At 47.2% G+C, this 144,179-nt stretch overlaps 1 long non-coding RNA gene across 1 annotated transcript; it reads right to left on the minus strand.

Moving 5' to 3' along the window:
- Positions 1-1,836: 1,836 nt before the first annotated feature.
- Positions 1,837-121,215, minus strand: LOC149434757 (uncharacterized). The gene is made up of 2 exons (XR_016308627.1): positions 121,121-121,215; positions 1,837-2,038 (listed from the first exon to the last, which is right to left on the minus strand). It is a non-coding gene; the product is annotated as an uncharacterized LOC149434757 (long non-coding RNA).
- Positions 121,216-144,179: the final 22,964 nt, after the last annotated feature.

Consider the following 144,179-nt stretch of genomic DNA (forward strand, 5'->3'; position numbering starts at 1 on the left):
GAAGACAAGAATACGGCTCCCTGGCTGCAATTCAGACTTTTTCACATTGGGTAGAGGTACCCGTCAGGGCTGTCCCCTTTCACCCCTTTTATTTGCACTGGTGTTGGAACCCTTGGCAGTAGCGATCAGATCACACCCGGATATTTCAGGTTACCCGTTGTTAGTCTCACAATTTAAAATGAGCATGTATGCTGATGATGTTATGCTTTTTCTTACTAACCCGTTGACTTCATTGCCTAATTTATGTGTTATACTGAATGATTTTGCTATAACGTCAGGTCTTACTGTTAATTTTACCAAATCGGTAGTTATGCCGATTAATATTCCCGATTCCCTAAGTGCCTCTCTCCGCAGCTCCTTCCCATTCCGCTGGTCTACAGACCGGATATCCTATTTAGGTGTTAATCTCACTCCCAGTTATTCAGATATATTTGCTGCTAATTATCCACCGTGTATATCACGTCTATCTACTCTACTGAGGATTTGGCATGGTTACCCTATTTCCTTCTTGGGTAGAGTCACGGCTGTTAAAATGAATATTTTGCCTAAACTTCTTTATCTTTTTAGAGCTCTTCCAGTTCCAGTCTCAAAAACGTTTCTGAGCCAATTTCAGCGGACCATTAATAATTTTATCTGGGGTAATAAGCGTGCACGTTTTGCCTCAGCGATTTTATACCGCTCACAACGGACTGGAGGCCTCGGTCTTCCCAATTTTTGGATATATTATCTTTCGGCTCGTTTTGCGCAGCTATCACAGTGGGCAACTATTAACTCTCAGATCCCATGGGTCAAATTTGAATCTCAGTCCATACGCCCATTCTACTTACCGAGCATCTTGTGGTCCAGGGTCTCTCCACGTTCACTTACATTTTATAACTCCATAGTGACCCATTCAATGACACTTTGGTCCACATACAAATTTAAATTAAATTTGGTCTCTCCTACTCCCCCCGGTATTTCATTTTTTGGTGATCCAACTTTTACACCAGCTTTTTCTTCTCCTCAACTGTTTCGTTGGTGGTATGATCAATCTCTTATCAGATTATCTGATTTTCAAAGAGGAGGATCTTACATTACCTTTGATATGCTACGCGCGCTTTTTGATATTCCCCTTCGCGAGTACCATCGTTACCGACAGATTAGACACTTTTTTGAATCACATTCTGGCCTTACACCGTCTTCTCTGGTTTCCTTTTTTGAACGTACCAGCCGTGACTCTCCCAGGGGTAGGGGTCTTATTTCCAATTTTTATCACCAATCTTTACTTTGTCTTTTTCATACGCCTCCGTTGTACCGACAGAGGTGGGAGGAGGATAGTGGTACCACTTTTTCTGATGAGGATTGGGATTCCATGGTGGATAATATCTGTAAAAGCTCTCGATCTCTTTCGGTTCGTGAAACGGCCCTTAAGGTTTTAACTAGATGGTATTATACCCCATCAAGACTACATAGATTGTACCCACAAACGTCCCCTCTATGTTTTCGTGACTGTGGTTTTACAGGCACTTTGGTGCATATATTTTGGGATTGCCCGTCCATATCTCTGATTTGGCGCAGGATATCCGAGGTGGCCACCTCACTGGCGGGTACCCCAGTATGCTTATCTATTCAAACTTGCCTATTGGGGGCTCACATCCCAGGGGTCCCTGATGCCATTATGAGATTGATACATACTATTTGTATTGCCACTTTATGGTCTATTGCCTTACACTGGAGATCCAATGCTGTACCTTTGGCCTCCATCCTGCACAGAATTGATGCTGTAATGCTCATGGAACGCATTCATTATACTTTGCTGGATAAGATGCACTTATTTGATAAAAAATGGGAGTCATGGAGGGATTATAGACATTTATTGCATGATTGATAACGTTTTCAGTGAACAATGACTGACAGATGCTGTTGACAGACGTATTCTTCAATTCCTCTTATCATTAACGTATTTCATGTACTTGCAATCTGCTTTTCTTCTGTTTTTTCTCTTCATTATTATGATATCCTTTTCTGAATTGTACTTTTCCAAAGTGCCTTGTTTTTGCTGTTAATATTTGAAAATGTGCTGTTATTTTATTGTCTACTTATACTCAATAAAATCGTTTGTAAACAAAAAAATAAAGCTCGGCTCCCATTTCAGTAGTTGTTTCCCCCGTCAGGATGACCTTCCCCCCCCCCTGCTGCCTCTCGTCCTGCCGCGGCTCTTTGAAGCTAAGCCATGCAGGACAAGAGGTGTGGCTCCTCTCACCTTCGCCACTATCTTCTCCCCATTCTGCGAGGCCTTAGGGGAAAAGATAGCGAGGTTCACACCTCTCTGCGGAGAGGTTCTGGACCGCGATGTCAGAATGACGCCGCACGGTCCCGGCATCCGCACCGCATGCACGGGGAGTTCCTGTGCTTGCGGATGCCACCGGACAAAGGCCATGATCACGAGAGCACGACCCGTGTCCAGGGGGGCGTGCCTCATTGCCGAGCAACTGGCTCACCGCCCACCATTGCCAGGATGACCGGGAAGCGTCCTGCATTGGTTTAAGAGATTGATGCTGGGCTCTTCCTGGTCATCCATTTCGCTGCCAAGCCACCGAGGGATCCCAGATGAGGCGGGACCCTCGTGGCCACTCTGCATAGACCCCCAAAGGATAAGGGGAGCCTCCACAATCTGCCGCTCTGCACACCCCAAAGCTAAGGGGGAGAACCACTCCAGCTGCTCATCGCAAGCCCCAGAGAAAGGGGAAACCTCCACAAGCTGCCACTCTGCAAGCCCCAAGGATAAGAGGGAGAACCACACAAGTTGCCCACTGCAAGCCCCAAGCTAAGGGGGAGAACTACACCAGCTGCCCACCGCAAGCCACAGAGAAGGGGGGGACCTCCACAAGCTGCCACTCTGCAAGCCCCAAGGGTAAGCGGGAGCACCACACAAGCTGCCCACTGCAAGCCCCAAGGACAGGGGGAGAACTACACCAGCTGCCCTCTGCAGGCATCCAGGACTCGGGGGGATTATTATCACGGACTATGCCACGCATACTCCGGTTTCAGGGCAAGTACTTGATGTCATACTACCTTGCTCCCCTGTGGACCCGGGCACCCCTGTCGGATCTGTGAGTGCATGCTCCCCTGTTTTCCCTGAACTGTTCTTGTACTCCCTCTCCTCCTCCCTGTTTGGATTACAAACTGCTGTAGAGACTTTAACTTTGCCCCTGGGGCTGGACTACAATTATTTTGGGAACTCTCCTTGCTATTTCCCATAGTGGGCACTGCCACCCCCCTTGCAATCCCCCATTGAGTGCACATCTTGCTCAACTCCCTAAATGTCATGCAGTAAAAGTGACCCCCTCCTATGGGTCACTATAGAGTCAGTAGATTGTAACCCCTCATGAGTTGCCAATTTTCTATGGCTACACCCAAGAGACCATCGCTCACTCCAACACCCAATTACCCAACACTACCTATCTATCTGGAACAGTCTAAAGTTCTGATACACCTTACAGTCACCCCATAACCCACTCATGGCATACCTCCTCAATCCAGGCCTTTATCCAACATGGATGCCTCCATCTTCTTTTCATGCTTGTCCTAGAGCTAGTCTAGTTCAACACCAGACTCCTTTATACCCTTCCAAACCCTATGTGACTCCACAACAAAATCTCTACATCTGAAATGTTTAGATATCTTCAGATCAAACACTTGTATTGCTCCCACTTAAACATGAACACCTCTGTCCTAGACATGACTAGGTTTGGACACATATGTAAACGTGACCCCCCATGCCAGACTTTTGATTTCCACAGTTACCAGCTCCACCACTTTACACTTCCTTACCATATACATCCAAGTGGGAATGGGATTTAAATCTTCATTTGAAAGCGATTGGGCAGACATATGGTCTGCTGCAAAATCCTCCTCCCAAAATATAGTTGCTATGGTGACTAACCACAGCACTCTCATGCACTGGTACCTGGTCCCTGCCCGGATCGCTAAATCCGTCCCTAATCCCTGACCTGTTTATGTGACTGCTCTGAAGCAGGTATCCACATTTGGTGGACCTGCCCAGTTGTTCAAATGTATTGGTGCAAAATATTCCATATGCCTACAGTTCTTTATGAAGAAGTTACAGTATATATATCCATCCGGCCACTGCCTCATTTAATAACAAGCCCCAAGAAGTATACCTTATGGTGTGTCTCCAAGCTATGGATGGAAGGAAAGGGATCACCCCACCGGCAAGTGAGAAGAGGGGAGCATGAGTCAGAGTGATTCCAGTGTCGGCCAATACAAGTAAAGGGATGGATGCAGTGTGACCAAGCCCTAGTGGGTGTGGTGAAATGCATCAAAGGGTGTGGCAAGAATGGCAGCTGAGGCCATTCCTCAACACTGGACTGGGGTCAGTTGACCAGCGTCCATTCCTTTACTTGCATAAGGCCCAAGAAGTGACACACTGGCAATTCAAACTACTCCTGTAGGTCACCACCACGGCTTAGCAAACCATAGCGAAGGCCTGGAAATCCCCCCACCTCAATACCACTGAAACTAAGAATAGTGTCACTCGAGCCACGATACATGTCAAAGTAGAAGCCGTCCTATTAGACAGAGTGCATAAAAATGAACAACTATGGCAACCATGGGTTGACCATTTCCTACCCTCAAACTCTGATGAAACCTTACTCTCTTTGTAGTCCTGAGTCCATTAGGTAACCCACTACTCAGTTGCTGCTCTATACAGGCACACACCCTCCCCCCCTGGGGACCTCCTCTCCTCCCCCCTTATCTGTACCCCTTTCTTCACTACTCTTGCTCTTATCTCTCCATTGCTCTCTTCCTTTTCACCTTTCCTCTCATTAGCTCTTTATCCCCTATGGGGGTTTTCCCAATTGGGGGAACCTACACTATCAGTTTGAATTTTCAGTGAGGCGGACAGGTCACCCACTCGTCTGCCACTGATATCTGCATACAGGTTGAAGTACTAAATCTATACTCCCACTGTGAGAGTACCAGAAATGATACTATAGAGTATATAACATGTTTCTGTCCCTACATTCACTCCCCCCTTGATACTATAGCACTGTTATCTCTTGCTTAAGTTGAAGCAGAGCTCCACCCAAAAGGGGAAGTGTTGCTTTAACTAGTTGATGACCGCAGGTAGCCAAATGATGACTGCACTGCAGCCGGTCAGTTCTGGGAGGCCGTCATATGACGTCCTCCCAGAACACGCTCTCCTGCATGCCCCCGGCGATCTCTGTGATTGCTGTGTCCTATGACACTGGTCACTGCGAAATGCAATTGCCGGTTCTTGACTGCACTTTCCTCACGCTGTCAGAGCATGAGGAACGTACTGCCGGCAGTTGTCAGAGGAGGGATTGGCACCAATCATCAGGTGCCCAGCAGTGCCACCCACCAGTTCTGCCCACAAGTGCCCAGCAGTGCCACCTACCTTTGCCCAGCAGTGCTGCCAGTCAGAGCCCACCAGTGACACCCAGCAGTGCTTCCAGTCAGTGCCCAGCAGTGCCACCAGTCAGTGCCCAGCAGTGCTGCCTATCAGTGCCAGCTCATCAGTGTCACCTATCAGTGCCGTCTCATTAGTGCCACCCATCAGTGCCGCCTATCAGTGCAGCCTCATCAACATACATCAGTGAAGGAGAAAAATTACATGTTTGCAAAATTTTATAATAGAAACAAAGAAACTTTTTTTTTTCAAGTTTTTTTGATATTTTTTTGTTTATAGCGCAAAAAATAAAACACTCAGCGGGGAGTAAATACCACCAAAAGAAATCTCTATTTGTGTCAAAAAAATGATAAAAATTTCATATGAGTGCAATGTTGCATGACCGCGCAATTGCCATTTAAACTGCGACAATGCTGAAAGCTGAAAATTGGCCTGGTAAGGAAGGGGATATAAGTGCCTGGTAGGCAAGTGATTAAGGACCCCACTGGCACCTTTTGGGAGGATAACCGAAATTGACAGGTACCCGCTCCCACTTCTACTGCAATCACCTAGGTGATCAGAAGCTGAAGTTGTCCTCCCCCCTCCCACCCTGTAGTCTTCTGGGACACATGAATGGTCCTAGAAGAGTACAGGACCATTCACAAAGCACAGAGATACTCGCACATGCTCAGTGGGCACCCGGATGTGAAGCCGCAAGCTGTCACAGCTGGGTGCCCGCACTGAAAACACAGGACGGCCTGTGAAACGGGCTGTGGGGAGGACACCACGAGATCGAGGGACAGGTAAGTGCCCGTCTTTTAAAAGTCAGCAGCTATTGTTTTTGCAGCTGCTGACTTTTATTTTTTTTTTTTTATTTTCACTGGAACTCCACTTTAATGTATGAAGATATTATTTGTACTGTACAAATTACAACCTGTACGTTACCTCTAAGGGTTGTACCCCTTCTGACTTACTGTTGGTGAGTCCTGCAATCACATTGTTATGAGCTCCTTGTAAAACTATTATCTCTTTCCAATAAAATCTATGAACAAGAGAAGATATGGACCCCACAATTCCTCTATATACTCCACAATTCTCCCATGTGGACACCTCGTAAGTGGTTCTCCAGTATAGACTCCCAGTTTGGAGAACTCATTTAGAAGAAGCCGCCAGCTAGAATCAAACTCACTACTCTACAGTATGGTGAAGACCAAGGAGGCCTAGCAATACCAAATGTTAGACTTTATATTATAGCTGCCCAACTTCAACATCTTACCAGGTGGGACTTAGTAGACACATTAGATCCCATCCATCGGTTGCTACTTCCATCAGATACAGATTTCACATCACTCTCACACTTGTTAATGGGCTTCAGATGGCACCAGTGGGAAAGGCATGATCTCTCATATACAGTCATGGCCGAAATTGTTGGCACCCTTGATATTTTTCCTGAAAATCAAGTATTTCACACAAAAAAGGTATTGCATTAACACATGTTTTGCTATACACATGTTTATTCCCTTTGTATGTATTGGAACAAATATAAAACAGAGGCAGAAAAGCAAATATGACATAATGTCACACAAAACCCCAAAAATGGGCTGGACAAAAGTATTGGCACCCTTAACTTAATATTTGGTTGCACACCCTTTGGAAAACATAACTGAAATCAGTCGCTTCCTATAACCATCAATAAGCTTCTGACACCTCTCACCCGGAATTTTGGACCACTCTTCCTTTGCAAACAGCTCCAGGTCTCTCTTATTGGAAGGACACCTTTTCCCAACAGCAATTTTAAGATCTCTCCACAGGTGTTCAATGGGATTTAGATCTGGGCTCATTGCTGGCCACTTCAGAACTCTCCAGCGCTTCTTTGCCATCCATTTCTGAGTGCTTTTTGACGTATGTTTGGGGTCATTGTCCTGCTGGAAGACCCAGGATCTTGGACGCAAACCCAGCTTTCTGACACTGGGCCCTACAGTGCGACCCAAAATCCTTTGGTAATCCTCAGATTTCATGATGCCTTGCACACAGTCAAGGCACCCAGTGCCAGAGGCAGCAAAACAACCCCAAAACATCATTGAACCTCCACCATATTTTACCGTAGGTACTGTGTTTTGTTCTTTGTAGGCCTCATTCCGTTTTCGGTAAACAGTAGAATGATGTGCTTTACCGAAAAGCTCTATCTTGGTCTCATCTGTCCACAAGACGTTTTCCCAGAAGGCTTTTGGCTTACTCAAGTACATTTTGGCAAACTGTAGTCTTGCTTTTTTATGTCTCTGTGTCAGCAGTGGGGTCCTCCTGGGTCTCCTGCCATAGCGTTTCATTTCATTTAAATGTCGACGGATAGTTCGCGCTGACACTGATGCTCCCTGAGCCTGCAGGACAGCTTGAATGTCTTTGGAACATGTTTGGGGCTGCTTATCCACCATCCGGACTATTCTGCGTTGCAATCTTTCATCAATTTTCCTCATCCGTCCACGACCAGGGAGATTAGCTACAGTGCCATGGGTTGCAAACTTCTTGATAATGTTGCGCACTGTGGACAAAGGCAAATCTAGTTCTCTGGAGATGGACTTGTAACCTTGAGATTGTTGATATTTTGCCACAATTTTGGTTCTCAGGTCCTCAGACAGTTCTCGTCTCCTCTTTCTGTTGTCCATGCTTAGTGTGGCACAGACAGACACACAATGCAAAGGTTAAGTGAACGTCTCTCCTTTTTATCTGCTTTCAGGTGTGATTTCTATATTGCCCACACCTGTTACTTGCCCCAGGTGAGTTTACAGGAGCATCACATGCTTGTAACATTCTTATTTATCCGCAGTTGTGAAAGGGTGCCAATACTTTTGTCCAGCCCATTTTTGGAGGTTTGTGTGACATTATGTCGAATTTGCTTTCTTTCCTCCCTTTTTTTGTTTTGTCCCAATACACACAAAGGGAATAAACATGTGTATAGCAAAACATGTGTTAATGCAATACGTTTCGTGAGAAATACATGATTTCCTGGAGAAATATCAAGGATGCCAACAATTTCGGCCATGACTGTATTTATTCCAGTCTTTTGACTCTTACTCAACTTGTAGAAGGAAATGGGAGACAGAGAAAATAAGACAGAGTGGTGGGAGGTGATTGTGACCTCCATACCTCTCATCTCTCTGTCCTCTTCACAGAAACTCAGTCATTTCTTTTGCATAGATCTTTCAGGACTCCGGCACAATTGTTCAGCTAGGACAGGAGGGATTTCCCCTTATGACCCCAATTGTAGCGGTGTTGTCGGGGATTTGATACACATGTTTTGAAGATGTCCAAAATTATTCAAAAAGTGGAACGATATGACCAGTATTGTAATGTTGGTGTTCAATATTCCTCGGGTGTGCCTCTTGGTCTCAATAGAGGAGGAATTATTTACACCTCCTCCTATTACAAGTCATATAGCAATAGTGAGGCTGCTTGACCATAAAAATATTCTGTTCTTGGCTATCATCTCAAACTCCCAGCAGACAACAGTGAATTGAGCAGGTGAACTCCACATTAACATGTGAAAAACAAATTTACCAACATTGTAATTCCCCCAGGAGATGTATGTCTGGCAGAACTGGATGGATACTCCTTGCTCACTCCTAGTTAGTTCTTCATAGGCTTTTAAAATCTTATCTCTTTTAGCCCCATAGAAGGAGAACGGCCAGTTGTATCCTACTGAATGGTGACTACATTGGAGAACCATACTTGGGGTATGATCCTGGAGACACGGGCCTCATTGATCGGTGTCAGCTATCTATGTATGTACTGGGGGGAGTTACTTGCCGTGTACAGCTGAATTGTTCTAGGTTGTTCCTTCTTTTCTCTGTTCATTTGTTTATAAAAGGTAAAAGTGACACCATAGACAAAGCAAGTTATTGTTCTGTATGATCTGTAACAGTGCCACAACCGCCTATACGTGAGAATGTATGACTCCATTGTCTGGGCTGAATGTTGGGAATACTGTGCGCACTTATAAACTTTCTTAATAAAATATATTTGATGAAAAAAATACTGTAGATAATGCTGTACATATTCTTTCTATTCATAAGATATATTTAGTAATGAACATTAAAAATAGAAAGCAACTTTATGTAGCCCTTTATATAGAATTCTACCTTTTTTTTCTTTCTCTACAGGTAGATTGATGAACCAAGTTTTCGGTCATGTTGATCTTCATGAATACAGCTGAGTCACATGGAAAACAAGACATATGGATGTCTTAATTGACTGAAAGTCTTTACTGCAGTTCACTGGAGGATTCACACGGGATACAAGTCATATCTGTGTTCTAAAAGTCATGGTTTGGATCCTCTTCCACATTGATCCAGCAGGAGAAAAGTCCAACCCAAGTATACATAAGAGGAGTCATTTCAAACTACTTCTTGTTTGGAGATATTACAATGGAGAGAAAATATATCACACAACAGAAGGTTCACAATGGAGGGAAGTCATATCATTGTTCTGAATGTGACAAACCTTTTACACACAAGAGCGAGCTTACAGTACACCAAAGAGTTCACACTGGAGAGAAGCCATATCAGTGTTCTGAATGTGATAAAGCTTTTACACAGAAGTCACATCTTATCACACACCAGAGGATTCACACTGGAGAGAAGTCATATCAGTGTTCTGAATGTGATAAAGCTTTTACACGGAAGTCACATCTTATCACACACCAGAGGATTCACACTGGAGAGAAGTCATATCAGTGTTCTGAATGTGATAAAGCTTTTACATTGAAGTCAAGTCTTATCACACACCAGAGGATTCACACTGGAGAGAAGCCATATCAGTGTTCTGAATGTGATAAAGCTTTTACTCAGAAGTCAGATCTTCTCACACACCAGATTGTTCACACTGGAGAGAAGCCATATCAGTGTTCTGAATGTGATAAAGCTTTTACAGTGAAGTCAAATCTTATCAGACACCAGAGGATTCACACTGGAGAGACGCCATATCAGTGTTCTGAATGTGATAAAGCATTTACAGTGAAGTCAAGTCTTATCACACACCAGAGGGTTCACTCTGGAGAGAAGTCATATCAGTGTTCTGAATGTGATAAAGCTTTTACAGTGAAGTCAAGTCTTTTCAGACACCAGAGGATTCACACTGGAGAGATATATCAGTGTTCTGAATGTGATAAAGCTTTTACAGTGAAGTCAAGTCTTATCACACACCAGAGTGTTCACACTGGAGAGATATATCAGTGTTCTGAATGTGATAAAGCTTTTACACGGAAGTCAGATCTTATCACACACCAGAGGATTCACACTGGAGAGATATATCAGTGTTCTGAATGTGATAAAGCTTTTACAGTGAAGTCACATTTTATCAGACACCAGAGGATTCACACTGGAGAGAAGTCCTATCAGTGTTCTGAATGTGATAAAGCTTTTACAGAGAAGTCAGATCTTATCAGACACCAGAGGATTCACACTGGAGAGAAGTCCTATCAGTGTTCTGAATGTGATAAAGCTTTTACACAGAAGTCAAATCTTATTACACACCAGAGGATTCACACTGGAGAGAAGTCCTATCAGTGTTCTGAATGTGATAAAGCTTTTACAGTGAAGTCAAATCTTATCAGACACCAGAGGATTCACACTGGAGAGAAGTCATTTTAATGCTCTCCATGTGACAAAACTTTTACAGTTAATGCCGGTCTAATCTATCACCGGAGGATTCACAAATTTCAGCATAGATTATATTCTGGAAGAAAAGAGATATTAAAGAAGTTTCAGGTGTCACAAGTTAGTTTCACATCCCCAATGTCATCCCACAAGCTAGAGAAGAAGGGAGAAGATAAAATGTTACCTTAAAAGAAACAAACTAAAATCTGAGTAAACTGGAATGTAATGGTTGGATGAACTGAGTTTAGTGCTTATGTCCATCAATACACAACTAGAAGGGATTTGAATATTTTATCTTTTGACATTTTTTTTAAGATAAGCATCAATAACTGAACAGCTTCCCTCATGGTTCTCATCTTTATCTTTTTTATGGAGCTTTGAATGAACATGCAATGCATTTTCATGATACACCAACTGAGTTGTGTTTCTAAGCATTTTCCTCATTTCTGGATCCTGAGGTAATACATGACCAACACTGCCTCAGTACCAGAGACTAGGATGGGGTCTATTGTCATCTTACCAAGTCTCTGAAGTCTCAGTGGGAGAGTCCATTCCAGGTTCTTCTGACTATTGATACATGATCAGCCAGGCTTGAGGTCTCCAGCTAAGCCCACCTTGTCCACTCCTCCCAATACATGTTCATCTCCTCTCCCATTATCAATGCCTTCTTTCCATATTTCATCTCTCATTAATATTATTATTATTATACAGGATTCATATAGCGCCAATAGTTTGCTCAGCACTTTACAATATAACGGGAGACAATACAGCAACAATAAAGTTAAATACAAGAGGGATAGGAGGGCCCTGCTCCTTGGAGCTTACAATCTAGGAGGGAGGGGCTAGTGGTACAAAAGGTAGTAACTGTGGGGGATGGACTGGTTGGAAGAGTAGAAGATTCCATTATTAGCTGAGGGCAGGATAGGCTTCCCTGAAGAGATAGGTTTTCAGAGATCGCCTAAAAGTGAGCAGAGTAGGCGATAATCTGATAAATTGGGGTAGAGCGTTCCAGAGGATGGGGAAAGCTCTGGAGAAGTCCTGGAGATGAGCATGGGAGGAGGAGACAAGGGAGCTAGAGAGCAGGAGGTCGTGCGAGGAGCGGAGAGTATGGTTTGGGTGATATTTGGAGACAATATTGGTGATGTAATTTGGGGCGGAGTTATAAATGACTTTATATGTTATTGTTAATGTTTTGCATTTTATCCGTTGGGCAATGGGAAGCCAGTGGAGGGATTGGATGAGAGGGGTGGAGGACACTGAATGGAGGCCAGTGGAGGGATTGGCAGCGAGGGGTGGCTGATACAGAATGGTTAGTAAGGTGGATGAGTCTGGCAGCAGCATTCATGATAGACTGAAGAGGGGATAGCCTGCAATGTGGTCGGCCAATGAGGAGGGAGTTACAATAGTCAAGGCAAAATATAACAAGGGAGTGAATAAGTTGCTTAGTGGTTTCCGAGGTTAGGAACGGGCATATCTTGGAACTGTTGTGGAGGTGAAGTCTGCAAGATTTGGACAGTGATTGGATTTGGGACTGAAAAGACAGATGGGAGTCTAGGATTACACCTAGTACCCTGGCATTAGGGGAGGGACTGATGATTTTGTTATTGATCTTGATGGAGAAGTCGGGGGAGGGGGCACAGGCTGGATGGAATACTAAGAGCTCAGTTTTGGAAAGATTGAGTTTGAGGAAGTGGAGTGACATCCATACCGATATGTCACTTAGTAGGTTAGTAATGTGAGAGGAGACTGAAGAGATGAGGGGTAGAAAGATAGATTTGTGTGTCATAAGCATAGAGATGGTACTTAAAGCCATGGGAGTTTATCAAGTGACCAAGGGAGGAGGTGTAGATGGAGAAGAGTAGGGGTCCAAGGACAGAACCTTGAGGAACCCCTACAGAAATAGGGAGTGGAGAGGAGGAGGCAGAGTTATAGGTAACTCTGATGGAGCGCTGCGATAGGTAGGAGGAGAACCAGGAGAGAGCAGAGTCTTGGAGGCCAAAAGAGTTGAGTTTTTTGAGGAGGAGGGGATGGTCAACTGTATCAAAAGCTGCAGAGAGGTCAAGCAGTAAGAGTACTGAGTAGTGGCCATTGGTTGGGATGAGTACGGTGTAGTGGCCATTGGTTGGGATGAGTACTGAGTAGTGGCCATTGGTTGGGATGAGTATGGAGTAGTGGCCATTGGTTGGGATGAGTATGGAGCAGTGGCCATTGGTTGGGATGAGTACGGAGCAGTGGCCATTGGTTGGGATGAGTACGGAGCAGTGGCCATTGGTTGGGATGAGTACGGAGCAGTGGCCATTGGTTGGGATGAGTACGGAGCAGTGGCCATTGGTTGGGATGAGTACGGAGCAGTGACCATTGGTTGGGATGAGTACGGAGCAGTGGCCATTGGTTGGGATGAGTACGGAGCAGTGGCCATTGGTTGGGATGAGTACGGAGCAGTGGCCATTGGTTGGGATGAGTACGGAGCAGTGGCCATTGGTTGGGATGAGTACGGAGCAGTGGCCATTGGTTGGGATGAGTACGGAGCAGTGGCCATTGGTTGGGATGAGTACGGAGTAGTGGCCATTGGTTGGGGATTAGTACGGAGTCGTGGCCATTGGTTGGGATGAGTACGGAGCAGTGGCCATTGGTTGGGATGAGTATGGAGTAGTGGCCATTGGTTTTAGCAGTTACTAGATCATTAGTGAGTTTTAGTAGGGCAGTGTCAGTGGAGTGTAGTGAGCGAAAGCCAGACTGTAAAGGGTCAAGAAGGTTGTTGTCAGTGAGGTGGGAGGAGCTCAGGCGATTGTAGACTAAGCGTTCTAGGAGTTTAGAGGTAAATGGCAGTAGGGAGATGGGTCTTAAGTTGTTTAGGTTGGTGGTGTCCAGCGAGAGCTTTTTAAGTATGGGAGTGATGTGCGCATGCTTTAGAGGGGAGGGGAAGGCACCAGTAAAGAGGGAGAGATTGAAGATGTGAGTGAGGGAGCATAGGATGGAAGAAGAGGGTGACCGTAGTAGTTGTGAGGGGACAGGATCCAGGGGGCAGGTAGTGAGACGGGCTTCTGAGGAAACCTTAGTGACCTCTTTAGTAGTAACAAGGTCAAAAGAGGAAAGTGTTGAGGGAGGTTTAGTATAAGGTATGCTAAGTGGGATGGATGTCTGTGCAGTGGAGATGCCCCTATGAATTGCATCAGTCTTGTTTTTAAAATGATTTGCAATCTCGTGAGCAGTGAGTGAGGTACTGGGTGGAGGTGGAGAAAGTTGAGAGTTAGAAGTAGAGAAGAGACGACGAGGACTGGATGACAAGCTATTGATGAGAGTGACAAAGTAGGCTTGTTTGGCAGCATGGAGGGAGGAATTGTATGTGAAGAAAGCAGATTTATATCAGGTGAATGCTTGGTGAGATTTGGTTTTACGTCACATTCGCTCCAGCACACGACTATATCGTTTAAGATCTCTGGTGTTGTCAGTCTGCCAAGGTTGTAATGGTCGGGGCCTGATGCTTCATGTTAGAGGAGCAAGTGAGTCTAATGTGGATGAAAGTGAACTGTTGTAGACAGCAGTGGCCAGGTCAGGGCAGGACAGGGGAGAGATTCTGTCATAGAGTTGGTCAGTTGCAGAGTGGAAAGGAGAAGGGTTCAAGTTGTGAAGGTTTCTGCAGGTAATTGCTGCTTGGAGGGATAAGTGTTTTAAGATGAGAAGACTGTGAAGGTGATGAGATTGTGATCAGAGAGAGGAAAGGGGGTGTTTGTGAGGTTGTAGGATATCATCTCATGGGTGACAACCTTTCAGGCAGGTCTATGTCTGTGACACCAGCTAGAAAGAAGTCTCTGTTCAGTGAGAAAACAACATCCCAAGCTGATGCAGGCCTTCCAATACTGAGTTACTGCTGATTTAGAGGATGTATTCAGCAGTAAAACGTAAGCCCAGCTGGCCACTTGTGTTCCATGTGGTTCTGCCAAATGGGATTCCATCAGGTGAAGATCAGAAATCCTTGTTCCATGTTTTCTCTTTCCAGCTATTACTCCTCTCCATAGACTAATCACACAATACAACTGCCAGAGATCTGAACTTACAAAGTGCTGAGTGTGCGGTCATATTCCTACCACTTCTTCCGGGGGACTGACATTCCTCTGATTGGGGTTCACAATAATCACTCTGAGTGCACACATCTCTTTTTGGTGTAGAGTTTGTAAAGAAAACTTCTTCTCCCTGGAAATATTACAACGTTGGCACCAAAGTGTAACTATGGGCAAAATCACTAATGACATTAATAATGAAATCTGTCATTAGCAGAGAAGGTTTTGTTTTTCCGAGTCTCCTATTGTATTATTTTTTTGTTGTCCCTCCCAGTAGATATTTTTTGTCTAATTCCGGTAGAAGGCCAAGTCTTTTGGGGAAAATGGCAGTTGGAGGGGTTGGGGCAAATCCTATAACACTGCTGGTGGTGCTCACAACTGTCAGTTGTCACTCATATGGGGGGTTGGACCTTATAGAGAACCTGTTGCTGTAACTGCTGTAGAAGCGTTAGCTGAAGTTGGACTTTACTTGTTGTGTGTCTTACTTATAATCTATCTAAGACTTCCCTGTACAGGGTGACAACGCTGCTGTGTAATGTTCCTGCAGAATGATCAGGGTTGTCACCCTGTTACAGAAGGTGGGAAAATAACAGATCTACAGACAGGACCAACAGCTGATACAACTATGTTGCAGAGGGAACTCTGGGAATGCTAATGACAGATTACATTACACATTCAGTTAGCAGACTTCCTGCTGTTGGTCTGATGTTTGAATTGTGTTCTGATATTTACTGTCCTGCTGTAAAAGGTGTAAATGATCGCCCGCATGTTTCCTGTAGTAGCAGGGACTACAAACTCATATCAGGAATAGTAGGATGGGTACCTAACCAAGGGTGTCACCTTTTTGAATTTGGAAGAAACATTTCACATAGTTTCTTTCCATTAATGACACCGACAAGGGGAGTCTCACTTCACTAACAATAGGAGAGCCAATCACAGGCCAGTAACATTTCATGGTGTCTCAATGTATTGCAGAATGTTTAATTCCCATTGGTCCAATGGATTCCTAGTCCTTCCAGATGATATTGCTTCTTGTGTGGAAGGAGCGCCCTAAAATGGCTTCCCTTCAATTCCACCTATAACTGTACTTTAGGTAATGTTGCCCCTCCCCCATATCTGTAAGGGAAAGCCTCAATTTCTCCCAATACTCCCCTGGCCTTCCTGTGAGAGGAAACATTTTCTCTGGAGTGGAGATGTTTTATGCAGTGAGCCCTTCATAGATGGGATGGGGAATCTAAGTAATCTAAGATAAGTAAGATGAACCGGTGTACTGGAGTCATGGATCAGATAACCAATGACACCATTGATGGTATAGCAGACGTGGCTCCATCACCTAAGGTGGTGTCACAGAACTGCATGGCGGCTGACTATCTCTCGGAAGCTCAAGCAGAGTCTACAAACTGGTGTCAGAGAGTGTTGTACATTTATATTACATCATGAGGATCTCAGAAGGGGATATCTACACAAGGTAAAGGAGTTCCAACAGTCACCTGGGTGGGGGGAAGTGGGATCCATTTTCTTGGATGGGTTTAGTTGGAACTTGGTTGAGTAATATGGCGGCTTTGCTTCTTAGGCCATTAGTTGCTACTATAGATTTGATGATAATTGTATACATTGTTGCTGTTGTGTGTTTTGCTGAGTTGATTTTGCTTTTTTATGCAAATGATTACATTCACATTTTAGAACAGAAGATTACTTGAAACCCACAAACGTTTTGTTTTCTGAAGCAGAGACCCTGGAGAATATAATGGTGGTGGTTGCCATTTTCTATGTAACAGGATATTAGCTCAACTGTTTGTCAAATGCATATTTTCTGTAAAAAAACCCATTAAGATCATTTTAATACAAAATATATGACCCAATTTGTTTGGTAAAATATAAAATATTGGGTTGGCATCAAGTATATAGATACCAAACATGTAAAACTTAAAAAATTATGCATATTTGTGAAATGGTGACAAACTTCAGTACCAGAAATTGTCCATAGGTGACGCTTTAAAAGCCTTTACAGTCATCAGTTTATATAGTGAACCATGAATGATGGCCCTAGAGTTATTCCTCTCCCTCTGGTGTGTGCAGAGATATGTACAATGTGTAGTGTGATTGATGTTTTCCTACATAACCGCACCCAACCCTTGCAATTGCTCATGTATATGAGACCTGGGGGCTTTAAAATGTGTTTTGTGTGTTTTTTCATTTACAGTGTGTTACTTTACACTTTTCTTTCTCTGAACTTTATTATTGCCATATAGGGGGTTAATAGCCTCGCATGTGATAACATATTGCTGGTCACAGATCCTCTTTAAAGAAACACAAGAGGTCTATCAGACCCCTAATGTCACCTCTGGTCCCCAAAAAAGATGGTCAAGCACAGATCATGTTTGATCAGCTCCTTGAAGACACAAATGTACATCTGCCAAATCTGTATCTGAGTAGACCATAGAAGCAGCATTAGAAAGAAATGTGAGCATGGCTTCAGTCAGGCGATGGTCCTGGTGGTCATGGTCTTGTTCTCCTTCAGGTCCTCTCACCTTGTAGATGGTGACATGGACTTGTTGTGTGGGAATGAGCAGGAGGGGCTCGGGGTTCTCTTGTACTCAATCAGCTTGTTATGGATAAAAGATGAAAGTGTCTTCTAGGAAGTTACAGGGATTTGGATGTTTAGAGGGTTACATAAGTGGGTGGGGCTGGTATTAATGAGGGGGGTGTCACATGTTAATCAGTTTCTTAGCATAGATGATATAAATTGTATAACTAGATCCTTGAAATGTAAACAATCTATCTCTTTTCTTCCGTTGTTAAAGTGTCACATTTATATGATGAATAAAGTTGGATGATATTTTCACCGCACAATACCGTGGTCTGGGTTCTTCTACAACAGATCCCCCCAAAAATGTCCTCTTCCAGTTCTAGGAGTCTGGTGGTGTAACGGAACCGGAACCCAGACCGCACTGAGTTTTTCCGTTATAGCACAACTTCCCCTGTCCGAACACCATCCACGGACCACGCCCTTGAAATCCCTCAGGAAAAAGACAGCACCCAGCTCTTAAAACAGAAAGCCAACTCAACTTTATTTTACACAAATAACATGTTTTATACAGAAGGTGGGGAAAGACAACCAGGAACAGGAAATACATTATCAGCCTGCCCCATCCCACCAAGACACAGAACAATGGGATGAAACACATGGTAAAGGACATTGACCAACCCCCACACCAATACACAAACAGTACATCCCATAATAGTTGGCTGGACAGGAAGACACAGCACAATGGGGGGTAGCACATGTCAAACAGACAATGGACAGCCATGTGGCCTAGACAAAGGAACACACACTATACTGTCATGGAAATTTTGTATTGTTGGTCGAACTTTAAATGTGTCATGTATTCGTGTTATTCATATGTCTCTCGTGTGGCTTAATTAAAGCTCTGAAGGCTGCAATTGGGCCATGCGCATGTACAATGTATGTATTACAGTACTCAGCTTGGTAATGGATGAGATGGCAGATCTGCGCTTATAGACCGGCGTGTATACCACCACGGCATTCCATGCGAATGCTGCTGTCAGTAGACCGTGGGCCTGTATCCACATATCAGCAGCATGGTACCGCGTGGGCTTCATAACGCAAGGCGCAAGCGGTGTGAACTCCACGTGTAGGCTTATGCATATCTTACAACCCATTACCAACTTGAAACTGTATCTTGGATGGATGTGTTTTAATAAAGATCGTATCGGGCCCATCCAGGTACAGACTGATATTTTTAGGGAGTGCTTGTGCAGAGAATTTTACATACCAATAGAAGCTAGTAGGACAGGAAATATGACCTCAGATGGCTCATAGGGGGGAAGGGGAGGAAGTCTGCTGACCTCAGAAGACTCATGGGGGAGGACCAGTGATAGATAATAGCAAAGGCTATGCTCCAATTGGAATGTATATCCTCTGTATAGGCAATCCCCATTGTATTGTTCGGTGGGAGGGTTTGACTTTATTCATGTGGGGGGCATGTGTGTATTTTTAATAAAAACAGAGAGCTGAGCCTAAAGCCGGCCCTTATGTGAGTTGCAACCAGCCTTAGAGTGTCGTGTGATCATTCTAGGGTAACGGAGCTCCAATCACCCACAAATTCAACAGAACCAAAGTATTTGGATGGGCAGGAATCGTGTAGTTTGGCTGCAGTCGTGGTAAGCGAGATTCGCACAGCTTTATGGGGGATTTCTGCGCATCCAACTGCGAGTACTCACGGTAAGGAGAAATTCGTTAAAGCGAATTTCCAAGACAGTTTGGCGAGCCTGGTGGATACTAACGCGTATTCTTGCGTAGCTAACCTAGAACGAGGGGGGAATGGCCATCATGAACTAGCAAAAAGTATGCCGGCACATTTCAGGTCTCTCTGCCATTAAGAGGATCGCTTTTTGCGTGTTTGTGTGGCTGATTTCGCTCTCTGTTAGCTAACAAGAAATACCGCTTGGCAAGGACCTCATTTTTTGTCCTAAACTCTTGATTTGTGGGTGAAAAGACGAGGGTTTGTCTCTGCTGAGAGCAGCAGGGGGGGTGGGTTTGGTTGGCTGGATTTGGTCAAGTTTAAAAATCTTCCAACCAAAAATTAAACGGGTATATGTTTTAGTGGGTAAAAGTTGTTGCATAGTGTTAGGTAAGTATTTGTGGGCTGTAGGTACTGTGGTGATTGCTTTACCCCCTCCACGTGAGGTAATTATTACAGTGCTGAAAGGCTTAGGTTAATTGTTAACTGTTGTAAGATCTCTGTGTGTATGTAGTCTGTACAATGTTTTGTGGTACTACTGCTCCCAGCAAGCATGCAGCAGGGGGTCCTTTCTGTTACATGTGCATGTTAGTGTGATATGTTGGTGTTTTATGTCCGTTCTGTGATTGTGCCCAAATTGTGTTGTATGTGTACTTCATATTGTTGTGTAATTGTCCAGTGTATGTTCTGTCTAAAAGTCTGTTTTATGTAAGAGGCAATTTTGAGGCTAGAGTCTACCATGTGCTCCCCTGTGGGGGGTCATTTTCTTGACTAAACCACATGGACTCCTTTTGTTTGGTGGCCATTTTGTTGGCTACCAAATGTGCAGTAATCTCTATGCAATGTGCATGAAGTTTCCTATATGCATTTGACCCATATTGTGTTTTTAATCCAAATTTTTTACAGTTTCATTTGTTTGCTTTTAGCTTTAAATTTGCGTATTGCCAGCCAATTTAAAGTGTATTAAGCGAGTTTTCCCTTCACGTGTTCCACATTTAATGAGCGCGGTGAAGTCTGGGTTTTTGCACATAGATTTCTTGTATAGTGATTATGTTTTTCTTGTGTTTTTCCTGTTAAAAGTAGTTCCTTATTGTAAAGCGGGTTTGTTTTAAGCTGCTGTGTCGCGTGTTTCACGTCCAGCAGACTTTTTGTGTAAACGGTTCTAGGTGGTTGCAGTAAAGATTGCGTGTATAATGTGGATCGTTTAGCGGTGCTGATAGGAGTGATTTTTGCGTCAGCAACAAGGTTACTTTTGGCGCAGTTTTTCGGTTTACCTCTGTGTAATTGTTTTACTGTGAAACGTCCCGTGTTTTTCATAAGGATCCACTTTGTCCTTTTTAACAGTTTTTCAGGTTGAAAAAGGGTTTTTCTGTGTGTATTAGGAAAGTTTTTTTCTTTACACAAATTTCCTAAAGGTCAGTTAGCAGGTTTCTGCCCAACCAGTGACCCCTAAGTAACATCCAAGAACCCCTCTTTTTGTTTTGACTTGTGTTAGCTACTGTGTGCAGGGAGAGAAAAGCCACTTTCATCATTGTGCGGTGTGGCCTGCCAAACACAGTGGGTGATGAGAGCCACATAAATTACGCTGTGTGAGTGGGCGGTCCAGGGAAATCCTGGTTACCACAAACACTTCGGGTGGTCAGGATCACACAAATTGCGCTGTGGGAGTGGGAGGTGTGCTCTCAGTCTGACCGCCACTTGATGCGCTTCGGGTGATCGATAAGTATCACATAAATTACGCTGTGCTGGGAAAGTGGTGGAATCAGGCCTCTCGGTAGGATCCCACCGAGTGCTCCAGGGGGTAAACAGGTACCCGGACGCGGGATATATACCAGTGACTAGTCACGATGGGCAGTAGTCAGTCCATGAAGAGAGAGGGGGAACCAGCCCTCTTCAGGGTAAGGACAGCTGCACAACTGATGAAGGTGAGTTTGGGGGGGAAGTCTACAGAACCCCTCAAAAGGTGGAATAAATGGTCGAAGGGTACCAGATGGGAAATTCCCCGGGAAGGTACATTTGACGCATGGAGGTGGGAAAAATTCATCTCTGAATTTGGACCACGGATGCAGGCGTCAGAACTAGAGATCGCACAGCTATGGCTTCACAGGTCAATCCGATTAGGGAAGCAAGGCATACATAAACTGGTGTCTGTCCGGAAGAACCTGGTGATGTATACCTGGCCTCCAGAGGGAATAAAACAGGAGGATCCAGTGTCAGAGGTGGAAGAAGCTCTTTCAAGGCTGACTCTACTAAGGCAGGCAGGATCAGGGTCTGCTGGGGTCCCCCAACAACCAACAGTGGCTGAGATAAGTATAACTGCACCTGTCTCTTCTGTTAGTGACGTCACTCTTGACATACCTTCTGTGTCTTCTGTCTCTATGCCTCAGCCTCTGCCTCTACCTCTCCCTTCTCCCTGCTTCACCCCAGCTCCTTCTGTTTCCAACTATGAAGCCTACTCAACAACCGATTTGCAGACTATCTGTGAATCAAGGGGAATAGACACCCGGTTAAAAAACAGGGCGGATTGCATCAAAGCGCTACGAACCACTGATCAGACCCCTGCCCCCCCAGCTATACCCTGATCTGAGGGACCTCAAACCTGAAGGTGCAGTAAGCGAGGTGGTTAATCTAAGCCCACCGATGATGCTGGGTCAGCCCTTGCACTCTTCCCGGACCGAGGCCTATCCAGTCAGGGTGCAGCAATTTGAAGGTCCTCCCAATGCACAGGGGGAACGGACTTTAGGGGAACGGGTAGTTTGGCATGTCCCCTTCACCCCGGCAGAGATCCGCACTATTCTGGCTGAGCTCCCGGACTATCGAGTCAATCCGAGAGGATTTGCTCGAATGTTTGGACAAAACCAGTTCAGCTATGGTATGAGCGGGTCAGATTGTGCACAGATCCTACGGGCAAAGGTGGGCATGGAAGTGGCCAGTACAGTGATTGCAGGGTGCTCTATAACCACGCATGAGGAGATGACTTCAGGGGGCAAAGAGTTCTGTACACAGCTAAAGGCAAAGCTTCCAGAAATGTATGGTGCTACCTCTACTACGGACATGATGAAGCTCACCCAGGGTCCTAATGAGGAAAGCGCCTGCTTCTGGCGCCGTCTCAAGCAGACGGCACTGGATGCGGATCTGGAAGTTGGACCTGATGCTCCAACTGAAGGGGTAAAGGTGACCGCGACGCACATTCTGTTGCGGGCCAAATTTTTGGAAGGCATCGATACTAAAATTCGGGAAAGGCTGGTTCTGGCCCGACCCGAATATAATGAGATGTCTATCCCTGCTATCCTTTCCACTCTTGCGGCAATAGAGAGGGAAATGGATAGAAGAAAACAAGACAAGGCCAAAGTTCTTATGTCCCAGACCCCACACGAAAAACCAAGGGATCTGGGTCACAGGAAGGATAGGCCCCCACCCAGGTGCTTCCAGTGCCACCAAACGGGGCACATGAGGAGGAGCTGTCCCCAATTACCTAAAGGTCGGTGGCAGTTCATTCCTGATGAGTCCTCCGCCCCTATGACCACCATGGTAAGTAACTCCTATGAATTCTCATAGGAAGTTGACAAATCGGTGTCGGCCCAGATCCATCTTTTTCTAGAGGAATTAAAATATCCCCTCCCTTGCCTCACCGACACCAGTGCAGCAAGAACGGTCCTGCGAAAACAGGACATCCAAGGCAAGGTACCCCTCTCAGGGGAAAACCCTCCTAACCCCTACTAACCTCATTATCAAATGATGCACTATTCTTAACCCAGCTTCTCTTCTTCCTGTGTCGGAAGATGAGAAGGGGGGGGAGGACAGCAATGACAGTGCTGAATTTTGCAACACGACTAACAATACTAACACCTCTTCTGCTAACATGTCTTCTTTGTCCACTACTAATCTCTCTTCCAAAGGACACGACTGCATCTCTTTGGTGGAACTGGAGTCAGCGGCGACACACCCCATATCACCCCGAGAGTAGCGGTAAGGTTGAACGTCTTCCGATACCCAAAAACCTTGGCCTGAGTGTCTCCCCATTGCCCCCTATTCCATCCGGAATGCCCCTCGGCAACCACATGGGCTGTCACCCTACGAGGTGTTGTTTGGGGGACCTCCCAAAACAGGGTTGTACTTTCCTCAACAGTTGTCGTCTTTGCATTCACAGCTTACAGGTTATGTGCAATCTCTGCAACGGGAGCTGCAGAAGATACACCATCGGGTTCGCGAATCGCTCCCCGATCCAAATGCAATAACAGGTGTTCTTCCTATTGAGCCAGGTGATTGGGTCGTCCTAAAGAAACATCAAAGAACCGGACTCGAGCCACGGTTCACCGGACCATACCAAGTCCAGCTGACGACACCTACCTCACTCAAGCTCGAGGGACGAGACAACTGGGTGCACGCAAGCCACTGCAAGAAGCTTTTCAGCTACACCAGAGAATGAGGGGTGTCATTTTCCTTTTTCTTTTTGTTTGTATGTCATACATGTGTGTGAACGGAGGAAAAGATGGCAGATACCCCAACCTTTTATTTAAAATGCACCTACGTTTAGCCAGAACCGCCAACAAAACCAACTGTTGGGTATGCTCTAAGCCCCCACCCAGTCATCACATGTCCGCAATGGCCGCTGTTCATGCCCTATATGACATCCGCGTCGGCATGAAAAAGCAAGGGACCCCTGGTCAGCCCCCACGTAGACATTTGTCGGTAGAACTTAATGACACATTTTTAGCAGGTAACATCAGTTTCAGCACCAATATTAGCTCTAGCTCCTGTAGGGCCCTCACCAGTCCATTATGGGTAACTGGGCAGCTAGGCAGCCCTCAGGTGTGCTTTAACATCAGCTTTGGCACAGGTAACAAGTTTGTTGGGATTACCACCTGCGAGGGAGGTATAACTGTCAATCTGACTAACCAGACTTCCTTTCTGAGTAACCACACTGACCGACCAGACCACGTGTGTTGGAAGGACGGATGTGATGTGCAGACTGAGGGAGCAATCCCCCAGTCTGTGCAACTGTTGCTCAGTACCAGAGGCCGAACGAGGAACTCCTCCTGCTCTGCTCTGACAGGTCCATACTATTTTCTGTGTGGTTCGGCAGCCTATAGAACATTTCCCCAGAACGCAAAAGGTTCGTGTGCCCTCATAAAGCTAGTCCCCGCATCCTATGTAGTGATGGACCATGAAGAGTTGATGGTCCACAAGAAGGTAAGGATGGCAGGCAGAGTTCGCAGGGAACTGTTCTCTGAGGGCGACCAGGCATGGGCTTGGTTCCCCTCATGGACAGGATGGGGAATAGAACTTATGAAGCGCCTGAACAATTTTTCTGTCATCGTGGATAGTATGTTTAACGAGACCGTAGAGGCTGTCAGAGAAATTGCCCAAGAACAACGGCAGATGGGAATTTTAGTGCTTCAGGAGAAGATGGCCCTTGATTATCTTTTAGCCGCCAAAGGGGGGTTCTGTGAGTTCATCGGAGAGGATTGTTGTACTTGGATAGAAGACACCGATGACAAGGTCCAGGCCCATATGGACAAAGTTAGTGAACTACAGGGAAAAGCTAGAGCTATAGCTAGTGAGGGTTGGAATCCGTTCAAGGGTTTGGGAGGATTGGGAGATTTCCTGTTCTCCATCGGATCTTGGTTGAAGGAAGTGGGAGTGTATATCCTGATGCTTCTCTTTTTCATCTGCCTTTTATATGCCGCGGTGAGATGTTCCTGTTGCCTCATCGACCGTGTAAGCCAAGCTCGGGCAGACGACCACATCTCCATGCCCGCTCCGGGGATCCCACTCCAACCACTGATCGGGGGAAGACCTCACCAACCAACCACCTTCTCTACAGATTACGTCCTGGCTTCCCTCTAATTTATCTCTCTGAAGACCACATTCTCCAAGACCTTCAAGCAAGCTTCAAGCCTCATCATTGTTTGTGTCTGCGATTTGGAAAACTGTCTGGGTCGAGACCAGCCTTGTGTGGCCCCGTCTGCAGGGGCAATTTGAGAATCTATTGCTGGATCTCCCCAGACCACCGTGGGATCACAAGCTTTATTCATACCACAAGTCTGTTTGTGGTTTTTGCAAGAGCCTTCCTGTAGTGAAGGTTCCAACGCTCTTGAGGATCATCGCTTCAATCAAGCCTGTTTGCGTCGAGTCTGCGTCGGGTCTTGTTGTTTCAGGTACCCCGTGGAGCTTTATTCTCAGGGACAACTACAGGAACTCTTTGAAGTTTGAGACTACACCCATCAAGCTGAAGAAGATCAAGAAGGGACACGAGGAGAATATGATAAAACAGGAGGGAATGTCATGGAAATTTTGTATTGTTGGTCGAACTTTAAATGTGTCATATATTCGTGTTATTCATATGTCTCTCGTGTGGCTTAATTAAAGCTCTGAAGGCTGCAATTGGGCCATGCGCATGTACAATGTATGTATTACAGTACTCAGCTTGGTAGTGGATGAGATGGCAGATCTGCGCTTATAGACCGGCGTGTATACCACCACGGCATTCCATGCGAATGCTGCTGTCAGTAGACCGTGGGCCTGTATCCACATATCAGCAGCATGGTACCGCATGGGCTTCATAACGCAATGCGCAAGCGGTGTGAACTCCACGTGTAGGCTTATGCATATCTTACAACCCATTACCAACTTGAAACTGTATCTTGGATGGATGTGTTTTAATAAAGATCGTATCGGGCCCATCCAGGTACAGACTGATATTTTTAGGGAGTGCTTGTGCAGAGAATTTTACATACCAATAGAAGCTAGTAGGACAGGAAATATGACCTCAGATGGCTCATAGGGGGGAAGGGGAGGAAGTCTGCTGACCTCAGAAGACTCATGGGGGAGGACCAGTGATAGATAATAGCAAAGGCTATGCTCCAATTGGAATGTATATCCTCTGTATAGGCAATCCCCATTGTATTGTTCGGTGGGAGGGTTTGACTTTATTCATGTGGGGGGCATGTGTGTATTTTTAATAAAAACAGAGAGCTGAGCCTAAAGCCGGCCCTTATGTGAGTTGCAACCAGCCTTAGAGTGTCGTGTGATCATTCTAGGGTAACGGAGCTCCAATCACCCACAAATTCAACAGAACCAAAGTATTTGGATGGGCAGGAATCGTGTAGTTTGGCTGCAGTCGTGGTAAGCGAGATTCGCACAGCTTTATGGGGGATTTCTGCGCATCCAACTGCGAGTACTCACGGTAAGGAGAAATTCGTTAAAGCGAATTTCCAAGACATCCCCACCTTTCCGTGGGCCCCCCACCCAAAGTGACTCCCATCACAAATTGTTTTGTTTCTTTTAATTTCATAACTGTTTTTGTTTATAGCACCAAAAATAAGAAGCGCACAGGAGATCAAATACCAAAAAAAAGCTTTATTTGTGTGAAAAAAGTGCATAAATTTCATTTATGTATCGTATTGCACGACCGCGCAATTGTCAGTTAAACTAGTGCAGTGCTGTATAGCAAAAAAAAAGTCATAAATTCCATGATCTCCCCATAGTCTGCAGACGATATAACGGTCACACACAGCAATCAATATCCACTTATTGGGGTCCTTTTCCCATAAACATGGAGCGGGAGACATTTTGGTGAAATTTATAACTAACTTTGAGGTTACTTTATATATTTTATAGCTGAAAGTACAAAATATTGTTTTTCTTAAAAATTTTGGTCTTTTTTTGTTTATGGTGTGAAAAATAAAAAGCGTGCAGGTGATGACATCCCCCCGACAGAAAGCTCTATTTGTGTGAAGAAAGGACGGATATTTAGTTTGGGTGCAGCGTTGCACGACCGCACAATTGTCAGTTACATAAAGAGGCGTGGCCATGAAGGGGTGTACATCCTGCGTAGGGGGAGGGGATAAGGACACAAATTGGCGCTTTATTCTCATGGAGATCACATGGTTATTACTAGGAGGAGACGGAAACATTTGCTGGGTATTGGAGCTTTTGTGAGATGGATGGATTGGATGGCGACTGATTTGTATGGAGACATAATATAGAGCGGGAGGAATCCATGGTGTATTGTCACATGTATGAATGCAGGATTGGGGTACTGTCCGTGTATTAGGGGGACCAATGACACCTTGGCTAGTATTGTAGATGAATCTGGGGGCGTCGGGGGCAATCTTCTTATGTTTATGGCCCTTTAGGGCAGATGTGATTTCTATGTATTTTATGGGAGATTTTCTCTGTATATTGGGAGTTTCCATCTTGTTGTATCATGAATGTAGTATGGAAGATGAGTCCTATGTACTAGGAATGGTCATTGGAAGGACAGAATAGGAGCCACATGATTGGCTGGCCAACCCCGTGACAGTATAGACTAGTGGGTGACATTGATTGAGATCTGCCCGCTGTGTGTATACAATCACCCGGCTAATGTCTAATATCAGGGGACAAAATGTGCCAGCATTCATATCAGACTAAGGCAAAATGGCTGCCGGAGGAGGGACAGGCAGGCTACAACAAAATGGAGGAGGGAGATCTAATCCACTGTAATGTGATAACTGTGCGAACATTGATATCAGACTAAGGGAAAATGGCCACCGGAGGAGGGACAGGCGGGCTACAGCAAAATGAAGGATGATCTAATCCACTGTAATGTGATAACTGTGATAATAGAAGTTTACGAGCCGCCATCATCTTTTGTTTTTCAGTTTTTTTTCTCTGTTGTTTTATGCTATTCAGCTTTTTTTGGACCAGCACCATCTAGTGTCTGCTCTGCATACTGCAGCCTCTGTATAAATCTGTCTGGAGTCACTTCCTATTTGTGTCACTTCCTGTTTGTGTCACTTCCTGTCCCGGGAACACTTTCCTCCTTTCAGCCATTTTGGATCGGTTTCCAGAAGGTCCTGTGATTGTCGGTCTCCATCCTGAACACACGGCCACCATAGGGCCAGCATGGGATCTTCTCCATGTCAGAGCACACGGGTAAGTCAGGTGGATCTCCTATTCCTGGTCCCGGCTCCTGTCCCTGCTATAGACGGACCAATCATCTGTGACCGAACCTTCCTCCTCGTCATCGATGATCTGGGTGTATTATTATTATTTATTCCAGGTACTTATATCGCGCCGTAGTTTACATCTATATTGTACATTCCCATCAGTCCCCGCCCCCGAGGAGCGTACAATCTAAGGGCCCTAACTCACATTCATACATACACATACTAGGGACAACTTAGGAGACAATTCACCTCTCAGCATGTCTTTGTAGTGTGGGAGGAAACCAGAGTACCCGGAGGAAACCCACACAGGGAGAACATGCAAACTCCAGGCAGGTGGTGCCATGGTTGGGATTTGAACCAACAACCCGAGTACTGCCAGGTGGAAGTGCTAACCACTCAGCCACTGTGCTGCCCCGTGCTGTATATATCTCAGCATCTACTTCTCAGTGTTGGTTTCCTCCTCATTGCCGGCCATTAAATGGGCCTCAGAATGGCTCCGGTATTCCCTCCTAGGAAGGACATTCAGGCCGATCTCCCACCATGTTCCTCTGATGTGTCCGAGACAGAATAACAGGAGAGACACCAGGAGAACCCGCTGGGACCTGACACTCCGAGAACCAGAGTTATGGTGGAGTATAGACCCTTCCTGAGATACTCCTCCCTGGGAACGGTCATACCTCCGTACTCCTCTCCTGTACATACCCATCACTGTCATACCTCCGTACTCCTCTCCTGTACATACCCATCACTGTCATACCTCCGTACTCCTCTCCTGTACATACCTATCACTGTCATACCTCCGTACTCCTCTCCTGTACATACCCATCACTGTCATCCCTCCGTACTCCTCTCCTGTACATACCCATCACTGTCATACCTCCGTACTCCTCTCCTGTACATACCCATCACTGTCATACCTCCGTACTCCTCTCCTGTACATACCCATCACTGTCATACCTCCGTACTCCTCTCCTGTACATACCCATCACTGTCATACCTCCGTACTCCTCTCCTGTACATACCCATCACTGTCATACCTCCGTACTCCTCTCCTGTACATACCCATCACTGTCATACCTCCGTACTCCTCTCCTGTACATACCCATCACTGTCATACCTCCGTAGTCCTCTCCTGTACATACCGATTACTGTCATACCTCCGTACTCCTCTCCTGTACATACCCATCACTGTCATACCTCCCACACTCCTCTCCTGTACATACCCATCACTGTCATACCTCCGCACTCCTCTCCTGTACATACCCATCACTGTCATACCTCCCACACTCCTCTCCTGTACATACCCATCACTGTCATTCCTCCCACAAATCCTCTCCTGTACATACCGATCACTGTCATACCTCCCACACTCCTCTCCTGTACATACCCATCACTGTCATACCCCCCACACTCCTCTCCTGTACATACCCATCACTGTCATACCTCCGTACTCCTTTCCTGTACATACTGCCCACCATCGTATCATCTGCAACTCCTCTCTTACATTTACTACCTGCAGTTATGCTCTTCTTCTTAAATTGTGGAATAACTCGATGACTTACATACTTTTCAGACCTTGTGAAATATTCTTGGCTGTTTTGATAATAATACACTTTAATTTGTATTTCATGATAAATCCTGCCTCATCTCTGCCTCTCTACCTGCAGCCTAACAATGAGGCGTGCATGCAGCCACTGATCTATTTCTGGCTTTTGTCTCTCAGACACTCTAATGTTCATTTCTCCAAACGTCCTCCAGGACATCCTTCCTGAGACAGAGCTCCTCCCTCTGGGACAGGAAACACGTAAGCACAGTACTATAAATGGCGGACCACCAGGCCTCCCTCCTGTGTTTTTAGTGTTTCCTCTGCAAGGATGGGTGCAGTCATCAAGGAACTGATTGTCTGGAAGTCCTGGGCCCTAGAGGTTTCTGTTGGCTCCTGGTCTGGCTTACTTCCTCCTGCCCAACGCAATCCCTTCAGGAAAAGTGGGGCTGCGCTCCTGATGTCCTTCCATGCCTCAGTGGATGATGACCATCGGGGGTGTCCTGGGGGGTCCAGGACCTTTGATGCCTGTCGTTCTCCTTCCCGTGCGGGGGGGGGGGGGCTCCAGCATCCGATGCACAGTGAGGCCGTGACTGCCAAGCGGGCGTGCGCTTAGCCGCAACTTCTGGGTGCTGTCCAGGAACTGGAAGTTCTGGCTGCAGTGACATCATCGATGGGCGCCGAAGACTCGTGGTCCCAGTCTCCATAGCGACACTAGCATCTGGGTAGGCAGCCAGTCTGGTGTACAGATCCAGCAGAGCCTGTGGCTCTACACCAAGAGGGATGGATGGAAGGCGCTGGCACTTCTCAGGCAGACCCTGGTCCTTCAGGCACTGGCTCCTCTAAGGTAAGCTTGGGGACTCTGATCCCTCTTGCTGACCCTGGTGGGCACACTTCCTTTTCTTGCTCCCCCAGCATAGTGGTTTTGTATGAGGGGCCCTGGGCTGATTATTTTCTGTATTGTGTTTTTTCTTGCTTATTGTATGTTAAAGTCCAGGACAGGGTGCAGAGTCAGACACCCAAGAAGAAGTGTGCAGTTTGTGCAGATAAATTGGGTTCAGCTTGGGAAAAACCCTTATGCTGCAATTGTGTGGCTAGCCTAATTAAGGATAAGTCATTTACAGCCTGCCATAAAGTGCTCACCTCCATTAAGGATGACATGTTGTCTACATTTCACTCCTTTAGATCCCTGTTGAAAATTCAGTTGCCACTGGATCCTTGGACCCAATCGGCGGTTTTGGAGGTAGCAGATGCATTAAGAGGGAGGGAGGACCCGGAGGAGGATCCTAGGTCCCTTGCTTCCTCACGGGTAGATTCAGGCTCGTAAGAGGAGGATGGTGAAGTTTGCTCCTCCAGAGGTTCCAGGAACAAATTGCCCCTGGAAGATGTGGACGACCTCCTTAAAGCTATCTACGAAACCTTAGAGATCGAGGAGGAGGATGTTTGCCTATCTAAGCATGACCTCATGTATCAAGGTTTGTATGCTAGAAAGACTAGTGTCTTACCAGTCCATAGTTCCCTGGTTGATACCATTAGGCAGGAATGGGAAAGCCCTGAGAGGAAACCCTTTTTCTCAAGTAACCTTAAAAGGAGGTTTCCTTTTTAGGATAACAGGTCCCAGCAATGGAACAAGGTTCAGAAATTAGACACCCCCTTATCTAAAGTCTCTAAAAGGACAGACTTAGCATTTGAAGATATGGGGGCTCTGAAAGACCCTATGTATAAGAGGGATGAAGTCTTACTCCGCAGGGCCTGGGATTCCACTTCCATTAGCCTTAGGCCACCTTTATCGGCTACCTGTGTCACCAGAAATCTGGAATGCTGGCTTACCCAGTTAGTCACATCTCTCGGCAGAAACCTTCAGGCAGCAAATCCTGAAATAATTTCCTTTGCTGTTTAAAGCAGTTGGTTTCCTTGTGGATGCCTCGGCCAAATCAGTTAAGCTAGCGGCTTGAACCTCTGCCCTAGTGAATTCAGCTAAAAGGGCATTTTGGTTAAAAACCTGGACAGGGAACTCAGCATTCAAACTGCACCTTTGTGCCTTACCCTTTATTGGTGATAATCTTTTTGGTCCAGGTCTAGAGGAGGCTCTGGAATGTACTGCCCATAACAAGAGGACATTCCCAGAGAGTAAGAAAAGGTTTTACTCTAGTTGGGTTTTTTGTTGAAAAACACATGCCCAGCAGGCTAAGGAGGTTCAGCCTAAGAAACATTGGACAGGGCACAAGAATAGGGGAAGAGGAGGAATCTTATTCAATCCTCCTCAAGGCCCACCAAGTCTCATCTCAATGAATTGAACGTCCCAATGGAAAGAAGACTGGGGACCTTTCTCCCTCAGTAGGCTTCAATCTTCTCGAATCTGTACATCCTGGACTTGATCAAGAAGGGGTACAGGTTGGAGTTCAACTTCAGTACCCCCACCAGGTATCTGGTAACTCACCTTCCCAAGGATCGGGAAAGGGTGCAGGCCCTGCATGTCCTAATTGGGGACCTGGTAGATCAGCAGATACTTACCAGTGTTCCCCCGGGACGAGCAGGGCACGGGATGTTATTCCCATGTGTTTGTAGTAAAAAAACCCTCGGGCACGTGACCCTGAGGGCAGATTTGTCATTATTAAAGGCACCCTCTCGGGTCGTGAACTCACGATCGCTAATGTCTATGCACCAAATTCTGCACAAGCATCCTTCTTTTCCCGTTTATTTCAAAATTCTTGATAGGTTTCTATCCCCTCGTTTATTGGTGGGAGGTGATTTTATTTGGTAGTTAACCCCCTTTTAGACCAAAGCTCATCCTCACCATCCTCCCAAGCCTTCCCAAAATCCCTTACCAAAAAATTAGACACACTTCAACTGGTAGACTCCTGGAGGGCACATAATGTAGGAGCTAGAGATTATTCATTTTACTCCCACCCACATGAGTCTTATGCTAGACTAGATTATATCTATTGCTCCCCCATTCTGCTGGCTAACTCTAGGAAAGCTTGCATTCATTTAAGCCCCTGGTCAGATCATAATATTATCGCGCTGTCTATCACTTTTATAGGTCTAGCCCCTACTCCCTACTCCTGGAGACTTAACGACTCTATGCTTACGGATACTAACACCCGCCATGAAGTAGTTACTTCCATTCAAGAATACTTTCAGTCAAACACAACTCCCGATATCTCCCCGGCCATCTTGTGGGTAGCCCATAAGGCGGTCCTGCGAGGTCACCTTATTTCCATGGCTTCTTCTAGAAATAGAGAGCGGTGGAAACAAATTCAGAAACTAACCCGATAATTAGAATCACATTATAGGGCTCATGATGGCAATCCATCTCTCCTTAACAAAACCATGATATCGCAAAAGCGTCTAGAACTGAATACTTTACTTTCCCAAAAAACTGAAAAAGCTCTACGTTGGTCAAAGGCCTGATTTTTATTACATAGTAATTCAGGGTCTACTATGTTCGCACGGAAATTAAACCTCTCAATACGACCCCCACATATCTACACGTTACGTACTAAATCCAGCAGTATCTCCTCTCTTCCTCGTGAAGTCCTGGGTATTTTTGAACATTTTTATTCCACCCTGTTAGCTCCCCCGCGACCAACTTCCGCTTCCTCAAATGGCTCATGGCTTGATTCTATACCCCTCCCCACTCTCACACCCTCTCAGATATCCTCTCTCAATGCCCCATGCACTTTGAAGGAAATATCCTGTGTGATTAGCGCACTCAGAACTTCCACAGCACCGGCCCTGATGGGTTCACGGCCAGTAATTATAAACATTTTGCTCCTACATTGGCTCCCTCTTTGATGTCATTATTCAATGATGTTTTGCAGGGTGGTAGGTTTCCTGAGGAGATACTCTTGGCTAACCTGTCTCTATTACCTAAACCCCTGAAAGACCATCGTTTACCTCAAAACTATAGACCAATCTCAGTGATGAACAATGATCTGAAAATATTTAGCCGCATTCTGGCAGATAGGTTGGCCCCATTATCTCCTCTTTGGTCTCACTGGACCAATCCGGATTTATCCCAGGCAGACTTATCACGGACAATATTCCTCTCACATTAAATGTTATTCAGGACGCCAATTTGCATTCTAAAGAAGTTTTGTTGCTGAGCCGGGACATTAACAAGGCCTTTGATGGTGTCCTCTGGCCATACTTGTTTTCATTACTGTAGAAGATGGGCTTTAGTGATGAATTTCTGTCTGGTGTACATGCTTTGTATGACTCCCCCCAAAACAAGAATAAGACTTCCAGGCTGCAATTCTGTATTTTGTACACTAGGCGGAGGTACCCGTCAGGGTTGTCCTCTTTCACCCTTATTATTGGTGCTTGTTTTGGAACCCTTGGCAATTGCAATAATCACACTCAGACATTTCTGGTTCCCCATTATTGGTTCACATTTCACAATTTGTATGTATGCAGATGATGTTATGCTTTTCCTTACTAAACTGTTGGTGTCATTGCCTGACTTCTGCTCATTATTGAATGACTTTGTAACAGTATCAGGTCTTACTGTAAATTTTACTAAATCAGTAGTTCTGCCTATTAATGTTCCTGATTCCCTGGGTGCATCTCTCCGCAATTCTTTTCCATTTCGTTGGGCCACAGATCAGATTTCATACCTAGGTATAAACCTCACCCCCAGATACTCAAAATTATTTGCTGCTAATTGGCCACCATGTGTGTCACGCCTCTCACCTCTATTGAAGATCTGGCATGGATCCCCTATCTCATTCTTGGCAGAGTCACGGCAGTAACAATGAATGTCTTCCCTAAATTACTTTATTTAGATCACTCCCAATCCCTATCTCAAAAACGTTCTTAGATCTCTTTCACAGGATTATTAATCATTTTATTTGGCGTAACAAACGCCCTCGTTTTACTTCATCGGTCCTCTACCGGTCACAATGGGCGGGAGGCCTAGGTCTCCCCAATTTCTGGCTTTACTACCTGTCAGCCCGTTTCGCACAACTATCACAATGGGTGACTATTACTTCCCAGGTCCCATGGATCAGATTTGAATCTCAGTCTATACATCCATTCTATTTACCATGTGTATTATGGTCCAAAATTTCCCCCCACTCGTTATTGCTCTATAATTCCATTGTTGCCCAATCATTGATGTTTTGGTCCCGTTATAAACTTAAATTGAATCTTGTCTCCTCTGTCTCACCAGGTTCATCATTTTTTGGTGACCCAAATTTTATTACAGCATTCTCATCTTCACAGGTATTCCGTTGGTGGTATGATAGGTCCTTTATCAGGTCATCTGACTTTCAGAGAGGAGGATCTTGTATCACTTTTGAGATGCTACGCATACTTTTTGATATTCCGCTTCGTGAATATTATCATTATCGACAGATTAGACATTTTTTTAATTCACATTTTGGTCTTACACCTTCATCTCCGATTTCATTTTTTGAACGTATTAGCCGTGACTCTCCTAGGGGCAGGGGTCTTATTTCAGATTTGTATCGCCAATTTTTGGTTACTTTCTTTCCCCCACGCCCTCTTTATAGACAGAAATGGGAGGCTGATAGTGATGTCACTTTTTCTGATGAGGATTGGGATTCCATGGTGGATAATGTGTGTAAGAGCTCTAGATCTTTCTGTCCGTGAGACGGCCCTCAAAGTAATAACCAGATGGTATCATACCCCATCTAGACTACACGCCATGTATCCAGGGATGTCCCACCTTTGTTTCCGGGGCTGTGGCCTTGCTGGTACTCTAGTGCATATATTTTGGGCCTGCCCAAGCCTCTCATTGGTGTGGCACAAAATTTCTGAAGTTGCCTCTGTAGTGGCAGGTGCTCCGGTGCATCTGTCTATGCAGTCCTGCCTACTGGGAGCCCCTATCTCGGGAGTTCAGACTGAGGTTATGAGGCTAATCCATAGCATTTGTATATCCACCCTATGGGCTATTGCCCTACATTGGAAATCCCTCACAGTACCATTGACCACAGTTCTGCAGAGTTGATGCGGTGATGCTCATGGAGAGAATTCATTATACTCTATTGGATAAGATGCATTTATTTGACAGAAAATGGGAACTTTGGAGAACTCACAGGCATTTACTAGATCAATAAGGACCATTTATGCTTTGATTGAGTTACTTTGTTGGTCGTTTTATAAATCTGCCTACCTCTCTACCTATATTGCTCATTTACTAAATTTCTTTTCTCTTTTTCCTTTTATTCTACATAATTCCACCTTTGAAATGAATACTGCAGTTGTTCTTTGTTTCTCTTGTATATTCTATTTGAATCTGTAATACCATTTTGAAGTCTATTTCTTAAAAAACAAAAAATTAAAAAACAAAAGATTATATATTTAGTATAATTCTACACTTTTTTTGCAACTAACAGCTCAATGCTGATAGCTAAACCTTCTACCAATAGCTGGACAACAAAATAACAAACGCATCACCCTTTCATCCAGCTGTGGTCTAATGCTGTTTAATGCCCATGATACCCAGCCAAGCATAGCCTCTTTGAACAATGCATACACTTACCAACTGCTTATATCTGCAGGCTGACATCTTATTCCCAATAGTCTATCCTTGGCCTGACTCCTCTATACAACAGATATTTAATATCCTGTTTTTGGCCTCTGTGGCTTCTGAAGATGTTCACTGCTCCCCCACATTTTCCTTGGTAGCCCTGAGTTGGGCCTGCCCAGGACTGTTTTTTTCCCGTCCATTTATATCCCAGTGACACAGACAGATGGACAACCTACCTGTTTTCACATCATGGCCTTTTGGCCTCCTGACCTGTTTTGTCAGACATTTCTCTCTTTACTAACCTTGCTTCCCCCACTTTTCTCCTTTCTTTCTCTTATTCCTGTCCCAGGAGTGATGATGTCACCATGATGCAACACCTACAATCAGCTTTGTATCTGTCCTTTATCATGGCTCCAATAAATATACTTACCCTAAATGTTCGGGGAATAAAAAAATTAAGGCCTCCAAATCCTTTGCCCCTGCCAAAGCACATGTTGTGTGCCTGCAGGAGACTCATTTCACTGCCAGCCATATGCTGAAATATCTCAGCTCTTCCTACCCACAGGTTTATATGGCTTCTGCCGCAACTAAACACACAGGTGTACTCAAAGCTTTCCACTGCTCTACTCCCTTTACACCCAAGGCAGAGATCTGGGACCCAGAGAGCCGTTATATTTTCTAGTGGGTCACCTCCTTGACTCAGAGGTCACTATAGCTTCATACTATGCCCCAATTGCAGTCCTAACTCCCATTTGCTACAGGTAATAGATTCCCATAAATTACACTTTTACTATGTGGCAATTCCAATCAGCTAGTTTATCCCTTTCTAGACAAATCCCCCATAACCTCTTATCCATCCACATCCTCCTTCCAGCAACAACTCCAACAACGCTCTCTCATAGACACATGGCAAGAAGCTAACCCAGCTAGAAGACACTATACATACTACTCATATCCACATAAAACTTTATCCCACATTGACTTTATATTTCTGACTAGAGATATGTCCCCAGCCCTCCTATCCTGAATCATCATACCTCACCCCTGGACTGGTCACAAAGCTGTCCTCTTGACCCTCTCCTCCTTAGTACTCCAACAAACTAGCACTACATGGAGTCTAAATGGCCCACCCATCCCACAGACTGGACATTGAACTAGCCATGAAAGAATACCTGACACATAACACAACTGATGACATCTCTCTCCTGACCTTTTGGGAAGCCCATAAGTCTGTAATTAGAGGAGCCTGTATCAGCCAAGCCTCACATCTCAAGAAAGGACAGCGAGCAATCCATCACCACTTAGAAACCTCATTTCATCAGGCCAACAAAGCCTTCCAATCAGACCCCTCACCTTCTCATAGATTGTCCTGGACAAGACCAGGCTAGAAATAGATGTTTTCTTGACAGAATCAGATGAAAAAGTTCTACGCCAATCCAGGCATGAACATTATATGAACACAAACAAACCTGACACTTTTCTAGCCCTGGGACTGCGAACCTCAGACCACACACACAGACTTGTCCATTTAAAGATTACAAAAACTTCACACACCAGCCATCCTAATAAAATATTACAGGTCTTCCACAAACATCTAGCAGAATTATACTCTGAGACCGGCTCCTATGATGAATCGCAGGCCACTGAACTTTTCTCAAGCCTATCTCTACCAACACTCTCAGCTTCTCAATGTTCTTCCCTGGAAACACCTATTACAGAACTTGAGGTCCCGAACTCCATCAAGTCCCTAAAGTCTAACAAGCGGCATGGCCCAGACAGCTTACAGCCCTATATTCCAAATATTTACTAACCTCCTTCCACCTTTATTGGTTAATGCATTTAATGCCTTACTCAAAGGTTATTCTTTCTGCTCAGACTCCCTAACCGCAGTCATTTCTATGCTACCTGAACCCCAATCAGATCACACCACATGGCTTCATTACACACCAATCTCCCTTCTTAACTTGGATGTTAAAATCCTAGAAAAATCCTATCTGCATGGCTGAACTCCATCATAGGCACCTTGATACACAAGGATCAGATGGGTTTTAACCCCCCTCTGCCAAGCCGAGACCACAGAGTGATTTTGCTAGAACATGCAGCTTGCATACGCCGCATGTTTCCTTTCCTTAGACATAAAAAAAGCCTTTGACTCCAATGGATATCACCCCTTTACACCTCCCCAAGGGCTTACTTGAGGTACGTGGGTTACAAGTCAGACTTTTTTTCCATACAAAGGGGAATGAGGCAAGGCTGCCCCTTGCCCCCCCTTCCTTTTCTAGCGAATGAACCTTTAGCACAGCTGATAAGAACTAACACAAATATTAAAGGATTAGAACTTGGCGGTCATCATCATAAGTTATGCTTTTTCTCTGATGACAATCTCCTCTTCATGTCTTCTCCTTTGATCTCAGCACCCAACCTTCTCCAATGCCTGGACCAATTTGCATTGATTTCGGACCTGGTTGTGAATCCCAAAAAGTCTACAGCTCTTAATATCTCTCTACCCTCCTTAACTGTGTCACATCTACAACATCCTCCACCCTTCTCTTGGTCCAGTCAATATATTCCTGATTTAGGACCCAAGCTGATGGCAGACCTCAATATTCTATATTCTGCTAACTACCCTCCTATGTTAACACACCTTACTAATCTTATGACATCCTGGTCCAAACTACCCCTCTCATGGATGGGTTGTATCACAGTTGTAAAAAATGACATTTCTTTCAAAAATATTATATCTTTTTTGGGTCCTACCCATATATATACCTTCCTTTTCCTCTGCATATTTGTGTCGCGGCACCACTTATGTATGGGGCACTATTAAACTGCATCTGCCCAGGTCCATCCATACCTCACCGAAACTTAGAGTGGTCTGGGGCTTCCAAACTTTGAAAAATATTTCCAAGCTGCACATCTTGCTCAACTCCCTAAATATCACGCAGTAAATGTGACCCCTCCCCCCATGGGTCACTATAGAGTCAGTAGATTGTGACCCCTTATCAGTTGCCAATTTACTATGGCTACACTCCAGAGACCATCGCTCACTGCAAGACCTAATTACTCAACACTACCTGTCTATCTGGGACAGTCTAGAGTTCTGATACACCTTACAGTCACCCCATAACCCACTCATGGCATACCTCCTCAATCCAGGCTTTTATCCGGCATGGATGCCTCCATCTTCTTTTCATGCTTGTCCTAGAGCTAGTCTAGTTCAAACTTACAATTTCACAGCACCAGACTCCTTTATACCCTTCCAAACCCTATGTGACTCCCACAAAATATCTAGACCTGAAAGTTTTAGATATCTTCAGATCAATCACTTTTGTTCCTCCCACTTACACACCAACCCCCTCCCTCCCAGACATGACTAGGTTTGAACACATATGTAAATGTGACCCCCATGTCAGAGGTTTGATTTCCACCTTATATACACAGCTACCAGCTCCACCACCTTACACTTCATACCATATACATCCAAGTGGGAATGGGATTAAATCTACATTTGGAAATCCTCCCCCCAAAATATAGTAGCCATGGAGACTAACCACAAAACTCTCATGCTCTGGTAATAAAGAAAAAAGTCACACAGGCGGTGCAAACACCTAGCGTATTATCCAAGCTTTATTTAAAAAAATAAAAAATAAATAAAAAAGACAAAAAACCTACTCACAAAATATGTACATGAAAAAGCCTAAAAAGCCACAGTGATGGCCCAAACTGATGTCAGAGAGTCCGACTGGTGGTGCTGTCAGCCTGTTGATGCATTTCAGGGACGTGTCCCTTTCCTCAGAGCTGAAGCCGATAAGAGTTGATGCCCTAATATATATATGTGTGACCAGTGCTGCCTATAGCAAAGACCTCTCCCCTCAGGTACCTGGTCCCTGCCCGGATTACTGCATTCATTCCATCCTAATCCCTGACTTGTTTCCATGGCTGCTATGAAGCAGTTACCCACCTTCACATGTGGTACCCATCATCAGTACCGCCTAACAGTGCCAGCTCATCAGTGCCCATCATCAGTACCCATCATCAGTACCGCCTAACAGTGCCAGCTCATCAGTGCCCATCATCAGTACCCATCATCAGTACCCACTAACAGTGCCAGCTCATCAGTGCTGCCTCATTCAATAAGATAAAATGAGCGCTGGATAAACATAGAAATGGAGCAGCTGACATGAAAGGTAAGAACCTCAAAACCCTCTAATCAATAATAAATAAAACACACGCAGCGCTAAAGGTATGAAAAAATGTAAAATCATAAATATCATGAATGAAATGTATGTAGATACAATGGAGAATATAAAAGTGACCAACTATGATCTCCATATCAATTATAGTGACATAAATAAATACACGCACTGAGGCGTATGGTGGAGTATAGATGTGATAAATGTCCCAAGTTGGCGTTTCAAAGTGCATACGTGAAATATAAAAACGGTTAGTCTCTAATCCGTGTAATCAGTGCCGCCTATCAGTGCCCATCAGTGCAGCCTCATCAACGCACATCAGTGAAGGAGAAAAATTACCTGTTTGCAAAATTTTATAATAGAAACAAAGAACTTTTTTTTCAAATGTTTTGCTCTTTTTTTGTTTATAGCACTAAAAATAAAACAGCCAACGGGGAGTAAATACCACCAAAAGAAAGCTCTATTTGTGTGAAAAAAATTATAAAAATTTCATATGAGTACAATGTTGCATGACCGCGCAATTGTCATTTAAAGTGCGACAACGCTGAAAGCTGAAAATTGGCCTGGTAAGGAAGGGGATATAAGTGCCTGGTAGGCAAGTGGTTAAGGACCCCACTGGCACCTTTTGGGGGGATAACCGATATTGACAGGTACCCGCTCCCACCTCTGCTGCAATCACCTAGGTGATCAGAAGTAGATGTTGTCCTCCCCCCTCCCTCCCTGTAGTCTTCTGGGACACATGAAAGGTCCTAGAAGACTACAGGACCATTCACAAAGCACAGAGATACTCGCACATGCTCAGTGGGCACCCGGATGTAAAGCCGCAAGCTGTCACAGCTGGGTGCCCACACTGAAGATGCTGGCACTGGAAACACAGGGCGGCCGGTGAAACGGGCTGTGGGGAGGACACCACGAGATCGAGGGACAGGCAAGATCTGTCTTTTAAAAGTCAGCAGCTACTGTTTTTGCAGCTGATGACTTTTATTTTTTTTTATTTTTCACTGGAACTCCACTTTAATGTATGAAGATATTATTTGTACTGTACAAATTACAACCTGTACGTTACCTCTAAGGGTTGTACCCCTTCTGACTTACTGTTGGTGAGTCCTGCAATCACATTGTTATCAGCTCCTTGTAAAACTATTGTCTCTTTCCAATAAAATCTATGAACAAGAGAAGATATGGACCCCACAATTCCTCTATATACTCCACAATTCTCCCATGTGGACACCTCGTAAGTGGTTCTCCAGTATAGACTCCCAGTTTGGGGAACTCATTTAGAAGAAGCTGTCAGCTAGAATCACACTCACTACTCTACAGTATGGTGAAGACCAAGGAGGCCTAGCAATACCAAATGTTAGACTTTATATTATAGCGGCCCAACTTCAACATCTTACCAGGTGGGACTTAGTAGACACATTAGATCCCATCCATCGGTTGCTACTTCCATCAGATACAGATTTCACATCACTCTCACACTTGTTAATGGGCTTCAGATGACACCAGTGGGAAAGGCATGATCTCTCATATATTTATTCCAGTCTTTTGACTCTTACTGAAGACTTATAGAAAGAAATGGGAAACAGAGAAAATAATAGAGAGTGGTGGGAGGTGATTGTGACCTCCATACCTCTCATCTCTCTGTCCTCTTCACAGAAACTCAGCCATTTCTTTTGCATAGATCTTTCAGGACTCCAGCTCAATTGTTCAGCTAGGACAGGAGGGATTTCCCCTTATGACCCCAATTGTAGCGGTGATGTCGGGGATTTGATACACGTTTTGGAGATGTCCAAAATTATTCAAAAAGTGGAACGATATGACCAGTATTGTAATGTTGGTATTCAATATTCCTCGGGTGTGCCTCTTGGTCTCAATAGAGGAGGAATTATTTACACCTCCTCCTATTACAAGTCATATAGCAATAGTGAGGCTTATGCTGTTACACAGTTAATATTCAGGTTAATGTACATGAGAGTTCATATAGTTTATTCTTTGTACCATTTTCTATGGACATTTCTATAATTAGTAATGCTGCCATCCAGTGGTCTTATTTGGTAATGCATTTGTTTTTTATATTGCCTCCCTGAGATCTATGACACAGTTCCTTTGTATATGAAGCTCCTCCCTTCTTCTTGAGTTCAGCACTTCCTGTGTCATGGATGCAGCTAACAGACCACATGTAACAGGGACACATGTATTCTGCATAGTACGCTACAGAAAGTATCATCTTTTGACCGCATAATACTGGAAACCATTCATTCTGCTGTATCCTGTTGTCACATGTACAGAATAAAGCAACTTCTGGATGAACACAGTATTGGTGAGTTCAGCTATCTGACAAGGATTGCCCACAGTGATTATATCTGCTTATACAGGCTAGGCAGAGAGGTCTCACAAGGGATAAATCGCTATCACAACAATCTGAGTCAGAATAAGGCTGCTTGACCATAAAAAATATCCCGATCTTGGCTATCATCTCAAACTCCCAGCAGACACCAGTGGATTGAGCCGGTGAACTCCACAATAACATGTGAAAACTAACTTACCAACATTGTAATTCCCCCAGGAGATGTATGTCTGGCAGAACTGGCTGGATACTCCTTGCTCACTCCTAGTTAGTTCTTCATAGGCTTTTAAAATCTTAGCTCTTTTAGCCCCATAGAAGGAGAACGGCCAGTTGTATCCTACTGAATGGTGACTACACTGGAGACCCATACTTGGGGTATGATCCTGTAGACACAGGCCTCATTGAACGGTGTCAGCTTTCTATGTACAGTTGTGTTCAAAATAATAGCAGTCAGACATCACTAACCGGATCAATCACAGTTTTTGGTAGAAATTATATTTCTACATGGCAAATAATTTCCTAGCAGGTGTAGTAGAGTAATAGAAATCCAACAGACCCAAAAATCATGACATGCATGCTGCTGATTCTGTGTCATTGAATCACTCATTGAAAGGGGCGTGTTCAAAATAATAGCAGTGTGGAGTTCTATTTGTGAGGTCATTCATTCTTTGATAAACAGGTGGCAATTATTGCCCTTATTTAAGGAAGGAAGGCAGCAAATGTTGTACATGCTGGTTACAGTGCATTTCTCTCTGAAATTCTGAGGAAAATGGGTCGTTCCAGACATTGTTCAGAAGAACGGCGTACCTTGATTAAAAAGTTGATTGGAGAGGGGAAAACATATAAAGAAGTGCAGAAAATGATCGGCTGCTCAGCTAAAATGATCACAAATGCTTTAAAATGGCAACCAAAACCTGAAAGACGTAGAAGAAAGCGAAAAACTACCATTGGAATGGATAGAAGAATAGCCAAAATGGGGTGGACTCAGCCAACAATCAGCTCCAGGAAGATGAAAGAAGGTGTGACGTTCCCTGTGAGGACTGTTACAATTAGAAGATGCCGATGTGAAGCCAAGCTATCTGCAAGAAGTCCCCGCAAAGTCCCACTGTTGGAAAAAAGACGTGCTGAAGAGGTTACAATCTGCCAAAGAGCACATTGACCGGCCTAAAGAGAAATGGCGCAACATTTTGTGGACTGATGAAAGTAAGATTGTTCTTTTTGGGTCTAGTGGGCGGAGACAGTTTGTCAGACGACCCCCAAACACTGAATTCAAGCCACAGTACACTGTGAAGACAGTGAAGCATGGTGGTGCAAGCATCATGATATGGGGATGTTTCTCATACTACGGTGTTGGGCCTATTTATCGCATACCAGGGATCATGGATCAGTTTGAATCCATCAGAATACTTGAAGAGGTCATGCTGCCTTATGCTGAAGAGGAAATGCCTTTAAAATGGGTGTTCCAACAAGACAACGACCCCAAACACACCTGTAAACGTGCAACATCTTGGATCCAGACCAACAAGATGGACGTTATGGAGTGGCCAGCCCAATCCCCGAATCTTAATCCAATAGAAAACTTGTGGGGTGACATCAAAAATGCAGTTTCTGAGGCAAAACCAAGAAATAGAGAAGAACTGTGGAATGTGGTCCAATCATCCTGGGCTGGAATACCTGATCACAGGGGCCAGAAGTTGGGTGATTCCATGCAACACACATGTACAGCAGTTCTCAGAAACAGTGCGACTACAACCAAATATTCATGAAGTCATTCAAAGGAAAGCAAAATCTTCAAACATTTCTCAGTTTATATAGTGAATGTTTGAGTTTGTAAAGAAGAATACAAACACTGCGATTTTTTTGAACCGTCTAATATTCACTTTTCTTCCATTTTTTTAGAGGAACAACACAAATTTGATGTATTTTCTTCATGTTGTGATTTGGAATAGAATGTGTCGTGTTCCCAATGCATTTGTGTGGATGGAAATAAAAGCTATTAGAAGGATTTTCAGCTTTAGTCACTTTTATCATCACACTGCTATTATTTTGAACACAACTGTATGTACTGGGGGGAGTTACTTGCCGTGTACAGCTGAATTGTTCTAGGTTGTTTCTTCTTTTCTCTGTTCATTTGTTTATAAAAGGTAAAAGTGACACCATAGACAAAGCAAGTTATTGTTCTGTATGATCTGTAACAGTGCCACAACTGCCTATACGTGAGAATGTATGACTCCATTGTCTGGGCTGAATGTTGGGAATACTGTGCGCACTTAGAAACTTTCTTAATAAAAGCATTTGATTAAAAAATACTGTAGATAATGCTGTACATATTCTTTCTATTCATAAGATATATTTAGTAATGAACATTAAAAATAGAAAGCAACTTTATGTAGCCCTTTTTTATTATTATTATTATTATTATTATTATTTTTATTATACAGTATTTATAAAGCGCCGATAGTTCACTCAGCGCTGTACATTACAAAGGGGGACAGAACATGTGACAGAACAATACCAATACAATGCAAAACATGAGGGGATCGAGGGCCCTGCTCTTTCGAGCTTACAATTTAGAAGGGACGGGATAGTGGTACAGGAGGAGATAGCTGTGGAGGATGGAGTGGTAGGAAGAGTGGAGGAGGTCGGTCAAGATAGCAGGGGGTAGGCTTCCATGAAGAGATGGGTTTTCAGGGTGCGCCTAAAGGAGAGGAGAGTGATAATCTGATGGGTTGGGGAAGTGAGTTCCAGAGGATGGGTGACACCCTGGAGAAGTCCTGGAGGCGGGCATGGGAGAAGGAGACCAGGGAACTAGAGAGAAGAAGGTCTTGTGAGGAGCGGAGTGTGCGTGTTGGGCGGTACTTGGATATTAGGTCAGTGATGTAGTTCGGGGCAGTATGGTGGACAGCTTTGTACGTTAGTGTTAGGATTTTAAATTTGATCCGTTGCGCAATCGGAAGCCAGTGGAGGGATTGGCAGGGGGGGGTGGAGGTCAGTGGAGGGATTGGCAGAGGGGGGTGGCGGAAACGGAGCGGTTGGAAAGGTGAATGAGTCTGGCAGCCGTATTCAGGATCGACTGAAGCGGGGATAGCCAGCGGCGAGGCAGGCCAGTGAGGAGGGAGTTGCAGTAGTCAAGTCGTGATATGATGAGGGAGTGGATGAGCTGTTTAGTGGTTTCTGGGGTTAGGAACGTGTGGATTTTGGCAATGTTGTGGAGGTGGAGTCTGCATGTTGCGGAGGTGGAGTCTGCATGTTGCGGAGGTGGAGTCTGCACGAGTTTGTTAAAGATTGGACTTGGGGCTGGAAGGATAGGTTGGAGTCCAGAATGACACCAAGTACTCTGGCCTGCAGGGCGGGTTTGATATTGGCGTTGTTGGATGTGATGGAGAAGTCAATGGGGGGTGAGGTTCGGGCTGGGGGAAAGACAAGAAACTCGGTTTTGGAGAGATTCAGTTTAAGGAAGTGGAGCGACATCCAATCTGATATGTCGCTCAGTAGGTGTGTGATTCGGACAGAGACCGAGGGGGTGAGGTGGGGGGTTGAGAGATAGATTTGTGTGTCGTCGGCATAGAGGTGGTAGTTGAAGCCGTGAGAGTGTATGAGTTGGCCAAGGGAGGAGGTGTAGATGGAGAAGAGAAGGGGCCCAAGGACAGAGCCTTGAGGGACCCCAACAGAGAGGGGGAGTGAGGGGGAGGTGGTAGCATTATAGGTAACGCTGAAAGAGCGTTGTGACAGGTAGGATAAGAGCCAGGAGAGAGCAGAATCTCTGAGGTCGAGGGAGTGTAGTATTTTGAGGAGGAGGGGGTGGTCAACTGTGTCGAAGGCCGCAGAGAGGTCAAGGAGTAGGAGCACTGAATAGTGGCCATTAGCTTTATATAAAATTCTTTTTTTTTTTTGTACAGGTGGATTGATGAACCAAGTTTTCGGTCATGTTGATCTTCATAAATACAGCTGAGTCACATGGAAAACAAGACATATGGATGTCTTAATTGACTGAAAGTCTTTATTGCAGCTCACTGGAGGATTCACACAGGATACAAGTCATATCTGTGTTCTAAAAGTCATGCTTTGGATCCTCTTCCACATTGATCCAGCAGGAGAAAAGTAATTTCAGTGTTCTGGAAGTGACAATGGCTTTACAATAAAGTCCAACTAAGTATAAATAAGAGTAGTCATTTCAAACTACTTCTTATTTGGAGATTTTACAATGGAGAGAAAATATATTACACACCAGAAGGTTCACAAGGGAGAGAAGTCATATCGGTGTTCTGAATGTGATAAAGCTTTTACACGGAAGTCAGATCTTATCAGACACCAGAGGATTCATACTGGAGAGAAGCCATATCAGTGTTCTGATTGTGATAAAGCTTTTACACAGAAGTCACAACTTACCAGACACCAGAAGATTCACACTGGAGAGAAGCCATATCAGTGTCCTGAATGTGATAAAGCTTTTATAAAGAAGTCAAATTTTTTCAGACATAAGAGGATTCACACTGGAGAGAAGTCATATCAGTGTTCTGAATGTGATAAAGCTTTTACATTGAAGTCACATCTTATCCCACACCAGAGGATTCACACTGGAGAGAAGTCATATCAGTGTTCTGAATGTGATAAAGCTTTTACATTGAAGTCAAATCTTATCAGACACCAGAGGATTCACACTGGAGAGAAGCTATATCAGTGTTCTGAATGTGATAAAGCTTTTACAGATAAATCACATATTATCCCACACCAGAGGATTCACACTGGAGAGAAGCCATATCAGTGTTCTGAATGTGATAAAGCTTTTACATTGAAGTCACATCTTATCAAACACCAGAGGATTCACACTGGAGAGAAGCCATATCAGTGTTCTGAATGTGATAAAGCTTTTACTGTGAAGTCAAATCTTATCAGACACCAGAAGATACACACTGGAGAGAATCCATATCAGTGTTCTGAATGTGATAAAGCTTTTACTCAGAAGTCAAATCTTATCAGACACCAGAGGGTTCACACTGGAGAGAAGCTATATCAGTGTTCTGAATGTGATAAAGCTTTTACATATAAGTCAGATCTTATGAAACACCAGAGGAGGCACACTGGAGAGAAGCCATATCAGTGTTCTGAATGTGGCAAAGCTTTTACATATAAGTCAGATCTTATGAAACACCAGAGGAGGCACACTGGAGAGAAGCCATTTTAATGCTCTCAATGTGACAAAGTTTTATAGTTAATGCTGGTCTAATCTATCACCGGAGGTTTCATAAATTTCTGCATTGATTAAATTCTGGAAGAAAAGGAATATTAAAGAAGTTTCAGGTGTCACAGGTTTGTTTCACATCCCCAATGTCATCCCACAAGCTAGAGAAGAAGGGAAAAGTTAAAATGTTACTTTAAAAGAAACAAACTAAAATCTGAGCAAACTGGAATGTAATGATCGGATGAACTGAGTTTAGTGCTTATGTCCATCAAGCACACAACTAGAAGAGATTTGAATATTTTATCTTTTGACATTTTTTGATGGGGGGAGGGACTGATGGTTGTGTTATTGGTCTTGATGGAGAAGTCAGGGAGGGGGCACAGGCTGGGGGGAATACTAAGAGCTCAGATTTGTTAAGATTGAGTTGGAGGAAGTGGAGTGACATCCATTCCGATATGTCGCTTAGTAGGTTAGTAATGAGAGAGGAGACTGAAGGGGCGAGGTGAGTAGTAGAAATATAGATTTGTGTGTCATCAGCATAGAGATGGTACTTAAAACCATGGCAGTAGGGGAAGGAGGTGTAGATGTAGAAGAGTAGGGGTCCAAGAACGGAACCTTGAGGTACCCCTATGGAAAGAGGGAGTGAAGAGGAGGAGGCAGAGTTATAGTTAACTCTGCTCTCTCCTGGTTCTCCTACCTATTGCAGAGCTTGTTCAGAGTCTTGGAGGCCAACTGAGTGGAGTTTTTTGAGGAGAAGGGGTTGGTCAACCATATCAAAAGCTGCAGAGAGGTCAAGTAGTAAGAGTATGGAGTAGTGGCCATTGGTTGGGATGAGTACGGAGTAGTGGCCATTGGTTGGAATGAGTACGGAGTAGTGGCCATTGGCTGGGATGAGTACAGAGTAGTGGCTATTGGTTGGGATGAGTATGGAGTAGTGACCATAGGTTGGAATGAGTACAGTGTAGTGATCATTGGCTGGGATGAGTACGGAGTAGTGATCATTGGCTGGGATGAGTACGGAGTAGTGATCATTGGCTGGGATGAGTACGGAGTAGTGATCATTGGCTGGGATGAGTACGGAGTAGTGGCCATTGGTTGGGATGAGTACGGAGTAGTGATCATTGGTTGGGATGAGTACGGAGTAGTGGCCATGGGTTGGAATGAGTACGGAGTAGTGGCCATTGGTTGGGATGAGTACAGAGTAGTGGCCATTGGTTGGGATGAGTACAGAGTAGTGGCCATTGGTTGGGATGAGTACAGAGTAGTGGCCATTGGTTGGGATGAGTACAGAGTAGTGGCCATTGGTTGGGATGAGTACAGAGTAGTGGCCATTGGTTGGGATGAGTACGGAGTAGTGGCCATTGGTTGGGATGACTACGGAGTAGTGGCCATTGGTTGGGATGAGTACGGAGCAGTGGCCATTGGTTGGGATGAGTACGGAGCAGTGGCCATTGGTTGGGATGAGTACGGAGTAGTGGCCATTGGTTTTAACAGTTAGTAGATCATTAGTGAGGTTTAGTAGGGCAGTTTCAGTGGAGTGTAGTGAGCGAAAGGCAGACTGTAAAGGGTCAAGAAGGTTGTTGTCGGTGAGGTGGGAGGAGCTCAGGCAATTGTAGACTAAGCGTTCTAAGAGTTTAAAAGTAAACAAGAGCAGGGAGATGGGTCTTAAGTTGTTCAGGTTGGTGGGGTCCAGGGAGGATTTTTTAAGTATGGGAGTGATGTGCGCATGCTTTAGAGGGGAGGGGAATACGCCGGTAGAGAGGGAGAGATTGAAGATGTGGGTGAGGGAGCAGATGAGGGAAGAGGGGGGTGACCGGAGGAGACGAGAGGGGATAGGGTCCAGGGGGCAGGTAGTGAGGCGGGCTTCTGAGAGAACCTTAGTGACCTCTTCGGTAGTAGCAAGGTCAAAAGAGGAAAGTGTTGAGGGAGGTTTAGTATAAGGTATGCTAAGTGGGATGGATGTTTGTGCAGTGGAGATGCCCCTATGAATTGCATCAATCTTCTTTTTGAAGTGATTTGCAATCTCGTGAGCAGTGAGTGAGGTACTGCGTGGAGGTGGAGAAAGTAGAGAGTTAAAAGTAGAGAAGAGACGACGAGGACTGGATGACAAGCTATTGATGAGAGTGACAAAGTAGGCTTGTCTGGCAGCATGGAGGGAGGAATTGTATGTGAAGAAAGCAGATTTATATTGGGTGAATGCTTGGTGAGATTTGGTTTTATGCCACATTCGCTCCAGCACATGACTATGTCGTTTAAGATCTCTGGTGTTGTCAGTCTGCCAAGGTTGTAATGGGCGGGGCCTGATGCTTCATGTTAGAGGAGCAAGTGAGTCTAATGTGGATGAAAGTGAACTGTTGTAGACAGCAGTGGCCAGGTCAGGGCAGGACAGGGGAGAGATTCTGTCATAGAGTTGGTCAGTTGCAGAGTGGAAAGGAGAAGGGTTCAAGTTGTGATGGTTTCTGCAGGTGATTGCTGCTTGGAGGGATAAGTGTTTGATGATGAGGAGACTGTGAAGGTGATGAGATTGTGATCAGAGAGAGGAAAGGGGGTGTTTGTGAGGTTGTAGGATATCATCTCATGGGTGACAACCTTTCAGGCAGGTCTGCGACTGTGACACCAGCTAGAAAGAAGTCTCTGTTCAGTGAGAAAACAACATCCCAAGCTGATGCAGGCCTTCCAATACTGAGTTACTGCTGATTTAGGGGATGTATTCAGCAGTAAAACGTAAGCCCAGCTGGCCACTTGTGTTCCATGTGGTTCTGCCAAATGGGATTCCATCAGGTGAAGATCAGAAATCCTTGTTACATGTTTTCTCTTTCCAGCTATTACTCCTCTCCTACTCCACTTCTTCCGGGGGACTGACATTCCTCTGATTGGGGTTCACAATAATCACTCTGAGTGCACACATCTCTTTTTGGTGTGAAGTTTGTAAAGAAAACTTCTTCTCCCTGGAAATATTACAACGTTGGCACCAAAGTGTAACTATGGGCAAAATCAATAATGACATTAATAATGAAATCTGTCATTAGCAGAGAAGGTTTTGTTTTTCTGAGTCTCCCATTGTTTTAATTTTTTGTTGTCCCTCCCAGTAGATTGGTTTTTTTTTTGTACTTCCTGTAGAAGACTAAGTGTTTAGGGAAAAATGGCAGTTGGAGGGGTTGGGGCAAATCCTATAACACTGCTGGGGGTGCTCACAACTGTCAGTTGTCATTCATATGGGGGGTTGGACCTTATAGAGAACCTGTTGCTGTAACTGCTGTAGAAGCGTTAGCTGAAGTTGGGCTTTACTTGTTGTGTGTCTTACTTATAACACAGGTCTGCGACTAAAAAGCTGTTTGATTATTTTCATCTAATTTCCATGTATTTTGGTGTGCTGAAAACAAATAAAAAAATATTGAAAACAAATAAAATATTGAAAAAACTCTTAGACGTCATGATTTGCTTTCCTCTGGGTAAATGCATCTATCTCCTATCTCCGCTCTTAACTAGGAAAACGCATTGACTCCTGCTGCTTTCCTCTGGGTAAATGCATCTATCTCCTATCTCCGTTCTTAACTAGGAAAACGCATTGACTCCTGTTAAATTCAGAACAAATGGTGTATTTATATTTGTGTATGTTGACCATTCCTCACCTCCAGCTGCACTCAGGTTTATGACTGTAGCCTGTTCCCAATGAAACATCCCCCACTATTCATGTGATCCTTATCAGCTTCTAATTGGGGTGGAGTTGAATGCTCATTTGAGCATCTCCCTATAAATTTAGATCAGCTCATGGGGGGAGATCTCTGATGGGGGGCACAGTCTCTGATGGGGGTTCTGCATTGAGCGAGTGCTGCGTTGAAGGAGTGCGATGCAGTTAAACACAGCAGTTGAACTAAAGCAGGAGAACTTCAGCAGCAGGAAGACACAACAACAGCAAGAAACTCTACTGCACGCTGGACAGACTGCAAGCAATCACCCCGGGAAACATCTCTTACATGCCTGAGTCCCACTCCGTGTACCTTTATATAATACGCCCCTCTTCTCCTTATCATATTACTATCCTCTGTTCCCAAATCTCATTTCTTTACCCCTCTGCTCCACCCCAAAACTTGTACATCTCCCCCTCATTGCTATCATCTCCCTACTATTGCTCTCATCACCTCCCCACAATGCCTCTTCCACTCCTCCTCATTTTCCTCTCCTCCATTCCCAAAATCCATTCACTATATCCCTCTGCCCCTCCCAAACAATTGTATATTGTGTCCTCACTGCTTCCTTCACTCCTCTACGGCACCCACCACCTCCTCCTATTACTCCACTCTCCCACTGACCCGAACACCTCCACTAGTAGTTTCTCACGCTCCTGCACATCCCGCTCCCATGCCACCTTTCTCACCCTTCTCCTCCTCTTAACCGCGGGAGACATCTCCCCCAATCCTGGCCCTCCACCACCTCCCTCACCTGCGCAACACCCTCCCGCCTCCACGTTCCGCCGCAACCCCCGCAACTTAGTATCTGTCCCCCTGCTCCCTAAAATCTCCCCCTTGTTTTCATGTGCACTCCTGAACGCCCGATCAGTGTGCAACAAGCTTACCGCCATCCACAACCTCTTTGTTTCCTGCTCCCTCAACCTCCTAGCAATTACAGAAACCTGGATCCAGCCCACTGACTCTACCTCCCCTGCTGCACTCTCCTACGGAGGTCTCACCTGGACCCACTCACCCAGGCCTAACGGTCGTGAAGGTGGTGGGGTTGGTCTGCTCCTGTCACCACCGAGCACCTTCCAAGTCCTCCCAAACCCCCCCTCCCTATCCTTCTCCTCCTTCGAGGCCCACTGCGTCCGACTATTCTCCCCAACCCCCCTGAAGATTGCTGTGATATACCGGCCTCCTGGATCCATATCCTGCTTCCTGGATGACTTTTCCTCCTGGCTACCCTTATTCCTCTCCTCTGAGCTACCCACCATCATCCTTGGGGATTTCAACATTCTTGTCAACCTCGACAACCCAGACACAGCCCGTCTCCTCCACTTAACCTCCTCCTTTGCACTTGGACAGTGCATACAATCCACCACCCACTCCGACGGTAATATCCTTGATCTTGTCGTCTCCAACCGCTGCGCTCCCCACAACCTCACTAACACCCCCTTTTCTATCACCTCGTCCTCCAACGCCTACCCCTCCAAATGTCACACTACTACCAGCCGTAACCTCCGCAACCTTAACCCTGCCCCCTCCACTCTGCAGCTGATCAACTCCACGACAGCATCCTCCCCCTGTCCTGCCCTGACTTGGCTATGACTGCCTACAACAACGCGCTGTCAACAGCCCTTGACTCACTAGCGCCTCTAACCACACGCAACATCAGAACCCGACCGCTCCAGCCCTGGCAGACTGATCACACCAAAACCCTCAAACGACACAGTCGTGCCCTGGAGCGACTATGGCGCAAATCCAAATCCTAACAAGCCTTAACCCGCTACAAATCTGCCTTCCACACCTACACCTCCTCCTTCCACGCAGCCAAACAAGCCTACTTCCTGACCCTCATCAAGCCCTTCTCCTCCAATCCTTGCCGACTCTTCTCCACCTTCAACTCTCTACTCTCGCCACCCCCACCTCCACCCAGCACCTCACTCACTGCCCTTGAGATTGCCAATCACTTCAAAAACAAGATTGACACAATTTGCAAGGACATCGCCGCAACTCACACGCCCTCTCAACCTGTCCCCTCTCACACAGCTACCCCATCATCCTCCTTCCCCCTCGACATAACCAGCAGGGACTTCGTCGCTGCTCAAACTCCCTCCAACCCCGTTCCCCTTCACTCAGCTACCCCCTCATCACCCCTCTCCCACGGCCTCACCACTGCTCTGACCTCCACTTCCACCCCACCCTACATTCCTCATACTGAAGCTCCCCCAACACTCCGCACCTTTGACCTTACTACCATCGAGAAAGCCTCCAAGATCCTCTCTGAAGCCCGCCTCACCACCTGCCCCCTCGACCCTATCCCCTCACAACTCCTACAACCTCCTTCCCCCTCCATCCTACGCTCCCTCACCCACATCTTCAATCTCTCCCTCTCCTCCGGCACTTTCCCCTCCCCTCTGAAACATGCACACATCACCCCCATACTTATAAAGCCCTCCCTGGGCCCCAATGACCCGAACAACCTCAGAACCATCTCCCTGCTCCCATTTACATCTAAACTCCTCGAGCGCCTAGTCTACACCCGCCTATGCTCTCACCTCAACGACAACAACCTCCTCGATCCCCTACAGTCCGGCTTTCGTCCCCTGCACTCCACCGAAACTGCCTTACTCAAACTCTCCAACGACCTGCTAACCGCCAAAGCTAATGGCCACTATTCAGTGCTCCTACTCCTTGACCTCTCTGCGGCCTTCGACACAGTTGACCACCCCCTCCTCCTCAAAAAACTACACTCCCTCGGCCTCAAAGATTCTGCTCTCTCCTGGCTCTCATCCTACCTGTCACAACGCTCTTTCAGCGTTACCTATAATGCTACCACCTCCCCCTCACTACCCCTCTCTGTTGGGGTCCCTCAAGGCTCTGTCCTCAGGCCCCTTCTCTTCTCCATCTACACCTCCTCCCTTGGCCAACTCATACACTCTCACGGCTACAACTACCACCTCTATGCCGACGACACACAAATCTATCTCTCAACCCCCCACCTCACCCCCTCAGTCTCCGCCCGAATCACACACCTACTGAGCGACATATCAGACTGGATGTCGCTCCACTTCCTTAAACTGAACCTCTCCAAAACTGAGTTTCTTGTCTTCCCCCCAGCCCGGACACCACCCCCCATTGACTTCTCCGTCACATCCAACAATGCCACCATCAAACCCGCCCCGCAGGCCAGAGTACTTGGTGTCATTCTGAACTCCAACCTCTCCTTCCAGCCCCAAGTCCAATATTTAACAAACTCGTGGAGACTCCACCTCCGCAACATCGCCAAAATCCGCACGTTCCTAACCCCAGATACCACTAAACAGCTCTTCCACTCCCTCATCATATCACGACTCGACTACTGCAACTCCCTGCTCACTGGCCTGCCTCGTCACAGGCTATCCCCACTTCAGTCAATCCTGAATACGGCTGCCAGACTCATTCACCTTTCCAATCGCTCCGTTTCCGCCACCCCTCTCTGCCAATCCCTCCACTGGCTTCCAATTGCTTAATGGATCAATTTCAAAATCCTAACACTGACGTACAAAGCTGTCCACCATACTGCCCCGAACTACATCACTGACCTAATATCCAAGTACCGCCCAGCACGCACACTCCGCTCCTCACAAGACCTCCTTCTCTCTAGTTCCCTGGTCTCCTCCTCCCACGCCCGCCTCCAGGACTTCTCCAGGGTGTCACCCATCCTCTGGAACTCCCTGCCCCAACCCATCAGATTATCACCTACTCTCCTCTCCTTTAGGCGCACCCTGAAAACCCATCTCTTCAGGGAAGCCTACCCCACCCCCTGCTAACTTGCCGACCTCCTCCACTCTTCCTACCACTCCATCCCCCACAGCTATGTCCTCCTATGCGACCATCCCCTCCCTCCTAGATTGTAAGCTCAAAAGAGCAGGGCCCTCGATCCCCTCATGTTTTGTATTGTATTGGTATTGTTCTGTCACATGTTCTGTCCTCCTTTGTAATGTACAGCGCTGAGCAAACTATCGGCGCTTTAGAAATACTGTATAATAATAATAATAATTTGCAGGTAAACAATCTCTGCCCCTCCCTCCCTGCAAAGGGGGTGAATACATATGCTGCTCTGAGTGACATGTCTGACTACTGAGGGTAAGCCTCAGCCCTGAGTCTGTGCTTCTAATGGTAGAAAGGGTCAATCTTTTGTGAACAATCCAGTGGGTGGGATACCAAATACCCTTGTTTTCTGTGTCTATGGTACAGCCGAGACCGACAAAATCACTGGACCAAGAAGAGGTGACAGCCGAGGGTAACTTTGGTACCTTCCCATAAAGTTCTTCTACCACCTCTCCACATAAAATTGGGATTGATGAAGCAATTCATAAAATCACTTCCAAGAGATGCAGAATGCTTCAAATTCAAATGGTCACCAAGTTTCCAGGCCTGTCAGGGGCAAAATTGAAGGAAGGTGAGTTCGTCGGACCAGACATTAGAAGGCTTAGAGTTGATCAAGAGTTTGTCAATACCATGACGGATCCTCACAAAGAAGGGTGGATTGCATTTAAAGAAGTCGTACAGAAATTTTTAGGCAATACCAAAGATCCTCACTAGAGATGAGCGAATCAAACAAGGCCAACCGGAATTCGATACGAATTTCAGGAAAAATTCGATTCGCGGCGAATCCGAATATTTGCCTACTTCGGGTGCGCGAATCGGATTTTTCCCGATCAGCCGGCAAAAGTGTCCCTGCAGAGAGCTCCGCTATTTCTGACATTTCTCTGACAGTTCCTTCACATGTACAGCGGTTGAAACATTGTATCTATTAGTTTCCATTTAGGATACAGATGTTTTTATTCGGAAACAGATGTTTCAACCGCTGTACATGTGAAGGAGCTGTCAGAGAACTGTCAGAAATAGAGGAACTCTGCAGATACACTTTTTGCCGGTTTGGAATTCTTATTTTCATCCTACTTCTTCTTCTTCTTCTTCATCCTCATCCTCAGAAGAAGAAGAAGAGGATGAGGATGAGGATGAAGAAGAAGAAGAAGTAGGATGAAAATAAGAATAATTCCAAGCCGGCAAAAAATGTATCTGCAGAGCTCCTCTATTCTGCAGATACACTTAGAGGAGCTCTGCAGATACACTTTTTGCCGGCTTGGAATTAATCTTATTTTCATCCTACTTCTTCTTCTTCTTCTTCTTCATCCTCATCCTCAGAAGAAGAAGATGAGGATGAAGAAGAAGAAGTAGGATGAAAATAAGAATAATTCCAAGCCGGCAAAAAGTGTATCTGCAGAGCTCCTCTAAGTGTATCTGCAGAATGTCATTTATGGAAACGAATAGATACAATGTTTCAACCGCTGTATGGAGTGAATGTCACAGAACTGTCAGAAATAGACAGAAACTGTCACAGAGCTGTCCTTCTTCTCATCCTTCTCCTTCTTCTCATCCTTCTTCTCATCCTTCTTCTCATCCTTCTCCTTCTTCTCATCCTTCTCCTTCTTCTCATCCTTCTTCTCATCCTTCTCCTTCTTCTCATCCTTCTTCTCATCCTTCTCCTTCTTCTCATCCTTCTTCTCATCCTTCTTCTCATCCTTCTCCTTCTTCTCATCCTTCTCCTTCTCCTTCTTCTCATCCTTCTCCTTCTTCTCATCCTTCTCCTTCTTCTCATCCTTCTCCTTCTCCTTCTTCTCATCCTTCTCCTTCTTCTCATCCTTCTCCTTCTTCTCATCCTTCTCCTTCTTCTCATCCTTCTCCTTCTTCTCATCCTTCTTCTCATCCTTCTCCTTCTTCTCATCCTTCTCCTTCTTCTCATCCTTCTTCTCATCCTTTCATCCTTCTCCTTCTTCTCATCCTTCTTCTCATCCTTCTCCTTCTTCTCATCCTTCTCCTTCTTCTCATCCTTCTCCTTCTTCTCATCCTTCTCCTTCTTCTCATCCTTCTTCTCATCCTTCTCCTTCTTCTCATCCTTCTTCTCATCCTTCTCCTTCTTCTCATCCTCCTTCTCATCCTTCTCCTTCTTCTCATCCTTCTCCTTCTTCTCATCCTTCTCCTTCTCCTTCTTCTCATCCTTCTCCTTCTTCTCATCCTTCTTCTCATCCTTCTCCTTCTTCTCGTCCTTCTTCTCATCCTTCTCCTTCTTCTCATCCTTCTTCTCATCCTTTTTCTCATCCTTCTCCTTCTTCTCATCCTTCTCCTTCTTCTCATCCTTCTCCTTCTTCTCATCCTTCTTCTCATCCTTCTCCTTCTTCTCATCCTTCTTCTCATCCTTCTCCTTCTTCTCATCCTTCTTCTCATCCTTCTTCTCATCCTTCTCCTTCTTCTCATCCTTCTCCTTCTCCTTCTTCTCATCCTTCTCCTTCTTCTCATCCTTCTCCTTCTTCTCATCCTTCTCCTTCTCCTTCTTCTCATCCTTCTCCTTCTTCTCATCCTTCTTCTCATCCTTCTCCTTCTTCTCATCCTTCTTCTCATCCTTCTCCTTCTTCTCATCCTTCTTCTCATCCTTCTCCTTCTTCTCATCCTTCTCCTTCTTCTCATCCTTCTTCTCATCCTTCTCCTTCTTCTCATCCTTCTTCTCATCCTTCTCCTTCTTCTCATCCTTCTTCTCATCCTTCTTCTCATCCTTCTCCTTCTTCTCATCCTTCTCCTTCTTCTCATCCTTCTCCTTCTCCTTCTTCTCATCCTTCTCCTTCTTCTCATCCTTCTCCTTCTTCTCATCCTTCTCCTTCTTCTCATCCTTCTTCTCATCCTTCTCCTTCTTCTCATCCTTCTTCTCATCCTTCTCCTTCTTCTCATCCTCCTTCTCATCCTTCTCCTTCTTCTCATCCTTCTCCTTCTTCTCATCCTTCTCCTTCTCCTTCTTCTCATCCTTCTCCTTCTTCTCATCCTTCTCCTTCTCCTTCTTCTCATCCTTCTCCTTCTCCTTCTTCTCATCCTTCTCCTTCTTCTCATCCTTCTTCTCATCCTTCTCCTTCTTCTCATCCTTCTCCTTCTCCTTCTTCTCATCCTTCTCCTTCTTCTCATCCTTCTTCTCATCCTTCTCCTTCTTCTCATCCTTCTTCTCATCCTTCTCCTTCTTCTCATCCTTCTTCTCATCCTTTTTCTCATCCTTCTCCTTCTTCTCATCCTTCTCCTTCTTCTCATCCTTCTCCTTCTTCTCATCCTTCTTCTCATCCTTCTCCTTCTTCTCATCCTTCTTCTCATCCTTCTCCTTCTTCTCATCCTTCTTCTCATCCTTCTTCTCATCCTTCTCCTTCTTCTCATCCTTCTCCTTCTCCTTCTTCTCATCCTTCTCCTTCTTCTCATCCTTCTCCTTCTCCTTCTTCTCATCCTTCTCCTTCTCCTTCTTCTCATCCTTCTCCTTCTTCTCATCCTTCTCCATCTTCTCATCCTTCTCCTTCTCCATCTTCTCATCCTTCTCCTTCTCCATCTTCTCATCCTACTCCTTCTCCTTCTTCCCATCCTTCTCCTTCTCCTTCTCCTTCTTCTCATCCTTCTCCTTCTTCTCATCCTTCTCCTTCTCCTTCTTCTCATCCTTCTCCTTCTTCTCATCCTTCTCCTTCTCCTTCTTCTCATCCTTCTCCTTCTCCTTCTCCTTCCTCATCTCCAAGGGCATTTAAATTAAAGGTACAGTGTTCTGCACTAATTTAAAGGCTCTCTGAAGCCTAGAAACCCTTTTTATAAGTTAACTTCGTAGCGAATAAATTCGCATCGAATCAAATTTCTTCCTGAAATTCGTCGAATCAGCCGAATCGAATTTTTGAATAATTCGCTCATCTCTAATCCTCACTACAAAAAGATTGTCAGACAAATGCTGAAAGCATTTCAAGCTTTAGGTTGCCTGATGAGTTTGAAAGTGCATTTCCTCCAGTCCCACCTTGACTACTTTCCTGAAAATGTGGGAGCTGTGAGTTAGGAACAAGGTGAACGGTTCCACCAAGACATTAAAGAGATGGAAGGGAGATACCAGGGAAAATGGAGCATTACAATTAGAGATGAGCGAAGAATTCAAAAATTCGATTCGACTGATTCGGCGAATTCGTGGACAATATTCGATTCGAGTCGAATATATTCGCTGTGAATTTAACTTAAAAAAGGGTGTTTCTAGGCTTCAGAGAGACTTAATATTAGTGCAGAACACTGTACCTTTAATTTAAATGCCCTTGGAGTCTGCTGGGGAAGAGAAATAATACTGTCAGTCAGTATGACATGCAGATGAGTGCCGTCGATCTTAGAATCACCGCACATTTCACTCATTTGGCCAGTCACGGGGCCAAAACCAGTGTTTGGAGCCACAGTGTGGCGGTGGAGGCATCAGCAATGGGAGGCCATACAGCAACCTATGACAAAATGGAAACCAGCAGGAGTGTGAGGAGACCTGAAAGTGGCACATGGCAGAGTGGGAGCAATGGGAGGCGGTACAGGGACCCAGGTCACACTGTGGGCTCAGCAGCAGCGTGACCAGGCGGTACGGGGGCCCATGGCCGATTTGGGGCCTGGCAGCACCTATGGGAGGCCTGTAATCTGCCAGCAACCTATGTCAAAATGGAAAACCGCAGGAGTGTGAGGAGACCTCAAAGTGGCACATGGCAGAGTGGAAGCAATGGGAGGCCGTACAGGGACCCAGGTCACACTGTGGGCTCAGCAGCAGCGTGACCAGGCGGTACGGGGGCCCATGGCCGATTTGGGGCCTGGCGGCACCTATGGAAGGCCTGTAATCTGCCAGCAACCTATGACAAAATGGAAAACCACAGGAGTGTGAGGAGACCTCAAAGTGGCACATGGCAGAGTGGAAGCAATGGGAGGCCGCACAGGGACCCAGGTCACACTGTGGGCTCAGCAGCAGCGTGACCAGGCGGTACGGGGGCCCATGGCCGATTTGGGGCCTGGCGGCACCTATGGGAGGCCCGTAATCTGCCAGCACCCTATGACAAAATGGAACCCTGGGCTGGGGCAGGCAGAACCGCCGTATCTTTATCACGGTTCTCCCAGGCCACCGAATGGCGACGCTGCATATGCTGACGCAACGCTGTAGTCCCTACATGGGCCCCCTGGCCACGCTTGACTTTTTGGCCACATAGTCGACATACGGCTATGTTTACTTCCTCGGGCGGCTTGACGAAAAATTGCCACACCGCCTAGTAGGAAACTTTGCCCCCGCTACTCCTCACTGGCTGACTGCTACTTCCTCCGTGCACACCGGCACCACTACTGGCCGTGGTGGTAGGCTGCAGTGGAGCTGGTGCTCTACTCCGTGGCCGTTTGCCTCCACTGACACTGCTGCGACCCTGCTGCCTCCTGGCAGCAGCAATGGGAGGCCGTACAGGGACCCATGAGAGACTCTGGACTTGGCAGCAGCATGAGAAGGCGGTATATAGGGGCCCATGGCAGATTAGGGGCCTGGCAGCAGCTTTGGGAGGCCCGTAATCTGCCAGCACCCTATGTCAAAAAATTCAACACAACAGCAGTGTGTGAGGAGACCTGAAAGTGGCACATGGCAGAGTGGAAGCAATGGGAGGCCGTACAGGGACCTAGGTCACACTGTGGGACCAGCAGCAGCGTGACCAGGCGGTACGGGGGCCCATGGCCGATTTGGGGCCTGGCGGCACCTATGGGAGGCCTGTAATCTGCCAGCAACCTATGTCAAAATGGAAAAGCACAGGAGTGTGAGGAGACCTCAAAGTGGCACATGGCAGAGTGGAAGCAATGGGAGGCGGTACAGGGACCCAGGTCACACTGTGGGCTCAGCAGCAGCGTGACCAGGCGGTACGGGGGCCCATGGCCGATTTGGGGCCTGGCGGCACCTATGGAAGGCCTGTAATCTGCCAGCAACCTATGTCAAAATGGAAAACCAAAGGAGTGTGAGGAGACCTCAAAGTGGCACATGGCAGAGTGGAAGCAATGGGAGGCCGTACAGGGACCTAGGTCACACTGTGGGACCAGCAGCAGTGTGACCAGGCGGTACGGGGGCCCATGGCCGATTTGGGGCCTGGCGGCACCTATGGGAGGCCTGTAATCTGCCAGCAACCTATGTCAAAATGGAAAACCACAGGAGTGTGAGGAGACCTCAAAGTGGCACATGGCAGAGTGGAAGCAATGGGAGGCCGTACAGGGACCTAGGTCACACTGTGGGACCAGCAGCAGCGTGACCAGGCGGTACGGGGGCCCATGGCCGATTTGGGGCCTGGCGGCACCTATGGGAGGCCTGTAATCTGCCAGCAACCTATGTCAAAATGTAAAACCGCAGGAGTGTGAGGAGACCTCAAAGTGGCACATGGCAGAGTGGAAGCAATGGGAGGCAGTACAGGGACCCAGGTCACACTGTGGGCTCAGCAGCAGCGTGACCAGGCGGTACGGGGGCCCATGGCCGATTTGGGGCCTGGCGGCACCTATGGGAGGCCTGTAATCTGCCAGCAACCTATGTCAAAATGGAAAAGCACAGGAGTGTGAGGAGACCTCAAAGTGGCACATGGCAGAGTGGAAGCAATGGGAGGCCGTACAGGGACCCAGGTCACACTGTGGGCCCAGCAGCAGCGTGACCAGGCGGTACGGGGGCCCATGGCCGATTTGGGGCCTGGCGGCACCTATGGGAAGCCCGTAATCTGCCAGCACCCTATGACAAAATGGAACCCTGGGCTGGGGCAGGCAGAACCGCCGTATCTTTATCACGGTTTTCCCAGGCCACCGAATGGCGACGCTGAATATGCTGACGCAACGCTGTAGTCCCAACATGGGCCCCCTGGCCACGCTTGACTTTCTGGCCACATAGTCGACATACGGCTATGTTTACTTCCTCGGGCGGCTTGACGAAAAATTGCCACACCGCCGAGTAGGAAACTTTGCCCCCGCTACTCCTCACTGGCTGACTGCTACTTCCTCTGTGCACACCGGCACCACTACTGGCCGTGGTGGTAGGCTGCAGTGGAGCTGGTGCTCTACTCCGTGGCCGTTTGCCTCCACTGACACTGCTGCGACCCTGCTGCCTCCTGGCAGCAGCAATGGGAGGCCGTACAGGGACCCATGAGAGACTCTGGACTTGGCAGCAGCATGAGGAGGCGGTATATAGGGGCCCATGGCAGATTAGGGGCCTGGCAGCAGCTATGGGAGGCCCGTAATCTGCCAGCACCCTAAGTCAAAAAATTCAACACAACAGCAGTGTGTGAGGAGACCTGAAAGTGGCACATGGCAGAGTGAGGCGATGGGAGACAGCAGCAATGGGAGGCCGTACAGGGACCCATGAGAGACTCTGGACTTGGCAGCAGCATGAGGAGGCGGTATATAGGGGCCCATGGCAGATTAGGGGCCTGGCAGCAGCTATGGGAGGCCCGTAATCTGCCAGCACCCTATGTCAAAAAATTCAACACACCAGCAGTGTGAGGAGACCGGAAAGTGGCACATGGCATGAGAGACTGTGGACCTGGCAGCAGCATGAGGAGGCGGTACAGGGGCCCATGGCAGATTAGGGGCCTGGCAGCAGCTATGGGAGGCCCGTAATCTGCCAGCACCCTATGTCAAAAAATTGAAAACACAAGCAGTGTGAAGAGACCTGAATGTGGCACATGGCAGAGTGTGGCGATGGAGACAGCAGCAATGGGAGGCCGTACAGGGACCCATCACAGACTCTGGACTTGGCAGCAGCATGAGGAGGCGGTATAGGGGCCCATGGCAGATTAGGGGCCTGGCAGCAGCTATGGGAGGCCCGTAATCTGCCAGCACCCTATGTCAAAAAATTCAACACAACAGCAGTGTGTGAGGAGACCTGAAAGTGGCACATGGCAGAGTGTGGCGATGGAGACAGCAGCAATGGGAGGCCGTACAGGGTCCCATGAGAGACTCTGGACTTGGCAGCAGCATGAGGAGGCGGTATATAGGGGCCCATGGCAGATTAGGGGCCTGGCAGCAGCTATGGGAGGCCCGTAATCTGCCAGCACCCTATGTCAAAAAATTCAACACAACAGCAGTGTGAAGAGACCTGAATGTGGCACATGGCAGAGTGTGGTGATGGAGACAGCAGCAATGGGAGGCCCGTAATCTGCCAGCACCCTATGACAAAAAATGGAACACACCAGCAGTGTGTGAGGAGACCTGAAAGTGGCACATGGCAGGGGCATGATTCATGGCGGATTTAGTCAGTTGTGTCAGGAACTGGTGGTTTGAAATCAAGACTAATCCACGCCTGATTCATTTTCACAAACGTGAGTCTCTCCACACTTTGGGTGGACAGTCGTGTCCTCCGCGGAGTTACAATACCTCCTGCCGCACTAAACACGCGCTCCGATGCCACGCTACTGGCCGGGAATGACAGCATTTCAAGGGCAAATTCAGCTAGTTGGGGCCAAAGGTCAAGTTTTGTTGCCCAGTAGTCAAGGGGATTGTCTACCTCGGTTGGCAGGGTGCTGTCCAAGTAGGCCCAAGCCTGTTGTTTGAGCTCCTGCTCCAGGTCCACCTGATGCTGCTGCTGCGGCTGGTTAGTAGTTTCCTCACTGCGCTGGTGAAGAAAGCTACTCATCATCGACTGCAGACTGAGGCAGCTGCTGCTGGTGGAGCTGCCACTGCTCCTACCACCCCACCCCTCCCCTGCTGCCATGGCAGCGGAACGCGAGCGCACAGGGCCCACAGTGTCTGAGGATGGACGCTGGCGCACAAAGGCAGAGACCAACTGACTACATAGGTGGTTTTTATAGTACGTAATTTTGGCCTCCCTCTCAGCAGGTGTGAAAAAGGCCACCATTTTGGAACGATAGCGAGGGTCCAACAAGGTGGACAGCCAAAAGTCATCCCTCTGTCTGATGGTTATTATTCGGCTGTCGCTACGCAAGCAACCGAGCATGCTATGGGCCATTTGTGCCAAGGAATGCGAGGGACTCCCTGCCTCCATCTCCACAGCATACTGCCACGGTGCGTCTGGGTCCTCTGTCTCCTCCTCCTCCTCCTCTACCAGATGCTCCTGCTCCTCCACTCCTGTCCGCTGAGTGGAAAAACCACCCATTTCACTCAATAATTCCTGAGCACAAATGTCCTCCTCTACCTCCTCCTCTTCTTCCTGTCCTGGTCCCACAGGGGTCATGTGGCGTTGAGATCTGTGCGCCACGTCTACGGCACCCTGACCAGCCCTTGTTAACAGCATTTGTTCAAGGACGTGCAACAGAGGAATGACGTCGTTCATCCCATAGTCCTGCCGACTCACGAATAGCGTGGCCTCCTCAAAGGGCCTGAGCAAGCGGCAGGTGTCATGCATGAGCTGCCAATGGCTGACATCGAAGTTACACAGGGGAGTACCTTTATCCACTTGTAACATCAGGAAATCGGTGATGGCCTTTCGCTGCTCGTAAAGGCGGTCTAACATGTGTAGGGTTGAATTCCACCTTGTTGCAACATCGCAGATCAGGCGATGCTGTGGAATTCCTTTCTGCCGCTGCAGCTCAATGAGGGTGTTCTTTGCGGTGTAGGAATGGCTGAAATGCATGCAAAGATTACGTGACATTTTAAGGATGTCTTGCAGTGGGATGGTGGATTTTAGGAACCGCTTGACAACCAGATTGAACACGTGAGCCATGCATGACGCATGGCACAACCTTCCTTGACGCAGAGCAGACACCATGTTCTTTCCGTTGTCGGTCAACATGGTTCCGATTTTCAGTTTGCGTGGAGACAGCCATCTGTCGATTTCTCTGTTCATTACACTCAGAAGTTCCTCCCCTGTGTGACTACGTTCGCCAAGGCATACCAGGTGCAGCACAGCGTGACACCGTTGCGCCCTGCACATGTGATATGCCGGTCGGGTAATGGGACTTGGCACGGGGGTGGCGGCTGAGGACACGGCGGAAGAAGAGGTGGTAGAGGCGGACATGTTTGCTGGACCAAGGACGTGCAAACGTGGAGGCAAAAGCGTCGTGACCTGTCCAAGTTGCTGGTGCGGCTGTGCCGGCACCACGTTCACCCAGTGGGCCGTAAATGACATGTACTGTCCCTGACCGTAGTTACAGCTCCACACGTCGGCGCTGCCGTGCACTTTGGCAGAGACCGACATGCTCAAAGACTGGCCCACCATCTCTTCTACATGTGAATGCAGGGGTGGCACTGCCTTTATGGCGAAGAAATGACGGCTTGGCACTCTCCACCGCGGCGCGGCACAAGCCATCATTTCTCGGAAAGGTGCTGAGTCCACCAGTTGGAAAGGGAGGGACTGCAGCACCAGCAACTTGGACAGGAGGACGTTCAGCTTTTGCACCGTCGGGTGCGTGCTCGCAAACTGTTGTCTCTTGGAAACGGATTCCAAGAAAGACTGTTGACGGAATCCGAGAAGAGGAGTAGCAGGAGAAGGAGCATCTGAACGAGCGGAAGATGCCAACGAGCGACAACTCCCCTCAGCAGAGGTGTTGGAGCCTTGACTGGCTGATAGAGGGCGATTGACGACGTCGGGTGACGGAGCAAGTAACGGAGCGGGTGATGGAGCGGGGGCTGGGGCAGGCAGAACCGCCGTATCTTTATCACGGTTTTCCCAGGCCACCGAATGGTGACGCTGCATATGCTGACGCAACGCTGTAGTCCCAACATGGGCCCCCTGGCCACGCTTGCATTTCTGGCCACATAGTCGACATACGGCTACGTTTACTTCCTCGGGCGGCTTGACGAAAAATTGCCACACCACCGAGTAGGAAACTTTGCCCCCGCTACTCCTCACTGGCTGACTGCTACTTCCTCCGTGCGCACCGGCACCACTACTGGCCGTGGTGGTAGGCTGCAGTGGAGCTGGTGCTCTACTATGTGGCCGTTTGGCTCCACTGACACTGATGCGACCCTGCTGCCTCCTGGGCAACCCACCGACTGTTTCGCTCGCTGCCAAGCTGGCACCCTCTTCTCCTGATGATGCAGAAGAAATTGCCTGATGACGACGAGGCAGCCAAGTGCGATCAACCTCCTCATCATCAAGTAGGGTCTCCGCCTCACTACTAGCCCCCTCGGCTGCGTCTGGGTCAGGAGACAGACCTGTCTCTAGACCGGCTACCGAGCCACTCTCCTCGCCAGTACTTGTTCGCCTGGCTGCTGAAAAGGCGGATGTCTCCCCCCGTTCCTGACCGCCCTCTGTTAGCTCTTCCTCACTGTACAGTGGGGCTGAGCCCACAGCATGCGATACTTCGCTTGGTGAGGGAACAGCAAAGGACAGGGGCAGGTAGAGGACACGTGATTTCAGTGGGCTTGCTCCCGGGCCATGCCAACTAACGGTTGTGTCTGACGTACCCACCGACCGTTGGCTGTAGGTGTCAGAGGTGACCTGGGAAGAGGAAGACAACCGAGCCAACCAATCGATGACGGCAGGGTTGTCGGTGGAGGCACGACCGCTGGATGACACCGGGAGCACTGGCCTCTGGCTGCGAATAGTGCTGCCTCAACCCCTTCCTCTGCTGCCACGTCTGCTCGCTCCTAAAACATTGCCTCCTCTGCCACTCCTCTGCATGTTGTCTGACATACTCTTTAATTCAACGATTATGTGTCCCTGAGTAACAATTCTGTGTCTGTCCGAGTAACAATTCTGTGGCCCTAAGTAACAGTTCTGTGGCCCTCAGTAACAATTCTGTGTCCCTGAGTAACAATTCTGTGGCCCTAAGTAACGGTTCTGTGGCCCTCAGTAACAATTCTGTGTCCCTGATTAACGTTTATGTGGCCCTAAGTAACGGTTCTGTGGCCCTCAGTAACAATTCTGTGTCCCTGATTAACGTTTATGTGGCCCTAAGTAACGGTTCTGTGGCCCTCAGTAACAATTCTGTGTCCCTGAGTAACAATTCTGTGTCTGTCCGAGTAACAATTCTGTGGCCCTAAGTAACAGTTCTGTGGCCCTCAGTAACAATTCTGTGTCTGTCCCTGAGTAACAATTCTGTGGCCCTAACTAAAGTTTCTGTGGCCCTAAGTAACAATTCTCTGGCGCTCAGTAACAATTCTGTCTGTCCCTGAGTAACAATTCTGTGGCCCTAATAACGTTTCTGTGGCCCTAAGTAACAGTTCTGTGGCCCTCAGTAACAATTATGTGTCTGTCCCTGAGTAAAAATTCTGTGGCCCTAACTAAAGTTTCTGTGGCCCTAAGTAACAATTCTCTGGCACTCAGTAACAATTCTGTCTGTCCCTGAGTAACAATTCTGTGGCCCTAATAACGTTTCTGTGGCCCTAAGTAACAGTTCTGTGGCCCTCAGTAACAATTCTGTGTCTGTCCCTGAGTAACAATTCTGTGGCCCTAACTAAAGTTTCTGTGGCCCTAACTAACAATTCTCTGGCACTCAGTAACAATTCTGTCTGTCCCTGAGTAACAATTCTGTGGCCCTAATAACGTTTCTGTGGCCCTAAGTAACAGTTCTGTGGCCCTCAGTAACTATTCTGTCTGTCCCTGAGTAACAATTCTGTGGCCCTAACTAAAGTTTCTGTGGCCCTAAGTAACGATTCTGTGGCCCTCACTAACAATTCTGTGTCCCTGAGTAATGCTTCTCTGTCCCCAAGTAACGTTTCTGTGGCCCTAACTCTGTCCCTAATACAGAGCGGTCTGCCTCTGTTCAATGACTGGAGGCAAATGAAGAATTCTAAAATGGCCGCTATTTATAGCTCGACCATTACACAGTGCTGGCTGGCTGGCTGCTGATTGGCTAATGCGATCACATGTCATTAAGGAATGCATTATGGGTCAGCGCGCCTTGTCTGCGCGCCTTCCCAGACATCCCCGCTCCGTCGCCGCACATGTCCGCCGCCATTTTAGGAAAAATTTCGATTCGCGCGTCAATTTTCCGATATTCGACTCGAATTCCACTTCGCCTACTTTAATTCGCTCATCTCTAATTACAATGATGGCAGACTACTGTTGGATGCTTCAGAGAGACATTCCAGATGCTACTCACAAGCGTAAATGCACCAAGAGGAGCCTCACAGGGAAGAAGAATCGAGTTTAGTGTGTGTAGGTGAGCTCATTTCAGTTCAAAAAAGGATTTTCATGAAAAAATAGTAATAAAAATTTAATTTTATAAGTCTATTTCCATTTATTTTGAGGTATTGCCTTTTTTAACATATTTACCTAAATTGTCAGGAAACGTGATGTCCTATGACAAAATGGAGGTTATTTTTGGATTCAGCGCACCAAAAAACATAAAGATTACGTGGAATAACCAAAACAACTCTTGAAAAAAATGTTTTTGCAGACCTGTGTAATCTATCTAAGACTACCCTGTACAGGGTGACAACACTGCTGTGTAATGTTCCTGCAGAATGATCAGGGTTGTCACCCTGTTACAGAAGGTGGGAAAATAACAGATCTACAGACAGGACCAACAGCTGATACAACTATGTTGCAGAGGGAACTCTGGGAATGCTAATGACAGATTGCATTACACATTCAGTTAGCAGACTTCCTGCTGTTGGTCTGATGTTTGAATTGTGTTCTGATATTATTTTTATTATTATACAGGATTTATATGGCGCCAACGGTTTGCTTAACGCTTTACATTATAGTGGGAGACAATACAGTAACAATACAGTTCAATACAAGAGGGATTTAAGGGCCCTGCTCCTTGGAGCTTACAATCTAGGAGGGAGGAGTGAATGGTACAGTAGGTAGTAACTGTGGGGGATGGACTGGTTGGAAGAGTAGAGGATTCCAGAAATATCAGAGGGCGGGATAGGCATCCCTGAAGAGATAGGTTTTCAATGATCGCCTAAAGGTAAGTAGAGTAGGTGATAGTCTGATAGATTGGGGTAGGGAGTTACAGAGGATGGGTGACGCCCTGGAGAAGTCTTGGAGATGAGCATGGGAGGAGGAGATAAGGGAGCTAGAGAGTAGGAGGTCTTGCGAGGAGTGGAGTGTGCAGTTTGGGTGATATTTAGAGATAAGATCGGATATGTAAATTGGGGCAGTGTTGTGGATGGCTTTATATGTCAGTGTAAGTGTTTTGAATTTTATCTGTTGGGCAATTGGGAGCCAGTGGAGGGATTGGCAGAGAGGGGTGGCAGATACAGAATGGTTAGTAAGGTGGATGAGTCTGGCAGCAACGTTCATGATAGACTGGAGTGGGGATAGCCTGCAATGAGGTCGGCCAATGAGAAGGGAGTTACAATAGTTGAGGCGTGATAGAACAAAGGAGTGAATAAGTTGCTTAGTGGTTTCCGGGGTTAGGAACGGTCGTATCTTGGAGATGTTGCAGACGTGTAGTCTACATGATTTTGTCAGCGATTGGATCTGGGGCATGAGGGGATGGACTGATGATTGTGTTACCGATATTTATGGTGAAGCTGTGGGAGTTTATCAAGTGACCATGGGAGAAGATGTAGATGGAGAAGAGAAGGGGTCCAAGGACAGAACCTTGAAGGACCCCTACAGAGAGAGGGAGTGAAGAAAAGGAGGCAGCATTATAGGTAACACTGAAGGAGCTCTGCAATAAATTGGAGGAGAACTAGGAGAGAGCGGAGTCTCTGAGGCCAAGAGAGTGGAGTTTTTTGAGGAGGAGGGGATGGTCAACCGTGTCAAAAGCCGCGGAGAGGTCGAGTAGTAGGACTATTGAATAGTGGCCATTGGTTTTTGCAGTTAGTAGGTCATTAGAGAGTTTTAGTAGGGCAGTTTCGGTGGAGTGTAGGGGCGAAAGCAAGACTGTAAAGGGTCGAGAAGGTTGCTGTCAGTGAGGGAGGAGCTCAGGCGATTGTAGACTAAGCGTTCTAGGAGTTTAGAGGTAAATGGCAGTAGGGAGATGGGTCTTAGATTGTTTAGGTTGGTTGGGGTCTAGGGAGGGTTTTTTAAGTGATGTGCGCGTGCTTTAGAGGGGAGGGGAAGGCACCTGTAGAGAGGAAAAGATTGAAGATGTGAGTGAGGGAGCATAGGATGGAGGAGGAGGGTGACCGTAGTAGTTGTGAGGGGACAGGATCCAGGGGGCAGGTAGTGAGACGGGCTTCTGAGAAGACCTTGAAGACCTCTTCAGTGGTAGCGAGGTCAAAGGAGAAGAGTGTTGAGGGAGGTATGATATGAGGAATGCTAAGTGGGGTGGGTGTCTGTGTGGTGGCGATGTCCCTACGAATTGCGTCAATCTTGTTTTGGAAGTGGTTTGCAATCTCGTGGGCAATGAGTGAGGCGCTAGCTGGCGGTGGGGGTGGAGAAAGTAGAGAGTTAAAGGTAGAGAAGAGCCGGCGAGGACTCGAAGAGAAGGTATTGATAAGAGTGACAAAGTAGGCTTGTTTGGCAGCATAAAAGGAGGAAGTGTATGTTAGGAAGGCAGATTTATAACTTGTGAACGCTCGGTGGGATTTGGTGAAAGAAAGACTGTTTGAAAAAGGTGCACAACGGCCCATCATACAAGACAATAAGAAATCTCTTAATCTCTGGGTTGACAGCATCGGCAACACAGTGTCTGAGGTAACCACTAAAAACAATGAGTTGGCAGCTACCATAGAAGACAAAGAATTCTTGAAAACCATGAGTCAAGAGCTCTACCAAGATGATTCCAACAGTTGGGTAACACCTCTACCATTTCGGACCCAAAGAGACTACCAAACAACAGCTACATGCAAAATCACGGTTTGTTTCTTTAAAACACAGTTTGAACCAGAAGCCTGAGATGAAAAAGCACTTTGTGGACTTTATACAGAAGTTGTTTGAGAGAGATCATGCTGAGCCTGCACCTCCTCTTACGGAAGGAGAAGAATGTTGGTACCTACCATGCTTTGGGGTCTACCATCCTCACAAGCCTGATCAGATTAGGGTGGTCTTTGACTCAAGTGCTCGTCATGAAGGTGTCTTCCTCATTGACAATCTTCTCACTGGGCCTAATCTGAACAACAATCTCATAGGAGTTTTACTTTGCTTCAGACAAGAGCCAATTGCAGTTATGGCTGACATTCAGCAGATGTTCCACTGTTTCATCGTCTGCGAAGACTACAGAAACTTCCTCAGGTTCCGCAATAATGATGCCAACGATGTAGTCATAGACTACCGAATGAAGGTACATGTTTTCAGTAACAGTCCTTCTCCTGCAGTAGCAATTTATGGACTGAGAAAAACAGCTCAAGAGGGTGAAAAAGAATTTGGATCTGATGCAAGACAGTTCATCGAAAGGAATTTCTATGTAGACGAAGGACACAAATCTCTGCCCATTGAAAAAGCTATTGACCTTCTTATTAGAACCCAGAACATGCTTGCCACTGCGAACCTCAGACTTCACAAAATCATCTTGTCATGGAAATTTTGTATTACAGGTTGAACTTTAAATGTGTCAGATGTGAGTGTTATTCATATGTCTCTCGTGTGGCTTCATTAAAGCTCTGAAGGCTGCAATTGGGCCATGCGCATGTACAATGTATGTATTACAGTACTCAGCTTGGTAATGGATGAGATGGCAGATCTGCGCTTATAGACCGGCGTGTATACCACCACGGCATTCGATGCGAATGCCGCCGGCGGTAGGCCGCGGGCCTGTATCCACATATCAGCAGCATAGTACCACATGGACTTTGTATAGCCAGGCGCTGGGCAGTGCGAACTCCGCGTGTAGGCTCATGGATATCTCTGCAAGCCACTACCGACCTGAACTGTATCTGGATGGATGTGTTTTAATAAAGATCGTATCGGGCCCATCCAGATACAGACTGACACTGTTTAATCTAAGGGATGCTTGTGCAGACAATGTACATACTACTAGGAGATGATAGCATGTAAAGGATGGGAAGTTCGCTCTCTACAGAGAGCTTATGGGGGAGGGGAGGACTGGTGTAACTGGTTTCCAGTGTAGATAAGAGGAAAGGCTACACTCCAATCAGGATGTATATTCTGTGTATGGACACTCCCTATACATTGTTCTGTGGGAGGGGATTGACCTGACCCTCATGTGGGGGAGCGTGTGTGTGCTTTTAATAAAACAGGAGTCTGGGGTTAGAGCCAGTCTCAGAGTGAATTAAAACTGCAACCTGAGAGTGTCGTGTGATCATTCCTGGGTAACGGGAGCTCCATTATCTCCACATATCAACAGAGCTAAACCAGTTGGAGGCGCAGGAATTGTGGAGTTAAGCTGCAGTCGCGGTAAGCAAAATTCACATAGCTTTATGGGGGATTGCTGCGCATCCAACTGCGGGTACTCACGGTAAGGAAACATTTGTTAAAAGCAAATTTCCAAGACACTTGCTACCACTGAGGAGGTCACTAAGGTCTTCTCAGAAGCACGCCTCACCACTTGCCCCTTTGACCCTGTCCCCACACAACTCCTCTGGTCACCCTCCTCCTCCATCCTACGCTCCCTCACCCACATCTTCAATCTCTCCCTCTCTACTGGTGCATTCCTCTCCCCCTAAAGCACACGCATATCACTCCCATACTCAAAAAACCCTCCCTGGACCCCACTGACCTGAACAACCTTAGACCCATCTCCCTGCTGCCATTTACTTCCAAACTCCTTGAGCACTTAGCCTACAATCGCCTAAGCGCCCACCTCACTGACAACAATCTCCTCGATCCACTACAGTCTGGCTTCTGTCCCCTACACTCCACCGAAACCGCCCTACTCAAAATCACTAACGACCTGCTAACCGCCAAAACTAATGTCCATTACTCAGTCCTCTTACTCCTTGACCTTTCTGCGGCCTTCGACACAGTTGACCACCCCCTCCTCCTTAATAAACTACACTCCCTCGGCATCAGAGACTCCGCTCTCTCCTGGCTCTCATCCTATCTATCCCAACGTTCCTTCAGCGTTTCCTATAACGCAACCACCTCCCCCTCTTTCCCCCTCTCTGTTGGGGTCCCCCCAGGCTCTGTCCTCGGGCCCCTTCTCTTCTCCATCTACACCTCCTCCTTCGGCAAACTGATACACTCCCACGGCTTCAACTATCACCTCTATGCCAATGACACGCAAATTTACCTCTCCACCCCTCGCCTCACCCCTTCAGTCTCTGCCCGTATCACCCACCTACTGAACGACATATCAGACTGGATGTCGCTCCATTTCCTCAAATTGAACCTTTCCAAAACCGAGCTCCTGATTTTCTCCCCAGCCCGCGCCCCCCCACCCTCTCCTTCACGACCAACAATGCCACCATCAGTCCCACCCCGCAAGCCAAAGTCCTAGGTGTCACTCTAGACTCAAACCTGTCCTTCAAACCCCATGTCCAATCGTTGGCAAACTCATGCAGGATCCACCTCCGCAACATCTCCAAAATACGTACTTTCCTAACCCCAGACACTACTAAACAACTCGTTCACTCCCTCATTATCTCACATCTGGACTACTGCAACTCCCTCCTCACCGGCCCACCTCACCGCAGGCTATCCCCGCTTCAGTCTATCCTGAACTCAGCGGCCAGACTCATCCACCTTACCAACCACTCCGCCTCTGCCACCCCCCCCCCCCCCCCCCTCTGTCATTCCCTCTACTGGCTCCTGATTGCCCAACGCATTAAATTCAAACTACTAACACAGACATACAAAGCCATTCATAACGCTGCCCCAAACTAACTCACCGACCTGATACCTAAATACCACCCAACCCGTAATCTTCACTCCTCACAAGACCTCCTACTTTCTAGCTCCCTGCTCTCAACCTCAGACGCATGACTTCAGGACTTTTCCAGGACTTCCACCATCCTCTGGAACTCACTACCCCAATCCATCAGACTGTCACCTACCCTCCTCACCTTAAGGCACACCCTGAAATCCCATCTCTTCAGGGAAGCCTACCCCACCCTCACCTAACAGCCAATCCCCTCCACTCCTCCTACCACTGCATCACCCATAGCCACTTCCTCCTGTACCACTATCCCCTCCCTCCTATTATTATATTATACAGTATTTATAAAGCGCCAATAGTTGGCTCAGCGCTGTACATTACAAAGAGGGACAGAACATGTGACAGAACAGTAACAATACAATGCAAAACATGAGGGGATCGAGGGCCCTGCTCTTTCGAGCTTACAATCTAGGAGGGAGGGGATGGTCGCACAGGAGGAGATAGCTGTGGGGGATGGAGTGGTAGGAAGAGTGGAGGAGGTCAGCAAGTTAGCAGGGGGTGGGGTAGGCTTCCCTGAAGAGATGGGTTTTCAGGGTGCGCCTAAAGGAGAGGAGAGTAGGTGATAATCTGATGGGTTGGGGCAGGGAGTTCCAGAGGATGGGTGACACCCTGGAGAAGTCCGGGAAGTGGGTGTGGGAGGAGGAGACCAGGGAACAAGAGAGAAGGAGGTCTTGTGAGGAGCGGAGTGTGCGTGCTGGGCGGTACTTGGATATTAGGTCAGTGATGTAGTTCGGGGCAGTATGGTGGACGGCTTTGTACGTTAGTGTTAGGATTTTTAATTTGATCCGTTGCGCAATCGGAAGCCAGTGGAGGGATTGGCAGATGGGGGTGGCGGAGATGGAGCGGTTGGAAAGGTGAATGAGTCTGGCAGCCGTATTCAGGATCGACTGAAACGGGGATAACCAGCGGCGAGGCAGGCCAGTGAGGAGGGAGTTGCAGTAGTCGAGTCGTGATATGATGAGGGAGTGGATGAGCTGTTTAGTGGTTTCTGGAGTTAGGAACGTGCGTATTTTGGCGATGTTGCGGAGGTGGAGTCTGCACGAGTTTGCTAAAGATTGGACTTGGAGCTGGAAGGATAGGTTGGAGTCCAGAATGACACCAAGTACTCTGGCCTGTGGGGCGGGTTTGATGGTGGCGTTGTTGGATGTGATGGAGAAGTCAATGGGGGGTGGTGTCCGGGCTGGGGGGAAGACAAGAAACTTGCTTTTGGAGAGGTTCAGTTTAAGGAAGTGGAGCGACATCCAGTCTGATATGTCGCTCAGTAGGTGTGTGATTCGGGCGGAGACCGAGGAGGTGAGGTGGGGGGTTAAGAGATAGATTTGTGTGTCGCCGGCATAGAGGTGGTAGTTGAAGCCGTGAGAGTGTATGAGTTGGCCAAGGGAGGAGGTGTAGATGGAGAAGAGAAGGGGCCCAAGGACGGAACCTTGAGGGACCCCAAAGGAAAGGGGGAGTAAGGGGGAGGTGGTAGCATTATAGGTAATGCTGAAAGAGCGTTGTGACAGGTAGGATGAGAGCCAGGAGAGAGCAGAATCTCTGAGGCCAAGGGAGTGTAGTTTTTTGAGGAGGAGGGGTTGGTCGACTGTGTCGAAGGCTGCAGAGAGGTCAAGGAGTAGGAGCACTGAATAGTGGCCATTAGCTTTGGCGGTTAGCAGGTCGTTGGAGAGTTTGAGTAAGGCAGTTTTGGTGGAGTGTAGATGACGGAAGCCAGACTGTAGGGGATCGAGGAGGTTGTTGTCGTTGAGGTGAGAGCATAGGCGGGTGTAGACTAGGCGCTCAAGGAGTTTAGATGTAAATGGGAGATGGGTCTGAGGTTGTTCGGGTCATTGGGGTCCAGAAAGGGCTTTTTAAGTATGGGGGTGATGTGTGCATGTTTCAGAGGAGAGGGGAAAGTGCCGGAGGAGAGGGGGAGATTGAAGATGTTGGTGAGGGAGCATAGGATGGAGGGGGAGGGAGGTTGAGCAGCGACGAAGTCCCTGCTGGTTATGTCGAGGGGGAGGGAGGATGAGGGGGTAGCTGTGTGAGAGGGGAAAGGTTGAAAGGGCATGTGAGTTGCGGCAATGTCCTTGCGGATTGTGTCAGTCTTGTTTTTGAAGTGATTGGCAATCTCAAGGGCAGTGAGTGAGGTGCTGGGTGGAGGTGGGGGTGGCGAGAGTAGAGAGTTGAAGGTGGAGAAGAGTCGGCAAGGATTTGAGGAGAAGGCCTTGATGAGGGTCAGGAAGTAGGCTTGTTTGGCTGCGTGGAAGGAGGAGGTGTAGGTGTGGAAGGCAGATGTGTATCGGGCGAAGGCTTGTTGGGATTTGGTTTTGCGCCATAGTCGCTCCAGGGCACGACTGTGTCGTTTGAGGGTTTAGGTGTGATCAGTCTTCCAGGGCTGGAGCAGTCGGGGTTTGATGTTGCGTGTGGTTAGAGGCGCTAGTGAGTCAAGGGCTGTTGACAGCGTGTTGTTGTAGGCAGTCATAGCCAAGTCGGGGCAGGACAGGGGGAGGATGCTGTCATGGAGTTGATCAGTTGCAGAGTGGAGGGGGCAGGGTTAAGGTTGCGGCGGTTATGGCTGGTAGTAGTGTGACATTTGGAGGGGTAGGCATTGGAGGACGAGGAGATAGAGAAGGTAATAAGGCTGTGGTCAGAGAGAGGGAAGGGGGTGTTAGTGAGGTTGTGGGGAGCGCAGCGGTTGGAGAAGACAAGATCAAGGATATTACCGTTGGAGTGGGTGGTGGATTGTATGCACTGTGCAAGTGCAAAGGAGGAGGTTAAGTGGAGGAGATGGGATGTGGCCGGGTTGTTGAGGTTGACAGGGATGTTGAAATCCCCAAGGATGATGGTGGGTAGCTCAGAGGAGAGGAAGAAGGGTAGCCAGGAGGAAAAGTCATCCAGGAAGCAGGATATGGATCCAGGAGGCCGGTATATCACAGCAATCTTTAGGGGGGTTGGGGAGAATAGTCGGACGCAGTGGGCCTCGAAGGAGGAGAAGGATAGGGAGGGGAGGTTTGGGAGGACTTGGAAGGTGCTCTGTGGTGACAGGAGCAGACCAACCCCACCACCTTTACGACCGTTAGGCCTGGGTGAGTGGGTCCAGGTGAGACCTCCGTAGGAGAGTGCAGCAGGGGAGGTAGAGTCAGTGGGCTGGATCCAGGTTTCTGTAATTGCTAGGAGGTTGAGGGAGCGGGAAACAAAGAGGTTGTGGATGGCGGTAAGCTTGTTGCACACTGATCGGGCGTTCAGGAGTGCACATGAAAACGGGGGAGATTTAGGGAGCAGGGGGACAGATACTAAGTTGCGGGGGTTGCGGCGGAACGTGGAGGCGGGAGAGTGTTGCGCGGGTGAGGGAGGTGGTGGAGGGCTAGGATTCGGGGAGATGTCTCCCGCGGTTAGGAGGAAGAGAAGGGTGAGAAAGGTGGCATGGGAGCGGGATGTGCAGGAGCGTGAGAAACTACTAGTGGAGGTGTTCGGGTCAGTGGGAGAGTGGAGTAATAGGAGGAGGTGGTAGGTGCCGTAGAGGAGCGAAGGAAGCAGTGAGGACACAATATACAATTGTTTGGGAGGGGCAGAGGAATATAGTGAATGGATTTTGGGAATGGAGGAGAGGAAAATGAGAAGGAGGAGTGGAAGAGGCATTTTGGGGAGGTGATGAGAGCAATAGTAGGGAGATGATAGCAATGAGGGGGAGATGTACAAGTTTTGGGGTGGAGCAGAGGGGTAAAGAAATGAGATTTGGGAACAGAGGATAGTAATATGATAAGGAGAAGAGGGGCGTATTATATAAAGGTACACGGAGTGGGACTCAGGCATGTAAGAGATGTTTCCCAGGGTGTTTGCTTGCAGTCTGTCCAGCGTGCAGTAGAGTTTCTTGCTGTTGTTGTGTCTTCCTGCTGCTGAAGTTCTCCTGCTTTAGTTCAACTGCTGTGTTTAACTGCTTTGCACTCCTTCAACGCAGCACTCGCTCAATGCAGCACCCCCATCAGAGACTGTGCCCCCCCATCAGTGACCTCCCGCCATGAGCTGATCTAAATTTATAGGGAGATGCTCAAATGAGCATTCAACTCCACCCCAATTAGAAGCTGATAAGGATCACATGAATAGTGGGGGATGTTTCATTGGGAACAGGCTACAGTCATAAATCTGAGTGCAGCTGGAGGTGAGGACTGGTCAACATACACAAATATAAATACACCATTTGTTCTGAATTTAACAGGAGTCAATGCGTTTTCCTAGTTAAGAGCGGAGATAGGAGATAGATGCATTTACCCAGAGGAAAGCAGCAGGAGTCAATGCGTTTTCCTAGTTAAGAGCAAATAACAACAAAGGGCCAGAAGAGAACTAGGGAAATGAGGAAATAGAATTTGTTTCCCTAAAACTTGCTTAGCTTATGTATATATTGCTGACCATCAGATTTACAGTGCTATATTTTTTTTTACATAATTCGGACAACCCCTTTAAGGTTTTTTTGGCATTTTATATCTTAAATGCACTTATGTGAATTAATTAATAGTAATTTGGACTTTAAATTTGGTTAAAAACCCATAATATAAAAAAACCCCCAAAAAATTAATTTTTTTTTTATAAATTTGAAGACAATTTTGCAGTTTGTGGCAAATCATGACGTCTAAGAGTTTTTTCAAAATTTTATTTGTTTTCAATATTTTTTTATTTGTTTTCAGCACACCAAAATACATGGAAAATAATCAAACAGCTTTTTAGTCGCAGACCTGTGTTATAAGTAAGACACACAACAAGTAAAGCCCAACTTCAGCTAACGCTTCTACAGCAGTTACAGCAACAGGTTCTCTATAAGGTCCAACCCCCCATATGAATGACAACTGACAGTTGTGAGCACCCCCAGCAGTGTTATAGGATTTGCCCCAACCCCTCCAACTGCCATTTTTCCCAAAAGACTTGGCCTTCTACAGGAAGTAGACAAAAAACAATCTACTGGGAAGGACAACAAAAAATAAAACAAAAGGAGACTCAGAAAACAAAACCTGCTCTGCTAATGACAGATTTCATTATTAATGTCATTAGTGATTTTGCCCATAGTTACACTTTGGTGCCAACGTTGTAATATTTCCAGGGAGAAGAAGTTTTCTTTACAAACTTTCCACCAAAAAGAGATGTGTGCACTCAGAGTGATTATTGTGAACCCCAATCAGAGGAATGTCAGTCCCCCGGAAGAAGTGGTAGGAATATGACCGCACACTCAGCACTTTGTAAGTTCAGATCTCTGGCAGTTGTATTGTGTGATTAGTCTATGGAGAGGAGTAATAGCTGGAAAGAGAAAACATGGAACAAGGATTTCTGATCTTCACCTGATGGAATCCCATTTGGCAGAACCACATGGAACACAAGTGGCCAGCTGGGCTTACGTTTTACTGCTGAATACATCCCCTAAATCAGCAGTAACTCAGTATTGGAAGGCCTGCATGAGCTTGGGATGTTGTTTTCTCACTGAACAGAGACTTCTTTCTAGCTGGTGTCACAGACACAGACCTGCCTGAAAGGTTGTCACCTATGAGATGATATCCTACAACCTCACAAACACCCCCTTTCCTCTCTATGATCACAATCTCATCACCTTCACAGTCTCCTCATCTTCAAACACCTATCCCTCCAATCAGCAATTACCCGTAGAAACCTTCACAACTTGAACCCTTCTCCTTTCCACTCTGCAACTGACCGCCTCTATGACAGAATCTCTCCCCTGCCCTGACCTGGCCACTGCTGTCTACAACAGTTCACTTTCATCCGCATTAGACTCACTTGCTCCTCTAACATGAAGCATCAGGCCCCGACCATTACAACCTTGGCAGACTGACCACACCGGACATCTTAAATGACATAGTCGTGTGCTGGAGCGAATGTGGCATAAACCAAATCTCACCAAGCATTCACCCGATATAAATATGCTTTCTTAACATACAATTCCTCCCTCCATGCTGCCAGACAAGCCTACTTTGTCACTCTCATCAATAGCTTGTCATCCAGTCCTCGTTGTCTCTTCTCTACTTCTAACTCTCAGCTTTCTCCACCTCCACCCAGTACCTCACTCACTGCACATGAGATTGCAAATCATTTCAAAAACAAGATTGATGCAATTCATAGGAGAATCTCCACTGCACAGACATCCATCCCACTTAGCATACCTCATACTAAACCTCCCTCAACACTTTCCTCTTTTGACCTTGCTACTACTGAAGAGCTCATTAAGGTTCTCTCAGAAGCCCGTCTCACTACCTGCCCCCTATCCCCTCTCGACTCCTCTGGTCACCCCCCTCTTCCCTCATCTGCTCCCTCACCCACATCTCCAATCTCTCCCTCTCTACCGGCGTATTCCCCTCCCCTCTAAAGCATGCGCACATCACTCCCATACTTAAAAAATCCTCCCTGGACCCCACCAACCTGAACAACTTAAGAACCACCTCCCTGCTCTCGTTTACTTTTAAACTCTTAGAACGCTTAGTCTACAATTGCCTGAGCTCCTCCCACCTCACCGACAACAACCTTCTTGACCCTTTACAGTCTGCCTTTCGCTCACTACTCTCCACTGAAACTGCCCTACTAAAACTCACTAATGATCTACTAACTGCTAAAACCAATGGCCACTACTCCGTACTCATCCCAACCAATGGCCACTACTCCGTACTCATCCCAACCAATGGCCACTACTCCGTACTCATCCCAGCCAATGATCACTACTCCGTACTCATCCCAGCCAATGATCACTACTCCGTACTCATCCCAGCCAATGATCACTACTCCGTACTCATCCCAGCATATGATCACTACTCTGTACTCATCCCAGCCAATGATCACTACACTGTACTCATCCCAATCTATGGCCACTACTCCATACTCATCCCAACCAATGGCCACTACTCTGTACTCATCCCAACCAATGGCCACTACTCCATACTCATCCTAACCAATGGCCACTACTCCATACTCTTACTATTTGACCTCTCTGCAGCTTTTGATATGGTTGACCAACCCCTTCTCCTCAAAAAACTCCACTCAGTTGGCCTCCAAGACTCTGAACAAGCACTGCAATAGGTAGGAGAACCAGGAGATAGCAGAGTTAACTATAACTCTGCATCTCCTCTTCACTCCCTCTTTCCATAGGGGTTCCTAAAGGTTCCGATCTTGGACCCCTACTCTTCTACATCTACACCTCCTTCCCCTACTGCCATGGTTTTAAGTACCATCTCTATGCTGATGACACACAAATCTATCTTTCTACTCCTCACCTCGCCCCTTCAGTCTCCTCTCTCATTACTAACCTACTAAGCGACATATCGGAATGGATGTCACTCCACTTCCTCCAACTCAATCTTAACAAATCTGAGCTCTTAGTATTCCCCCCAGCCTGTGCCCCCTCCCTGACTTCTCCATCAAGACCAATAACACAACCATCAGTCCTTCCCCCCATCAAAAAATGTCAAAAGATAAAATATTCAAATCCCTTCTAGTTGTGTGCTTGATGGACATAAGCACTAAACTCAGTTCATCCAATCATTACATTCCAGTTTGCTCAGATTTTAGTTTGTTTCTTTTAAAGTAACATTTTAACTTGTCCCTTCTTCTTTAGCTTGTGGGATGACATTGGGGATGTGAAACAAACCTGTGACACCTGAAACTTCTTTAATATTCCTTTTCTTCCAGAATTTAATCAATGCAGAAATTTATGAAACCTCCGATGATAGATTAGACCGACATTAACTGTAAAACTTGGTCACATTGAGAGCATTAAAATGGCTTCTCTCCAGTGTGCCTCCTCTGGTGTTTCATAAGATCTGACTTATATGTAAAAGCTTTGCCACATTCAGAACACTGATATGGCTTCTCTCCAGTGTGAATCCTCTGGTGTGGGATAATATGTGATTTATCTGTAAAAGCTTTATCACATTCAGAACACTGATATAGCTTCTCTCCAGTGTGAACCCTCTGGTGTCTGATAAGATTTGACTTCTGAGTAAAAGCTTTATCACATTCAGAACACTGATATGGCTTCTCTCCAGTGTGTATCTTCTGGTGTGTGATAAGATTTGACTTCACAGTAAAAGCTTTATCACATTCAGAACACTGATATGGCTTCTCTCCAGTGTGAATCCTCTGGTGTTTGATAAGATGTGACTTCAATGTAAAAGCTTTATCACATTCAGAACACTGATATGACTTCTCTCCAGTGTGAATCCTCTGATGTCTGAAAAAATTTGATTTCTTTATAAAAGCTTTATCACATTCAGGACACTGATATGGCTTCTCTCCAGTGTGAATCTTCTGTTGTCTGATAAGATGTGACTTCTGTGTAAAAGCTTTATCACAATCAGAACACTGATATGACCTCTCTCCAGTGTGAATCCTCTGATGTCTGATAAGATCTGACTTCCGTGTAAAAGCTTTATCACATTCAGAACACCGATATGACTTCTCTCCCTTGTGAACCTTCTGGTGTGTGATATATTTTCTCTCCATTGTAAAATCTCCAAATAAGTAGTTTGAAATGACTCCTCTTATTTATACTTAGTTGGACTTTATTGTAAAGCCATTGTCACTTCCAGAACACTGAAATTACTTTTCTCCTGCTGAATCAATGTGGAAGAGGATCCAAACCATGACTTTTACAACACAGATATGACTTGTGTCCCGTGTGAATCCTCCAGTGAACTGCAATAAAGACTTTCAGTCAATTAAGACAACCATATGTCTTGTTTTCCATGTGACTCAGCCGTATTTATGAAGATCAACATGACCGAAAACTTGGTTCATCAATCCACCTGTACAAAAAAAAAAAAAAGAATTTTATATAAAGCTAATGGCCACTATTCAGTGCTCCTATTCCTTGACCTCTCTGTGGCCTTCGACACAGTTGACCACCCCCTCCTCCTCAAAATACTACACTCCCTCGGCCTCAGAGATTCTGCTCTCTCCTGGCTCTTATCCTACCTGTCACAACGCTCTTTCAGTGTTACCTATAATGCTACCACCTCCCCCTCACTCCCCCTCTCTGTTGGGGTCCCTCAAGGCTCTGTCCTCGAGCCCCTTCTCTTCTCCATCTACACCTCCTCCCTTGGCCAACTCATACACTCTCACGGCTTCAACTACCACATCTATGCCGACGACACACAAATCTATCTCTCAACCCCTCACCTCACCCCCTCGGTCTCTGCCCGAATCACACACCTACTGAGCGACATATCAGACTGGATGTCACTCCACTTCCTTAAACTGAATCTCTCCAAAACCGAGTTTCTTGTCTTCCCCCCAGCCTGAACCCCACCCCCCATTGACTTCTCCATCACATCCAACAACGCCAATATCAAACCCTCCCTGCAGGCCAGAGTACTTGGTGTCATTCTGGACTCCAACCTATCCTTCCAGCCCCAAGTCCAATCTTTAACAAACTCGTGCGGACTCCACCTCCGCAACATCGCCAAAATCCGCCCATTCCTAACCCCAGAAACCACTAAACAGCTCATCCACTCCCTCATCATATCACGACTTGACTACTGCAACTCCCTCCTCACTGGCCTGCCTCGCCGCTGGCTATCCCCGCTTCAGTCGATCCTGAATACGGCTGCCAGGCTCATTCACCTTTCCAACCGCTCCATCTCCGCCACCCCCCTCTGCCAATCCCTCCACTGGCTTCCGATTGCGCAACGGATCAAATTTAAAATCCTAACACTGACGTACAAAGCTGTCCACCATACTGCCCCGAACTACATCACTGACCTAATATCCAAGTACCGCCCAGCACGCACACTCCGCTCCTCACAAGACCTCCTTCTCTCTAGTTCCCTGGTCTCCTCCTCCCATGCCCGCCTCCAGGACTTCTCCAGGGTGCCACCCATCCTCTGGAACTCCCTTCCCCAACCCATCAGATTATCACCTACTCTCCTCTCCTTTAGGCACACCCTGAAAACCCATCTCTTCAGGGAAGCCTACCCCCTGCTAACTTGACCGACCTCCTCCACTCTTCTTACCACTCCATCCCCCACAGCTATCTCCTCCTGTACCACCATCCCGTCCCTTCTAGATTGTAAGCTCAAAAGAGCAGGGCCCTCAAACCCCTTGTGTTTTGCATTGTATTGGTATTGTTCTGTCACATGTTCTGTCCCCCTTTGTAATGTACAGCACTGAGTGAACTATCGGCGCTTTATAAATACTGTATAATAAAAATAATAATAAAGGGCTACATAAAGTTGCTTTCTATTTTTAATGTTCATTACGAAATACATCTTATGAATAGAAAGAATATGTACAGCATTATCTACAGTATTTTTTAATCAAATACTTTTATTAAGAAAGTTTATAAGTGCGCACAGTATTCCCAACATTCAGCCCAGACAATGGAGTCATACATTCTCATGTATAGGCAGTTGTGGCACTGTTACAGATCATACAGAACAATAACTTGCTTTGTCTATGGTGTCACTTTTACCTTTTATAAACAAATGAACAGAGAAAAGAAGAAACAGCCTAGAACAATTCAGCTGTACACGGCAAGTAACTCCCCCCAGTACATACAGTTGTGTTCAAAATAATAGCAGTGTGTTGGAAAAAGTGACTAAAGCTGAAAATCCTTCTAATAGCTTTTATTTCCATCCACACAAATGCATTGGAAACACGACACATTCTATTCCATATCCAAACATGAAGAAAATACATCAAATTTGTGTTGTTCCTCTAAAAAAAATTGAAGAAAAGTGAATATTAGACGGTTCAAAAAAATCGCAGTGTTTGTATTCTTCTTTACAAACTCAAAACATTCACTATATAAACTGAGAAATGTTTGAAGATTTTGCTTTCCTTTGAATGACTTCATGAATATTTGGTTGTAGTCGCACTGTTTCTGAGAACTGCTGTACATCTGTGTTGCATGGAGTCCCCCAACTTCTGGCCCCTGTGATCAGGTATTCCAGCCCAGGATGATTGGACCACATTCCACAGTTCTTCTCTATTTCTCGGTTTTGCCTCAGAAACGGCATTTTTGATGTCACCCCACAAGTTTTCTATTGGATTAAGATCCGGGGATTGGGCTGGCCACTCCATAACGTCCATCTTGTTGGTCTGGAACCAAGATGTTTCATGTTTACTGGTGTGTTTGGGGTCGTTGTCTTGTTGGAACACCCATTTCAAGGGCATTTCCTCTTCAGCATAAGGCAACATGACCTCTTCAAGTATTCTGATGGATTCAAACTGATCCATGATCCCTGGTATGCGATAAATAGGCCCAACACCGTAGTATGAGAAACATCCCCATATCATGATGCTTGCACCACCATGCTTCATGGTCTTCACAGTGTGCTGTGGCTTGAATTCAGTGTTTGGGGGTCGTCTGACAAACTGTCTCCGCCCACAAGACCCAAAAAGAACTATCTTACTTTCATCAGTCCACAAAATGTTGCGCCATTTCTCTTTAGGCCAGTCAATGTGCTCTTTGGCAGATTGTAACCTCTTCAGCACGTCTTTTTTCCAACAGTGGGACTTTGTGGGGACTTCTTGCAGATAGCTTGGCTTCACATCGGCGTCTTCTAATTGTAACAGTCCTCACAGGGAACGTCACACCTTCTTTCATCTTCCTGGAGCTGATTGTTGGCTGAGTCCGCCCCATTTTGGCTATTCTTCTATCCATTCCAATGGTAGTTTTTCGCTTTCTTCCACGTCTTTCAGGTTTTGGTTGCCATTTTAAAGCATTTGTGATCATTTTAGCTGAGCAGCCGATCATTTTCTGCACTTCTTTATATGTTTTCCCCTCTCCAATCAACTTTTTAATCAAGGTACGCTGTTCTTCTGAACAATGTCTGGAACCACCCATTTTCCTCAGAATTTCAGAGAGAAATGCACTGTAACCAGCATGTCCAACATTTGCTGCCTTCCTTCCTTAAATAAGGGCAATAATTGCCACCTGTTTATCAAAGAATGACTGACCTCACTAATAGAACTCCATACTGCTATTATTTTGAACACGCCCCTCAATGAGTGATTCAATGACACAGAATCAGCAGCATGCCATGATTGTTGGGTCTGTTGGATTTCTATTACTCTACTACACCTGCTAGGAAATTATTTGCCATGTAGAAATATAATTTCTACCAAAAACTGTGATTGATCCGGTTAGTGATGTCTGACTGCTATTATTTTGAACACAACTGTACATAGAAAGCTGACACCGTTCAATGAGGCCCGTGTCTACAGGATCATACCCCAAGTATGGGTCCCCCATGTAGTCACCATTCAGTAGGATACAACTGGCCGTTCTCCTTCTATGGGGCTAAAAGAGCTAAGATTTTAAAAGCCTATGAAGAACTAACTAGGAGTGAGCAAGGAGTATCCAGCCAGTTCTGCCAGACATACATCTCCTGGGGGAATTACAATGTTGGTAAGTTAGTTTTTCACATGTTAATGTGGAGTTCACCTGCTCAATTCACTGTTGTCTGCTGGGAGTTTGAGATGATAGCCAAGATCGGGATATTTTTTGTGGTCAAGCAGCCTCACTATTGCTATATGACTTGTAATAGGAGGAGGTGTAAATAATTCCTCCTCTATTGAGACCAAGAGGCACACCCGAGGAATATTGAACACCAACATTACAATACTGGTCATATCGTTCCACTTTTTGAATAATTTTGGACATCTCCAAAACGTGTATCAAATCCCTGACATCACCACTACAATTGGGGTCATGAGGGGAAATCCCTCCTGTCCTAGCTGAACAATTGAGCTGGAGTCCTGAAAGCTCCATACAAAAGAAATGACTGAGTTTCTGTGAAGAGGACAGAGAGATGAGAGGTATGGAGGTCACAATCACCTCCCACCACTTTCTCTTATTTCCTCTGACTGTTTCCCATTTCTTTCTAAGTCTTCGGTAAGAGTCAAAAGACTGGAATAAATAGATGAGAGATCATGCCTTTCCCACTGGTGTCATCTGAAGCCCATTAACAAGTGTGAGAGTGATGTGAAATCTGTATCTGATGGAAGTAGAAACCGATGGATGGGATCTAATGTGTCTACTAAGTCCCACCTGGTAAGATGTTGAAGTTGGGCAGCTATAATATAAAGTCTAACATTTGGTATTGCTAGGCCTCCTTGGTCTTCACCATACTGTAGAGTAGTGAGTGTGATTCTAGCTGACGGCTTCTTCTAAATGAGTTCCCCAAACTGGGAGTCTATACTGGAGAACCACTTACGAGGTGTCCACATGGGAGAATTGTGGAGTATATAGAGGAATTGTGGGGTCCATATCTTTCTTGTTCATAGATTTTATTGGAAAGAGATAATAGTTTTACAAGGAGCTCATAACAATGTGATTGCAGGACTCACCAACAGTAAGTCAGAAGGGGTACAACCCTTAGAGGTAACGTACAGGTTGTAATTTGTACAGTACAAATAATATCTTCATACATTAAAGTGGAGTTCCAGTGAAAATAAAAAAAAAATAAAAGTCAGCAGCTACAAAAACTGTAGCTGCTGACTTTTAAAAGACGGGCACTTTCCTGTCCCTCGATCTCGTGGTGTCCTCCCCACAGCCCGTTTCACCGGCCGCCCTGTGTTTCCAGTGCCGGCATCTTCACTGTGGGCACCCAGCTGTGACAGTTTGTGGCTTCACATCCGGGTGCCCACTGAGCATGTGCGAGTATCTCTGTGCTTTGTGAATGGTCCTGTAATCTTCTAGGACCTTTCATGTGTCCCAGAAGACTACAGGGAGGGAGGGGGGAGGACAACTTCCGCTTCTGATCACCTAGGTGATTGCAGCAGAAGTGGGAGCGGGTACCTGTCAATTTCGGTAATCCCCCCAAAAGGTGCCAGTGGGGTCCTTAACCACTTGCCTACCAGGCCCTTATACCCCCTCCTTACCAGGCCAATTTTCAGCTTTCAGCGTTGTCGCAGTTTAAATGACAATTGAGTGGTCATGCAACATTGTACTCATATGAAATTTTTATCATTTTTTTTACACAAATAGAGTTTTCTTTTAGTGGTATTTACTCCCTGATGGCTGTTTTATTTTTAGTGCTATAAACAAAAAAAGAGCAAAACATTTGAAAAAAAAGTTCTTTGTTTCTATTATAAAATTTTGCAAACAGGTCATTTTTCTCCTTCACTGATGTGCGTTGATGAGGCTGCACTGATGGGCACTGATAGGCAGCACTGATTACACGGATTAGAGACTAACCGGTTTTATATTTCACGTATGCACTTTGAAACGCCAACTTGGGACATTTATCACATCTATACTCCACCATACGCCTCAGTGCGTGTATTTATTTATGTCACTATAATTGATATGGAGATCATAGTTGGTCACTTTTATATTATCCATTGTATCTACATACATTTCATTCATGATATTTATGATTTTACATTTTTTTCATACCTTTAGCGCTGCGTGTGTTTTATTTATTATTGATTAGAGGGTTTTGAGGTTCTTACCTTTCATGCCAGCTGCTCCATTTCTATGTTTATCCAGCGCTCATTTTATCTTATTGAATGAGGCAGCACTGATGAGCTGGCACTGTTAGGCAGCACTGATGATGGGTACTGATGATGGGTACTGATGATGGGTACTGATGATGGGCACTGATGATGGGTACTGATGATGGGTACTGATGATGGGCACTGATGATGGGCACTGATGATGGGTACCACATGTGAAGGTGGGTAACTGCTTCAGAGCAGCCATGGAAACAAGTCAGGGATTAGTATGGAATGAATGCAGTAATCCGGGCAGGGACCAGGTACCTGAGGGGAGAGGTCTTTGCTATAGGCAGCACTGGTCACACATATATATATTATGGTATCAACTCTTATCGGCTTCAGCTCTGAGGAAAGGGACACGTCCCTGAAATGCATCAGCAGGCTGACAGCACCACCAGTCGGACACTCTGCCATCAGTTTGGGCCATCACTGTGGCTTTTTAGGATTTTTCATGTACATATTTTGTGAGTATGTTTTTTGTCTTATTTATTTATTTTTTTTAAAATAAAGCTTGGATAATGCGCTAGGTGTTTGCACCGCCTGTGTGATTTTTTTCTTTTTTACCAGGACATGAGAGTTTTGTGGTTAGTCTCCATGGCTACTATATTTTGGGGGGAGGATTTCCAAATGTAGATTTAAATCCCATTCCCACTTGGATGTATATGGTATGAAGTGTAAGGTGGTGGAGCTGGTAGCTGTGTATATAAGGTGGAAATCAAACCTCTGACATGGGGGTCACATTTACATATGTGTTCAAACCTTGTCATGTCTGGGAGGGAGGGGGTTGCTGTGTAAGTGGGAGGAACAAAAATGATTGATCTGAAGATATCTAAAACTTTCAGGTCTAGATATTGTGTGGGAGTCACATAGGGTTTGGAAGGGTATAAAGGAGTCTGGTGCTGTGAAATTGTAAGTTTGAACTAGACTAGCTCTAGGACAAGCATGAAAAGAAGATGGAGGCATCCATGCCGGATAAAAGCCTGGAATGAGGAGGTATGCCATGAGTGGGTTATGGGGTGACTGTAAGGTGTATCAGAACTTAGACTGTCCCAGATAGACAGGTAGTGTTGAGTAATTGGGTTTTGCAGTGAGCGATGGTCTCTGGAGTGTAGCCATAGTAAATTGGCAACTGATAAGCGGACACAATCTACTGACTCTATAGTGACCCATGGGGGGGGGTCACTTTTACTGCGTGATATTTAGGGAGTTGAGCAAGATGTGCAGCTTGGAAATATCTTGCAAAGTTCGGAAGCCCCAGACCACTCTAAGTTTCGGTGAGGTACGGATGGACTGGGGTAGATGCAGTTTAATAGTGCCCCATACATAAGTGGTGGCATGACACTGTAATATGCAGAGGAAACAGGAAGGTATATATATGGGTAGGACCCAAAAAAGATATAATAATTTGGAAAGAATTGTCATTTTTTACAATCGTTATACAACCCATCCATGAGAGGGGTAGTTTGGACCAGGATGTCATAAGATTAGTAAGGTGTGTTAACATAGGAGGGTAGTTAGCAGAATATAGAATATTGAGGTCTGCCATCAGCTTGGGTCCTAAATCAGGAATATATTGACTGGACCAAGAGAAGGGTGGAGGACGTTGTAGTTGTGACACAGTTAAGGAGGGTAGAGAGATATTAAGAGCTGTAGACTTTTTTGGATTCACAACCAGGTCCAAAATCACTGCAAATTGGTCCAGGCATTGGAGAAGGTTGGGTGCTGAGATCAAAGGAGAAGATATGAAGAGGAGATTGTCATCAGAGAAAAAGCATAACTTATGATGATGACCGCCAAGTTCTAATCCTTTAATATTTGTGTTAGTTCTTATCAGCTGTGCTAAAGGTTCATTCGCTAGAAAAGGAGGGGGAGGGGGGCAAGGGGCAGCTTTGCCTCATTCCCCTTTGTATGAAAAAAAAAAGTCTGACTTGTAACCACGTACCTCAAGTACGTCCTTGGGGAGGTGTAAAGGGGTGATATCCATTGGAGTCAAAGGCTTTTTTATGTCTAAGGAAAGGAAACAGCCTGGTATGCGGCGTATGCAAGCTGCATGTTCTAGCAAAATCACTCTGTGGTCTCGGCTTGGCAGAGGGGGGTTAAAACCCATCTGATCCTTGTGTATCAAGGTGCCTATGATGGAGTTCAGCCATGCAGATAGGATTTTTCTAGGATTTTAACATCCAAGTTAAGAAGGGAGATTGGTGTGTAATGAAGCCATGTGGTGTGATCTGATTGGGGTTCAGGTAGCATAGAAATGACTGCTGTTAGGGAGTCTGAGCAGAAAGAATAACCTTTGAGTAAGGCATTAAATGCATTAACCAATAAAGGTGGAAGGAGGTTAGTAAATATTTGGAATATAGGGCTGTAAGCTGTCTGGGCCAGGCCGCTTATTAGACTTTAGGGACTTGATGGAGTTCGGGACCTCAAGTTCTGTAATAGGTGTTTCCAGGGAAGAACATTGAGAAGCTGAGAGTGTTGGTAGAGATAGGCTTGAGAAAAGTTCAGTGGCCTGCGATTCATCATAGGAGCCGGTCTCAGAGTATAATTCTGCTAGATGTTTGTGGAAGACCTGTAATATTTTATTAGGATGGCTGGTGTGTGAAGTTTTTGTAATCTTTAAATGGACAAGTCTGTGTGTGTGGTCTGAGGTTCGCAGTCCCAGGGCTAGAAAAGTGTCAGGTTTGTTTGCGTTCATATAATGTTCATGCCTGGATTAGCGTAGAACTTTTTCATCTGATTCTGTCAAGAAAACATCTATTTCTAGCCTGGTCTTGTCCAGGACAATCTATGAGAAGGTGAGGGCTCTGATTGGAAGGCTTTGTTGGCCTGATGAAATGAGGTTTCTAAGCGGTGATGGATTGTTCGCTGTCCTTTCTTGAGATGTGAGGCTTGGCTGATACAGGCTCCTCTAATTACAGACTTATGGGCTTCCCAAAAGGTCAGGAGAGAGATGTCATCAGTTGTGTTATGTGTCAGGTATTCTTTGATGGCTAGTTCAATGTCCAGTCTGTGGGATGGGTGGGCCATTTAGACTCCATGTAGTGCTAGTTTGTTGGGGTACCAAGGAGGAGAGGGTCAAGAGGACAGCTTTGTGACCAGTCCAGGGGTAAGGTATGATGGTTCAGGATAGGAGGGCTGGGGACATACCTCTAGTCAGAAATATATGGTCAATGTGGGAGAAAGTTTTATGTGGATATGAGTAGTATGTATAGTGTCTTCTAGCTGGGTTAGCTTCTTGCCATGCGTCTATGAGAGAGCGTTGTTGGAGTTGTTGCTGGAAGGAGGATGTGGATGGATAAGAGGTTATGGGGGATTTGTCTAGCAAGGGATAAACTATCTGACTGGAATTGCCACATAGTAAAAGTGTACCTAATTTAGGGGAATCTATTACCTGTAGCAAATGGAAATTATAATTACAATTGCTGCATAGTATGAAGCTACAGTGACCTCTGAGTCAAGGAGGTGACCCACTAGAAAATATAACGGCCCTCTGGGTCCCAGATCCCTTCCTTGGGTGTAAAGGGAGTAGAGCAGTGGAAAGCTTTGAGTACATCTGTGTGTTTAGTTGCGGCAGAAGCCATATAAACCTGTGGGTAGGAAGAGCTGAGATATTTCGGCATATGGCTGGCAGTGAAATGAGTCTCCTGCAGGCACACCACATGTGCTTTGGCATGGGCAAAGCATTTGAAGGCCTTAATTTTTTTATTCCCCGAACATTCAGGGTAAGTATATTTATTGGAGCCATGATAAAGGACAGATGCAAAGCCGATTGTAGGTGTTGCATCATGGTGACATCATCACCCCTGGGACAGGAATAAGAGAAAGAAAGGAAAAAAGTGGGGGAAGCAAGGTTAGTAAAGAGAGAAATATCTGACAAAACAGGTCAGGAGGCCAAAAGGCCATGATGTGAAAACAGGTATGTTGTCCATCTGTCTATGTCACTGGGATATAAATGGACGGGAAAAAAACAGTCCTGGGCAGGCCCAACTCGGGCTACCAAGGAAAATGTGGGGGAGCAGTGAACATCTTCAGAAGCCACAGAGGCCAAAAAACAGGATATTAAACATCTGTTGTATAGAGGAGTCAGGCCAAGGATAGACTATTGGGATGAAGATGTCAGCCTGCAGATATAAGCAGTTGGTAAGTGTATGCATTGTTCAAAGAGGCTATGCTTGGCTGGGTATCATGGGCATTAAACAGCATTAGACCACAGCTGGATGAAAGGGTGATCCGTTTGTTATTTTGTTGTCCAGCTATAAGTAGAAGGTTTAGCTAACAGCATTGAGCTGTTAGTTGCAAAAATTGTTGAATTATACTAAATATATAATTTGTTTACAAACGTTTTTATTTTCTAAGAAATAGACTTCAAATGGCATTACAGCTTCAAATAGAACATACAACAGAAACAAGGAACAACTGCAGTATTCATTTCAAAGGTGAAATTATGTAGAATAAAGGGGAAAAGAGAAAAGAAATTAAGTACATGAGCAATATAGGTAGAGAGGGAGGCAGAGTTATAAACGACCAAAAAAGTAACTCAATCAATCAAAGCATAAATGGTCCTTATTGATCTAGTAAATGCCTGTGAGTTCTCCAAAGTTCCCGTTTTCTGTCAAATAAATGCATCTTATCCAATAGAGTATAATGAATTCTCTCCATGAGCATCACCGCATCAACTCTGCAGAACTGTGGTCAATGGTACTGTGAGGGATTTCCAATGTAGGGCAATAGCCCATAGGGTGGATATACAAATGCTATGGATTAGCCTCATAACCTCAGTCTGAACTCCCGAGATAGGGGCTCCCAGTAGGCAGGACTGCATAGACAGATGCACCGGAGCACCTGCCACTGCAGAGGAAACTTCAGAAATTTTGTGCCACAGCAATGAGAGGCTTGGGCAGGCCCAAAATATATGCACTAGAGTACCAGCAAGGCCACAGCCCCGGAAACAAAGGTGGGACGTCCCTGGATACATGGCGTGTAGTCTAGATGGGGTATGATACCATCTGGTTATTACTTGGAGGGCCGTCTCACGGACAGAAAGATCTAGAGCGCTTACACACATTATCCACCATGGAATCCCAATCCTCATCAGAAAAAGTGACATCACTATCAGCCTCCCATTTCTGTCTATAAAGAGGGGGTGAGGGAAAGAAAGTAACCAAAAATTGGTGATACAAATCTGAAATAAGACCCCTGCCCCTAGGAGAGTCACGGCTAATACATTCAAAAAATGAAATCGGAGATGAAGGCGTAAGACCAAAATGTGAATTAAAAAAATGTCTAATCTGTCGATAATGATAATATTCACGAAGCGGAATATCAAAAAGTATGCGTAGCATCTCAAAAGTGATACAAGATCCTCCTCTCTGAAAGTCAGATAACCTAATAAAGGACCTATGTCAAGGATTTGTCAACGATCACCCTGTCACGTGTCCCTCACACGCCGCACCCACAGCAACTAGCTAACCGAGACGCGTGCGTGCGGCCGCGACAGGGTGGTAAAGAGGGGATAATAAAGGGATTTACACTTAAATATCTAAAACCGTATATAAGATCAGCCGTGATACCTTTTCACAGCCCGCACTACCTCTGGCCACCACCAGATGGAGACTCCACTCCAATCCAGCTGGTCGACCACACACTGGCCGATACGATCTTACATACAACCTGGTGCCCTGATTAGAGTTGAGGACCAGCTTAGTAATCACACACCCTTCTAAGGTCCCTTCAGCTATCCTAGCTTGAACCCCGGTGTTGATAACCCTTCCACTGTCCACACACCCCCACACCAGACGCACCACGAAGGTAGCCTGCCACCACCCAACAGTTTATCCGCAGAACGGTCTGTTGAGACACCACACACACACAGATCTCCGTCTGGCCGATCTGTTACCTTTGCAATCTGCGTGCAATCTGCCCACTCACACTGAAGTTGCATACAGATTGGCAATGAGCTTAACCGAGCGTTTTAAAGGCACTAAAATACAATACAATCTAGTCTCTCCGATCTAGTCTCTCCGGAGATATGAGCCCGAGCTTAAATACACAGAAGTTCACTAATTAATTTTAAGATTTAATTTCCCAAAAGTGGACGGGGCATAAAATATGTACAAAATATAACAAGTTACAGAAAATACAAAAGATATAAGAAGACACACAAATGACTAATTACTATAAAATAAAAAGGGAATAAAAAGACAAAATAACACTTTACCCTGCGGCTGGAGCAAGCCAGAAACTTAGCAATCCATTGGTCGATCGAACCAGCTCCGTACGGATCACAAATGTCCAAATGTCCGTGTACCCAATTAATTGGGATTAGGACATGGGCGGGACATTAGTCTTCGGCCAATTGACCCTGGGGGAGGTGGTCCTGACCTGCCCACAAGAGGTACTGTGTAAGGACCTGCCCAAGTTCAATTGGGCCAAGACTGGCATGAACACCAAGTCGGGGATTGGATTTCTGACACCAGCACGTCAGCCCGATCGCAACAGTACCAAACACCATCCGACTGTCGCACCCCCGCGTCATCTAATCATTCCATGCATTTTCCTGGCTTTCTCCCCAAGCCACAAATATGATTTTCATATGCAAATGCAGCGTACAGAATGGCCTACAAGAAGGGAGTATGTTCACCTCTCTGCAACTAATATTTTAGCTTTTATGAGAGATGAAACATCCTTCTCTGATGTATGATGTACTTAAAGAGCTTTCCACATAAGGCAGACAGTCTGTCTGCTGTCCTTCATCCAAACCTGTTTTCCCAGAAAGTGATAACCTGATTGACACACAAAAGGTGTCACCTCCAGGAACCTGGCTTTAGACTAATTTATGCTAATTGATGCTAAATGATGATTGAGTCTGTAAGGCCTATTAAGTAATTGTGTATACATACACATCTGTATCCCAGATCAATTGATGACCCCTTGTTTGTACCATCTATTCATTTCCCTACTGCCCAGGGTCTCAATACACATCCTTAATTTCCAGACTGTTCCTGCACACACCTTTACAATGAAAGGGCATCACATAATCTAATCTACTCAACCTGTCATGGCTATGATTCCATATTTCCACTCAAATCTTGCATGTCCGTTACAATAAATTTTACATGTCTGTTACATCCTATCATACCACCAACGGAATACCTGTGAAGATGAGAATGCTGTAATAAAATTTGGGTCACCAAAAAATGATGAACCTGGTGAGACAGAGGAGACAAGATTCAATTTAAGTTTATAACGGGACCAAAACATCAATGATTGGGCAACAATGGAGTTATAGAGCAATAACGAGCGGGGGGGGGAATGGAAATTTTGGACCATGATACACCTGGTAAATAGAACGGATGTGTAGACTGAGATTCAAATCTGATCCATGGGACCTGGGAAGTAATAGTCACCCATTGTGATAGCTGTGCGAAATGGGCTGACAAGTAGTAAAGCCAGAAATTGGGGAGACCTAGGCCTCCCACCCATTGTGACCGGTAGAGGACCGATGAAGTAAAATGAGGACGTTTGTAACGCCAAATAAAATTATTAATAATCCTGTGAAAGTGATCTAAGAACGTTTTTGAGACAGGGATTGGGAGTGATCTACATAAAGTAATTTAGGGAAGACATTCATTGTTACTGCCGTGACTCTGCCCAAGAATGAGATAGGGGATCCATGCCAGATCTTCAATAGAGGTGAGAGGCGTGACACACATGGTGGCCAATTAGCAGCAAATAATTTTGAGTATCTGGGGGTGAGGTTTATACCTAGGTATGAAATCTGATCTGTGGCCCAACGAAATGGAAAAGAATTGCGGAGAGATGCACCCAGGGAATCAGGAACATTAATAGGCAGAACTACTGATTTAGTAACATTTACAGTAAGACCTGATACTGTTACAAAGTCATTCAATAATGAGCAGAAGTCAGGCAACGACACCAACAGTTTAGTAAGGAAAAGCATAACATCATCTGCATACATACAAATTGTGAAATGTGAACCAATAATGGGGAACCAGAAATGTCTGAGTGTGATTATTGCAATTGCCAAGGGTTCCAAAACAAGCGCCAATAATAAGGGTGAAAGAGGACAACCCTGACGGGTACCTCCGCCTAGTGTACAAAATACAGAATTGCAGCCTGGAAGTCTTATTCTTGTTTTGGGGGGAGTCATACAAAGCATGTACACCAGACAGAAATTCATCACTAAAGCCCATCTTCTGCAGTAATGAAAACAAGTATGGCCAGAGCAGGAGCGGACTGACAACTCATGGGGCCCCCGGGCAATATAGGATCATGGGGCCCGTGTCCTTGCCCACACTCAAAGCACACCCAAAAAAGCCTATAAAAAAGGTACTAGGGGCATTTCATGGGGCCCCCTACTGACCCTGGGCCGTTGGGCAATGCCCGAGTGCTCGAATGGTCAGTCCGCCCCTGGGCCAGAGGACACTATCAATAACAAAACTTCTTTAGAATGCAAATTGGCGTCCTAAATAACATTTAATATGAGAAGAATATTGTCCGTGATAAGTCTGCCTGGGATAAATCCCGATTCCTCCAGTGAGACCAAAGAGGAGATAATAGAGGCCAACCTATCGCCAGAATGCAGCTAAATATTTTCAGATCATTGATCATCACTGAGATTGGTCTATAGTTTTGAGGTAAATGATGGTCTTTCAGGGGTTTAGGTAATAGAGACAGGTTAGCCAAGAGTATCTCCTCAGGAAACCTACCGCCCTGCAAAACATCATTGAATAATGACATCAAAGAGGGAGCCAATGTAGGAGCAAAATGTTTATAATAACTGGCCGTGAACCCATCAGGGCCGGTGCTGTGGAAGTTCTGAGTGCGCTAATCACACAGGATATTTCCTTCAAAGTGCATGGGGCATTGAGAGAGGATATCTGAGAGGGTGAGAGAACAGGGAGGGGTATAGAATCAAGCCATGAGCCATTTGAGGAAGCAGAAGTTGGTTGCAGAGGAGCTAATAGGGTGGAATAAAAATTTTCAAAAATACCCAGGACTTCACGAGGAAGAGAGGAGATACTGCCGGATTTAGTACGTAACTTGTAGATATGTGGGGGTCGTATTGAATGGTTTAATTTCTGTGCCAACATAGTAGACCCTGAATTACTATGTAATAAAAAGGAGGCCTTCGTCCAGCGTAGAGCTTTTTTAGTTTTCTGGGATAGTAAAATATTCAGTTCTAGACGCTTTTGCGATATCATGGTTTGTTACGGAGAGATGGATTGCCATCATGAGCCCTATAATGTGATTCTAATTCTCGGGTAAGTTTCTGAATTTGTTTCCACCGCTCTCTATTTCTAGATGAAGCCATAGAAATAAGGTGACCTCGCAGGACCGCCTTATGGACTACCCACAAGATGGCCGGGGAGATATCGGGAGTTGTGTTTGACTGAAAGTATTCTTGAATGGAAGTAACTACTTCATGGCGGGTGTTAGTATCCGTAAGCATAGAGTCGTTAAGTCTCCAGGAGTAGGGAGTAGGGGCTAGACCAGCAACGGGCAAACTACGGCCCGCAGGCCGTATACGGCCCGGCGGACCTTTTAATCCAGCCCGCGGAGCTAGGCTCCCGCAAGGCCAGTGGTCGGCAAGCCGCGGCTCTTTACAAACTTAGATGTGGCTCTCCTGTGTGCCGGGCGCCCGCTCCCCTCCCTCCTCTCGGGCGGGCGGGCGGCCTCCTCGCCTCCTCTCCCCTCCCCTCCTCTCGGATGGCCGCCCCCCCTCTCGGATGGCCGCCCCCTCCCTCCTCTCGGGCATCAGGACTCTGCAGCTGTCAGGATGTAGGCGGGGCAGCCAGGATGTAGGCGGAGCAGCGTGACGAACTCTTCTCCTCTCACAGTCCTCCCTGAAGACCAGAACGGCGCGGGAATACGAGAGGAACGCGCGGAGCAAAGGTAAGTGAATTCACACAGGGGGGACTTACTATATGGGGAATGAATTACTATATGGAGGACTTACTATATGGGGAATGAATTACTATATGGGGGACTTACTATATGGGGAATGAATTACTATATGGAGGACTTACTATATGGGGAATGAATTACTATATGGAGGACTTACTATATGGGGAATGAATTACTATATGGGGGACTTACTATATGGGGGATGAATTACTATATGGGGGACTTACTATATGGGGAATGAATTACTATATGGGGGACTTACTATATGGGGGATGAATTACTATATGGGGGACTTACTATATGGGGAATGAATTACTATATGGAGGACTTACTATATGGGGAATGAATTACTATATGGGGGACTTACTATATGGGGGATGAATTACTATATGGGGGACTTACTATATGGGGAATGAATTACTATATGGAGGACTTACTATATGGGGAATGAATTACTATATGGGGGACTTACTATATGGGGAATGAATTACTATATGGAGGACTTACTATATGGGGGATGAATTACTATATGGGGGACTTACTATATGGGGAATGAATTACTATAGGGGGGACTTACTATATGGGGGACTTACTATATGGGGAATGAATTACTATATGGAGGACTTACTATATGGGGAATGAATTACTATATGGAGGACTTACTATATGGGGAATGAATTACTATATGGGGGACTTACTATATGGGGAATGAATTACTATATGGAGGACTTACTATATGGGGGATGAATTACTATATGGGGGACTTACTATATGGGGAATGAATTACTATAGGGGGGACTTACTATATGGGGGACTTACTATATGGGGGATGAATTACTATTTGGGGGACTTACTATATGGGGGATGAATTACTATATGGGGGACTTACTATATGGGGAATGAATTACTATATGGAGGACTTACTATATGGGGAATGAATTACTATATGGGGGACTTGCTATATGGGGAATGAATTACTATATGGGGGACTTACTATATGGGGAATGAATTACTATATGGAGGACTTACTATATGGGGAATGAATTACTATATGGGGGACTTACTATATGGGGAATGAATTACTATATGGAGGACTTACTATATGGGGGATGAATTACTATATGGGGGACTTACTATATGGGGAATGAATTACTATAGGGGGGACTTACTATATGGGGGATGAATTACTATTTGGGGGACTTACTATATGGGGGATGAATTACTATATGGGGGACTTACTATATAGGGAATGAATTACTATAGGGGGGACTTACTATATGGGGAATGAATTACTATATGGGGGACTTACTATATGGGGAATTAATTACTATATGGGGGACTTACTATATGGGGGACTTACTATATGGGGAATGAATTACTATATGGGGGACTTACTATATGGGGGATGAATTACTATATGGGGGACTTACTATATGGGGAATGAATTACTATATGGGGGACTTACTATATGGGGAATGAATTACTATATGGGGGACTTACTATATGGGGGACTTACTATATGGGGAATGAATTACTATAGGGGGGACTTACCATATGGGGGATGAATTACTATATGGGGGATGAATTAATATGGGGGATGAATTACTATGTAGGGGATGAATTACTATGGGGGATGAATTACTATATGGGGGATCAATTACTATATGGGGAATGAATTACTATATGGGGAATGAATTACTATATGGGGGATGAATTACTATATGGGGGATGAATTACTATATGGGGGACTTACTATATGGGGAATGAATTACTATATGGAGGACTTACTATATGGGGAATGAATTACTATATGGAGGACTTACTATATGGGGAATGAATTACTATATGGAGGACTTACTATATGGGGAATGAATTACTATATGGGGGACTTGCTATATGGGGAATGAATTACTATATGGGGGACTTACTATATGGGGAATGAATTACTATAGGGGGGACTTACTATATGGGGAATGAATTACTATATGGGGGACTTACTATATGGGGAATGAATTACTATATGGGGGACTTACTATATGGGGAATGAATTACTATATGGAGGACTTACTATATGGGGGATGAATTACTATATGGGGGACTTACTATATGGGGGATGAATTACTATAGGGGGGACTTACTATATGGGGGACTTACTATATGGGGGATGAATTACTATTTGGGGGACTTACTATATGGGGGATGAATTACTATATGGGGGACTTACTATATGGGGAATGAATTACTATATGGAGGACTTACTATATGGGGAATGAATTACTATATGGGGGACTTACTATATGGGGAATGAATTACTATATGGAGGACTTACTATATGGGGAATGAATTACTATATGGGGGACTTGCTATATGGGGAATGAATTACTATATGGGGGACTTACTATATGGGGAATGAATTACTATATGGAGGACTTACTATATGGGGAATGAATTACTATATGGGGGACTTACTATATGGGGAATGAATTACTATATGGAGGACTTACTATATGGGGGATGAATTACTATATGGGGGACTTACTATATGGGGAATGAATTACTATAGGGGGGACTTACTATATGGGGGATGAATTACTATTTGGGGGACTTACTATATGGGGGATGAATTACTATATGGGGGACTTACTATATAGGGAATGAATTACTATAGGGGGGACTTACTATATGGGGAATGAATTACTATATGGGGGACTTACTATATGGGGAATGAATTACTATATGGGGGACTTACTATATGGGGAATGAATTACTATATGGGGGACTTACTATATGGGGGACTTACTATATGGGGAATGAATTACTATAGGGGGGACTTACTATATGGGGGATGAATTACTATATGGGGGATGAATTAATATGGGGGATGAATTACTATGTAGGGGATGAATTACTATGGGGGATGAATTACTATATGGGGGATCAATTACTATATGGGGAATGAATTACTATATGGGGAATGAATTACTATATGGGGGATGAATTACTATATGGGGGACTTACTATATGGGGAATGAATTACTATATGGAGGACTTACTATATGGGGAATGAATTACTATATGGAGGACTTACTATATGGGGAATGAATTACTATATGGGGGACTTGCTATATGGGGAATGAATTACTATATGGGGGACTTGCTATATGGGGAATGAATTACTATAGGGGGGACTTACTATATGGGGAATGAATTACTATATGGGGGACTTACTATATGGGGAATTAATTACTATATGGGGGACTTACTATATGGGGGACTTACTATATGGGGAATGAATTACTATATGGGGGACTTACTATATGGGGGATGAATTACTATATGGGGGACTTACTATATGGGGAATGAATTACTATATGGGGGACTTACTATATGGGGAATGAATTACTATATGGGGGACTTACTATATGGGGAATGAATTACTATAGGGGGGACTTACTATATGGGGGATGAATTACTATATGGGGGATGAATTAATATGGGGGATGAATTACTATGTGGGGGATGAATTACTATGTGGGGGATGAATTACTATGGGGGATGAATTACTATATGGGGGACTTACTATATGGGGAATGAATTACTATATGGGGGACTTACTATATGGGGGATGAATTACTATATGGGGGACTTACTATATGGGGAATGAATTACTATATGGAGGACTTACTATATGGGGAATGAATTACTATATGGGGGACTTGCTATATGGGGAATGAATTACTATATGGGGGACTTACTATATGGGGAATGAATTACTATATGGGGGACTTACTATATGGGGAATGAATTACTATATGGGGGACTTACTATATGGGGAATGAATTACTATATGGGGGACTTACTATATGGGGAATGAATTACTATATGGAGGACTTACTATATGGGGGATGAATTACTATATGGGGGACTTACTATATGGGGAATGAATTACTATAGGGGGGACTTACTATATGGGGGACTTACTATATGGGGGATGAATGACTATTTGGGGGACTTACTATATGGGGGATGAATTACTATATGGGGGACTTACTATATGGGGAATGAATTACTATAGGGGGGACTTACTATATGGGGAATGAATTACTATATGGGGGACTTACTATATGGGGGATGAATTACTATATGGGGGACTTACTATATGGGGGATGAATTACTATATGGGGGATGAATTACTATATGGGGAATGAATTACTATATGGGGGACTTACTATATGGGGGATGAATTACTATATGGGGGATGAATTAATATGGGGGATGAATTACTATGTGGGGGATGAATTACTATGTGGGGGATGAATTACTATGTGGGGGATGAATTACTATGTAGGGGATGAATTACTATATGGGGGATGAATTACTATATGGGGGATGAATTGCTATATGGGGGGTGAATTGCTATATGGGGGGTGAATTGCTATATGGGGGATGAATTACTATATGGGGGACGAATTACTATATGGGGGATGAATTACGATATGGGGGATTAATTACTATGCTTACTATGGGGGAATATTACTATTAGAGATGAGCGAAGAAATGAAAAATTTGATTCGACTGATTCGGCGAATTCGTGGACAATATTCGATTCGAGTCGAATAAATTCGCTGTGAATTTAACTTAAAAAAGGGTGTTTCTAGGCTTCAGAGAGACTTAATATTAGTGCAGAACACTGTACCTTTAATTTAAATGCCCTTGGAGTCTGCTGGGGAAGAGAAATAATACTGTCACTCAGTATGACATGCAGATGAGTGCCGTCGATCTTAGAATCACCGCACACTTCACTCATTTGGCCAGTCACGGGGCCAAAACCAGTGTTTGGAGCCACAGTGTGGCGGTGGAGGCAGCAGCAATGGGAGGCCATACAGCAACCTATGACAAAATGGAAACCAGCAGGAGTGTGAGGAGACCTGAAAGTGGCACATGCAGTGGGAGCAATGGGAGGCGGTACAAGGACCCATGTCACACTGTGGACCCAGCAGCAGCGTGACCAGGCGGTACGGGGGCCCATGGCAGATTACAGGCCTGGCAGCAGCAATGGGAGGCCAGTAATCTGCCAGCACCCTATGACAAAAAATGGAACACACCAGCAGTGTGTGAGGAGACCTGAAAGTGGCACATGGCATGAGACACTCTGGACCTGGCAGCAGCATGAGGAGGCGGTATATAGGGGCCCATGGCAGATTAGGGGCCAGGCAGCAGCAATGGGAGGCCGTACAGGGACCCAAGAGAGACTCTGGACCTGGCAGCAGCATGAGGAGGCGGTATAGGGGCCCATGGCAGATTAGGGGCCTGGCAGCAGCTATAGGAGGCCCGTAATCTGCCAGCACCCTATGACAAAAAATTGAACACACCAGCAGTGTGTGAGGAGACCTGAAAGTGGCACATGGCATGAGACACTCTGGACCTGGCAGCAGCATGAGGAGGCGGTATATAGGGGCCCATGGCAGATTAGGGGCCAGGCAGCAGCAATGGGAGGCCCGTAATCTGCCAGCACCCTATGTCAAAAAATTGAAAACACAAGCAGTGTGTGAGGAGACCTGAAAGTGGCACATGTTTGGGGCATGATTCATGGCGGATTTAGTCAGTTGTGTCAGGAAATAGTGGTTTGAAATCCAGACTAATCCACGCCTGATTCATTTTCACAAACGTGAGTCTCTCCACACTTTGGGTGGACAGTCGTGTCCTCCGCGGAGTTGCAATACCTCCTGCCGCACTAAACACGCGCTCCGATGCCACGCTACTGGCCGGGCATGACAGCCTTTCAAGGGCAAATTCAGCTAGTTGGGGTCAAAGGTCAAGTTTCGTTGCCCAGTAGTCAAGGGGATTGTCTACCTCGGTTGGCAGGGTGCTGTCCAAGTAGGCCTAAGCCTGTTGTTTGAGGTCCTGCTCCAGGTCCACCTGATGCTGCTGCTGCTGGTTAGTAGTTTCCTCACTGCGCTGGTGAAGAAAGCTACTCATCATCGACTGCAGACTGAGGCAGCCGCTGCTGGTGGAGCTGCCACTGCTCCTACCACCCCACCCCTCCCCTGCTGCCATGGCAGCGGAACGCGAGCGCACAGGGCACACAGTGTCTGAGGATGGACGTTGGCGCAGAAAGGCAGAGACCAGCTGACTACATAGGTGGTTTTTATAGTACGTTATTTTGGCCTCCCTCTCAGCAGGTGTGAAAAAGGCCACCATTTTTGAACGGTAGCGAGGGTCCAACAAGGTGGACAGCCAAAAGTCATCCCTCTGTCTGATGGTTATTATTCGGCTGTCGCTACGCAAGCAAGCGAGCATGCTATGGGCCATTTGTGCCAAGGAATGCGAGGGACTCCCTACCTCCATCTCCACAGCATACTGCCACGATGCGTCTGGGTCCTCTGTCTCCTCCTCCTCCTCCTCCTCCTCCTCCTCCTCTACCAGATGCTCCTGCTCCTCCACTCCTGTCCGCTGAGTGGAAAAACCACCCATTTCACTCAATAATTCCTGAGCACCAATGTCCTCCTCTACCTCCTCCTCTTCTTCCTGTCCTGCCCCCACAGGGGTCATGTGGCGTTGAGATCTGTGCGCCACGTCTACCGCACCCTGACCAGCCATTGTTAACAGCATTTGTTCCAGGACGTGCAACAGAGGAATGACGTCGTTCATCCCATAGTCCTGCCGACTCACGAATAGCGTGGCCTCCTCAAAGGGCCTGAGCAAGCGCAGGTGTCACGCATGAGCTGCCAATGGCTGACATCTAAGTTACACAGGGAGTACCTTTATCCGCTTTTAACATCAGGAAATCTGTGATGGCCTTTCGCTGTTCGTAAAGGCGGTCTAACATGTGTAGGGTTGAATTCCACCTTGTTGCAACGTCACAGCATGAGGAGTCGGTACGGGGGCCCATGGCAGATTACGTGCCTGGCAGCAGCAATGGGAGGCCCGTAATCTGCCAGCAGCCTATGTCAAAAAATTGAACACACCAGCAGTGTGAGGAGACCTCAAAGTGGCACATGGCAGAGTGTGGCGATGGAGACAGCAGCAATGGGAGGCCGTACAGGGACCCATGAGAGACTCTGGACCTGGCAGCAGCATGAGGAGGCGGTATATAGGGGCCTATGGCAGATAAGGGGCCTGGCAGCAGCTATGGGAGGCCCGTAATCTGCCAGCACCCTATGTCAAAAAATTCTACACACCAGCAGTGTGTGAGGAGACCTGAAAGTGGCACATGGCAGAGTGTGGCGATGGAGACAGCAGCAATAGGAGGCCGTACAGGGACCCATGAGAGACTCTGGACCTGGCAGCAGCATGAGGAGGCGGTATATAGGGGCCTATGGCAGATTAGGGGCCTGGCAGCAGCTATGGGAGGCCCGTAATCTGTCAGCACCCTATGTCAAAAAATTCTACACACCAGCAGTGTGAGGAGACCTGAAAGTGGCACATGGCAGAGTGTGGCGATGGAGACAGCAGCAATGGGAGGCCGTACAGGGACCCATGAGAGACTCTGGACCTGGCAGCAGCATGAGGAGGCGGTATATAGGGGCCTATGGCAGATTAGGGGCCTGGCAGCAGCTATAGGAGGCCCGTAATCTGCCAGCACCCTATGTCAAAAAATTCTACACACCAGCAGTGTGTGAGGAGACCTGAAAGTGGCACATGGCAGAGTGTGGCGATGGAGACAGCAGCAATGGGAGGCCGTACAGGGACCCATGAGAGACTCTGGACCTGGCAGCAGCATGAGGAGGTGGTATATAGGGGCCTATGGCAGATTAGGGGCCTGGCAGCAGCAATGGGAGGCCCGTAATCTGCCAGCACCCTATGTCAAAAAATTCTACACACCAGCAGTGTGTGAGGAGACCTGAAAGTGGCACATGGCAGAGTGTGGCGATGGAGACAGCAGCAATGGGAGGCCGTACAGGGACCCATGAGAGACTCTGGACCTGGCAGCAGCATGAGGAGGCGGTATATAGGGGCCTATGGCAGATTAGGGGCCTGGCAGCAGCTATGGGAGGCCCGTAATCTGCCAGCACCCTATGTCAAAAAAATCTACACACCAGCAGTGTGTGAGGAGACCTGAAAGTGGCACATGGCAGAGTGTGGCGATGGAGACAGCAGCAATGGGAGGCCGTACAGGGACCCATGAGAGACTCTGGACTTGGCAGCAGCATGAGGAGGCGGTATATAGGGGCCTATGGCAGATTAGGGGCCTGGCAGCAGCTATGGGAGGCCCGTAATCTGCCAGCACCCTATGTCAAAAAATTCTACACACCAGCAGTGTGTGAGGAGACCTGAAAGTGGCACATGGCAGAGTGTGGCGATGGAGACAGCAGCAATGGGAGGCCGTACAGGGACCCATGAGAGACTCTGGACCTGGCAGCAGCATGAGGAGGCGGTATATAGGGGCCTATGGCAGATTAGGGGCCTGGCAGCAGCTATGGGAGGCCCGTAATCTGCCAGCACCCTATGTCAAAAAATTCTACACACCAGCAGTGTGAGGAGACCTGAAAGTGGCACATGGCAGAGTGTGGCGATGGAGACAGCAGCAATGGGAGGCCGTACAGGGACCCATGAGAGACTCTGGACCTGGCAGCAGCATGAGGAGGCGGTATATAGGGGCCTATGGCAGATTAGGGGCCTGGCAGCAGCTATGGGAGGCCCGTAATCTGCCAGCACCCTATGTCAAAAAATTCTACACACCAGCAGTGTGAGGAGACCTGAAAGTGGCACATGGCAGAGTGTGGCGATGGAGACAGCAGCAATGGGAGGCCGTACAGGGACCCATGAGAGACTCTGGACCTGGCAGCAGCATGAGGAGGCGGTATATAGGGGCCTATGGCAGATTAGGGGCCTGGCAGCAGCTATGGGAGGCCCGTAATCTGCCAGCACCCTATGTCAAAAAAATCTACACACCAGCAGTGTGTGAGGAGACCTGAAAGTGGCACATGGCAGAGTGTGGCGATGGAGACAGCAGCAATGGGAGGCCGTACAGGGACCCATGAAAGACTCTGGACTTGGCAGCAGCATGAGGAGGCGGTATATAGGGGCCTATGGCAGATTAGGGGCCTGGCAGCAGCTATGGGAGGCCCGTAATCTGCCAGCACCCTATGTCAAAAAATTCTACACACCAGCAGTGTGTGAGGAGACCTGAAAGTGGCACATGGCAGAGTGTGGCGATGGAGACAGCAGCAATGGGAGGCCGTACAGGGACCCATGAGAGACTCTGGACCTGGCAGCAGCATGAGGAGGCGGTATATAGGGGCCTATGGCAGATTAGGGGCCTGGCAGCAGCTATGGGAGGCCCGTAATCTGCCAGCACCCTATGTCAAAAAATTCTACACACCAGCAGTGTGTGAGGAGACCTAAAAGTGGCACATGGCAGAGTGTGGCGATGGAGACAGCAGCAATAGGAGGCCGTACAGGGACCCATGAGAGACTCTGGACCTGGCAGCAGCATGAGGAGGCGGTATATAGGGGCCTATGGCAGATTAGGGGCCTGGCAGCAGCTATAGGAGGCCCGTAATCTGCCAGCACCCTATGTCAAAAAATTCTACACACCAGCAGTGTGTGAGGAGACCTGAAAGTGGCACATGGCAGAGTGTGGCGATGGAGACAGCAGCAATGGGAGGCCGTACAGGGACCCATGAGAGACTCTGGACCTGGCAGCAGCATGAGGAGGCGGTATATAGGGGCCTATGGCAGATTAGGGGCCTGGCAGCAGCTATGGGAGGCCCGTAATCTGCCAGCACCCTATGTCAAAAAAATCTACACACCAGCAGTGTGTGAGGAGACCTGAAAGTGGCACATGGCAGAGTGTGGCGATGGAGACAGCAGCAATGGGAGGCCGTACAGGGACCCATGAGAGACTCTGGACTTGGCAGCAGCATGAGGAGGCGGTATATAGGGGCCTATGGCAGATTAGGGGCCTGGCAGCAGCTATGGGAGGCCCGTAATCTGCCAGCACCCTATGTCAAAAAATTCTACACACCAGCAGTGTGAGGAGACCTGAAAGTGGCACATGGCAGAGTGTGGCGATGGAGACAGCAGCAATGGGAGGCCGTACAGGGACCCATGAGAGACTCTGGACCTGGCAGCAGCATGAGGAGGCGGTATATAGGGGCCTATGGCAGATTAGGGGCCTGACAGCAGCTATGGGAGGCCCGTAATCTGCCAGCACCCTATGTCAAAAAATTCTACACACCAGCAGTGTGTGAGGAGACCTGAAAGTGGCACATGGCAGAGTGTGGCGATGGAGACAGCAGCAATGGGAGGCCGTACAGGGACCCATGAGAGACTCTGGACCTGGCAGCAGCATGAGGAGGCGGTATATAGGGGCCTATGGCAGATTAGGGGCCTGGCAGCAGCTATGGGAGGCCCGTAATCTGCCAGCACCCTATGTCAAAAAATTCTACACACCAGCAGTGTGAGGAGACCTGAAAGTGGCACATGGCAGAGTGTGGCGATGGAGACAGCAGCAATGGGAGGCCGTACAGGGACCCATGAGAGACTCTGGACCTGGCAGCAGCATGAGGAGGCGGTATATAGGGGCCTATGGCAGATTAGGGGCCTGGCAGCAGCAATGGGAGGCCCGTAATCTGCCAGCACCCTATTTCAAAAAATTCTACACACCAGCAGTGTGTGAGGAGACCTGAAAGTGGCACATGGCAGAGTGTGGCGATGGAGACAGCAGCAATGGGAGGCCGTACAGGGACCCATGAGAGACTCTGGACCTGGCAGCAGCATGAGGAGGCGGTATATAGGGGCCTATGGCAGATTAGGGGCCTGGCAGCAGCTATGGGAGGCCCGTAATCTGCCAGCACCCTATGTCAAAAAATTCTACACACCAGCAGTGTGTGAGGAGACCTGAAAGTGGCACATGGCAGAGTGTGGCGATGGAGACAGCAGCAATGGGAGGCCGTACAGGGACCCATGAGAGACTCTGGACCTGGCAGCAGCATGAGGAGGCGGTATATAGGGGCCTATGGCAGATTAGGGGCCTGGCAGCAGCTATGGGAGGCCCGTAATCTGCCAGCACCCTATGTCAAAAAATTCTACACACCAGCAGTGTGTGAGGAGACCTGAAAGTGGCACATGGCAGAGTGTGGCGATGGAGACAGCAGCAATGGGAGGCCGTACAGGGACCCATGAGAGACTCTGGACCTGGCAGCAGCATGAGGAGGCGGTATATAGGGGCCTATGGCAGATTAGGGGCCTGGCAGCAGCTATGGGAGGCCCGTAATCTGCCAGCACCCTATGTCAAAAAAATCTACACACCAGCAGTGTGTGAGGAGACCTGAAAGTGGCACATGGCAGAGTGTGGCGATGGAGACAGCAGCAATGGGAGGCCGTACAGGGACCCATGAGAGACTCTGGACCTGGCAGCAGCATGAGGAGGCGGTATATAGGGGCCTATGGCAGATTAGGGGCCTGGCAGCAGCCGTGTCCTCCGCGGAGTTACAATACCTCCTGCCGCACTAAACACGCGCTCCAATGCCACGCTACTGGCCGGGCATGACAGCCTTTCAAGGGCAAATTCAGCTAGTTGGGGCCAAAGGTCAAGTTTCGTTGACCAGTAGTCAAGGGGTTGTCTACCTCGGTTGGCAGGGTGCTGTCCAAGTAGGCCCAAGCCTGTTGTTTGAGGTCCTGCTCCAGGTCCACCTGATGCTGCTGCTGCGGCTGGTTAGTAGTTTCCTCACTGCGCTGGTGAAGAAAGCTACTCATCATCGACTGCAGACTGAGGCAGCCACTGCTGGTGGAGCTGCCACTGCTCCTACCACCCCACCCCTCCCCTGCTGCCATGGCAGCGGAACGCGAGCGCACAGGGCCCACAGTGTCTGAGGATGGACGTTGGCGCACAAAGGCAGAGACCAACTGACTACATAGGTGGTTTTTATAGTACGTTATTTTGGCCTCCCTCTCAGCAGGTGTGAAAAAGGCCACCATTTTGGAACGGTAGCGAGGGTCCAACAAGGTGGACAGCCAAAAGTCATCCCTCTGTCTGATGGTTATTATTCGGCTGTCGCTACGCAAGCAACCGAGCATGCTATGGGCCATTTGTGCCAAGGAATGCGAGGGACTCCCTGCCTCCATCTCCACAGCATACTGCCACGGTGCGTCTGGGTCCTCTGTCTCCTCCTCCTCCTCCTCTACCAGATGCTCCTGCTCCTCCACTCCTGTCCGCTGAGCGGAAAAACCACCCATTTCACTCAATAATTCCTGAGCACAAATGTCCTCTACCTCCTCCTCTTCTTCCTGTCCTGCCCCCACAGGGGTCATGTGGCGTTGAGATCTGTGCGCCACGTCTACCGCACCCTGACCAGCCATTGTTAACAGCATTTGTTCAAGGACGTGCAACAGAGGAATGACGTCGTTCATCCCATAGTCCTGCCGACTCACGAATAGCGTGGCCTCCTCAAAGGGCCTGAGCAAGCGGCAGGTGTCACGCATGAGCTGCCAATGGCTGACATCGAAGTTACACAGGGGAGTACCTTTATCCGCTTGTAACATCAGGAAATCGGTGATGGCCTTTCGCTGCTCGTAAAGGCGGTCTAACATGTGTAGGGTTGAATTCCACCTTGTTGCAACGTCGCAGATCAGGCGATGATGTGGAATTCCGTTCTGCCGCTGCAGCTCAAGGAGGGTGTGCTTTGCGGTGTAGGAATGGCTGAAATGCATGCAAAGTTTACGTGACATTTTAAGGATGTCTTGCAGTGGGATGGTGGATTTTAGGAACCGCTTGACAACCAGATTGAACACGTGAGCCATGCATGGCGCATGGCACAACCTTCCTTGACGCAGAGCAGACACCATGTTCTTTCCGTTGTCGGTCAACATGGTTCCGATTTTCAGTTGGCGCGGAGACAGCCATCTGTCGATTTCTCTGTTCATTACACTCAGAAGTTCCTCCCCTGTGTGACTACGTTCGCCAAGGCATACCAGGTGCAGAACAGCGTGACACCGTTGCGCCCTGCACATGTGATATGCCGGTCGGGTAATGGGACTTGGCACGGGGGTGGCGGCTGAGGACACGGCGGAAGAAGAGGTGGTAGAGGCGGACATCTTTGCCGGACCAAGGACGTGCAAACGTGGAGGCAAAAGCGGCGTGACCTGTCCAAGTTGCTGGTGCGGCTGTGACGGCACCACGTTCACCCAGTGGGCCGTAAATGACATGTACTGTCCCTGACCGTAGTTACAGCTCCACACGTCGGCGCTGCCGTGCACTTTGGCAGAGACCGACATGCTCAAAGACTGGCCCACCATGTCTTCTACATGTGAATGCAGGGCTGGCACTGCCTTTTTGGCGAAGAAATGACGGCTTGGCACTCTCCACCGCGGCGCGGCACAAGCCATCATTTCTCTGAAAGGTGCTGAGTCCACCACTTGAAAAGGGAGGCAACTTGGACAGGAGGACGTTCAGCTTTTGCACCGTCGGGTGCGTGCTCGCAAACTGTTGTCTCTTGGAAACGGATTCCAAGAAAGACTGTTGACGGAATCCGAGAAGAGGAGTAGCAGGAGAAGGAGCATCTGAACGAGCGGAAGATGCCAACGAGCGACAACTCCCCTCAGCAGAGGTGTTGGAGCCTTGACTGGCTGATAGAGGGCGATTGACGTCGGGTGACGGAGCAAGTAACGGAGCGGGTGATGGAGCGGGGGCTGGGGCGGGCAGAACCGCCGTATCTTTATCACGGTTTTCCCAGGCCACCAAATGGCGACGCTGCATATGCTGCCGCAATGCTGTAGTCCCAACATGGGCCCCCTGGCCACGCTTGACTTTCTGGCCACATAGTCGACATACGGCTACGTTTACTTCCTCGGGCGGCTTGACGAAAAATTGCCACACCGCCGAGTAGGAAACTTTGCCCCCGATACTCCTCACTGGCTGACTGCTGCTTCCTCCGTGCACACCGGCACCACTACTGGCCATGGTGGTAGGCTGCAGTGGAGCTGGTGCTCTACTCCGTGGCCGTTTGGCTCCACTGACACTGCTTCCACTGACACTGCTGCGACCCTGCTGCTGTCTCCTGGGCAACCCACCGACTGTTTCGCTCACTGCCAAGCTGCCACCCTCTTCTCCTGATGATGCGGAAGCAATAGCCTGATGACGACGAGGCTGCCAAGTGCGATCAACCTCCTCATCATCAAGTAGGGTCTCCGCCTCACTACTAGCCCCCTCGGCTGCGTCTGGGTCAGGAGACAGACCTGTCTCTAGACCGGCTACCGGGCCACTCTCCTCGCCACTACTTCTTCGCCTGGCTGCTGAAAAGGCGGATGTCTCCCCCCGTTCCTGACCGCCCTCTGTTAGCTCTTCCTCACTGTACAGTGGGGCTGAGCCCACAGCATGCGATACTTCGCTTGGTGAGGGAACAGCAAAGGACAGGGGCAGGTAGAGGACACGTGATTTCAGTGGGCTTGCTCCCGGGCCATGCCAACTAACGGTTGTGTCTGACGTACCCACCGACCGTTGGCTGTAGGTGTCAGAGGTGACCTGGGAAGAGGAAGACGACCGAGCCAACCAATCGATGACGGCAGGGTTGTCGGTGGAGACACGACCGCTGGATGACACCGGGAGCACTGGCCTCTGGCTGCGACTAGTGCTGCCTCGATCCCTTCCTCTGCTGCCACGTCTGCTCGCTCCTAAAACATTGCCTCCTCTGCCACTCCTCTGCATGTTGTCTGACATACTCTTTAATTAAACGATTATGTGTCCCTGAGTAACAATTCTGTGTCCCTGAGTAACAATTCTGTGTCTGTGCGAGTAACAATTCTGTGGCCCTAAGTAACAGTTCTGTGGCCCTCAGTAACAATTCTGTGTCTGTGCGAGTAACAATTCTGTGGCCCTAAGTAACAGTTCTGTTGCCCTCAGTAACAATTCTGTGTCCCTGATTAACGTTTCTGTGGCCCCAAGTAACAGTTCTGTGGCCCTCAGTAACAATTCTGTGTCTGTGCGAGTAACAATTCTGTGTCTGTGCGAGTAACAATTCTGTGGCCCTAAGTAACAGTTCTGTGGCCCTCAGTAACAGTTCTGTGTCCCTGAGTAACAATTCTGTGTCTGTGCGAGTAAGAATTCTGTGTCTGTGCGAGTAACAATTCTGTGGCCCTAAGTAACAGTTCTGTGGCCCTCAGTAACAGTTCTGTGTCCCTGAGTAACAATTCTGTGTCTGTGCGAGTTACAATTCTGTGTCTGTGCGAGTAACAATTCTGTGGCCCTAAGTAACAGTTCTGTGGCCCTCAGTAACAGTTCTGTGGCCCTCAGTAACAATTCTGTGTCTGTGCGAGTAACAATTCTGTGGCCCTAAGTAACAGTTCTGTGGCCCTCAGTAACAATTCTGTGTCCCTGATTAACGTTTCTGTGGCCCCAAGTAACAGTTCTGTGGCCCTCAGTAACAATTCTGTGTCTGTGCGAGTAACAATTCTGTGTCTGTGCGAGTAACAATTCTTTGGCCCTAAGTAACAGTTCTGTGGCCCTCAGTAACAGTTCTGTGTCCCTGAGTAACAATTCTGTGTCTGTGCGAGTAAGAATTCTGTGTCTGTGCGAGTAACAATTCTGTGGCCCTAAGTAACAGTTCTGTGGCCCCAAGTAACAGTTCTGTGGCCCTCAGTAACAATTCTGTGTCTGTGCGAGTAACAATTCTGTGTCTGTGCGAGTAACAATTCTGTGGCCCTAACAGTTCTGTGGCCCTCAGTAACAATTCTGTGTCTGTGCGAGTAACAATTCTGTGTCTGTGCGAGTAACAATTCTGTGTCTGTGCGAGTAACAATTCTGTGGCCCTAAGTAATGGTTCTGTGGCCCTCAGTAACAGTTCTGTGTCCCTGTGTAACAATTCTGTGTCTGTGCGAGTAACAATTCTGTGGCCCTAAGTAACAGTTCTGTGGCCCTCAGTAACAATTCTGTGTCTGTGCGAGTAACAATTCTGTGGCCCTAACTAACAGTTCTGTGGCCCTAAGTAACAGTTCTGTGTCCCTGAGTAACAATTCTGTGTCCCTGAGTAACAATTCTGTGTCTGTGCGAGTAACAATTCTGTGTCTGTGCGAGTAACAATTCTGTGTCTGTGCGAGTAACAATTCTGTGGCCCTAAGTAACGGTTCTGTGGCCCTCAGTAACAGTTCTATGTCCCTGTGTAACAATTCTGTGTCTGTGCGAGTAACAATTATGTGGCCCTAAGTAACAGTTCTGTGGCCCTCAGTAACAATTCTGTGTCTGTGCAAGTAACAATTCTGTGTCTGTGCGAGTAACAATTCTGTGGCCCTAAGTAACAGTTCTGTGGCCCTCAGTAACAGTTCTGTGTCCCTGTGTAACAATTCTGTGTCTGTGCGAGTAACAATTCTGTGGCCCTAAGTAACAGTTCTGTGGCCCTCAGTAACAATTCTGTGTCTGTCCCTGAGTAACAATTCTGTGGCCCTAACTAAAGTTTCTGTGGCCCTAAGTAACAATTCTCTGGCACTCAGTAACAATTCTGTCTGTCCCTGAGTAACCATTCTGTGGCCCTAATAACGTTTCTGTGGCCCTAAGTAACAATTCTCTGGCACTCAGTAACAATTCTGTCTGTCCCTGAGTAACCATTCTGTGGCCCTAATAACGTTTCTGTGGCCCTAAGTAACAATTCTCTGGCACTCAGTAACAATTCTGTCTGTCCCTGAGTAACAATTCTGTGGCCCTAAGTAACAATTCTCTGGCACTCAGTAACAATTCTGTCTGTCCCTGGGTATGAATTCTGTGTCCCTAACTAGCGTTTCTTTGTCCCTAAGTAACGATTCTGTGGCCCTAATTAACAAATCTGTGTCCCTGAGTAATAGTTCTCTGTCCCTAAGTATCGTTTCTCTGTCCCCAAGTATCGTTTCTGTGGCCCTAACTCTGTCCCTGTCCCTAATACAGAGCGGTCTGCCTCTGTTCAATGACTGCAGACAAATGAAGAATTCCAAAATGGCCGCTATTTATAGCTCGACCATTACACAGTGCTAGCTGGCTGGCTGCTGATTGGCTGATGCGATCACATGTCGTTGAGGAATGCATTATGGGTCAGCGCGCCTTGTCTGCGCGCCTTCCCAGACATCCCCGCTCCGTCGCCGCACATGTCAGCCGCCATTTTCGGAAAAATTTCGATTCGCACGTCCGAATTAGGCTATTTTTCGGATTCGGCGGATTCGAAATTTTTCCGATATTCGACTCGAATTCCACTTCGGCTACTTCGATTCGCTCATCTCTAATTACTATACTTACTATGGATGACACATACACATCATTCATCTACTCTTGGTCCGGCCCCCGGGTCCAATATATGAACCCATTGCGGCCCTCAAGTCAAAAAGTTTGCCCACCCCTGGGCTAGACCTATAAAAGTGATAGATAGCGCGATAATATTATGATCTGACCAGGGGCTTAAATGAATGCAAGCTTTCCTAGAGTTAGCCAGCAGAATGGGGGAGCAATAGATATAATCTAGTCTAGCATAAGAGTCATGTGGGTGGGAGTAAAATGAATAATCTCTAGCTCCTACATTATGTGCCCTCCAGGAGTCTACCAGTTGAAGGGTGTCTAATTTTTTGGTAAGGGATTTTGGGAAGGCCTGGGAGGATGGTGAGAACGAGCTTTGGTCTAAACGGGGCTAGCCACCAAATTAAAATCACCTCCCACCAATAAACGAGGGGATAGAAACCTATCAAGTATTTTGAAAAAAATTGGAAAAGAAGGATGCTTGCGCCGAATTTGGTGCATAGACATTAGCGATCGTGAGTTTACGACCCGAGGGGGTGCCTTTAATAATGTCAAATCTGCTCTCAGGGTCGCGTGCCCGAGGGTTTTTTTTACTACAAACACATGGGAATAACATGCCCTGCCCTGCTCGTCCCTGGGAACTCTGGTAAGGACCTGCTGATCTACCAGGTCCTCAATTAGGACACGCAGGGCCTGCACCCTTTCCCGATCCTTGGGAAGGTAGGTTACCAAAAATCTGGCAGGGAGATTGAAGTTGAACTCTAACCTGTACCCCTTCTTCATCCATTGGGACGTTCAAGTCATTGAGATGAGACTTGGTGGGCCTTGAGGAGGATTGAATAAGATTCCTCCTCTTCCCCTATTCCTGTGCCCTGTCCAATGTTTCTTAGGCTGAACCTCCTTAACCTGCTGGGCCTGTGTTTTTCGACAAAAAACCCTACTAGAGTAAAACCTTTTCTTACTCTCTGGGAATGTCCTCTTGTTATGGGCCGTACATTCCATATCCTCCTCGAGACCTGGACCAAAAAGATTATTGCCAATAAAGGGTAAGGCACAAAGGTGCAGTTTGAATGCTGAGTTCCCTGCCCAGGTTTTTAACCAAAATGCCGTTTTAGCTGAATTCACGAGGGCAGAGGTTCAAGCCGCTAGCTTAACTGATTTGGCCGAGGCATCCACAAGGAAACCAACTGCTTTAAACAGCAAAGGAAATTATTTCAGGATTTGCTGCCTGGAGGTCCCTGCCGAGAGATGCGACTATAACTGGGTAAGTCAGCATTCCAGATTTCTGGTGACACAGGTAGCCGATAAAGGTGGCCTAAAGCTGATGGAAGTGGAATCCCAGGCCCTGCGGAGTAAGACTTCATCCCTCTTATCCATAGGGTCTTTCAGAGCCCCCATATCTTCAAATGTTAAGTCTGTCCTTTTAGAGACTTTAGATAAGGGGGTGTCTAATTTCTGAACCTTGTTCCATTGCTGGGACCTGTTATCCTAAAAAGGAAACCTCCTATTAAGATTACTTGAGAAAAAGGGTTTCCTCTCAGGGCTTTCCCATTCCTGCTTAATGGTATCAACCAGGGAACTATGGACTGGAAAGACACTAGTCTTTCTAGAATGCAAACCTTGATACATGAGGTCATGCTTAGATAGGCAAACATCCTCCTCCTCGATTTCTAAGGTTTCATAGATAGCTTTAAGGAGGTCGTCCACATCTTCCAGGGGCAATTTGTTCCTGGAACCTCTGGAGGAGCAAACTTCACCATCCTCCTCTTATGAGCCTGAATCTACCCGGGACCTAGGATCCTCCTTGGGTCCTCCTACCCTCTTAATACATCTGCTACCTAAAAAACCCGCCGATTGGGTCCAAGGACACAGTGGCGACTGCATTTTTCCAATAGGGATCTAAAGGATTGAAATGTAGACAACATGTCATCCTTAATGGAGGTGAGCACTTTATGGCAGGCTGTAAATGACTTATCCTTAATTAGGCTAGCCACACAATTGCGGCATGAGGGATTTTCCCAAGCTGAACCCAATTTAGCTGCACAAACTGCACACTTCTTCTTGGGGGTCTGACTCTGCACCTTGTCCTGGGCTTTAACATACAATAAGCAAGAAAAAAACAATACAGAAAATAATCAGCCCAGGGCCCCTCATACAAAAACCACTGTGCTGGGGGAGCAAGAAAAGGAAGTGTGCCCACCAGGGTCAGCAAGAGGGATCAGAGTCCCCAAGCTTACCTTAGAGGAGCCATGCCTGAAGGACCAGGGTATGCCTGAGAAGTGCCAGTGCCTTCCATCCATCCCTCTTGTGGTGGCGCCACAGGCTCTGCTGGGTCTGTACACCAGACTGGCTGCCTAACCAGATGCTAGTGCTGCTATGGAGACTGGAACCACGAGTCTCAGGTGCCCGTTGACGACATCACCGCAGCCGGAACTTCTGGTACCTGGACAGCACCCAGAAGTTGCGGCTACTCGCACGCCTGCTTGGCAGTCACTCTGCCCCACTGTGCATCAGATGCTGGGGCCCCCCCCCCGCACGGGAAGGAGAATGACAGGCATCAAATGTCCTGGACCCCCCAGGACACCCCCGATGGTAATCATCCACTGAGGCATGGAAAAATATCAGGAGCGCAGCCCCACTCCCCCTGAAGGGATCGCGTCAGGCAGGAGGAAATAAGACAGACCAGGAGCCACCAGCAACCTCTGGGGCCAAAGACTTCCAGACAATAAGTTCCTTGATGACTGCACCCATCCTTGCAGAGGAAACACTAAAAACTCAAGAGGGAGTCCTGGTTGTCCGCCTTTTATAGTACTGTGCTTACGTGTTTCCTGTCCCAGAGGGAGGAGCTCTGTCTCAGGAAGGATGTCCTGGAGGACGTTTGGAGAAATGAACATTAGAATGACTGAGAGACAAAAGCCAGAAATAGATCAGTGGCTGCATGCACACCTCATTGTTAGGCTGCAGGTAGAGAGGCAGAGATGAGGCAGGATTTATCATGAAATACAAATTAAAGTGTATTATTATCAAAACAGCCAAGAATATTTCACAAGGTCTGAAAAGTATGTAAGTCATCGAGTTATTCCCCAATTTAAGAAGAAGAGCATAACTGCAGGTAGTAAATGTAAGAGAGGAGTTGCAGATGATACGATGGTGGGTAGTATGTACAGGAGAGGAGTGTGGGGGGTATGACAGTGATCGGTATGTACAGGAGAGGAGTACGGAGGTATGACAGTGATCGGTATGTACAGGAGAGGAGTGTGGAGGTATGACAGTGATGGGTACGTACAGGAGAGGAGTACGGAGGTATGACAGTGATGGGTATGTACAGGAGAGGAGTACGGAGGTATGACAGTGATGGGTATGTACAGGAGAGGAGTGTGGAGGTATGACAGTGATGGGTATGTACAGGAGAGGAGTGTGGAGGTATGACAGTGATGGGTATGTACAGGAGAGGAGTACGGAGGTATGACAGTGATCGGTATGTACAGGAGAGGAGTACGGAGGTATGACAGTGATGGGTATGTAGAGGAGAGGAGTACGGAGGTATGACAGTGATGGGTATGTAGAGGAGAGGAGTACGGAGGTATGACAGTGATGGGTATGTAGAGGAGAGGAGTACGGAGGTATGACAGTGATGGGTATGTAGAGGAGAGGAGTACGGAGGTATGACAGTGATGGGTATGTAGAGGAGAGGAGTACGGAGGTATGACAGTGATGGGTATGTAGAGGAGAGGAGTACGGAGGTATGACAGTGATGGGTATGTAGAGGAGAGGAGTACGGAGGTATGACAGTGATGGGTATGTAGAGGAGAGGAGTACGGAGGTATGACAGTGATGGGTATGTAGAGGAGAGGAGTACGGAGGTATGACAGTGATGGGTATGTACAGGAGAGGAGTACGGAGGTATGACAGTGATGGGTATGTACAGGAGAGGAGTACGGAGGTATGACAGTGATGGGTATGTACAGGAGAGGAGTACGGAGGTATGACAGTGATGGGTATGTACAGGAGAGGAGTACGGAGGTATGACAGTGATGGGTATGTACAGGAGAGGAGTACGGAGGTATGACAGTGATGGGTATGTACAGGAGAGGAGTACGGAGGTATGACAGTGATGGGTATGTACAGGAGAGGAGTACGGAGGTATGACAGTGATGGGTATGTACAGGAGAGGAGTACGGAGGTATGACAGTGATCGGTATATACAGGAGAGGAGTACGGAGGTATGACAGTGATGGGTATGTACAGGGGAGGAGTGTGGAGGTATGACAGTGATGGGTATGTACAGGAGAGGAGTACGGAGGTATGACAGTGATGGGTATGTACAGGAGAGGAGTACGGAGGTATGACAGTGATGGGTATGTACAGGAGAGGAGTACAGAGGTATGACAGTGATGGGTATGTACAGGAGAGGAGTACGGAGGTATGACAGTGATGGGTATGTACAGGAGAGGAGTACGGAGGTATGACAGTGATGGGTATGTACAGGAGAGGAGTACGGAGGTATGACAGTGATGGGTATGTACAGGAGAGGAGTACGGAGGTATGACAGTGATGGGTATGTACAGGAGAGGAGTACGGAGGTATGACGGTTCCCAGGGAGGAGTATCTCAGGAAGGGTCTATACTCCACCATAACTCTGGTTCTCGGAGTGTCAGGTCCCAGCGGGTTCTCCTGGTGTCTCTCCTGTTATTCTGTCTCGGACACATCAGAGGAACATGGTGGGAGATCGGCCTGAATGTCCTTCCTAGGAGGGAATACCGGAGCCATTCTGAGGCCCATTTAATGGCTGGCAATGAGGAGGAAACCAACACTGAGAAGTAGATGCTGAGATATATACAGCACGGGGCAGCACAGTGGCTGAGTGGTTAGCACTTCCACCTGGCAGTACTCGGGTTGTTGGTTCAAACCCCAACCATGGCACCACCTGCCTGGAGTTTGCATGTTCTCCCTGTGCCTGTGTGGGATTCCTCCGGGTACTCTGGGTTTCCTCCCACACTACAAAGACATGCTGGGAGGTGAATTGTCTCCTAAGTTGTCCCTAGTATGTGTATGTATGAATGTGAGTTAGGGCCCTTAGATTGTACGCTCCTCGGGGGCGGGGACTGATGGGAATGTACAATATAGATGTAAACTGACGGCGCTATATAAGTACCTGGAATAAATAATAATAATACACCCAGATCATCGATGACGAGGAGGAAGGTTCGGTCACAGATGATTGGTCCGTCTATAGCAGGGACAGGAGCTGGGACCAGGAATAGGAGATCCACCTGACTTACCCGTGTGCTCTGACATGGAGAAGATCCCATGCTGGCCCTATGGTGGCCGTGTGTTCAGGATGGAGACCGATTCTGTTGGACCTTCTTGAAGCAGATCTAAAATGGCTGAGAGGAAGAAAGTGTTCTCAGGACAGGAAGTGACACAGACAGGAAGTGACACCAGACAGGAAGTGACACAGACAGGAAGTGACACCAGACAGGAAGTGACTGCAGACAGATTTATACAGAGGGTGCAGTATGGAGAGCAGACACTAGATGGTGCTGGTAGAAAAAAAGCTGAATAGTATAAAACAACAGGGAAAAAACCTGAAAAGCAAAAGATGATGGCGGCTCGTAATCTTCTTATTTAGCAGCTTTACGTCATTGTCCCACTCTACAGGTTACATCACATCACGTGACTTCCTCAGGAGTTGGCCATCGGACGTACAGCTGCCTATATATACCATTATAATCCCTAATAGACTAATCGGGCGCCATTATGTTGTAGCCTGTCTGTCCCTTATTTGGCCGCCATTTTCCCTTGGTCTAATTTCAATTATATCTCATTTATTGCATTACAGTGCAGTGGATTAGATCTCCCTCCTACATTTTGTTGTAGCCCGCCTGTCCCTCCTGCAGCGGCCATTTTCCCTTAGTCTGATATGGAAGCTGAGGATCTGCCCCCCTTGATGTATCTGCCCATGTGCCAGTTTCAGGCATAAGCAGACGATCAGCGATCTCGCTCTGAAAAAGTGTTAACTCCTTTCATGCTGGATTGCAATTACAGGAGTCACATCCCTCGGATCACTGCTGCTGACGATCCCGATATTACAGGAGTCGCATCCCTCGGATCACTGCTGCTGACGATCCCGATATTACAGGAGTCACATCCCTCGGATCACTGCTGCTGACGATCCCGATATTACAGGAGTCGCATCCCTCGGATCACTGCTGCTGACGATCCCGATATTACAGGAGTCGCATCCCTCGGATCACTGCTGCTGACGATCCCGATATTACAGGAGTCGCATCCCTCGGATCACTGCTGCTGACGATCCCGATATTACAGGAGTCGCATCCCTCGGATCACTGCTGCTGACGATCCCGATATTACAGGAGTCGCATCCCTCGGATCACTGCTGCTGACGATCCCGATATTACAGGAGTCGCATCCCTCGGATCACTGCTGCTGACGATCCCGATATTACAGGAGTCACATCCCTCGGATCACTGCTGCTGACGATCCCGATATTACAGGAGTCACATCCCTCGGATCACTGCTGCTGACGATCCCGATATTACAGGAGTCACATCCCTCGGATCACTGCTGCTAACGATCCCGATGTTACAGGAGTCACATCCCTCGGATCACTGCTGCTGACGATCCTGATATTACAGGAGTCGCATCCCTCGGATCACTGCTGCTGACGATCCCGATGTTACAGGAGTCACATCCCTCAGATCACTGCTGCTGACGATCCTGATGTTACAGGAGTCACATCCCTCGGATCACTGCTGCTGACTATCCTGATATTACAGGAGTCACGTCCCTCGGATCACTGCTGCTGAGGATCCCGATATTACAGGAGTCACATCCCTCGGATCACTGCTGCTGACGATCCTGATGTCGCCAAGCTGCTTGGGGGGTGACATGGCAAGTACAGTCACATGTGGGGGGATCAGTGATATTGGGGGGCCATAACATGTTTTGGTGGTGCAGTTACACGTGGGTGCCAGTCACATGGGGGTGGGGATTTGCAGCAAAGGAGACTGAGCTTATTGCTAGGGGGGGATGTTTGCCTCAATGGGAGGTAGATTTTCTCGGGGTACTGATCCTGGGGTGAGGGGGGGGTGTAATGACAAGGGGTGCAGATCTTCATGGCGGACTGATCTTGCTGGGGAATAATGACAAGGGGGGAAGATCTTCACGGGGGACTGATCTTGCTGGGGGGGAAGACAAGGGGGGGCAGATCTTCATGGGGGACTGATTTTGCTGGGGAATAATGACAAGGGGGACAAATCTTCACGGGGAACTGATCTTGCTGGGGGGGAAGACAAGGGGGGGGCAGATCTTCATGGGGGACTGATTTTGCTGGGGAATAATGACAAGGGGGGAACATCTTCACGGGGGACTGATCTTGCTGGGGGGAATGACAAGGGGGGCAGATCTTCATGGCGGACTGATCTTGCTGGGGGGTAATGACAAGGGGGGCAGATCTTCACGGGGTACTGATCCTGGGGGGGGAATGACAAGGGGGGCACATCTTCACGGTGGACTGATTTTGCTGGGGGGGAATGACAAGGGGTGCACATCTTCACGGCGGACTGATTTTGCTGGGGAATAATGACAAGGGGGGCACATCTTCACGGGGGACTGATCTTGCTGGGGGTAATGACAAGGGGGGCAGATCTTCACGGCGGACTGATCTTGCTGGGGGGTAATGACAAGGGGGGCAGATCTTCACGGCGGACTGATCTTGCTGGTGGGAAATGACAAGGGGGGCACATCTTCACGGCGGACTGACCTTGCTGGGGGGAGTGACAAGGGGGGCACATCTACATGGGGGACTGATCTTGCTGGGGGGAAATGACAAGGGGGGCACATGTACACAATATATAACCTTTGCACGCTACGCCATTCATATGGGCACACGGATGTCAGTGCAGTTGCAGTTCTATCACTTGATGGTGTTACTTTGGTAGGGGTGCTGTTTATGGCAGAAGGGGCGGAAGTCTGTCAATAATTGTTTGTGGTAGTTTTGTTGTGGATGTCTGTGGTTGGTAGGTCGTGTTACAGCAATTTAGGGGTCACAATTGGCACCCCAATATTTCAGTGGCTACAATTTCACATTCTGCAGTATCATGAATTAAAGTGATACATTATTTCATGGCGTCTCTGATTATCAGAGGATACATTGAATGGATACCTAATTCCATTAACCCCTCGCTTACCGGGCACTTCTACCCCCTTCCTGCCTGATGAGGCAGCACTGATCGGCGGCACTGATAGACAGCACTGATAGGCAGCACTGATGGGCACTGATAGGCAGCAGTGATGGGCACTGATAGACAGCACTGATAGGCAGCACTGATGGGCACTGATAGACAGCACTGATGGGCACTGATAGGCAGCAGTGATAGGCACTGATAAGCAGCACTCAATGGCACTGATAGGCAGCACTAATGAGGTAGCACAGATAGGCAGCACTGATAATGGGTACTGATAGGTGGCACTGACTGGCATCACTGCTGGGCGCTGACTGGCGCAACCGCTGGGCTGCACTGATGGGCACAGGTGGGTGGCACTGGTGGACACAGGTGGGTGGCACTGGTGGGCACAGGTGGGTGGCACTGGTGGGCACAGGTGGGTGGCACAGGTGGGTACACTGCTGGGCACAGGTGGCTGACACAGGTGGGTGTACAGATTGGTGCAGTGCTAGGCACAGGTGGGCGTAACTGGTGGGTGGCACTGCTGGGCACTGATCATCACTGGCCTAATGATCGGTGCCGATCCCCGCTCTGACAACTGCCGGTTCTCGTCAGTACTTTCCTGGTGCTCTGACAGCGTGAGGAAAGAGAACCTGCAATGGCATTTCCCGGTGATCAGTGTGTCATTGGACACGGATGATCAGGTGCTGAAATCCAGGCATAATTGGCCTTTTAACACATTACGTGATCAGCCGTGTACGTAGAACACAGCGATCACGGAGATCGCCGGGTGTGCGGACCAGGGGGCGCCCAGGAGAGCGCGTTCTGGGAGGACGTCATATGATGTCCACCCAGAACTGGCCGGACGCAGTGTAGCCGTCATTCGGCTATCTGCTGTTGGCAATTAGTTAATCAAAAATGTTTCACAAAAGAAAAAAAAAAGAATCTAATTTCCATACAGATATCATTTGGGCATTTTAGAGCCTCGAGAAAAAGAAGACAAGAGTTCATCATGACTGAAGAATGATCAGATATATTGTATATAACATAGTTATAGACTGTATTGTTCCCCCCAACCAATTAATAACACATAGAAAAGACATGTCGGATGATCCATTATTGCCTACATTCATCTAAAGAAATATGATTTTTTTGGAGTAGAAAGTATTTTTTAATTTTACATATTTCCAGTCTTTTCAAAAGCTATATGAAAGTTTAATTTTCTTTTGAAACTAAGAAAAAAAATGATACTTAACTTCCTATGGAGACACCCAAGCAGGTGCATTGGCAAGATGATGGTCCATGTGTCCATTCACACACAGGGCACGGCTTGGCCACGCCTCCTCTTACTTCATTACATGACTGCCTGTGATTTACAGCAGTGGGAGCCAATGACAAGGCAGAGAAAAGGGACAGCCAAGGCTGTTGTGGCCATTCATTGATATCAATGGGGATCAAGTAAATATTGTGGGGGGGGGGGGGGTTGGCGGGGATGGCTGTACTGCAGCATACATGTTTTTGTAATGCATGCATACAATGCATGAAGCTGAAAGAACTTAAGCCTTTAAAATCAATTTATCATGGAAAATAAACAGTGGTGATGCAAAATAATACAAAGTAAATAAATAATAAAAATAATATTTATATATATATTGGTAATCAAATTCAATTGTATTACAATATTACATGACTCTGCAATGGCCAGTTAAAGTAGCGCTGTGATGAATAGCTAGAAAGGCTGTCGTCATGGAGGTAAAACCTTGCAGACAACAAGTGGATAAGCACAACATAAATCTAAATATTAGCCATAAAAATCTTGATACATACAAAACATGACTTGATAGTAGGATACAATAGGCCATGGCCCTTTTATTGGTGAAACAAAAAACATTTGATTTCAAAAAATGTTAGAAAATATATTTTAAATCATATAAAAAATAAAAAAAAAACACATTAAAAAATAAATGAATGCTTTAATACTGCTATAACAACAATAGTCCATTCATTTATTTTTTCTCACTGTTGGCCAGGGGTGGACTAACCACTCATGGGGCCCCTGTGTCCTTGCCCAAACAAAAAAGCCTATGAAAAAGGTACCAGGGGCATCTCATGGGGCCCCCTACTGTCCCCTGGCCCTGGGGCAGTGCCCGAGTTTAAAAATGGTCAGTCTATTCCTGCTATTGACCAGAGGAAGTAGGCTACACTATTGCAAGGTGAGACACTGATGCCTGAAAACAGATGAAGGAGATGAATTATCCAGACGTCACAGGAGCAGAATTATGGAAAGGTGATCTGGATACACCATTATCAGCCAAGTTTTCTATCCACATGGATAAGTACACGTCCTGTCACAGACCTGCACAGCGCTTGATGTCTAGGAGACTGAAGACTTCATTGCCTGTGGCCAACATATTACTTGATCCTTGTGTGGTTACAGGTGTCCCGGCAAAACTGCAGAGGAGGAAACAGATTGCCAAACTGTCATACGATGTGTCTGCTAAAGACTTACCTGAACTAAGCATTGGAGAGCCAATCCGTATGAAGCCGCTTCCAGGTGACAGGACCGGTCGCTGGAGACTGGGTTCCTGTGTTCAGAGGGTTGCTCCTCGATCATATCTTGTGGATGTAGAAGGCAGTCTTTACCGCCGCAATCGAGTGGACCTGCGAAGGGCAGAACGATTCACCGCACAAGCCTATGAGCATCCTGCACGTGATCCTCCTGAGGTGCTCAATGCCCCGAGTCCTACTGGACCATATACTCAAAGCAGAGAGAACTCCGCTGTCATATCGGGATACAATGAGGATGACATAATGCAGCCACATATCCCGACAAGTTCTTCTCTGCCAAACACACCGCCCAGGAAAGAGGGTCGCTCCTTATCAACACCTTCTGGAGCTGAACGGATTTCCCCAGGAAAATCCCTGTGGCCTTGCGTAGTGGTCGAGTTTCCAGACCACCAGATAGACTCAATCTGTAGTGTATCTACCAGTCACACAGCATGCCATGTTCAAGACTGTTCAGGATCTGTTTTAGTTTCATTGTTTACAAGGTTTGAATGGAATGTAAAAAAGGGAGACGTTATAGAGTCATTGTACAAATCCTGTGACCCGACTTGTATCCGGGAATATTGCATGGCCTTCTACTTCCTGCTTCCTGTTCTATGCTGACCTGGATGCAGTTCTGTTGTACAACATGATTCCTCACACCAGCAGCTTGTGTTGTCTTCATTCCTGTACATGAAACAGGTACTGTCCGTGTATTAGGGGGACCAATGACACCTTGGCTAGTATTGTAGATGAATCTGGGGGCGTCGGGGGCAATCTTCTTATGTTTATGGCCCTTTAGGGCAGATGTGATTTCTATGTATTTTATGGTAGATTTTCTCTGTATATTGGGAGTTTCCATCTTGTTGTATCATGAATGTAGTAAGGAAGATGAGTCCTATGTACTAGGAATGGTCATTGGAAGGACAGAATAGGAGCCACATGATTGGCTGACCAACCCCGTGACAGTATAGACTAGTGGGTGACATTGATTGAGATCTGCCCGCTGTGTGTATACAATCACCCGGCTAATGTCTAATATCAGGGGACAAAATGTGCCAGCATTAATATCAGACTAAGGGAAAATGGCCGCCGGAGGAGGGACAGGACGGCTACAACAAAATGGAGGACGAAGATCTAATCCACTGCACTGTAATGGGATAAATGTAAATTGATACTAGACCAAGGGAAAATGGCTGCCGGAGGAGGGACGTGCAGGCTGCAAAAAAATGGAGGACGAATATCTAATCCTCTGCACTGTAATGGGATAAATGTAAATTGATACTAGACCAAGGGAAAATGGCCACCAAATAAGGGACAGACAGGCTACAACATAATGGCGCCCGATTGGTATATTAAGGATTATAATGGTATATATAGGCAGCTGTACGTCCGATGGCCAACTCCTGAGGAAGTCACGTGATGTGATGTAACATGTAGAGTGGGACAATGACCTCAAGCTGCTAAATAGGAAGTTTACGAGCCGCCATCGTCTTTTACATTTCAGGTTTTTTCCCTGTTGTTTTTTACTATTCAGATTTTGTTGGATCAGATCCATCTAGTGTCTGCTCTCCATACTGCAGCCTCTGTATAAATCTGTCCGCAGTCACTTCCTGTTTTGTGTCACTTCCTGTCTGGAGTCACCTCCTGTTTTGTGTCACTTCCTGTCTGGTGTCACTTCCTCTCTGTGTCACTTCCTGTACCTGGAAAACTTTCTTCCTTTCAGCCATTTTAGATCTGCTTCCAGAGGATCCAACAGAATCGGTCTCCATCCTGAACACACGGCCACCATAGGGCCAGCATGGGATCTTCTCCATGTCGGAGCACACGGGTAAGTCAGGTGGATCTCCTATTCCTGGTCCCGGCTCCTGTCCCTGCTATAGACGGACCAATCATCTGTGACCGAACCTTCCTCCTCGTCATCGATGATCTGGGTGTATGGGTGTATTATTATTATTTATTCCAGGTACTTATATAGCGCCGTCAGTTTACATCTATATTGTACATTCCCATCAGTCCCCGCCCCTGAGTTCCCGGAGGAAACCCACACAGGCACAGGGAGAACATGCAAACTCCAGGCAGGTGGTGCCATGGTTAGGATTTGAACCAACAACCCGAGTACTGCCAGGTGGAAATGCTAACCACTCAGCCACTGTGCTGCCCCGTGCTGTATATATCTCAGCATCTACTTCTCAGTGTTGGTTTCCTCCTCATTGCCGGCCATTAAATGGTCCTCAGAATGGCTCCGGTATTCCCTCCTAGGAAGGACATTCAGGCCGATCTCCCACCATGTTCCTCTGATGTGTCCGAGACAGAATAACAGGAGAGACACCAGGAGAACCCGCTGGGACCTGACACTCCGAGAACCAGAGTTATGGTGGAGTATAGACCCTTCCTGAGATACTCCTCCCTGGGAACGTCATACCTCCGTACTCCTCTCCTGTACATACCCATCACTGTCATACCTCCGTACTCCTCTCCTGTACATACCCATCACTGTCATACCTCCGTACTCTTCTCCTGTACATACCCATCACTGTCATACCTCCGTACTCCTCTCCTGTACATACCAATCACTGTCACACCTCCGTACTCCTCTCCTGTACATACCCATCACTGTCATACCTCCGTACTCCTCTCTTGTACATACCCATCACTGTCATACCTCCGTACTCCTCTCCTGTACATACCCATCACTGTCATACCTCCGTACTCCTCTCCCGTACATACCCATCACTGTCATACCTCCGTACTCCTCTCCCGTACATACCCATCACTGTCATACCTCCGTACTCCTCTCCTGTACATACCGATCACTGTCATACCTCCGTACTCCTCTCCTGTACATACCCATCACTGTCATACCCCCGTACTCCTCTCCCGTACATACCCATCACTGTCATACCCCCCACACTCCTCTCCCGTACATACCCATCACTGTCATACCCCCCACACTCCTCTCCCGTACATACCCATCACTGTCATACCCCCCACACTCCTCTCCCGTACATACCCATCACTGTCATACCTCCACACTCCTCTCCTGTACATACTACCCACCATTGTATCATCTGCAACTCCTCTCTTACATTTACTACCTGCAGTTATGCTCTTCTTCTTAAATTGTGGAATAACTCGATGACTTACATACTTTTCAGACCTTGTGAAATATTCTTGGCTGTTTTGAAAATAATACACTTTAATTTGTATTTCATGATAAATCCTGCCTCATCTCTGCCTCTCTACCTGCAGCCTAACAATGAGGCGTGCATGCAGCCACTGATCTATTTCTGGCTTTTGTCTCTCAGACATTCTAATGTTCATTTCTCCAAACGTCCTCCAGGACATCCTTCCTGAGACAGAGCTCCTCCCTCTGGGACAGGAAACACGTAAGCACAGTACTATAAAAGGCGGACCACCAGGCCTCCCTCCTGAGTTTTTAGTGTTTCCTCTGCAAGGATGGGTGCAGTCATCAAGGAACTGATTGTTTGGAAGTCCTTGGCCCTAGAGGTTGCTGGTGGATCCTGGTCTGGATTACTTCCTCCTGCCCGACGCAATCCCTACAGGGGAAGTGGGGCTGCGCTCCTGATGTCCTTCCATGCCTCAGTGGATGATAACCATCATCGGGGGTGTCCAGAGTGGTCCAGGACCAGGATGCCTGTCGTTCTTCTTCCCGTGTGGGGGGGCTCCAGCATCCGATGCACATTGGGACAGAGTGACTGCCAAGCAGGCGTGCAAGTAGCCCCAACTTCTGGGTGCTTCCCAGGAACCGGAAGTTCCGGCCGTGGTGACATCAGCGACGGGCGCCGGAGACTCGTGGTTCCAGTCTCCATATTAGCACTGGCAGCCAGTCTGGAGTACAGACAAAGCAGAGCCTGTGGCTCTACACCAAGAGGGACATATGGAAGGCACTGACACTTCTCAGGCATACCCTGGTCCTTCAAGCACTGGCTCCTCTAAGGTAAGCTTGGGGACTCTGATCCCTCTTGCTGACCCTGGTGGGCACACTTCCTTTTCCTGCTTCCCCAGCACAGTGTTTTTTGTATGAGGGGCCCTGTGCTGATTATTTTCTGTATTGTATCTTTTCTTGCTTATTGTATGTTAAAGTCCAGGACAAGGTGCAGAGTCAGACCCCCAAGAAGAATTGTGCAGTTTGTGCAGCTAAATTGGGTTCAGCTTGGGAAAAACCCTTATGCTGCAATTGTGTGGCTAGCCTTATTAAGGATAAGTCATTTACAGCCTGCCATAAAGTGCTCACCTCCATTAAGGATGACATGTCGTCTACATTTCAATCCTTTTATTATTATTATTATTATTATTATTAGTATTATTATTATACAGTATTTATAAAGCGCCAACAGTTCGCTCAGTGCTGTACATTACAATGGGAGACAGTACATGAGACTACAATAACAATACAGTGTGATACATGAGGGGTGCGAGGGCCCTGCTCCTTGGAGCTTTCAATCTAGGAGGGAGGGGATAGTAGTATGGGAGGAAAAGCTGTGGGTTGGAGTGGTAGGAGGAGTGGAGGATATTGGCAGTTAGCAGAGGGTGGGGTAGGCTTCCCTGAAGAGATGGGTTTTTAGGGTGCGCCTAAAGGAGAGGAGAGTGGGTGATAGTCTGATGGATTGGGGTAGGGAGTTCCAAAGGATGGGTGATGTCCTGGAGGCGAGCATGGGAGGAGGAGATCAGGGAACTAGAGAGAAGGAGGTCTTGTGAGGAGCGAAACATATCTTTTGGGTGGTAGATGGATATTAGGTCGGTGATGTAGTTTGGGGCAGTATGGTGGACAGCTTTGTATGTCAGTGTTAGCATTCTGAATTTGATCCGTTGGGCAATCAGAAGCCAGTGGAGGGGGTGGCAGAAGCGGAGCGGTTGGTGAGGTGGATGAGTCTGGCTGCCTTATTCAGGATTGACTGAAGCGGGGATAGCCTGTTAAGAGGCAGGCCAGTGAGGAGGGAGTTGCAGTAGTCGAGTCGTGATATGATGAGGGAGTGGATGAGCTGTTTAGTGGTTTCTGGGGTTAGGAACGAGCGGATTTTTGCGATGTTGCGGAGGTGGAACCTGCATGAGTTTGTTAGCGATTGGACTTGGGGCTGGAAGGATAGATTGGAGTCTAGTATGACACCAAGTACTCTGGCTTGCGGGGTGGGCTTGATGGTGGCATGGTTGGACGTGATGGAGAAGTCAGTGGGGGGGTGTGTGCGGGCTGGGGGAAAGACTAGGAGCTCGGTTTTGGAGAGGTTCAGTTTAAGGAAGTGGAGTGACATCCAATCTGATATGTCGTTCAGTAGGCTGGTGATTCGGGCGGAGACTGAAGGGATGAGGTGGGGGGTCGAGAGATAGATTTGCGTGTCGTCGGCATAGAGGTGGTAGTTGAAGCCGTGGGAGTGTATCAGTTGGCCAAGGGAGGAGGTGTAGATGGAGAAGAGAAGGGGCCCAAGGACAGAGCCTTGAGGGACCCCAACAGAGAGGGGGAGTGGGGGGGAGGTGGTAGTGTATCCTTTAGATCCCTATTGGAAAAATGCAGTTGCCACTGGATCCTTGGACCCAATCGGTGGGTTTGTAGGTAGCAGATGCATTAAGAGGGGAGGAGGACCCGGAGGAGGATCCTAGGTCTCTTGCTTCCTCAAAGGTAGATTCAGGCTCATATCAGGAGGATGGTGAAGTTTGCTCCTCCAGAGGTTCCAGGAACAAATTGCCCCTGAAAGATGTGGACGACCTCCTTAAAGTTATCTACAAAACCTTAGAGATCGAGGAGGAGGATGTTTGCCTATCTAAGCATGACCTCATGTATCAAGGTTTGCATGCTAGAAAGACTAGGGTCTTTCCAGTCCATAGTTCCCTGGTTGATACCATTAAGCAGGAATGGGAAAGCCCTGAGAGGAAACCCTTTTTCTCAAGTAATCTTAATAGGAGGTTTCCTTTTGAGGATAACGGGCCCCAGCAATGGAACAAGGTTCAGAAATTAGACACCCCCTTATCTAAAGTCTCTAAAAGGATGGACTTAGCATTTGAAGATATGGGGGCCATGAAGGACCCTATGTATAAGAGGGATGAAGTCTTACTCCACAGGGCCTGGGATTCCACTTCCATCAGTTTAGGCCAGCTTTATCGGCTACCTGTGTCACCAGAAATCTGGAATGCTGGCTTACACAGTCGCATCTCTCAGCAGGGACCTCCAGGCAGCAAATCCTGAAATATAGGGCAGCACAGTGGCTAAATTGTTAGCACTTCCGCCTGGCAGTACTCGGGTTGTTGGTTCGAATCCCAGCCACGGCACCACCTGCTTGGATTTTGCATGTTCTCCCTGTGCCTGCATGGGTTTTCTCTGGGTACTCCGGTTTCCTCCCACACTCCAAAGACATGCTGGTAGGTTAATTGGCTCCTGTCAAAATTGTCCCTAGTATGTGTATGTATGAATGTGAGTTAGGGATATTAGATTGTACGCTCCTCGGGGGCGGGGACTGATGTGAATGTACAATATATATGTAAAGCGCTGCGTAAACTGACAGCACTATATAAGTACCTGAAATAAATAAATAATTTCCTTTGCTGTTTAAAGCAGTTGGTTTCCCTAGTGAATTCATCTAAAAGGGCATTTTGGTTAAAAACCTGGGCAGGGAACTCAGCATTCAAACTGCACCTTTGTGCCTTACCCTTTATTGGCGATAATCTTTTTGGTCCAGGTCTCGAGGAGGCTCTGGAATGTACAGCCCATAACAAGAGGACATTCCCAGAGAGTAAGAAAAGGTTTTACTCTAGTAGGGTTTTTTGTTGAAAAACACATGCCCAGCAGGCTAAGGAGGTTCAGCCTAAGAAACATTGGACAGGGCACAAGAATAGGGGAAGAGGAGGAATCTTATTCAATCCTCCTCAAGGCCCACCAAGTCTCATCTCAATGACTTGAACGTCCCAATGGAAAGAAGACTGGGGACCTTTCTCCCTCAGTAGGCTTCAATATTCTCGAATCTGTACATCCTGGACTTGATCAAGAAGGGGTACAGGTTGGAGTTCAACTTCAGTCCCCCCGCCAGATATCTGGTAACCCACCTTCTCAAGGATCGGGAAAGGGTGCAGGCCCTGCGTGTCCTAATTGGGGACCTGGTAGATCAGCAGGTCCTTACCTGAGTTCCCCGGGACAAGCAGGGCAGGGCATGTTATTCCCATGTGTTTGTAGTAAAAAACCCTCGGGCATGTGACCCTGAGAGCAGATTTATCATTATTAAAGGCACCCTCTCGGGTCGCGAACTCACGATCGCTAATGTCTATGCACCAAATGCGGCGTAAGCATCCTTCTTTTCCCGTTTTTTTTTTTTTTCAAAATTCTTGATAGGTTTCTATCCCCTCTTTTATTGGTGGGAGGTGATTTTATTTGGTAGCTAACCCCCTTTTAAACCAAAGCTCGTCCTCACCATCCTCCCAGGCCTTCCCAAAATCCCTTACCAAAAAATTAGACACACTTCAACTGGTAGACTCCTGGAGGGCACATAATGTAGGAGCTAGAGATTATTCATTTTACTCCCACCCACATGACTCTTATGCTAGACTAGATTATATCTATTGCTCCCCCATTCTGCTGGCTAACTCTAGGAAAGCTTGCATTCATTTAAGCCCCTGGTCAGATCATAATATTATCGCTCTGTCTATCACTTTCATAGGTCTAGCCCCTACTCCCTACTCCTGGAGACTTAACGACTCTATGCTTAGGATACTAACACCCGCCATGAAGTAGTTACTTCCATTCAAGAATACTTTCAGTCAAACACAACTCCTGATATCTCCCCGGCCATCTTGTGGGTAGCCCATAAGGTGGTCCTGCGAGGTCACCTTATATCTATGGCTTCTTCTAGAAATAGAGAGCGGTGGAAACAAATTCAGAAACTTACCTGAGAATTAGAAACACATTATAGGGCTCATGATGGCAATCCATCTCTCCGTAACAAACCATGATATCGCAAAAGTGTCTAGAACTGAATACTTTACTATCCCAGAAAACTGAAAAAGCTCTACGCTGGACGAAGGCCTCCTTTTTATTACATAGTAATTCAGGGTCTACTATGTTGGCACAGAAATTAAACCTCTCAATACGACCCCCACATATCTACAAGTTACGTACTAAATCCGGCAGTATCTCCTCTCTTCCTCGTGAAGTCCTGGGTATTTTTGAAAATTTTTATTCCACCCTGTTAGCTCCTCTGCAACCAACTTCTGCTTCCTCAAATGGCTCATGGCTTGATTCTATACCCCTCCCTGCTCTCTCACCCTCTCAGATATCCTCTCTCAATGCCCCATGCACTTTGAAGGAAATATCCTGTGTGATTAGCGCACTCAGAACTTCCACAGCACCGGCCCTGATGGGTTCACGGCCAGTTATTATAAACATTTTGCTCCTACATTGGCTCCCTCTTTGATGTCATTATTCAATGATGTTTTGCAGGGCGGTAGGTTTCCTGAGGAGATACTCTTGGCTAACCTGTCTCTATTACCTAAACCCCTGAAAGACCATCATTTACCTCAAAACTAGAGATGAGCGAATCGAAGTAGGCGAAGTGGAATTCGTTTCGAATATTGGAAAAATTTCGATTCGCGCCGAATCCGAAAAATAGCATACTTCGGGTGCGCGAATCAAAATTTTTCCTAAAATGGCGGCGACATGTGCGGCGACGGAGCGGGGATGTCTGGGAAGGCGCACAGACAAGGCGCGCTGACCCATAATGCATTCATTAATGACATGTGATCGCATTAGCCAATCAGCAGCCAGCCAGCCAGCACTGTGTAATGGTCGAGCTATAAATGGCGGCCATTTTAGAATTCTCCATTTGCCTCCAGTCATTCAAGAGAGGCAGACCGCTCTGTATTAGGGACAGAGTTAGGGCCACAGAAACGTTACTTAGGGACAGAGAAACGTTACTCGGACATAGAATTGTTACTGAGGGCCACAGAACCGTTACTTAGGGCCACAGAAACGTTACTTAGGGACAGAGAAACGTTACTCGGACATAGAATTGTTACTGAGGGCCACAGAACCGTTACTTAGGGCCACAGAAACTTTACTTAGGGCCACAGAAACGTTACTCAGGGACACAGAATTGTTACTGAGGGCCACAGAACCGTTACTTAGGGCCACAGAATTGTTACTCAGGGACAGACACAGAATTGTTACTGAGGGACACAGAATTGTTACTGAGGGCCACAGAACCGTTACTTAGGGCCACAGAATTGTTACTCAGGGACAGACACAGAATTGTTACTGAGGGACACAGAATTGTTACTGAGGGCCACAGAACCGTTACTTAGGGCCACATAATTGTTACTCAGGGACACAGAATTGTTACTGAGGGCCACAGAACCGTTACTTAGGGCCACAGAATTGTTACTCAGGGACACAGAATTGTTACTGAGGGCCACAGAACCGTTTCTTTAGGGCCACAGAATTGTTACTCAGGGACAGACACAGAATTGTTACTCAGGGACACAGAATTGTTACTGAGGGCCACAGAACCGTTACTTAGGGCCACAGAACCGTTACTTAGGGCCACAGAACCGTTACTTAGGGCCACAGAACCGTTACTTAGGGCCACAGAATTGTTACTCAGGGACAGACACAGAATTGTTACTGAGGGACACAGAATTGTTACTGAGGGACACAGAATTGTTACTGAGGGCCACAGAATTGTTACTGAGGGCCACAGAATTGTTACTGAGGGCCACAGAATTGTTACTGAGGGCCACAGAATTGTTACTGAGGGCCACAGAATTGTTACTGAGGGCCACAGAAACGTTACTCAGGGACACAGAATTGTTACTGAGGGCCACAGAACCGTTACTTAGGGCCACAGAATTGTTACTCGGGGACAGACACAGAATTGTTACTGAGGGACACAGAATTGTTACTGAGGGCCACAGAACCGTTACTTAGGGCCACAGAATTGTTACTCAGGGACAGACACAGAATTGTTACTGAGGGACACAGAATTGTTACTGAGGGCCACAGAACCGTTACTTAGGGCCACATAATTGTTACTCAGGGACACAGAATTGTTACTGAGGGCCACAGAACCGTTACTTAGGGCCACAGAATTGTTACTCAGGGACACAGAATTGTTACTGAGGGCCACAGAACCGTTTCTTTAGGGCCACAGAATTGTTACTCAGGGACAGACACAGAATTGTTACTCAGGGACACAGAATTGTTACTGAGGGCCACAGAACCGTTACTTAGGGCCACAGAACCGTTACTTAGGGCCACAGAATTTTTACTCAGGGACAGACACAGAATTGTTACTGAGGGACACAGAATTGTTACTGAGGGACACAGAATTGTTACTCAGGGACAGACACAGAATTGTTACTGAGGGCCACAGAACCGTTACTTAGGGCCACATAATTGTTACTCAGGGACACAGAATTGTTACTGAGGGCCACAGAACCGTTACTTAGGGCCACAGAATTGTTACTCAGGGACAGACACAGAATTGTTACTCAGGGACACAGAATTGTTACTGAGGGCCACAGAACCGTTACTTAGGGCCACAGAACCGTTACTTAGGGCCACAGAACCGTTACTTAGGGCCACAGAACCGTTACTTAGGGCCACAGAACCGTTACTTAGGGCCACAGAATTGTTACTCAGGGACAGACACAGAATTGTTACTGAGGGACACAGAATTGTTACTGAGGGACACAGAATTGTTACTGAGGGACACAGAATTGTTACTGAGGGACACAGAATTGTTACTGAGGGACACAGAATTGTTACTGAGGGCCACAGAACCATTACTTAGGGCCACATAATTGTTACTCAGGGACACAGAATTGTTACTGAGGGCCACAGAACCGTTACTTAGGGCCACAGAATTGTTACTCAGGGACAGACACAGAATTGTTACTGAGGGACACAGAATTGTTACTGAGGGACACAGAATTGTTACTGAGGGACACAGAATTGTTACTGAGGGACACAGAATTGTTACTGAGGGACACAGAATTGTTACTGAGGGCCACAGAACCATTACTTAGGGCCACATAATTGTTACTCAGGGACACAGAATTGTTACTGAGGGCCACAGAACCGTTACTTAGGGCCACAGAATTGTTACTGAGGGACACAGAATTGTTACTGAGGGACACAGAATTGTTACTGAGGGACACAGAATTGTTACTGAGGGCCACAGAATTGTTACTGAGGGCCACAGAACCGTTACTTAGGGCCACAGAATTGTTACTCAGGGACAGACACAGAATTGTTACTGAGGGACACAGAATTGTTACTGAGGGACACAGAATTGTTACTGAGGGACACAGAATTGTTACTGAGGGCCACAGAATTGTTACTTAGGGCCACAGAATTGTTACTCAGGGCCACAGAATTGTTACTGAGGGCCACAGAACCGTTACTTAGGGCCACATAATTGTTACTCAGGGACAGACACAGAATTGTTACTGAGGGACACAGAATTGTTACTGAGGGACACAGAATTGTTACTGAGGGACACAGAATTGTTACTGAGGGACACAGAATTGTTACTGAGGGACACAGAATTGTTACTGAGGGCCACAGAACCGTTACTTAGGGCCACAGAACCGTTACTTAGGGCCACAAAATTGTTACTCAGGGACACAGAATTGTTACTGAGGGCCACAGAACCGTTACTTAGGGCCACAGAATTGTTACTCAGGGACAGACACAGAATTGTTACTCAGGGACACAGAATTGTTACTGAGGGCCACAGAACCGTTACTTAGGGCCACATAATTGTTACTCAGGGACACAGAATTGTTACTGAGGGCCACAGAACCGTTACTCAGGGACACAGAATTGTTACTGAGGGCCACAGAACCGTTTCTTTAGGGCCACAGAACCGTTTCTTTAGGGCCACAGAATTGTTACTCAGGGACAGACACAGAATTGTTACTGAGGGCCACAGAATTGTTACTGAGGGCCACAGAATTGTTACTGAGGGCCACAGAATTGTTACTGAGGGCCACAGAATTGTTACTGAGGGCCACAGAACCGTTACTTAGGGCCACATAAACGTTACTCAGGGACACAGAATTGTTACTGAGGGCCACAGAACCGTTACTTAGGGCCACAGAATTGTTACTGAGGGACAGACACAGAATTGTTACTGAGGGACACAGAATTGTTACTGAGGGACACAGAATTGTTACTGAGGGACACAGAATTGTTACTGAGGGACACAGAATTGTTACTGAGGGACACAGAATTGTTACTGAGGGACACAGAATTGTTACTGAGGGCCACAGAACCGTTACTTAGGGCCACAGAAACGTTACTCAGGGACACAGAATTGTTACTGAGGGCCACAGAACCGTTACTTAGGGCCACAGAATTTTTACTCAGGGACAGACACTGAATTGTTACTGAGGGACACTGAATTGTTACTGAGGGACACTGAATTGTTACTGAGGGACACTGAATTGTTACTGAGGGACACTGAATTGTTACTGAGGGACACTGAATTGTTACTGAGGGACACTGAATTGTTACTGAGGGACACTGAATTGTTACTGAGGGACACTGAATTGTTACTGAGGGCCACAGAACCGTTACTGAGGGCCACAGAATTGTTACTGAGGGACACAGAATTGTTACTCAGGGCCACAGAATTGTTACTCAGGGACAGACACAGAATTGTTACTCAGGGACACAGAATTGTTACTCAGGGACACAGAATCGTTGAATTAAAGAGTATGTCAGACAACATGCAGAGGAGTGGCAGAGGAGGCAATGTTTTAGGAGCGAGGACATGGCAGCAGAGGAAGGGGTCGAGGCAGCACTAGTCGCAGCCAGAGGCCAGTGCTCCCGGTGTCATCCAGCGGTCGTGTCTCCGACAACCCTGCCGTCATCGATTGGTTGGCTCGGTCGTCTTCCTCTTCCCAGGTCACCTCTGACACCTACAGCCAACGGTCGGTGTGTACGTCAGACACAACCGTTAGTTGGCATGGCCCGGGAGCAAGCCCACTGAAATCACATGTCCTCTACCTGCCCCTGTCCTTTGCTGTTCCCTCACCAAGCGAAGTATCGCATGCTGTGGGCTCAGCCCCACTGTACAGTGAGGAAGAGCTAACAGAGGGCGGTCAGGAACGGGGGGAGACATCCGCCTTTTCAGCAGCCAGGCGAAGAAGTACTGGCGAGGAGAGTGGCTCGGTAGCCGGTCTAGAGACAGGTCTGTCTCCTGACCCAGACGCAGCCGAGGGGGCTAGTAGTGAGGCGGAGACCCTACTTGATGATGAGGAGGTTGATCGCACTTGGCAGCCTCGTCGTCATCAGGTAATTTCTTCCGCATCATCAGGAGAAGAGGGTGCCAGCTTGGCAGCGAGCGAAACAGTCGGTGGGTTGCCCAGGAGGCAGCAGGGTCGCAGCAGTGTCAGTGGAGCCAAACGGCCACGGAGTAGAGCACCAGCTCCACTGCAGCCTACCACCACGGCCAGTAGTGGTGCCGGTGCGCACGGAGGAAGCAGCAGTCAGCCAGTGAGGAGTAGCGGGGGCAAAGTTTCCTACTCGGTGGTGTGGCAATTTTTCGTCAAGCCGCCCGAGGAAGTAAACGTAGCCGTATGTCGACTATGTGGCCAGAAAGTCAAGCGTGGCCAGGGGGCCCATGTTGGGACTACAGTGTTGCGTCAGCATATGCAGCGTCGCCATTTGGTGGCCTGGGAAAACCGTGATAAAGATACGGCGGTTCTGCCCGCCCCAGCCCCCGCTCCATCACCCGCTCCGTTACTTGCTCCGTCACCCGACGTCAATCGCCCTCCATCAGCCAGTCAAGGCTCCAACACCTCTGCTGAGGGGAGTTGTAGCTCGTTGGCATCTTCCACTCGTTCAGATGCTCCTTCTCCTGCTACTCCTCTTCACGGATTCCGTCAGCAGTCTTTCTTGGAATCCGTTTCCAAGAGACAACAGTTTGCGAGCACGCACCCGACGGTGCAACAGCTGAACGTCCTCCTGTCCAAGTTGCTGGTGCTGCAGTCCCTCCCTTTCCAACTGGTGGACTCAGCACCTTTCCGAGAAATGATGGCTTGTGCCGCGCCGCGGTGGAGAGTGCCAAGCCGGCATTTCTTCGCCAAAAAGGCAGTGCCAGCCCTGCATTCACATGTAGAAGAGATGGTGGGCCAGTCTTTGAGCATGTCGGTCTCTGCCAAAGTGCACGGCAGCGCCGACGTGTGGAGCTGTAACTACGGTCAGGGACAGTACATGTCATTTACGGCCCACTGAGTGAACGTGGTGCCGGCACAGCCGCACCAGCAACTTGGACAGGTCACGACGCTTTTGCCTCCACGTTTGCACGTCCTTGGTCCAGCAAACATGTCCGCCTCTACCACCTCTTCTTCCGCCGTGTCCTCAGCCGCCACCCCTGTGCCAAGTCCCATTACCCGACCGGCATATCACATGTGCAGGGCGCAACGGTGTCACGCTGTGCTGCACCTGGTATGCCTTGGCGAACGTAGTCACACAGGGGAGGAACTTCTCAGTGTAATGAACAGAGAAATCAACAGATGGCTGTCTCCGCGCAAACTGAAAATCGGAACCATGTTGACCGACAACGGAAAGAACATGGTGTCTGCTCTGCGTCAAGGAAGGTTGTGCCATGCGCCATGCATGGCTCACGTGTTCAATCTGGTTGTCAAGCGGTTCCTAAAATCCACCATCCCACTGCAAGACATCCTTAAAATGTCACGTAAACTTTGCATGCATTTCAGCCATTCCTACACCGCAAAGCACACCCTCCTTGAGCTGCAGCGGCAGAACGGAATTCCACAGCATCGCCTGATCTGCGACGTTGCAACAAGGTGGAATTCAACCCTACACATGTTAGACCGCCTTTACGAACAGCGAAAGGCCATCACTGATTTCCTGATGTTACAAGCGGATAAAGGTACTCCCCTGTGTAACTTCGATGTCAGCCATTGGCAGCTCATGCGTGACACCTGCCGCTTGCTCAGGCCCTTTGAGGAGGCCACGCTATTCGTGAGTCGGCAGGACTATGGGATGAACGACGTCATTCCTCTGTTGCACTTCCTGGAACAAATTCTGTTAACAATGGCTGGTCAGGGTGCGGTAGACGTGGCGCACAGATCTCAACGCCACATGACCCCTGTGGGGGCAGGACAGGAAGAAGAGGAGGAGGTAGAGGAGGACATTTGTGCTCAGGAATTATTGAGTGAAATGGGTGGTTTTTCCACTCAGCGGACAGGAGTGGAGGAGCAGGAGCATCTGGTAGAGGAGGAGACAGAGGACCCAGACGCACCGTGGCAGTATGCTGTGGAGATGGAGGCAGGGAGTCCCTCGCATTCCTTGGCACAAATGGCCCATAGCATGCTCGGTTGCTTGCATAGCGACAGCCGAATAATAACCATCAGACAGAGGGATGACTTTTGGCTGTCCACCTTGTTGGACCCTCGTGACCGTTCCAAAATGGTGGCCTTTTTCACACCTGCTGAGAGGGAGGCCAAAATAACGTACTATAAAAACCACCTATGTAGTCAGTTGGTCTCTGCCTTTCTGCGCCAACGTCCATCCTCAGACACTGTGGGCCCTGTGCGCTCGCGTTCCGCTGCCATGGCAGCAGGGGAGGGGTGGGGTGGTAGGAGCAGTGGCAGCTCCACCAGCAGCGGCTGCCTCAGTCTGCAGTCGATGATGAGTAGCTTTCTTCACCAGCGCAGTGAGGAAACTACTAACCAGCCGCAGCAGCAGCGTCAGGTGGACCTGGAGCAGGAGCTCAAACAACAGGCTTGGGCCTACTTGGACAGCACCCTGCCAACCGAGGTAGACAATCCTCTTGACTACTGGGCAACGAAACTTGACCTTTGGCCCCAACTAGCTGAATTTGCCCTTGAAAGGCTGTCATGCCCGGCCAGTAGCGTGGCATCGGAGCGCGTGTTTAGTGCGGCAGGAGGTATTGTAACTCCGCGGAGGACACGACTGTCCACCCAAAGTGTGGAGAGACTCACGTTTGTGAAAATGAATCAGGCGTGGATTAGTCTGGATTTCAAACCACCAGTTCCTGACACAACTGACTAAATCCGCCATGAATCATGCCCCAAACATGTGCCACTTTCAGGTCTCCTCACACACTGCTGGTGTGTTCCATTTTGTCATAGGGTGCTGGCAGATTACGGGCCTCCCATAGCTGCTGCCAGGCCCCTAATCTGCCATGGGCCCCTGTAACGCCTCCTCACGCTGCTGCAAGGTCCACAGTGTCTCATGGGTCCCTGTACCGCCTCCCATTGCTGCTGCCAGGCCCCTAATCTGCCATGGGCCCCCGTACCGCCTCCTCATGCTGCTGCCAGGTCCACAGTGTGTCATGCCATGTGCCACATTCAGGTCTCCTCACACTGCTGCTGGGTTCCATTTTGTCATAGGATGCTGGCAGATTACGGGCCTCACATTGCTGCGGCCAGGCCCCTAATCTGCCATGGGCCCCTGTACCGCCTCCTCACGCTGCTGCAAGGTCCACAGTGTGTCATGCCATGTGCCACTTTCAGGTCTCCTCACACTGCTGGTGTGTTTCATTTTGTCATAGGGTGCTGGCAGATTACGGGCCTCCCATAGCTGCTGCCAGGCCCCTAATCTGCCATGGGCCCCTGTACCGCCTCGTCACGCTGCTGCTAGGTCCACAGTGTGTCATGGGTCCCTGTACGGCCTCCCATTGCTGCTGTTTCCATCGCCACACCCTGCCATGTGCCACTTTCAGGTCTCCTCACACTCCTGCTGGTTTCCATTTTGTCATAGGTTGCTGGCAGATTACAGGCCTCCCATAGGTGCTGCCAGGCCCCTAATCTGCCATGGGCCCCTGTACCGCCTCGTCACGCTGCTGCAAGGTCCACAGTGTGTCATGCCATGTGCCACTTTCAGGTCTCCTCACACTGCTGGTGTGTTTCATTTTGTCATAGGATGCTGGCAGATTACGGGCCTCACATTGCTGCGGCCAGGCCCCTAATCTGTCATGGGCCCCTGTACCGCCTCCTCACGCTGCTGCAAGGTCCACAGTGTGTCATGCCATGTGCCACTTTCAGGTCTCCTCACACTGCTGGTGTGTTTCATTTTGTCATAGGATGCTGGCAGATTACGGGCCTCACATTGCTGCGGCCAGGCCCCTAATCTGCCATGGGCCCCTGTACCGCCTCCTTACGCTGCTGCCAGGTCCACAGTGTGTCATGGGTCCCTGTACCGCCTCCCATTGCTGCTGTCTCCAACGCCACACTCTGCCATGTGCCACTATCAGGTCTCCTCACACTGCTGCTGGGTTCCATTTTGTCATAGGATACTGGCAGATTACGGGCCTCACATTGCTGCGGCCAGGCCCCTAATCTGCCATGGGCCCCTGTACCGCCTCCTCACGCTGCTGCAAGGTCCACAGTGTGTCATGCCATGTGCCACTTTCAGGTCTCCTCACACTGCTGGTGTGTTTCATTTTGTCATAGGATGCTGGCAGATTACGGGCCTCACATTGCTGCGGCCAGGCCCCTAATCTGCCATGGGCCCCTGTACCGCCTCCTCACGCTGCTGCAAGGTCCACAGTGTGTCATGGGTCCCTGTACCGCCTCCCATTGCTCCCACTCTGCCATGTGCCACTTTCAG

This window comes from Staurois parvus, unplaced genomic scaffold (genome assembly GCF_062004578.1).
Source record: "Staurois parvus isolate SC_StPar_1 unplaced genomic scaffold, SC_StPar_1.0 ptg001687l, whole genome shotgun sequence".
Classification (NCBI taxonomy): domain Eukaryota; kingdom Metazoa; phylum Chordata; class Amphibia; order Anura; family Ranidae; genus Staurois; species Staurois parvus.